The following is a 144,179-nucleotide window of genomic DNA, read 5'->3' as shown; positions in this document are numbered from 1 at the left end:
AAGTAGCTGGATCTCCCTGTCTTTCCATCTCTCTTCTCATACACCTATAGAAATCACAAGTGCCTTGGCATCTCTATGTTAGATCTATCATTCTCCTTTCTTTATTCTCTGTATATCTTGTGAGTGTTCCCTCCGGAGACATCTTCCCCAACCACTCCCTTTATCTGACTTCTCACTGATGCCCTTGTTGGGTTCACTGGCCCTGCCTCTTCTGATAGCTCACTCAAGCCTCCTAGCATATTATCAAATGTTATCACTACTGAACAGCTGGATCCAAAAGTATTGTTGACATATGGGGCCAGGGAACAAAATTAGCAAAATGAATTGTAATAGGAAAAAGAAGCACAGATACTACACTTAAGATTAAGATTCAGCTTTATAACTGTAAGTGGGAGGGAGATACCGTATTTCTCTAAAGTGGCTCAAAGAGCTTAGATGTGGAACCTGGATGCTCACATGAGTCCAGGGTCTACCAATGATAGAAGAAAATCAATTGTATATTAAGATCTTACTGTTGTTCCTTGATTCCCTGAGAACTTCACACTTTAATCTAATTGGTCGTCATGTAATTTTCATGATAATTCCTGATTGTCAAATGAAGAGACTGAGATGTAAGTAGATTATCTAGGTATGTTAAGTATTGTATCCAAAAATCACACAACGTGGAACTTAATCAGATATATCTATACAGACATAGTTTGTGGTCCAAGTGAGGGGAAAATTTTCCCTCCTTCATGTTCTCAACAGATGAAAACAAATAAAATATTTAGTCCATCAATCATACCTTAAATGGGATCCTGCATATCTGCTGAAGACTTGGTGGGGGGTTAGGTAACTCAAACTGTTGCATCTGGGAGATGAGGGAGGTAAGAGGAGAAAGGAGGTTGGCAAAATTTGTGTTTATGAGAGTATATGTAAAATCTACATTGTGTTTCTCTGTGTCAGTGGGCTATATTTATGAATAATATGTGTAAGGAAGTGTCCCTGTTTGCTTATGCGTGTTTCAGTCTGTCTGGAAGTGTCTACTACTTTCAGTTGGTGGGTATCCATTCCTCTATAACATGCTTGGATATATCTACTTAAATTCCAGTGATAAGTGTGTATCATAATAAATATCTATAATAACTAAGGAATCATTTAATATTTTCAATTCAACAAAATTCATTAAGTGCCTGATATATACCATGTCTTATAGTGAGTACTAGAGAATTAAGGTGAACAAAATATATTGTGTGGTTTAGTTAGGGAGGAAGACATATAAACACAGAACTGATATATGTAGAAATGACCTATAAGAAAATGTAGCGCATTCACCAAGGGCCTTTGGCATCATGGAAAAGATGATCAGCTCACATGGCCAGGGGCAGGCAAGCGAGAGTTAACTAAAAGTCTACGATATTTGTTCTGGACTAAGATACACTTGGAAGTAAGAGAGGCTGCATTTAGCCAGTATTACGGAATTTGGTGAGTTTTTGGCACTCATCTCATCCTCACTGCTTCTGAGTAATACCTACTTGCTTTTTCATGAGTTTGATTTTAGTGTCAATACTTCTGTTGCTTTTGGACGTGTGAGGTAATGTTGACCACTCATCACGAGAGTGGCAGAAAGAGTGCAGATCACTGGAATCTATGTGCTCCTCTATCTCTCCCATCAATCCTTGCAATCACATTGACCACATGGCCGGTTCTGGCTGAAGGAATTTGAAGAAAATCATTCAAGACACCCAAGCCAGGGGTGTCTTATCATGCTCTCTGTCCTTCCATGTGATGAGAGGTAAAGGACTGTGACATGGTGAATTCAAAGCTGGAAAGAGTCTGCATTCCTGTGCTGCTTCTTCTGTGAACACCCAGAAAAACTGACTGATAATTCACCTGAGCAATAAATAAACCTGAATTGTGTGAGAAACTGCCTAAAATTAGAGAGGCAAATCATGTTTCTGATGCACATTCGTATTTATTTGTGGCTTATTTACTTGCTTTTACTTCAGTTCTGTTTTCTGTTAAATGCCATTTCAAATCCTCACCTCGTGGGCTGAGATAAAGTGATGATCAGTTCCAGACCTCCAAAAATGACAAATATTTTCTTAGTTCACTCTCCCAAATTTGCCCATTTCCTCAAGTTCTAGACTGATGATCATTCATGAATTGTAAAGAATCACTGGATGCTTCTTAAATCCATTATTGTAAACTTCTACATCTTACATGTTAACTGTGACCCAGATCTCTCAGTGGAGTTAAGACAAAGCCCTGGGGTTAATAATACATTATATGTTTATAAAAAATTTTAAAAAAAATTAAAAAAAAAAGACAAAGGTGTTAGTTTCTGCAGTGCTTTAACCAACACACCCATGGTGACTAACACTGATAGGCTTCTACTTTATCCTTACAGCTTCCCTAGACCTTGCTGCCTGGATCCTGTCCCTTCTGTTATCTCCACCCTGTCCCCCTGGCCAACATCAGGATAGAACCCTTGCCTGATAAGCCCAGGCTCCTCTCCAGGTTGGCTCAGATGGGTCTAGTCTTCACTTTCCCACATCCTTCCCAGTCATGGGGAGCCTGTGTTGCAATGCCTCAGGGTTTGGCTTTTAACCTTATGTTCACTTACACTTCCTCTTTGGATTGTTTTTCTGAAATCCTCTACACTGATGGCCCAATCCTTTGATCACCAGGTGGCTGTCTCCTGCTATGTGTGTTGTGCCTCTTTCTTTATTTACAGGGTCACCGGCACTAGTGGTTATCGCCATCATTTGTAGTAGGTGCTGCATGTCCTTTTCTATCATTCTTATCAAATGGCTTTTTGTTTCTTGTTCCCACCATCCTTCTCATCCTGCTTGCCTGCATCTTGCCTGCATCGGTCTGTACTTTTGGACTAGTCTGGACTAATAACAGATACAGGTTTTGCTAGTGTTGCTTATTATAATAGGGGACCCATTGTCCATTATTTTTTTTTCTGTGCACTGATCAATCATTTCACTCTTTGTGAAAAATATCTATAAACTTTCTTAGTTTACTCTGCTATAGCCATTTCAGCTTAGACCAGTGAACACTAGGGTACCTTCTTAGATTTAATGTCCCACAGTGTAGTGGCCCACACTCAGGATAATCTGTCCTTACTGTGTGGATTGAAAATTGGTAATCACAATGGCAAAAAATAGATGATTTCAATCAAAATATTATTTTTTCTTATATTAATGTATTATTTTTGAAGGTTACTTTTTATGTTCAATTAGCCATCATTAGTTTTTGATGCAGTGTTTAGCAATTCATCAGTTGTGTAGAACCCAGTGCTCATCACAACAGCTGCCTTCCTTAATACCCATCACTGGTTACCCCATCCCTCCACCCGCTGCCCTCTGTAACCCTCAGTTTGTTTTTGGGAGTCCATTGTCTCTCATGGTTTGTCTCTGTCTCTGATTTTTTCCCATTCACTTTTCCCTCCCTTCCCCTGTTGTCCTCTGCACTATTCCTTATGTTCCACATATGAGTGAAAACATATGATAATAGTCTTTTGCTTGACTCACTTCGCTCAGCATAATCCCCTCCATTTCCATCCATGTCAATGCAAATGGCAAGTATTCGTGTACTATGTTCTCTTACACACACCTGGAAGAACCATTTAGAAAAGTAGGCTGCTTTTGATTTTGATGAAGTCCCAGAAGTTTATTTTTGCTTTTGTTTCCTTTGCCTTTGGAGACGTATCTTGAAAGAAGTTGCTGTGGCTGATATCAAAGAGATTACTGCCTATGTTCTCCTCTAAGATTCTGATGGATTCCTGTCTCATGTTGAGGTCTTTTATCCATTTTGAGTTGATCTTTGTGTACAGTGTAAGAGAATGGTCGAGTTTCATTCTTCTACATATAGCTGTCCAGTTTTCCCAGCACCATTTATTGAAGAGACTGTCTTTTTTCCACTGTATATTTTTTCCTGTTTTGTCAAAGATTAATTGACCATAGAGTTGAGGGTCCATATCAGGGCTCTCTACTCTGTTCCACTGGTCTATGTGTCTGTTTTTATGCCAGTACCATGCTGTCTTGGTGATCACAGCTTTGTAATAAAGCTTGAAATCAGGTAACGTGATGCCGCCAGCTTTATTTTTGTTTTTCAACATTTCCTTAGCGATTCGGGGTCTCTTCTGATTCCATACAAATTTTAGGATTATTTGCTCCAGCTCTTTGAAGAATGCCAGTGGAATTTTGATCGGAATGGCATTAAAAGTATAGATTGCTCTAGGCAGTATAGACATTTTAACAATGTTTATTCTTCCGATCCAAGAGCATGGAATGGTCTTCCATCTATTTGTGTCTTCTTCAGTTTCTTTCATGAGTGTTCTGTAGTTCCTCAAGTACAATCCTTTACCTCTTTAGTTAGGTTTATTCCCAGGTATCTTATGGTTCTTAGTGCTATAGTCAATGGAATCGATTCTCTAATTTCCCTTTCTGTATTTTCATTGTTAGTGTATAAGAAAGCCACTGATTTCTGCACATTGACTTTGTATCCTGCCACGTTGCTGAATTGCTGTATGAGTTCTAGTAGTTTGGGGGTGGAGTCTTTTGGGTTTTCCATATAAAGAATCATGTCATCTGCGAAGAGAGAGAGTTTGACTTCTTCATTGCCAATTTGGATACCTTTTATTTCTCTCTGTTGTCTGATTGCTGTTGCTAGGACTTCTAATACTATGTTGAACAAGAGGGGTGAAAGTGGGCATCCTTGTCTTGTTCCTGATCTCAATGGGAAGGCTGTAAGCTTTTTCCCATTGAGGATGATATTTGCTGTGGGTCTTTCAGAGATAGATTTGATGAGGTTCAGGAATGTTCCCTCTATCCCTATACTTTGAAGCGTTTTAATCAGGAACGGATGTTGGATTTTGTCAAATGCTTTTTCTGCATCAATTGAGGGGACCATGTGGTTCTTCTCTCTTCTCATATTAATTTGTTGTATCACATTGATTGATTTGCGAATGTTGAACCATCCTTGTAGCCCAGGGATGAATCCCACCTGATCATGGTGGATAATCTTTTTAATGTGCTGTTGGATCCTGTTGGCTAGGATCTTGTTGAGAATCTTAGCATCCCTATTCATCAGTGATATTGGTCTGAAATTCTCCTTTTTGGCATGGTCCTTGCCTGGTTTGGGGATCAGGGTAATGCTGGCTTCATAGAAAGAGTCTGGAAGTTTTCCTTCTGCTTCAATTTTTTGAAACAGCTTCAAGAGAATAGGTGTTATTTCTTCTTTGAAGGTTTGGTAGATTTCCCCAGGGAATCCGTCAGGTCCTGGGCTCTTGTTTTTTGGGAGGTTTTTGATCACTGATTCAATCTCGTTATTAGATATCAGTCTATTCAGGTTGTCAATTTCTTCCTGGTTCAATTTTGGTAGTTTATATTTTTCCAGGAATGCATCCATTTCATCTAGGTTGCTAAGCTTATTGGCATATAACTGTTCGTAATAACTTCTGATGATTGTTTCTACTTCCTTGGCGTTAGTTGTGGTCTCTCCCTTTTCATTCATAATTTTATGAATTTGAGCTTTCTCTCTTTTCTTTTGGATTAGTGTAGCCAGTGGCTTATCGATCTTATTGATTCTTTCAAAAAACCAGCTTCTAGTTTCATTGATACGTTCTACTGTATCTCTGGTTTCTCCCTCATTGAATTCATCAAAATCAAAAGCTTCTGCAAAGCAAAGGAAACAGTCAAAAAAACAAAGAGACAACCCACGGAATGGGAGAAGATATTTGCAAATGACAGTACAGACAAAAGGTTGATATCCAGGATCTATAATGAACTCCTCAAACTCAACCCACACGAAACAGGCAAACACATCAAAAAATGGGCAGAAGATATGAACAGACACTTCTCCAATCAAGAAATACAAATGGCTATCAGACACATGAAAAAATGCTCATCATCATTAGCCCTCAGGGAGATTCAAATTAAAACCACATTGAGATATCACCTTACACCAGTTAGAATGGCCAAAATTAACAAAACAGGAAACAACATGTGCTGGAGAGGATGTGGAGAAAGGGGAACCCTCTTACACTGTTGGTGGGAATGCAAGTTGGTGCAGCCTCTTTGGAGAACAGTGTGGAGATTCCTCAAGAAATTAAAAATAGAGCTTCCCTATGACCCTGAAATTGCACTCCTGGGTATTTACCCCAAAGACACAGATGTCGTGAAAAGAAGGGCATCTGTACCCTTCTGTACCCTGTACCCTGCTGTTTATAGCAGCAATGGCCACAGTCGCCAAACTATGGAAAAAACCAAGATGCCCTTCCATGGATGAATGGATAAGGAAGATGTGGTCCATATACACTATGGAGTATTATGCCTCCATCAGAAAGGATGAATACCCAACTTTTGTAGCAACATGGACGGGACTGGAAGAGATTATGCTGAGTGAAATAAGTCAAGCAGAGAGAGTCAATTATCATATGGTTTCACTTATTTGTGGAGCATAACAAATAGCATGGAGGACAAGGGGCGTTAGAGAGGAGTAGGGAATTTGGGTTAATTGGAAGGGGAGGTGAACCATGAGAGACTATGGACTCTGAAAAACAATCTGAGGGGTTTGACGGGGCGGGGGAGGTGGGAGGTTGGGGTACCAGGTGGTGGGTATTATAGAGGGCACGGCTTGCATGGAGCACTGGGTGTGGTGAAAAAATAATGAATAATGTTTTTCTGAAAATAAATAAATTGGAAAAAAAAAAGAAAAAAAAAAAGTAGGCTGCCATTGTTGCTTTGACCACTAGAGGGAAGGAGACAACCATGAAGTTAAGAGCCAAGTTGGGTGGCGCTTTATAGGAGGGAAGGGGTCTCTTGATTGAAGAGATGGGACCTCTGGGGACTCCTGTCATTTTTCCCTTTTTCTGAGTCATATCACCTGAAAAAAAAAAACACATCTACACTCCCTTCCCCATATCTAATAGTAAAGCAAGGGAAAGTAAACATCAGCTTGGGTTTTATTCTTTTCAAAAAAATAAACAAATATTAAATCTCTTTCCCCACACTTTCACCCCCTTTCCTTCACTCCTTCACTCTCACCCACCACCTTCCTCCCTGATTCCAGAAATATTTTGGAAGGACTCACACTTCCTAAAGCTCATTACCTTTAGGGAGAGGAATTCTATTAGGAGGTAGAGTTGGGGTTTCTGGGTGGATCAGTCCTTTAAGTGCCTGACTTGTTTTTGGCTCAGGTTGTGATCTCAGGGTCATGGCATCTAGCCTTGCATGGGGCTCTCCACTCAGTGCAGAGTCTGCCAAAATTTCTTTCTCCCTCTCCTTCTGCCATGCCCCCCCTGTGCTCTCTCTCTCTCTAATAAATAAATAAATCTTAAAAAAAGAAGGTAAGGTTGCATAAGAACTTTCAATTTTTAGTTTATATGTATCTGTATTGTTGGAGTATTATATAAGATAAAATAATGTTCTAGCTATATAATGTTCAAATATTTCCTTACATAAACTGACTTATATTTTACTCCCTTGGAAAAGGGAGATAAATACTTGTTGTATAATGTATTAATGATTAAATAAGCTCAGGTCAGATTGACATCTAGCCTGTGCTTCAAAATAGATACTAAAAAATGATGTCATAAAGACAGTATGGTACTGGCACAAAAACACAGAGATCAATGGAACAGAATAGAGAGTTCAGTAATGGACTCTCAACTCTATGGTCAATTAATTTTTGACAAAGTAGGAAAAAAAAATACCTAATGGAAAAAAGACAGTCTCTTCAAGAAATGGTGTTGGGAAAATTGGACAGCAACAGCAGAAGAATAAAACTAGACCACTTTCCTACACCATATACTAAAATAAACTAAAAATGGGTGAAAGACCTAAACAGGAGGCAGGAATCCATCAAAATGCTAGAGGAGAACACAGGGAGCAAGCTCTTTGACCTTGGCCACAATAACTACCACAAAGGCAAGGGAAACTAATAGAACTTCATCAAGATAAAAAACTTTTGGACACCAAAGGAAACAGTCAACAAAACTAAAAGGTAACCTACAGAATGGGAGAAGATATTTTCAAATGTCTTGTCAGATAAAGGGCTAGTATCCAAAGTGTATAAAGAACTTATCAAACTCAACATCCCTCCTCAAAAAAAAAAAAAAAAAAAAATAGAGTTTCTTGACTCATGGCAGAAGACATGAACAGACATTTATCCAAAGAAGACATACAAATAGCCGGCAGATACATGAAAAAATATTCAACATCACTTGGCATCAGGGAAATACAAATCAAAACTAAAATGAAGTGCCACCTCATAGCAGTCAGAATGGCTAAAATTAACAAGTCAGGAAACAACAGATGTTGGAGAGGATGCGGGAAAAAGGGAACCCTCCTACACTACTGGTGGGAATGCAAGCTGGTGCAGCCACTCTGGAAAACAGCATGGAGTTTTCTCAGAAAGTTAAAAATAGAGCTACTCTGCAACCCAGCAATTGAACTCTTAGGTATTTATCCAAAGTATACAACTATAATGATTGGAAAAGGGCACATGTGCCCCAATGCTTATAGCAGCAATGTCCACAATAGCCAAACTATTGGAAGAGCCCAGATGTCCAACAGATGAATGGATAAAAAAGCAGTGGTATACACACACACACGTGTGTGTGTGTGTGTGTGTGTGTGTATAATTACTCATCTATGAAAAAGAATGAAATTTTGGGGCACCTGGGTGGTTCAGTCAGTTAAGTGTTTGCCTTTGGCTTGGGTTATGATCTCAGGGCTCTGGAATCAAGCCCCGCATTGAACTTCCTGCTCACAAGAGCCTGCTTCTCTCTTTTCCTCTGCCAGCTGCTGCCCTTGTTTGTGCTCTACTTCTCTCTCCCTCCCTCTCTCTCTGTCAAATAAATAATAAAATCTTTTTTTAAAAAGAATGAAATCTTGCCATTTGCAACAATGTGGATGTAACTAGAAGGTATTATGCTAAGTGAAATAAGTCAACCAGAGAAAGATAAATATCATATTATTTCACTCATATGTGGAATTTAAGAAACAAAACAGATGAATATGGGGGAAGGGAAGGAAAAATAAAATGAGAAGAGAGAGGGAGGCAAACCATAATAAGAAACAAACTGAGGGTTGCTGGGAAAGAGGTTGGTTTGATGGGGTAATTGGGTGATGGGCATTAAGGCAGGCATTTGATGTAATAAGCACTAGGTGTTGTATGAAACTGATGAATCACTGAATCCTGCCTCTGAAGCTAATAATACAGTATATGTTAATGAATTGAATTTAAATATTTTTTTTCAAAAGTGACATTTATAGAGCTCTTAGTTTATGCCAGGCCCTATAGTAAGTCCATTGATTCATTCAGTCATTAAGAACTAATTTAAATACTAGAAGGCAGACACTAGTATCTCAATTTCATACTAAAGACCTCCAGACTCATAGAAGTTAATTAAGTTGCTCGATGTCATATAGTTCCAAAGACTGAGGTCATACTGTGGTTTGTCTTAGTTTAGATACCATCCTCTTAGACATGGCATTATTCTTATATTTAAAAATAAATTATTATTTTTGCGTTATGAGGATATTGAAACACAGAGAAGACAGAGTCTCTTTCCCCCAGACAGTCTCAAATTATGCTAAGAGGTGACAGAGACTTCCAGGCTCATCTGGGGCCACAGAGGGTGGCAGAGTTGTACTTCTACTTTAGTTCCACCCTCAAACACACATACAGACACACAAAAACACAATCCTGGGCATTTAAATACTACACTCTATCCTTTTTGTTTATATGTCCCTGTCCCAGATGGGATTCCCAGCTTTGTTTACTTCCTCAGTGCATAGGTTAGATTCTGATGTTCACAATAGTCAGGGACGTCTGGATGGCTCAGTCAGTTAAGTATGTGCCTTACACTCAGGTCATGATCCCAGAGTCCTGGGATGGAGTTCTGAATAGGACTCCCTGCTCAGTGTGGAGCCTGTTTCTCCCTCTGCTTCTGCCCTTCCCCTGCTTGTGTGTGTGTTCTCTCTCTGCTAATTAAATAAATATTTAAAGAAAACAGTCAAAAGAGGGGAAAATCAGTTTCTGACCATAACTCACGTTTCATGGATGATTGGACTAAAAGAGTTGAGAAGCGTGTTAATAGGAAATGAGCACTCATATCTTCTCTTTTCCCTGAATCTAATCCTAGTGTCTTAGCCCTCAGAGCCTCTCTTACTGCAACAGGCCTGGCAGTTATTCACAACAGCTTTGATAGACCAAGGAGAGAAGTATGCTAACTCCCCAAAGACACAGCCCCAAACTTCTCAAGTCTTCACTGACCCTGCAGGTAGGCAGGGTCTCTGCTAGTTTCAGTGAAAGGGATAAGGACTAGCCTGCACTTTTCTCCCCAGGCCATAACGACAACCAGGCAATGTCCTTTTGGCACTACTATTTCTTTGCAGAGATTCCTACCTGAGGACAGCTAACCAGCAACTAGAGGGCCTCTGACTATACTCTTTCAACCCAGTCTCCACTGTTGGAAAGATCAAAGCTCCTGTTTGTGATTTAAGCTCTTTTTGGTTATAAATAATTGAATTCTCACCTCCATCCCAGCCCACCCTAGGCACTGGAACATTAGCTCTTTAAATCTACTCCTTACTCTCCTTCAGGCAGGGTCAGGAATTGTTCATTAAAATACTCTATGATGCCTTTCCTTGATTTTTTCCCATGTATCAGGCACAGGACTAGGTGCTAACTATCTATTTCTTTATCTATGTATGTCACAACATTTGGTTAGTTTTATAATGTTTTTATTATAGATTAAAAACATGAGGTTTAGAGATAATAGCTTTTATTTTCTGCACCCAGAGTGGCTCCCTCTTTTTTTGCCATAATGTAATTTTCCAGACACTAACAATGAAAAACTATTGGGAATTTACACAAATACAACAGAGTTCTAAAATTAAGTCAATTTATGGGGGGGGCGGGACAATGAAAACCCATACACATTTCTCCCACTGAACCATTGAATCAGGAGAAAGAGAAAAAAAAAAAAACTAAACTAAAAGAAAAATTTTCTTTGATTCCTGGCTATTATGCAAACACAGGTTTGTGGACCCAGGAGGAGGCTGTGTGGGGTGGGATGAAGGTTGGATGGGGTGGAATACAGTGTGATGGCCTTGTGATCACTTGTAGAGCAAGAGAGCTCTTTGAGCTCACACAAAAGGGGCTGCAGGATGTACATAGACCTCTGAGTGTTGCTTCTTTGCTCAGGGGGAAAACTGTCATAGCCTGAGTATATGGACTCTGAAGGCTTTGTCCTCTCTCCCCCTCAGCATCCAGGTCAGAATGACATGGCTTGTCAGTCCCTGTGTTAGGCTGACTCAGTCACGGTCGGGGGCCCTGCCCAGGCTCCGATAGTATTATCTGTAGGGCCAGGGACCAGGAGGGGCAGCCTCTCCCTCCCAGTCTTAGAGTGGGGTTTGCTTATTTATGTATTTAAATTATATATTTATTTTTAAAAGAAATAACCAGAAGCCCGCCTAACCCTGGCTCTGGCATGGAAACTGCTTAGGATATTTTAGATTTCATCTGTTCCTTCTCCCTGAGTGAGAAAAGGGGCTCAGCGTAAGTCAGGAGCTTTGAGTCCTAGCCTGGACATATACATGGCAAATTAAATCATAGTGAGAAAGCTCTATCCTTCACTGAGCTTCAGTTTTCTCTTCTGTAAGTAGCAGGCTAGGTAAATAGCCCTTCTTCCAACACAGAATTTCTGCAGATTAAATTCATAAGTTTCCTTTACTTCCAAACCAGGTGTGTCATTGAACCCAATACTGTTGGAGGGGCAGGATGCCCTCAGGGCTTTTCATTCAGCAGTGACACTCTCTTCTTTAACCAGGCCCACTGAGTACCAGCTGTGTGTATGGGCTGGCTCATGTGTGAAGAAGAGAGGATGCCCCTCTTCTACCTGTTCCCATACACCTCTAGGAAAGAAAATGATGCCCTCCCTACATAGTTATCCCCACTAACCCATTTCAGAGATTCAAACTCTTTGCTGCAGTGATGTCCTAGGCAGAGAAGAGTAGTTGTTAGGAACAAGGACTCAGGCCAGACTACCAGCTGGGCTACCACGCAGGTAGGTTGGCAATGCAGCACTTGTACTCGCTGTATGGTTCAGTTCTTCCATCTGTAAAATGGGGTTTTAACACCTTCATAAGACTGCTGTAACATAAAGCACATATATGCAAAGAGCTTAAAGTGCTGTCTTATATATGCTAAGTACTCTAAAATGTTTGCTTTTTTAATTGTTTCTAACTAGAATCATTCCTGCTACAGCCAAAGGCCATTTTTATCGGCACATCAGTTCACTTATTACAATAACAATAATTTAATAATTTAAAAACTGACATTAATTGAAGGCTTACTTTTGTGCCAGGCATTGCACTTGGAATGACCCATCATTTAGTTCATTTCTCTGAGGTCAGGAATGAGTAGACCAAGGGGAGAAGTGGTGCCTGTGGTCACTGTCTTCAGGTAAATTGTTGGCTTTGTGAATTCAAGGACTGTGGCTCTCTGGTTCCCAAGATGCCTCCAACACTTGCTATGGTACATGCAATTTGTGTTCACCAAATGTATGAATGCTCCAATATGGAAAAATTACCTTTTGGAATACAGATTTGAGTTATACTAAGTGACATAGGATGTAAGAACTTTGTAAATATGAAGTCATCTAACAACAACAAGTGCTCAGGGGAATAGCCAGAGCCATGGCCCCCCCGCATGATAGAAAGTTTTTCACCAGTGACTGCATGGATATGACAGAGGTGTTTCCTGCCCTATGCAGAAGGTTGGTCCTAATGAATTCCTCCATTCACATAGCCTTGTGGAGGCCTATGCTGTTACATTTTATTCTCCACTCCCCTGCCATATAAACAGTGATGAACACACATGAAAGGAAACTCCCCATACTTCTTGACTGGATGAATTAAATGACCAAGTGTATGGGTTGAGATAAATGGGGAAGCAGAGGAAGAAAGTGTTCTGAATGGACTAAAAACCCCAGAGCGCTCCAGGAGATGGGAATTTAGGGCTTTGTGAAGCCTGGCATAAAAATCAGAAGCCCCAGAGGATAGAAAGAAGACAGAAACCCAGCATCTACACTAAGCAAGGTTTCTTCATGGGATAGGGAGCTCTCTATCCCAACCTCCAGAGCCCCTCTCTTCACTCTCTCCTATCAGAATCTCCTCACCTCCATCCAGGAGCTGTTTTCCACAGTCTATGCACCTGTTAGCTCAAGGAGTTCCCTATGAAGGGACCCTCTGAGCACCTAGAAGCTCGACAGCAAATTCCTACCCTCAGTATCCAGGAGGCCCTGAATCCAGTTGTTCAGTGTTCCTTCCTTGGCTCGTGTCATTGATCTTGACCTCCTCCCCCAACAAAACCTACTTAGATGGTCCATTTGGTAAGAATAGCTCTCCAAGAAATACCTCTTTTGTTAATTGCTTATCCCCAAGTCCCCCTCTAAATATATGGAATCACTGTAAGTAATAAAAGGAATCATGATAACAAACAGAGCATGAAGGGGAATGAAGCAGAGTTAGGTGATGGAGAGTAAGTAGGAGAGTCATGGGAAAAGAAGGACAGGACTAGTGGGTGACACAATCCATTGTAACTTATTGAGATCTTTTATGTTCTAAAGTTTAATCAAAGAAGTTACTGCTTTGCAGACAGTGTGTCAAATTTCTTTCCATCCTCATATCAACTCTCTAAGGTGATGCAATTATTATCCCTGTTTTTAGATGATGAGACTAAGCTCAAAAAAGTTAAGGCATTTTCTTGAGGTCAGACATGTAAGAGGCAAGGACTCAAGTCAGACTCAATCTACTGTTCATAACCCCTTTGTTGAACTGCTGAAGACCATGACATAGATGGGTTCAGGAGAGCAGGGAAATGGGCTTGTGGATGAAGGGGGAAGGAGGAAGGATGGAGAGGTCAGTGACTATAAATTTGGGAGCAGGAGTCTCTTAGGTTTAGATTTCAGTGAACTTTGACTCAGCAAACTCAAGGTCCCTGTAAGGGCTTTGAGAGCTGGTGTGCAAAATGTGTCTATCAGAGGTTGCAGAGAGGGCAGGATTAGCTTCCAGTTATCAGGGACCAGAAGGGCTACAAGTCTGTGGGCTTAGATAGGTGGACAGCTCAAGTTGGTGGCTCTGGGTGGAGCCCAGGACTCTCAGAGGAGATATACTGCAAGTTTAGGGGCAAGCATGGGATGGGGTAGGGAGGCACAGCATGGCAGCATTTTAAATTCTACTACCACATAAAATTCCCCATCTCTTTAACTAGACACAAATGCCTTGAAACTTCTGAGCTCAGTTTTGACATCTATAAAATAAGGGTAATAATGATATCTATCCTATGGGGTCATTATGAAGATTAATAGAGATACGCACCGTCTGGACCAGTGCCAGAGATTCAGGCCAGCGCTATGGGTTCCCTAGGAACAGATGTCTCAAAGCAAAAGGGAAGTTCTAGAAAATAACACCAACCACTCGTAAAGATGTAGAGACACTCTCAAAGCCTGATATTTAATTTTTAGCAATGGTCCGAGATGTACAACAGAAGCCTACCCCTTTTCCAATAAGACCATCCACCCAGACATGGCAGTCCAAGTCCAAGTGCAGAGCTTCACTTTAAGGGATGAACACCTGAAGCCTTAGGACACAGAGGAAACCAGCTGACAGCAACTTTGCAGTTTAAGAAACACTCACTTCACTAGGAGTAAGTACAACTCAAGATTCTGAAGCATAAAAAGTCCACTAAGAATCTGACCAGAAGTTGACCAGGAAATAGGTTGATTAAGGGACCAAAAACCAGAGGAGAGACACATTAAAAATATAGAGGACATGTAGACTAGAGCAAAATGAAAAGAGAATGGGAATTAATACTTCCCTGAAATCTTTCTCTATGACAGGTGCCATCCTAGGATATTTAAATGGTCTCACTTAGTATGATAGTTATGCAAAATATAGAAAACACATTATAATTCATGTTAATGATAGGTAATATTTCTTGAGCATTTAGTGTATATTAAGATATAATTGAAGTGCCTGATATGGATTAATATAGTTTATCTTTACACCAATACTCAGAATTGAGTTAATGTCTCAATTAAAAGGCACAGACACTTCTTCAATGAAGACATACAAATGGCTATCAGACACATGAAAAAATGTTCAACATCACTAGTCCTCAGGGAGATTCAAATTAAAACCACATTGAGATATCACCTTACACCAGTTAGAATGGCCAAAGTTAGCAAGACAAGAAACAACACGTGTTGGAGGGGATGTGGAGAAAGGGGAACCCTCTTCCATTGTTGGTGGGAATGCAAGATGATGCAGCCACTTTGGAGAATAGTGTGGAGATTCCTCAAGAAATTAAAACTAGGGGCATCTGGGTGGCTCAGTGGGTTAAAGCCTCTGCCTTCGGCTCAGGTCATGATCCCAGGGTCCTGGGATCGAGCCCCACATCTGGCTCTCTGCTAGGCAGGGAGCCTGCTTCCCTTCCTCTCTCTCTGCCTACTTGTAATCTCTCTCTCTGTCAAATAAATAAATAAAATCTTAAAAAAAAAAAAGAAATTAAAACCAGAGCTTCTCTATGACCCTGCAATTGCACTCCTGAGTATTTACCCCAAAGATACAGATGTAGTGAAAAGAAGGGCCATCTGTACCCCAATGTTTATAGCAGCAATGGCCATGGCCACCAAACTGTGGAAAGAACCAAGATGCCCTTCAACGGACGAATGGATAAGGAAGATGTGGTCCATATACACTATGGAGTATTATGCCTCCATCAGAAAGGATGAATACCCAACTTTTGTAGCAACATGGACGGGAGTGGAAGAGCTTATTCTGAGTGAAATCAGTCAAGCAGAGAGAGTGAATTATCATATGGTTTCACTTATTTGTGGAGCATAAGAAATAACATGGAGAACATGGGGAGATGGAGAAGAGAAGGTGGTTGAGGGCAATTGGAAGGGGAGGTGAACCATGAGAGACTATGGACTCTGAAAAACCATCTGAGGGTTTTGAAGGGGCAGGGGGTGGGAGGTTGGGGAACCAGGTGGTGGGTGTTAGGGAGGGCACGTATTGCATGGAGCACTGGGTGTGGTGCATAAACAATGAATTCTGTTATGCTGAAAAGAAATAATTTTTTTTTTTAAAGTAAAATAAAAAAAAAGGTAAAAAAAAAATCTGAGGGTTTTGAAGTGGCCGAGGGGGGGTGGGAGGTTGGGGTACCAGGTGGTGGGTATTATAGAGGGCACGGCTTCCATGGAGCACTGGGTGTGGTGAAAAAATAATGAATACTGTTTTTCTGAAAATAAATAAATTGGAAAAAATAGTTAAAAAAAAAAGATTAAAAAAAAGGTTAAAAAAAAAGGTTAAAAAAAAAAGCACAGAAAATGTAAGAAAATGTCTTGAAGGTGCTTAGTTAATAAATAAGTAGCCATTTTGTGATTTTAACCCAGGTGGTTGGGCCTCTCCTACTGTCTACATTACATTGCCTCTCTCTGGTGTGGGGGATTGACAGACAAAGAGATAAAATAATTGTCCCAACTCAAAGGGCCAGTAAGAGATGAGGCTAGCTATCGGCCCAGTTCTGCTGCTGTGGAAGACAGTGCCCCTTCCACAGCAGAATACTTACACAGACATTTACTATGGACTCAAGAAATACAAGAGTACTCCTGACCCCTGCTTCCCACTTCCATACCTCGGAGATTAGAGAACAGGGTTTAAGCCAAGGCTTCATATCATACGTCCTCAACATGGTTGCATCTCCTTCGGAAAGTTTGAAAGAGAAAAGTAAAGAAAAATTTAGAAACAAATTGAGAATAAAAAGAGGACCTAGTTTGGATTAGAGATTGTCAGATTATAGGTTATAGGTAGATCCCGAGAAAGCTGGACCGTATCTGCCCAAATGACCCCTTGACCCCTTGGCTGAGCCGCAAGTTTGTTAAGGAAAACAGCATTCATGTATTATATTCTTCCATTTCTCCTCAGGCCTAACCCACCACTTCTCTCTATGCCCTGCAGTAACCTGGAACCTTACTGCCCCAAACAATTCTGTGGCATTCTAACTAGAGCCAGGCACTGAGGACACTAAACCTTGCTAGGAGTAGTGCTGTGTTGATGAGTTAAGAATACAATGAGACCTTCTGCAGAGTCTGATAAGCATCTTCCCAAATGTTACCAGAGCAAGACCCTGTTCTCTATGTTAACCTCTCCAAAATCAGTTTGGGCTTCACATTGTTTTTCTCACCTGCAAGCAGGAGAGAAGAACTTTAGTTCTTTAGTCAGCATTAGTCCTTTAGAAGTCCCTATAGCATTTGTGTTGGGATAAGCCATCCTGCTTTTTCTCTCTCTCAAAAATCAGCCATCAGTGTTTTGTCACTTAAGGTCTTCCATTACTGGGAAAGATCCACTGATCCAAGAAAGAGTGTGATGGGGACAGAAAATAAAGGGAATGGGTGAATTGGAGGATCAGAGAGGGAGAAGGTAGACCAGAACTTGCAACATGATGACCTATTGTCTAAATATCCCAACAGAATTGTTTGGGGGAGGTCTGAAGAGTGTTTCAAAATAAACCAAATCTGTTGACAACATCGAAAATCAAGAAATGCCAGAGATAAAGGAAGAAATTACATCATCTCACTTATATGTAGAATCAAAAAACAGTTGAATATATGGAAGTAGAGGGTAGAATAGTGGTTACTGGGCTGGGGGAGGGGAGGGAGATGGGGAAATGTTGGACAAAGGGTACAAAGTTGCAGTTACATAAGATGAAAATGGCTGGAGATCTAATGTTCATCGTGCTGTATACAGTTAGTGATACAATATTGAATACTGGCAATTTGCTCAGAGTAGATTTCAGGTGTTCTTATCACCCCCCCCAAAAAAAGGTAACTCTGAGGAAAAGATGTTAATTAGCTTCACTGTAGTAATCATTCATTTTAATATGTACATATCAAATATGAACATATGTACATATCAAATCATCTTATATATACACAATTTTATAATAAATAAATACAATTTTATTCAAAATATGCACAATTTTATTTAAAAATTAAAAAGTAAAAGAAAGGAAGAAAGGAATAAGAAAGAAAGAAAATAGCTTCATAATATCTGTATTTCCAATCATCCTTTGAAAGTAAGATGTGACCTTAATGGTTTAATGTATGTATATACTTTTTATAACATTATAATAATAGAAAATAGTAACTGAGCATCTAGTATGTTCCTATCTCTACACCATGAACTAAATTAATTCTCATAACAGCCTTATGAGCTAGTTGTATTATTATCTTATAGTTCAGAGACATGGAGACATTAAGCAAATTGCCCAAGGCTATCTAAGAAGTAGGAGGTATTGATGTCACTGAGTTCTTCTCAATTCTTCATGGCAACATCTAGCTAAAACATTAACAGTCCTGTTTTTATTAGGGATGACACCTGGTTCCTTTATGTGGTTTCCTGACCCAAGAAAACTTAAGCTTATGATATAGAACAGAGGAGGAAGGGAGGGACCTTATAATAAGTGATGAAGTCTTCTTTCCTGACCATGCATTACTGGGACTCCTCTCTAAGATGAAATTACTCTGTCTCATTATATTTTAGCTAGTTCCAGGCACTTTGCCTAAAGGGAGACGGGGGCAGGCATTCACCATAAAAAAAAAAAAAAAAAAACAAAACCATGTTCATCTCTCAAGGCCCATTTTACATCTCCTTAATTTTATAAAATCTTTTAATTCATTACTTATTCCCTGAAAGGAACCACACCAAGAGAATCAAAACCCCCACATATATACTCTATTAAGCATAGAAAGCAGTGTAGTATTGTAGTATGTTTAACTATTGTGTCCAACTTAAAAGGCAAGATGCATGTCTTATTTATAATTAAAGGACTGAAATTAATGTCTAGCACTCCAGAAACATTTACTGGATGGCTGTACTTTCTATAAGCCCAGCCTCCTCCAACCCCTTCTTCCTCCTTGTTTTTCATTAAATAAACCAATTTTTCATTAATTCATATTCCATTTTTATCTTAGCCTCCACTGCTGCCTTCCCACAGTGCAAACATATACATTTCTGCCAGGGCCCCAGTCTGAGTCAGTGCCTTGGTCCCTATCTTCTTGTTCTGCATAGCCTTCTAGGGGAGGATCTAGCCCCAGGACAGCCATGCTGAGTCATGCTGAGTCATATCGATTCTTAGGGTTGTAGACAGATGTTTTCAGCCTTGAGTGATGACCGCTATCTGGACCCCCAGCAGGAGGCTTACAAGACAGATGGTAAGAAAAGGAGAAGTTGCTGAGTGACTGCAACTCCACCCCAACCAGCATCATGAAGAAGAAGGGAACCCTGAGGCAGAGTGTGACACCTCCTAAAATATGTTCCCTTCTGATTTAAAATATTATTTCTGGTTGTCTCAATAAATGCCATAGAATAAGCAGTCATTGGCCAGCAAAGATGAATCTTGCATATTGTCCTTCAAACCTAGAAGTAGAAAAAAATCCCTTATTAGTGCATGTATATGGATTTTTAGTTCATAAAAAACATAGCCGTTAATCTATCAGAGTGATTTGAAACACTGGGCCTTTGTTAGCAGCATGGTCAAGTAGATTGATGAAGAATGGTGTTTCAGAAATGTGGACTGAATGTGTCAGACTTGAGGGATTACACAATTGGGAAAAAAATTTTAAAATGAGAGACAGATCAGTTAATTCCACTGACCCATCAAGAATTTTCAGATGAACATTTGATTCATTTATGACATTGAACTTCTTGAGGTTCCAAGCTGTGTTGGTTCTAGACACCCAGGGTGCATTACCAGCCCTGGTACGTACTTGGCATAGTTTTTGGTCTTTGTTGGTAAATGAGTGACCCTTTGTCAGTCTCCTTGGCTCTGATACGAGCACCCAGAAAGATTTAGTAATGCTTTGTTAAAATTTTCTTCTTGATTCAAGTACAGAAGTAGAGACAGGCAACAGGACACATATCTAATGTAAGGGCAGTCATTAAGAAAGGAAATATACCTAAAGAATGTGTATGGAGGCAGTGGAACACAGGGATTTATGTGTATAGTAACTGAGAAAGGTGCTGAAATATGAACCACTTGAGTCAAAACTCATTAAAAAAGTGACAAAAAAATCGGGGCATGGGATTAAAGAGAATAGTATAGTTTGGATGGAGAGACATGCTTAAAAGAGTGGTATTGGACTGAACTTGAAAGTTAACTAAAGCATCAGAGATTCATTCATTCTTTACAGTATGAATAAGAAGATGCTGCTTGGTGGTTGGGGACAAAGAGTTCAGGAGTCAGGCATTCTTGGTTTATGTTCTTGGGAATATTAAAGCATCACTTAACATCATTTATCAACATAACATGGGAGTAGTAATTATACTTAGGTCATCTGTTTCTTTTGATGGCTATGGAATAATACATATAATAAACTACTTAAAAATATCTGATACAGGGGCACCTGGGTGGCTCAGTTGGTTAAGCCTTAAACTCTTGGTTTTGATGCAGGTCATGATCTCAGAGTTGTGAGATTGAGCCCCACATTGGGCTCTGTGCTCAGCCAGAATCAGATTCTGCTTGAGATTCTCTCTCTCCCTCTCCTTCTGCCCCTCCCTCCTGCTCATGTATGTGCCCTCTCTCCCTCTAAAATAAATAGGTAAATCTCTTTTAAAAATGCCAGAAGCAGATCACATACTGATGAAATGACCACTATTATTGCTATCATTATTGCTATCATTGCTGGTCTGTGCCAGACAATACAGTAGGATATAGTGATGCAGAGAGAAATAGCACAGGACCAGAAACTGTGCATATCTCCTTATGGTAATCAGGTAAGTTATGTGAGTAGACTCAGTAGGAAAGAGTCTGCAGATGGATCAGGAGCTAATATGAGAAGACATTTTCATTCCACACCAAGGTGTTTCAGTATTACCCTACAGGTGAAGAGTGAGGACATGAGGATTAGAGATTTGAGCCAAAGAATCAGGTCACATCTGTGGAAATGGAAGATAATTTGGGTCACAAAATGAGAGTTGGACAAGAGTCATTTGTTTATTCATTCAGCAAACATTTCCAGAGTGTTTCTCTACAACGGCTCTGTGTTAGACTCTAGTTTACAAATGTGATTAAATGTAGATGAAGCAATGTCCCTGGGCTCAAGGAATTCATCTTTCCTGGTGTGGACCAATAATCGTTCAGATAAACAGATGGTTTTTACTGCAAAATAGCAGATGCTGCGATGGAGAAGTAGACACGGAAGCAAGTCATTCTTCCAATATTTATTGAGGTTAAGAGAGGAGGTTAGTAGGTGATTGTAATAGTTGCTGTTAGAAATGATGGGGTTCTGATCCAGAACCAGGAGAAAGAGTGAGGCCCTATTTCATCAAGGCCCAAGGAGGGTCTAGTATAGTCTAGTGGAAAATTGGATGCAAATATAGGAACTGGGGGCACCAGCTAGAATTCAATCTTAGGCAGAAAGTTCAGAGCTCTTGGAAATTCAAGACTTAGAATTCAAGACTTAGAAACAAGGAAGTCCTCAAGACTAAGGATTCTAAGTCAGGCAAAGCTAGTCTTTCTCACAGAAATTGTGTGGACTTCAGGCTCTAAAATTTATAAAGAAGTTACTTAACCTGTACATAATTTAGATCCTAAAATTTATCCATCTTAGAATAAATTAATTTTATATTTCCCAAGGAGGCAGTGGTATCCCACCCCCACCCCCAAACCCCAACCACACATGTTTTACCTTTGGGTTCCATTTGGTAGAAAAGAACTCACAGCGTTTTTGTATTTGTTTGTTTATGTTTTATGTGTTTATCTGCCTGTGGATCTCCACATCCTTGAAGAGTGGTTCAGAGTAGGTGGTCAACAAATACTTGTCAGATGATTGGTACAGAGGACATACTATCAGAGAAGGACTCTAAGGATATGGCTTTGGCCAGTTGTGGCAGAAACTACACTACAGTCTGAGGAAATACAGCCCTCGTTTATTCTTAGTAAAAGATAGAGATGGAAGGACTTTCTGAGAACTCAACCCCACCACCTTTGTTCTGTGCTCACCACAGGTTTTGACTTGCCCTCTTCTTTTGGTATATAGATCACTGTCTGTGGCTGAATCACTGGGTCAAAGTTCTGATCAGTCTTGACCCTTCTACCATCTTGACCATCTTTCTCAGGGCAGCCCCAGAATAGCTGGATTTTTAATGAAGGGCTCAGACAAAGTTCTATACAATTCCCTAGGAGACCTTATTATATAGTTCTTCAGAATCATTAGAGGAATGTGGTTTACAGCAGTGTCTGCAGAGTTGACATTTATTTAGGACATAAACATGGAAGTATAGTAAACCAGAAGAAGAGATCACATGCTTTTTAGGGGCCTGAAAAAGGGAAGATTCCCAATGATAAAGTGATGGGGAAATAAGTATAATTGTTCCTGATTCTTCCCTGTCTTAGGGAATGTTTTTGGTTCTGGACCCAGCCCAAACTTCCAATAGAGATCTCCCTTTGTGCCTCTGAAAAGTGTTCCTCCTTCCCTAGGCTACCTGTCCAACCCCAGGCCTCTGAGCTCCTTCATACTCTACGATTTCCTCACTGCAACAACTGTCTCCTGACTATTATTCCTGCCTACATTGGTCTGTCCCTACCAACATCAGAATTAACTTGCTGACATGGTCCTGCAATATCTCTCTGGAACACCAAGGGGAATCAAAATTTTCCTACTGCTTTCAAGGAAATGTCGAAGCTTATCAATCTGAACTATCAGTCTGAAACCTTGTAAGTATATCAGCTTTACTAGGATATAATTCACATACTGATTCATTTGAAATATACAGTTTTGTGATTTTAGTATACTCACAGTTGTATTGCCATCAATACAATCAGTTTTAGAACATTTATTCATCCCCCAAAAGAAACTTCATATCCCTTTGAAGCCACATAACTTTTATTATAGTGTATTGTTATAATTGTCCTATTTTATTATTAAATAGAGTTATTGTTGTTAAACTCTTTTTTTTATTATTTCTTTTTAGTGTAACAGTATTCATTGTTTTTGCACCACACCCAGTGCTCCATGCAATACGTGCCCTCCCTAATATCCACCAGCTGGTTCCCCCAACCTCCCACCCCCTGCCCCTTCAAAACCCTCGGGTTCTCTTTCAGAGTCCATAGTCTCTCATGGTTCATCTCCGTTTCCAATTGCCCTCAACTCCCTTCTCTCCTTCTCCCCATGTCCTCCATGCTATTTGTTATGCTCCACAAATAAGTGAAACAATATGATAATTGACTCTCTCTGCTTGACTTATTTCACTCAGCATAATCTCTTCCAGCCCCATCATGTTGCTTCAAAAGTTGGGTATTCATTCTTTCTGATGGAGGCATAATACTCCATAGTGTATATGGACCACATCTCTTAAAATGACTAATTTATAAACTTAATCATTAAATATCTACATATAGGGAAAAACAGAGTACATATGAGGTCACGACTACCTGCAGTTTCAGACATCCACTGAGGGTCTTGGAACACATCCCCGGTCAATGGCGGGGGGGGCGCGCACACATACAGACACATATGTATGCATATATGCAGATATAATTATAATGAGTACATTAATCATATGCATATGTGTGTGTGTGTATTTATACAGTTGCTCCCCATATATATATATGTATATATGTGTATATATATATATATATATATATACACACACACACACACATACACACACACACACTTCATTTATTTTCTTACAACTCTGATACAGGAATTATTATTGTTGCAAATTCTATAGATTAGCTTATGACCTCTACCTCACTTCATCTGTACCTACATTGGACTTAGTTTCATTCCTTGAAAATCCTAAGCATCCTCCCGCTTCAGAATCTTTATATTTGCAATTATCTATGCCTTAAACATTTCATGATGGTTCTATATGAATTGCTCCCTCATCATCTATTATTATCTTCTCATGTGTCCTTTTATATAAGAACATTCCTGCCATACTAGTTAAAATAGCAATCACATTTCACCCTTGTCCCCATCACACTCTGCCCTTCAATCCAGTCTTCTCTTCCTCTGTTCGCCGAGCATCACTGGCATATTCCCTGTATTCTACTTGTTCGATTGCTTTTGTCTAACTCCTCCCACTATGCCCTCCATGAAAACAGGGACTCTGCTTTTCTTATCTCTGTGTTCTTAACACTTTTGCAGTGTTGAATGAATGGCCAAACACACACACAGCTAGAAGTACAAAGAGTATAGACACATATCCACTGCTGTATGTACAAAGCAATTGGTGGAGCAGTGCTGGAAGTTGGAAGGACAGCTAGAGCTAGTCAGACCCCAGCAGCCAAGACCTTGATCTGATTCTTGAGTTCCAAGATGTGGCCCAGTTGTAGGTTGAGATAGGCTCTTGCATGCTTATTCTGGCCAAAATAAAAGGCACACAGACCAAAAGAGAAACCAAGGTGCTTGTTTATTTTTCTGCATTGAGATTTACAACTAGAATACTCATATCTATTGAATAATAAGTCCCTTCCTTACAATAATCAGATAAAAGGAGAGGGAACAAATTGTGCAAAGGCAGGTAGCTGGATGCAATGATGCCAAGTAGCTCTCTTGCCAATGGGATCAGAAGTGGCTTATGCATCCATTGCCATAGCAATGTCATGGTGTGGACATGAATGTTATGTGAGGTTCAGAACATCTCTAGACTCTAGACTTAACAAAAGAGATCTTCCTTTTCCTACTCTTTCCTCATTGGTCAACTCTGTAATGATTGGCATCTTTTCTTTATACATCAGAATATTTCATAAGATTATAAATAAGATCTTCTGGCCTGAAAGCCATTCTGTCTCTTTCAAATGATGTTGAGTATCTCTTTTTGTCACTAAATTTATCTCTCTAATCTCAGTTGAATTTAGAGAATGTGATCTATTCTCCTGGCTTCCTAGGTCTTGCACATTATTTAGTTACTGTGGCCTTTATATTCTGACAATACTCAGATATTTGTGACCACACACACACACACACACACACACATTTTACCCAGAACATATTTATCAGGTACTTCTGAGAAGTTAACCTTTCAGGACCTTCAAACACTAGCCCATAAGCTCTTGCATTTATTGACTTGTGTAGGAACCAAGGATGGGGTCTTTGAAGACAGTAAGAGAAGTACTCTGGCTTCCACTGTCTTCAGTGTCTTAGTTCCCTCCCTTGCCACAGCTCTGTGAAGTCTTAAGCCCTTATCTATGCCCACAGGTTCTGACCCCACCCAGGTATCACCAGCTCAAGTCACTAGAAGGAGAAAAACAGGGGATCTGCCTGCCTCTGTTGATTAAAAAGAAAACAAAATGAAATAAAAGCCCCTCAAATTCCAGAAGGCAAATGAATTAACAAACGTGAAGAAGAAGAAGAAGAAGGAGGAGGAGGAGGAGGAGGAGGAGGAGAAGGAGAAAAGGAGGATCAGGAAGAAGAGGAGCTGGAAGAAGAAGAAAGTGGAGGGGGAGGAGGGGAGAGGGGGATGAAGAGAAACAAAAACAAAATAAAACAAAACAAAACAAAACCAATCAATCAGTCAAACAGGGACAGGAAAAGATTGGTGACTTTAGGGCCTGAATCTGCTAGAGTACAGAGAAGTGCTACATTAACTCATTGGTCTTAGGAATCTAGGAGAAATTCCTTTCCCTCACGGATGCCTCAAACTCAGTAAAATAGGGTCCTGGGAACTTGGTTTCAGAAAGAACTCTCCTGGGCTAGAATTAGCAAAGGCTACAAAGTCTTTAGGGGAGGAGCAATCATGAGTTACCCCAACCAGTACTACAAAACAAAGGGTGCTAGTTGCTCATAATTCCTCGTGGTGGATGATCTTGTTAATGGATGGGGTCCAACCATAACCATTACTGCTTCCAGTTAAGCCCTGCTTATTTACCAAACCTCAAATTTAGCCTTTTCCAGAGAGATGGGCATTTTCTATTCTGGAAATATACTATGCCATAGCTTAATACTGAATACCCAAAGTGCTGAAGATAGCATGCCCAAGTTAAAAACAAAAAATTGTTAAATGTTCTGTAGAATTTCAGAAGTCACCAAGTTGAAGACTTCCCAATCTTCTAGAGGTAGACATGGAAGCTTAGTCTAAAACTGGATCTTTTCCCATTACTTCTGTATACAAGATTCTAAGCCCTGTATATAACTAGAAGAGTCCTATTTGAATCGAGCCTAGGAAGAAATCTGAATATTGGGTTTATGAATGCCTCAGAGGTACTCTACTTGAACATAGTTTATTAAATCTCAGGTCAGAGCCATGGGATAAGGACCAATGGCTAACCCATGGTAGTGCAGTAAACTGAAGGGAAGGAAGATTAGAAAACACTGCCTCTAATAATAGAGTCACTTCTTCATGTATTTTTTTCTCTGTTTTTCTTAGTTCATAGAGTATATTGGGCAATATTACTTGCAATAAATGGGGAAAAAACCCAGGAATTCCCTGTTTTTGAAAACAAATCACAAAAATAGATGAAGAAAACTTAAGGTGAGAAAGCATCAAGGAAAGCAAGAAAATAGAGGTACATTTCTGAGGGAATGTGAAATTTATGACTGTCTAAGCTGCCAGAGTCAAGTTGTAACCCTCCAGGTCCATCACATAGAACAGTGTCCAGTAACTGGCTGGTTCTGGCTCTTCAATTCCTCTCCCTCTTGCTTAGTTAACATTCACATGCAACTCTGGCTATGCTTTAGCCACAGTGATCTCAGAGGCCAGTCAAACATTGATGCCCATGTCATGAGCTGCCAACTGGGAGAAATCACTCTGAGAACAAAACCCAGTTCTGGTTGACTAACCTACAGTTTTTGTGAGAGATGGTGTCGAGGAGGCAGCACAGGACTCAGAAAGCAGCCCTATCGCCTGACACCAGTGTGGTCTGTTCTCTCATTCCTTCGGTGAACAGATGTTCATCTGGCTTCCTGCATGTCAGCCACAAGACTCTCCTGCTCCTCATGGTAACCAACTTATTCTAGGTGGATGCAACACCTCGTGAAACCTTGATAGATACCATCTTTTTCTGCAATGAGGCTTTAAATTCAGATGCATAATGGAAACAGACTGATAGCCTCCCTAATATAGTGTCCTACACAGCTTTTTATAGCTTCAGTGGTTTATAAACCCTGTCTAAGGTTTTCCACTTTTAAAATTAAAAAGTTAAAAGAAAAAACTCATTTGTGGTAAAGAATAATTTTTGGAGCAATTTTTCTTAGGTAATGCTATGAAAACCATGTAGTGGGGCCAAAGACCTAATTTACCTACCAACAGTGTGACTTATATAATACATAAGAAAACCACCTAAAGATATAATATTTGACTCACAGGATTTATACTTGTCATAAGTTAAGTAGCAAGATTTAACATTTTATTTTTCCCTGCTGAAAAGAGGCATCTTAAATTTCATAAAATCCTTCAGAGAGCTTACAAAGGTGCAAAGACTACAGAACACCTGAGAGGCAGGTATTAATGTTTATCAAAATTTAGAATTTCTTTGTAAAAATCCTTTTAATTTAAATACCTTAAGACATAACATGTTTTTTTAAACTTGTTAATTTTTAATTTTATTATTATTCTTTTTTTAATGCTTACTGGTCTACTGTAAAGAATGCAACTCAGAAATAGCCAAAGGGAAGGGGTACATAGGGCAAGATATGGGGATGGGAATGCCACAGAGGTTCTAAGCATCCTCCATGTGCCCCACCTTCCTAGCAATTTGATCCATTCACCAACTTGGAAGTGCTCCCAACCTGTCTTTTAGTTTAGTGGTTTTTTTTTTTTTAATTTTTAATTTTTTTTATTGTGTTATGTTAGTCTCGATACAATACATCGTTAGTTTTAGTTCCAAGATTCATTGTTTATGTATCACACCCAGTGCTCCATGCAATCCATGCCTTTCTTAATAGCCATCACCATGCCCACCCATCCCCCCACCTCTTTCCCCTCTAAAATCCTCAATTTGTTTCTCAGAGTCCATAGTCTCTCATGGTTCATCTCCCCTTCCGATTTCCACCCCTTCGCTTTTCCTTTCTTTCTTCTAATGTCCTCCACATTATTTCTTATGTTCCACAAGTAAGTAAAACCATATGATAATTGATATTCTCTGCTTGACTTAATTCATTCAGCATAATCTCCTCCAGTCCCGTCATGTTGATCCAAAAGTTGAGTACTCATCCTTTTTTTTTTTAATTTCTTTTCAGTGTTCCAAAATTCATTGTTTATGGACCACACCCAGTATTCATCCTTTCTGATGGCTGAGTAATATTCCATTGTGTATATGAACTACATCTTCTTTATCCATTCGTCTGGTGAAGGGCATCTCAGCTTTTTCCACAGTTTGGCTATATGTAATAAATACTCCTACTGCTTGCTTTTTCCGATGATTTAATCTTTCTAATCTATCTGGATAACCATTTCACTTATCCCTGAACTTCAGGTTTTTCATCCAGGAAAGGGAGATAATAATGATATTTCATAGGAGAAATAAGTAAAATACTTCAAAATGAGCAGCTAAGATAATTTAGCTTGACTAAACAAGCACCCAAGCAGTAAGAGACTACATTCAACCAACCTGAATGACTTCAGAATCAGAATTCATAAGCCTCACACTGAGTTACAGATGTGCTACCTTTTAATCTGTAATATATACAGTCTAGCCCAGGGAGGTTTTCCTGGCTTTCTTATGAGGAGAAAAGCTAACATACGCTGTGAAAGTCACAGAGCATTAAAGACTGGAACTTAATTATGCAATTACAGAATTACAGAATGCTTCTCCTCCAACATTCCTTACCACCATATCAACAGGACTCCAGACTAATAACAGGGGATTACAGTTGAAAAAGTTGAAAGATGCAGGCTCTATTTCATGCTGAGCTTTTAGGGAAGCCCAAAGACAAGAGCGGCATCAACAAACAAACAACAAAAGGACACTAGAGGCATTTGAAGCCTCTGATACCTATGGCTGCAACAAACATTAAGCATACTCCAACCTCTGGCCTAATTAACCTGCCAGTTCATTTATTTTTCAGCTTGATCACAAGTTCTGGTTTTAAATAACTGCAGAGTCCTGAGCTGTCTCACTGATTAAAGAAGTATTAGTGGGGCAGAAAATCAAGACAAGAGCTCAGGGAAATCTCCCCAAAGTAGCCAGTTTCCCCTGAAGTCAGAGAGAAATGGACAGAGAGAAGGTTTCGGGGAAGCACAGGACATAAGTTTATTCTTTCTGTTCTCTCTGTGAAATTGCCCTCAGGAATTGTACTTTGGGATTGAGGTCTTAGTCCTATTGTAAATCCTTTGTTACCCTGTTCAGCTTCCTGAAATAACCACACATGTGTTTTGTCTCCTTTGGAAACCTAAGAACCAGAGGCTTGGTTGTAATCCACTCAAGTGTGTTAAAACTGGCTGAGATGCTGTGTCAGCAACTGCATTTTTTTCTTCTTGACTCTGTTTTTGTCCCTGTCACCATCTTTAACTCAAGTATTAAAACTGTTTTGACTCAAACTCTTTCCCTGTCTTGGGCTTAGCTCCTCTCTACAGGTCTTTCTTGGAGAAGAAGAAAGGGAGAGACGGATGTTATCTTGGAGGATCAAATCAGGGGAAAAAAGGGTGAAAAGGAGAATGGAAGCAAAATTGTGTTGAGAGCAGAGACGGAGCCAACAATGGAAGGCTCTCTCAGGAACCAAGACACGTTATCACAAGGTCAGTGTACATTCCTCATTGATGACCCTTTCCTGACATGACTCCGCCCCTGAGGGACATAGCTCAGCCTTGACCAATGACTTCAAAGAACTAGGAGGAACAAGGGGCCAGAAGGTCAGCCGTAAAGAATAAAAGGTGACAGCTTCCAGCAACAGCACATACCTGTTTCTCTCTCTGACCACCTGTACGCTCCCAGAACTGACATCATGGTGCATTTTAGTGCTGAGGAGAAGGCTGCTATTACTGGCCTGTGGGGCAAAGTGCATGTGGAAGAGGCTGGAGGCGAGGCCCTGGGCAGGTAGGCACTGGGTTTCAAGGCATGGGAAAGGGTGGTGAATATGAGCCTGCCCAATTGACTGGGAAATTCTTCAAGATTTTTGAAAGTCTCTTATTTCCCATCACATAGGCTCCTGGTTGTTTACCCCTGGACCCAGAGGTTCTTTGACAACTTCGGCAACCTGTCCTCTGCCTCTGCCATCCTGGGTAACCCCAAGGTCAAGGCCCATGGCAAGAAGGTGCTGACTTCTTTTGGAGAAGCTATTAAGAACATGGACAATCTCAAGGGTGCCTTTGCTAAGCTGAGTGAGCTGCACTGTGACAAGCTACACGTGGATCCTGAGAACTTTAGGGTGAGTCAGGAGGTGTTCATGTGCTCTCGTATTATTTTTCACTTTGATATAGTAAAGCAAGTCAAGTCTTTGATTGGAATGACTAACAAAAATTTCAGAAATTATGGGTCTAAGTGTTAGAAGGACAGAACTTCAATGGGCATAACCAGAACCACCTTGATTCAAGACTAGTGCAATAAAGGGCTATTAGCAGCCAGAATTTGCTTAAAACTTTTCAAGAACTTGTCTGCATTGGTAGTGTTCATCCTAGAGAATAACATCAGAGAATAGCAGACTTGTTCAAGGAGCAATGGAATTTGGTGTTTGGTAGATAAAGGCCCCATCTCAAGAAAGGAGACATGTCTTACTTTATGTGGGTGCTGATGACAAAAGTTTAGGGAAAGATTTGGGGGGCAAAGTTTTAGACAGACTGTCTCAAAGAAATATACAACAGGTTCTCTAAAATATATTAAATTACCTGTCAATATTGTTACCAAATGGAGGCTTGTTCCTGCAATGACTGGAGGCTTTAAATAAACTCAGTCTGGGAATTCATGCAACCCTAAAATCCCATTATTACAGGAATTAGCCAATTGGTAGATAAGAGAGGGAGGGAGAGAGATATATAAATAAAAATGGTGGCGTGGGAGAGAGGATGGGAATCTAGGGAGGCAAGGAGTTGAATGGAAAGCTCACACTCGTTACATTGAATTTAGGAACTAGCTTATCTGGACTTTTTGTAGGCACACCCCTTGGAGCAGTTTAAGGTGTGGGGTTGGCAGGGAATGTAGGTATTAAGCCATTTTTTATGTAATTGTTTTCGAGAACTTCTACTCAACATGCCTATTTGTCATTTGTCTTTCACTTAACAGCTCCTGGGCAACGTACTGGTGATCATTCTGGCTTCTCATTTTGGCAAGGAGTTCACCCCCGAGGTGCAGGCTGCTTGGCAGAAGCTGGTGGCTGGTGTTGCCACTGCTCTGGCCCACAAGTACCATTGAGTCCTCTTTCCAGTTCAGCAGTACCCTTCTGTGCCCCCAGTGTTCTCCTGCATATGGGGATTCGGGTTTGGCCTTGAAAGCACAGCTTCCATTTAATAAAGCTCATTCTATTCCATAATCAGAAATTAATGTGATGTCTTCTCCATCTTTCACTCTTGTGTTAAAGGAGAGAAATTTCATTGGCTGAGGCGTGGGAGGAGACAAGAAATAAGAGCTCCTTTGGGAAGACAGACATTATGGGAGAATTCTAGAGGATCTGGGTGGATGCTAGAATTCAGAAGAAGTTTTCTGAGTTGGGGGGAGGGTTAGTCAAATGTCAGGAACTTACAAGACAGTGTGACAAAAAGTTACTGTAGATGGGGAAGGAAGGAGGTGCTAAGCATTACCTCAGATTTGTGGTACATGTCTCAGCTTTAAAACCGTTGCAGGGAACTAAGGTCTAGGCTAGAGTTACTTTTTCAATTTGCTTTAATGTACATACTGAATGAGCTAACTTACCATATATTTTGTGAGGCTGAATTGGGCATAAGAGGATGAGTTGAGGGATGGCTGGGAGCTTTCCAGAAAATTTCCATGAACCAACAACAACCTCTTCTTTCCCAAAGGATTCTGTGGTCTCAAGGGGGAGCCAAGGCTAAGACACATGAAATCATTGCATGTTATTTTATAATCAAATGTAACATGCTGAAAATAAAGTCGGAGTTAGGATATTGTATGAATTTGTGGTAGGGGAGAATGACCAAGACTTCACATAGCAGATGAGATTCTAATAAAGGCTCCTAGTTTAAAACCAGTAAGTTAGGGCTTGGTGACTTGCAGGAAAATGGCTTTCTGGAAAAAAGGCAACAGTGAGACATCGGTAGAGCATTAGGAAAGACAAGATAATGTTAGGCCATGAATATAAAAATAAAAACTATTATTATGCTTTTGGTAAGAGTAAACAATAAATATCCTTAGAACTATAGTGACTCAAGGAATGGTAGGTGGTGGTGGGGGGAAGTAATCAACTTAATTCACACAAAATGAATTTAAAATTGCAGAGACTAAATCAGAGCAACAGACATAATGGCCTAAACACAAGAAAAGCAGTGACAGCTGCAAAAAATGTGAAGGGCGACCAGAAATAGAGTGAGAAAAAGATGACCTCTGACTGTGGATGACAAAAAAGGAGCTGGTAGTCGATAACTGAAATCTCCCAGCCTGAGGGTGGGAAGGGGTGGGGCAAAATCTAACAAGAGGCACTGCACTGACTTGGGGACACTTGTGAGGAAATGCATGAACTGAATTACTTTTGAGGGAGTCATTGCTAGGTTGCTTAGGGAATCCTGACCTCTAGGCCTTGAGTCAAATTTTCACATCAAGGCTCGAGACCTTCTTATTTTACAAGTTAGTGTGCCATATCTTGGCAAATTTAGCTCTCAGGCATTTCATTGTCCCCATGCATTGATCAGAATCGCTTCTCGGCCTTTTGGCTAAGATCAAGTGTAGAATTTGTCCTGTGAACTACCTTCTAATTTGGGCTTATGTTTCCACAACAGTTATGATAGGCAAATGATTACTTAGTTGCAGGTTGTCAATAGCACTGGTCCCTGAGCCCTGCAGCCTCTCTTTATGCCCCTCAGCAAAGGAAACAGAAGCTGTTCCTGGTGCTACACCTTTTACCCATTCTGTGAGTCAGTCTGTGTCTCAGTCAATAACAAACATGCATTTTTAATTGATCAGTCTCTTTTCCTCTTTCTCGCCTTTAACTCTTACTATGTCTGTCACCCCTGTCAAGGATGGTGATGATGGAGTGGTGGGCAGAAGATATATGTTCTTTATCCCTTAGGGGTCAGGATTTCAATTTCAATGTTACCAGTTTAAGACCATTTAAATGGTCACAACTTCATAATTGACACACACATGTGCATATGCACACCCAGATACAGGTCTGGATGACTCAGCTTAATTTTTTTTTTTTTTTTTTAAGATTTATATGTTTATTTTAGAGAGAGAGTGAGCACAGGAGGGAGGGGTGGAAGGAGAGGGAAAGAGAATTCCAAGCGGACTCCTCACTGAGTGCAGAGCTCTCTACACAGGGCTCAGTCTCAAGATCCTGAGATCATGACCTGAGCTGAAACCAAGAGTCAGATCTTAACTAGCTGAGGCATCCAGGAGCTCCTCAGACTTTAAATAGATGAAAAAAAGACTTATTATTGATAGACAATACGAATCATGTGAGCAAAATAATATGATGACCAGGACATTCTTGGAGATTTAGAGGTGATGTCATTACCAGGATGAAAACCTTATAGTGTCTTCTCACTCTCTACTATTGAAGACAAATCCCACGTTATTAGGTTTCTGCTTCCTGCAGCACCATTTCCTGCCTGTCCTGTCCACGTGGAATTCTCAAAGAAGATGGCTTCAATCTGATTAGAAATGAAGAGAAGTGAAACAGCAAGGGAGGATAGATCTAATTCATGCCAGAGACAACTCCCTGAATCTGAAGCCCATGCCATGGAATCTTCTGCTACTCTGCGCATGGAACACATGCTAGCACCCTTCCCCCCTAACCTCTCAAACACCTGTATTTCTTGAGACAAATTGGTAGATATATGAAATCTGCCAGACAGTTGTCTGTTGACTCTGAGGGAGTACTTTTTGCTTCAGTAAGTGTGCTGACTATTAAATGGATTAAAAAACAGTGGAGGCACACCCAACCCTGCCCTAATTTACTTATTTTGCTTCCTTGTGATGTTGGATAGAGGCATTATTACTATTTTTAGAAATATTAAATTGTGTGTCCTATGTAATCCTTTTTTTAAATTTTAAAATTTATTTTTTAATTTAAGTTCCATTAGTCAATATACAGTACAATCTTAAATGATTTGAGAACAAAGAAGGGCTGTGGCTTCCTCCCTATAAAACTGGCTGAATAACAGAATGATACATTGTCACAAACTCCTCACTTAATGCCTAAGACATTTACAATTTGTTCTTTTTTATTATTATTATGTTATGTTAGTCACTGTACAATACATCATTAGTTTTTGATGTAGTGTTCCAGGATTCATTGTGTATAACACCCAGTGCTTCATGCAATACACACTCTCCTTAATACACATCACCTGGCTAACCCATCGCCCCACCCCCCTCCCCTCTAAAACCCTCAGTTTGTTTCTTGGAGTCCATAGTCTATCATGATTTTCTCCCCAACCAGTTTCTCCCAATTCACTTTTCCTTTCCTTCTCCTAATATCTTCCATGTTATTCCTTATGTTCCACAAGTAAGTGAAACCTTATGATAATTGACTTTCTCTGCTTGAATTATTTCACTCAGCATAATCTCTAGTCCCTTCTATGCTGATGCAAAAACTGGGTATTCATCCTTTCTGATGGCTGAGTAATATTCCACTGTGTATATGGACCACATCTTCTTTACCCATTCGCCTGCTGAAGGTCATCTCAGCAATTTCCACGCTTTGGTTATTGTGGACATTGCTGCTATGAACATTGGGGTGCACATGGCCCTTCTTTTCACTACATCTGTATCTTTGGGGTAAATACTTAGTAGTGCAATTGCTGGGTCATAGGGTAGCTCTAATTTTAATTTTTTGAGGAACCTCCACACTGTTTTCCAAAGTGGCTGCACCAACTTGCATTCCCATCAACAATGTAAGAGAGTTCCCCTTTCTCCCAGTCTCCAACGTTTGTGGTTTCCTACCTTGTCAATTTTTGGCATTCTAACTGGTGTAAGGTGGTATCTCAATGTGGTTTTGATTTGAATCTCCCTGATGGTTAATGATGATGAACATTTTTCATGTGTCTATTAGCCATTTGTATGTCTTCTTTGAAGAAGTGTCTGTTCATGTCTTCTACCCACTTTTTTGACTTGAATGTTTGTTTTCTGGGTGTTGAATTTGAGAGGTTCTTTATAGATCTTGGATATCAGCCCTTTGTCTGTAGTGCCATTTGTGAATATCTTCTCCTATTCCGTGGGTTGCCTCCTTGTTTTCTTGACTGTTTCCTTTGCTGAGCAGAAGCTTTTGATCTTGATGAAGTCCCAAAAGTTCATTTTTGTTTTTGTTTCCCTTGCCTTTGGAAACATATCTTGAAAGAAGTTGTTGTGGCCCATGTCGGAGAGGTTACTGATTATGTTCTCCTTTAGGATTTTGATGGATTTCTGTCTCACATTGAGGTCTCTCATCCATTTGGAGTTTATATTTGTGTATGGTGTAAGCAAATGGTTGAGTTTCATTCTTCTGTATATAGCTGTCCAAATTTCTGAGTATCATTTATTGAAGAGACTGTATTTTTTCCATTGGATATTTTTTTCCTGCTTTGTCAAAGATTATTTGACCATAGAGTTGGGGGGTCCAGATCTGGGCTCTCTATTCTGTTCCACTGATCTGTCTGTTTTTGTGTCAGTTCTATGCTGTCTTGATGATCACAGCTTTGTGATATAGCTTGAAATCAGGCAATGTGATGTCCCCAGCTTTGTTTTTCTTTTTCAACATTTCCGTGGTGATTCAGGGTCTTTTATGGTTCCACACAAATTTTAGGATGGTTTGTTCCAGCTCTTGAAAAATGTCATTGGTATTTTATTGGGATGTCATTGAAAGTATAGATTGCGTGGCAAGCACAGCCATTTTAACAATGTTTATTTTTCTGATCCATGAGCATGAAATATTTTTTCCATCTTTTTGTGTCTTCTTCAATCTCTTTCATAAGTGTTCTATAGTTTCTAGAGTATAGATCCTTTACCTCCTTGGTTAGGTTTATTCCAAGGTATCTTATGGCTTTTTGTGCTATTGTAAATGGAATTGATTCCCTAATTTCTCTTGCTACAGTTTCATTGTTAGTGTATACAAAAACAACTGATTTCTGTGCATTGATTTTGCTTCCTGCCACATTACTGAATTGCTGTATGAGTTCTAGTAATTTGGGGGTGGAGTCTTTTGGGTTTTCCACATAAAGTATCATGACATCTGCTAAGAGAGAGAGTTTGACTCTTCTTTGTCAATTTGAATACCTTATATTTCTTTTTGCTGTCTGAATGCTGATGCTAGGACTTCTCGTAGTATGTTGAATAATAGTGGCATGAGTAATATTTCTCAATAGTCTATACAAGCCACTTGAGCAAAATGTTTTGGTAATGAACAAGTTATTCTTGCAATATTAATATAGACAACAGTACAAATGGATTAGAAATGGTATCCTTATCACGATTAAAATTCTTTAATGGTTGGACGCCTGTGTGGCTCAGTGGGTTAAGCCGCTGCCTTCGGCTCAAGTCATGATCCAGGGGTCCTGGGATCTAGTCCTGCATTGGGGTCCTTGCTCAGCAGGGAGACTGCCTCTCTCTCCGTCTCTCTTTCTGCCTCTGCCTGCCTCTCTGCCTGCTTGTGTGCTTTCTCTCTCTCTTTCTGACAAGTAAATAAATAAATAAAATCTTAAAAAAATTCTTTAATGGCTTCTTACTCAAGATAATGACGATAATCCTGAACAGATTTAAGCAGGTGCTACTTCTGACGTCCTCTCTGACCATTCTCTTCTTTACTATTTCCATATCAACCCCACTGACCCAGTGTTTGTCTATATTCTAACTAGGTATATGTGTAGGTTGTGCATGTGTGTGAGTGTGTGTGTTTCCCTTGGAACTTTAAATTTGCTATTCCAACTGCCAGAACTTTTCTTTCTTAGTGTCTTTCCATGGCAACATCTTCATGTCATTATGGCCGCAGCTCAATTAGTGCCTTCCTTAAGAGACCATTGCTAACATAATTGTATCCCACTCACATCAATATGAATTTTCCTCATAGCAAATAATAATATATGAAATGATTTTGCTGATTGATTAATTTACTCATTCTATCTATGTTTCCCTTTATAGAATATAGTTCCAAGAAAGGAGTTTTTCTCTCTGAACTATTTATCTTAATCACCAGTACATAAAACAGTCAATGATACATAGAAGTTCAATGCATTTGTCAAAAGGATATTTGAAAAACACCCTTGGGGCTTTTGTGAAGAATCAGTTTCATAGGTGAGAATTTAGGCAATGTCAGAAGGAGTGACACAGGGGACACCCGGGTGGTTCAGTCAGTGGAGCATGTGCCTCTTGATATCAGGGTTGTGAGTTCAAGTCTTATCTGTAGGGTGTAGAGATTACTTAAAAAAATAAAATCTCTAAAAACAACAACAACAACAAAAGAAATGGGAAGGATGGAAGGGTGGAATGGCTGTGGGCATGAAGGAAAGTCAGTATACCTTGGAAAGAGGTATTCCTGAAAGCAAAGCGGGAAGCAGTGGTTACAGACGACTGTCAGACTCACTGTCTGTATTTCTGGGAGCACAGGGAGGCTGTTCACAGAAATGAGGGATCACAGAAGTGCAGTAGCCTGAAGGAGAGTGGTTAAGAATCACATCTTAATCTTGTTAAGGCTTTCAGAGGCTTGCACACCAACCAGCCTTTGAGACATGCTTCTAAGAGAGGCTCTGCACTGAATACATCAAATGTGGTCAAAGGTCTACACTCAACCCACAAAGCTCCATACTTGAAGAGATTCTAATTTGAGTTTCCCTTAGGTCTGTGCCCTATCCATTAATTCCAATAAAAATGTTCCCATCTCATCATTAGGGTGTAAGAATTCACAAATTTTTGTTAACAACTCTAAAATAGCTATTCAGTTGTTGGTATATTTCATTTTTCTGGCCTTTAAACTATTCCTGAGTCCCCATCAGTGAATAGACATAAGCTTCAGTTGAGATCATCAGGACTGAAAAGATTTTACAATTTTATAATAATACAATTTCAAATGAAAAATCATTTGAAGATAGATTCCCTTGAATCAAATTCACAGGTAACTTCTTGATCTGCATTTTTATTCGATTGTAGTTCTCTAGTCTCAGGGGAAAATAATTGAAACAGATTTATGAAGCTTCAAGACTCCCGATCAGATAGCATCTGAGATCATGCATCACTTTCAGAGGAAAACAATTAGTATGAACTCTGATTCTGTCACACTGGAAGTGTGCCCTGTCAAAAACTGTAGTGAACTGGAGATAAAATGATCTAAAGTATAGTGATGGAACCGCTATGACTATAGAGTCCATTAGTCAGTGAAAAAGAATCTTTTCCCCTTCAGAGTTTGTTTGTTTGTTTGACACAGAGAGAGAGCAAGAGAACATAAGCAGGGCAACCTGCAGAGGGAGAGGGAGATGCAGACTCCTTGCTGAGCAGAGAGCTCAATGCAGAGTTTGATCCCAGGACCCCCAGATCATGACCCAAGCCAAAGACAGATGCTTAACTGACTGAGCCACCCAGGTGCCCCTAGAGCTGTTTTATAACACATGAGTGAAAACAAAGGAAGTGCTACCTGATGTAATTCTTAGACTAAAACCAATAGAAAAGTGGACCCAGCATTTATGAGAATTGGCTCTTTAAAAATCAACATGACCTGCCAGTGAATCTTCTACCACTGTTTTCACTGAGACGGAAGAGCTACACCAAACCAAAACCCTGGGCCCCCAGCCAGAACACACTCTTGTGCTGTGGAAAATATACATAGTCAGATGTAGACACAAATACAGAGGTAAACCATTTTTCCCAGACAAGCAGACATGTTTTACTTTAAATGGGCACATAGATAATAAGATGCATAGTTCTATATTTTATTACCTAACACTATTCTACTCTTGCAATCAAACTGGTGCTTTATGGGAACCATTTCTCTCTGACAATGTGGGCAATAGTGACCATGGGCCAGATCTGAACCGCAGAAGATCTACTCAAGTTCAATAGTTCACTATGCCTGTGGCAGTCACTGCTAACTGAGGGAGACTTACACTGAAACCATCACAGCTCCTGTACTGGTAGCCAAAGAAATCCTAAATCTCTGAACTTTCCGGATTCTTACCCATGCTTCAGCTTTCATTGAAGGACATGTCTGGGAGAGTGACAAGAATTTCAGGGAAGACTGGCAAAGAGCACTGAAATTCTCCTTTGTGGAGTGGACAAAGAGTAGCTAAAAGAAAAGGTGAATAAAGAAATCTGGCATAACTGAGTTGAACAGGGGACAGCACATACAAGGCCAAGGAGAAATATCTATGTAGGTGTATGTTGGCTCTATATAAAGAAGGAACCTAGGGTTCATGAATATATTGCTAAGGTTATTCATATACTGGCTGGATATTTGTACAAAATTGTTCCCAGAGACCCATTTCAACCTTACACTTTATAAATCCTGAAGTGGGGCAGAGTGTCTCTGAGAGAGGGAAATAACAAGAACATGGGGTTTAGAGTGTACATGGAAAGAAAGTTGTGAATTTTTGTTTTTGAGCCCACAAAATCTGTGGAAAGTTATTGGTGGTGAGAAGAAAGAAAAAGTGAAATCATGATCACATATTAGTCTTGGAAGAACACACTTGTGTTTAGTGACCAAGCAAGATGCCAGACATGAGGGAAACTGACATTGCCCATGGTTCTGAATGGGAGTAGGGTAGCCAGGAACCTGGAGGCCCACCCGGAACTCTATTCATTGTAGGTATCTATTACCTCTTGTCGTCTCCACAGCTCCTGGGAAATATTCTCTTGACTGTTTTGCCAGACCATTTTGGAGAGGAATTCACCCCCTTAGGTGCAGGCTGCCTGGCAGGAGATGGTGACTGGAGCAGCTAAGGCCCTGGCCCACCGAGATCTGGTAGCGTAAAGTCACCAGGAACAGCTTTGATTTTCAAACAATAGCAATGGCAGTGGTGGTACTAATAGCAGTAGCAACAATAATAAGGGTAATAATAGTATTCTGCTAAAGAATTCTTCAGTAATTGCCTTCAGTTCTACTTTTCCATTGCTTCTATACTTGTGAGAACCCCAGGAATTATATGTTGAACTGTTTGTGTATGTGTATGTGTTTACACCATTTCCCCATTCAATTTTTGTATGAAGTAAAGATTTTGGCAAGAAAATAAAAAAAAAAAAACAACAGGACAATGAAAGGCATGTGTGCCTGGGACATATACCTGGAGAGAACATACACTTGTGGGCTCTTCAGGTTAAAGCTGGAGACATGGGGGGTGGTGTCAAGAGAGAGGATGGTGTCATGGGACAAAAAGTCCTCCAAACCAGATGATTATATGCGCCTTGGTGAAGAATCCAGCAAAGATCTAGGATCTGGATGGAGGTCGAGTACCAGTGTGGGGCTTCTTTGGAGGAAAATTAACCCAAGTCTTAAAATGGCAAGGTCTAGGCAAGGACTGTAATTCTATTCTCCTGATAAGAGGGAAGAATTTTCTAAAAGCTGCTAGTTTGTCACAAGCCCTTGTGAGGATAGATTAGGGGTGGGAGGGGTTGGAGGTCCAAGCAAGGGATCACTCTTTTTGAAATCAACTCCAAAGAACTAGCCTTGGGCTCTATGGAAGAATTTTATGGTTTAAATGGTCAGAGCTGCTGAGGAATGCTTACATGCCATCAGGAGAGACCATGTCCCAGAGGGCAGATTTGCTGCAGTATTTAGAGAAGGGGCATCCCTATAAAGTGCTCAGAGAGGAGGGGATTTAGGTGGGGAAGATGAACGAGGAGAGGCTGAGAAGGCAGCCCAGTGCAGCAGATGAACTCCACAAGATCAAAAGGAAAATGAAAGAAATTGCATAGAGCAGTTGGGGAAGATAGATCACAGGAATATTGGTAGGGCTGGAGGTTAACTCGGGATTATAAGCAAGGCTGTAATGTGTTGAACAGGCAGTTAGGAGATTAGCCTGGCTGTGGGTGTTGAGTAGATTAGGAATCATGCTGATGCCACATTTACAAATCTCTACTGGTTACCCATGCCTTAGTGTAAGATACCCACTCTACCCTCATGTGCCCAAACAGTGAGGCCCCAGGCCAATCTTTCCAACTCTGTTCCCTCCTACTCTTCTCCTAAACATCTCTCTTGGACCATGTCATGACTTTCTTTAAAGGAAATGTCAGATTTGTTTTTTTCTTCTTTCTTTTTCCTTTTCTCTCCAGCCTCTAGTTTTGCACCTGCCCTTCCCTGCTTCTGGGAACTTATTTCATCAAATGACTTATGCCTGGCTCCATCTTGTCTTTGAGGTCTCTCTTCAAACGTAACTTCCTTTAGGACCTCTATCCTTATATATATTTTTTCCCTCTAGTCTCTTGCTACCATATCATCAGATGCATTTTTTTTCTTGTCATGTAACACCCGTCTGAGATTCTCTTCTTCATCGATTTAATTGTTAGTGTTGGTCACCCCAGCCCCTAGAATGTGAGCATGACAACACTATATATGCTGTTTTGTTTTTCCAAGATTCCCAGTTTTTAGAACAATGCATGGCATGATTGGCCTCAGTAGATATTCATTTTCTTATTTTTTTACTTTTTTTTTTTTTTTTCCTTTTTGAGAGGGAGAGAGAGCGCATGAGCCTGGGAGGAGAGGCAGCAGAAGAGGGAGAAGCAGGCTCCCAGCTGAACAGGAATCCTGACGTATGGCTCAGTCCCAGGACCCTGGGATCATGACCTGAGCCAAAGGCAGACAGACACTTAACCAACTGAGCCACCAAGGTGCCCTGATATGTGTTTTTTAAATATGTGATGAATGACTGTTAAACTGTTAGATGACCATGATGATGAGCTTGCACTGATGTGATAAGTCTCCAGACAACAGTTGGAACAGTGAGCATGGAGGTCAAGTGAAAGTGTGGAACAGCCATGAAGGAGAGGAATCAAAAAGTCTTGGAAAGTAATTGTCTAGAGAAGATGAGAGAAAGGCAGGAGTGGAGGTAATTGTTGCAATCACTATCTGGTTTGCTGGGAAGATGGAAGGCTGTTTGCCAGCATTCAAATTGCAAATGTCCCTGACTCTGAGAGGTTGCAGTGTGAGCACACAAGGGAGAGGACGAGCACCAGCGCCGTCAGAGAGTATGGACCCTGAGCCGTTCCCTCAGACCATGCCCACAGCTGAAAAGAAGTGGGATTGCTGGCTGTGGTCAAAGTTTCCTCGCTTTTCTTTCCTTTCATTTACTTACTCTCTTGAATAAATCTTTTGGGGATTGATTCACATTTTCTAAAAAAGATTTTATTTATTTATTTGACAGAGAGAAATCACAAGTAGGCAGAGAGGCAGGCAGAGAGAGAGGAGGAAGCAGGCTCCCTACTGAGCAGAGAGCCTGATGCGGGACTCCATCCCAGGACCCTGAGACCATGACCTGAGCCGAAGGCAGAGGCTTTACCCACTGAACCACCCAGGCACCCCCCCACACTTTTTTTTCTTTTTTAATATTTCTGTACCAAGTGTTCGCATCATCACAGCTTGGGTCTGAGAGCTCATTGATCATCAAGTCTGTCATGGTAAACTAGATTCTGGCACCTTAGCAATTCTTATCCATATTTTATTTTATTTTTTGTTTTATTTTGTTTTTCTCCATTTTATTCTTTTGATCATTCTGCTACTTTTAAAAGATATTTTTCAAAGACATTTCTCCAAATGCTGTAATTCAGTTAGCGCTTTATGAATGTCAGAGGTTGTGATAATAAAAATTCTGCATCTTAGAGGCCCCACAGTAAACTACCAAGCATAGTAATGGCAGAACAATCCACATTTTAAATGTAAGTTTTTTTCCAAGATGAATTGATAAAAGTTTTCACTATCTCAAAGGATTTCTTTTCTAATAGCAGAAATTCAACATTAATTTATTGAGTTGAACTCTTTAAATTTTAGTATACCTTTGTAAATATGCAGGGAGATTATTTCTTAAACTGTTTTTTTTTTGTTGTTTGTTTGTTTGTTTTTTGTGTGAGATTGGTGAGAAACAAATCAACCAGCTTCCTGGAGCTCAAAATGTGAGAGTAATAAACTCTGAAGAAAAAAAAAGATAAATAAGTCAGTCCCTTTCTCCCCAGAAGTGTGCCTTGTTTAGACCAATGAATGCTTGTTTGAGATGCACAATGCCAAAGTACCTTAAGTGACAGGGGCAGTAGTGTGTGGAATTCTATCAGTGAAGATCACCTCTGTCTCATTACATATGAGGAATAGTTAAGCACAACAAGGCAGTGGATCCAGCATATGCCAAAGACAGCTGCCTTAATCAATCGCTATTGCCACAGAGCCTAATATTCTCTCCATTGAACACACAGTTCTTCCCAATACTCAACTGTGCATTTTCTGACACAAGGAGTGGATACATGGTATTGGCCAGACACAGTGCTATATAGTCAGAGTGGAAAAAAAGGTACTCAAACAAGTACATGCATTTTAATAGAACTCAGCCATAATCGTGTAATACTAGTTCTCTAAATTACCCAGTTTTTACCTGCCCTGTTTCTGAACTGATGCTACACTGGAGTCTTTTCTTCTTACAAGAACTATAAAAGCATGAGCCCCATTTAAGTTTTAGAAAAAAAGGTGACCAGGAAAAGCTGTGGCTTCTTTTATATCCAAGATGAATGACTGAATGATACCTTGTAAACATCTGACATAATGCCCAACAGATTTATAATTCTTACCCCTCTTAATTCTAGTCATGCCTCATGGCCAGCCCAGAAGGTCACCTCAGGGATAATGGGGTGGGGAGCTTGAGATAGGAGATGCCTAGTAGACAGTGGGGAAAGGACAGCAGAATCCCCCTGATAGAGCCTTCCAACGTTATCAGAGACCCAGATGTCCATCCTGCTGACCCTCCCTTGTCCAAACCCCACCCTGGTGGTGACAACCCACTGTTGACCAATGGTCTAATTTCATTGGGAGAAGCAAGGGCTTGGAAACAAGAAATGAGGAATAAAAGGCACACGGAGAAGTAGCACCACAGACTCACTTCTGGCACATTACTGGTCACCAGTAAGCTCCCAGACACCATGGTGCACTTTACTGCTGAAGAGAAGGCCGCTGTTGTTAGCCTGTGGGCCAGGGTGAATGTGGAGTTGGTTGGAGGCGAGGTGCTGGGAAGGTAGGCACTGGAGGGGGAAAGAAAGGCAGAAAGTATTCCTGGAGGGGTATTGGTCAGTTTTCTTACCTACTCTGACTTCCCATCTCGTTTGTGACTGTGAACATCCCATAGGCTCCTGGTTGTTTATCCATGGACCCAGAGGTTCTTCGACAGTTTTGGCAACTTGTCCTCTGAGTCTGCAATAATGGGCAACCCCAAGGTCAAGGCCCATGGCAAGAAGGTGCTGACCTCCTTTGGAAATGCTGTTAAACATATGGATGACCTCAAGGACACCTTTGCTGAGCTGAGTGAGCTGCACTGTGACAAGCTGCATGTGGATCCTGAGAACTTCAAGGTAAGGTCTGGGTATGCCTGTGCTTTGTTCTTTCATCCTAGATATTTACAGTGTAGATATGTTAGAAAATACAGGTAGATAAGTCTGATCCCATAAAATCATTTCTTTGGGATATTATACTTCAAGGAAAGGCTTGATTTTGGTAGTTAGGTTGTTCCAAAGATCAGAGGTAAGGCCAAGCAGGGTAATTACTGTGACCAGTGAAGGCCACTGGTCATCTTACATTTCTGAAAAAAATACATGTGTGAAGAACACTGGCCAAAATTGAGTTAAATGTTTTTGGCTGGGAGAATACAATTCCAGCAAGAATATCTTACTTTTGGTAACTGAAGTTTTCTCTAAAAATGATGAATGCATTTCTAAATGATTCTTGAGTTTAGAACCAGGACTAAACAAGACAAAATAAGATTAATCTTTTCAATGGACAATTCTGTCCCCTTCCCCTTTTAGCAGTGATGAAATGCTCTTGTATACATGGTTTAAGATTCTTTGTCACGGGAGGGTCCAAACAATTTGAATGAATATATTATCTGGGGACTAAGACTATCTATAGTAAGGCCCCTTGCGGTCCTCTAATCCTACTTTTAAAAAAGACAGAGTTTCTAGAAAAGAGAAGCCAACCATGGCAATGTTTTGGGCTCAGAAGTTGAGGGCAAATGAGAGAAAGATAGAGCATGATGGGTGAGCAGGGCTGGGAGTCATATTGATGCCAATGTCTGGCATATCATGGTATACATTTTTGGGATCAGGGTCCTGAAAGTTGCTCAGTTTCTTATCAGGAAGGAAATCAATGTGGCCAGCTTGAAGCTTTCTGTTCACTAGGCACTATTTTATTTTTATCCTACTCTTTCCCCAGCTTCTAGGCAACATGATACTGATTGTCTTGGCAACCCACTTCAGCAAGGAGTTTACCCCCCAGATGCAGGCTGCTTGGCAGAAACTGACAACAGCTGTGGCTAATGCTCTTGCCCACAAGTACCACTGAAGCGCCAATCCAACTACTTCAGTGCCTACTGGAGGGCCTGAGTTCCAAGAGTCTGTCTCCCGAAGACAGGCACAGTGCCCTGCCTCCAGACTTACCTGCTATATGATAAAACTAAAATAAAAATTGTGCCCTGTAATGAATTTCTTTGTCTTCTCTCTCTGTCTTTACCTTTTATGTTGATTCAACAAAAGAAAGCACTTCTTTAGGGAAGGGGGTTATTTGGGGAAATAGAAGATTCTGCAGATTTGAGTGGTTTCAAGGGGCAGTTACTTCTAGGAAGGGAAAGTTGACTTGAGCTGAGTAGTGTCTTCAGAACAAGGGAGTGCATGGAGGTACTCTTGGGAAACGCAAGAAAATGGTTGATATAGTGAGTAGGGGCACATTAGAACTTCAAGTAGGGGACCTGTCTATGCTTCTATTTTTATAATCTCAGAGTTTTTGATGCTGTATTTCACTTATATTAAATAATATAAGAAACACATTTTTATTAGCTGTAAGAGAGTGGTGAGGGACCTTTCCAGAGACCCAGGTAAGAACTATGCTCTAAACTTTCCCTAGTGTCTTCAGTGGTATTAATGGAGGAACTAACCCTAAAGCATAGGAACTAACTGCCTTGCTTTGAATCTGTACCTTATCTGCTAGTTCTGTGACCTGGAACATATTTCCAATTCCATTAAACCTTTGGTGGAGATAAAAGATCATTTATGTGAGAAAATGACAAATTTAGGAATTAGTATGCTGGGGTCAAAGTGACAGAAGAGAAATTAGGCCCTTAAAAGCCATGCAGTGGGGATGCCTGGGTGGCTCAGTCTGTCAAGCATCTGCCTTCAGCTCAGGTCAGGATACCAGGGTCCTGGCATCCAGTCCTGCATTGGCTCTTTGCTCATCAGGAAACCTGCCCCTCCACTGATTGTGCTCTCTCTCTCTCTGACATATAAATAAAACCTTAAAAAAAAAAAAAAAAAGCAGTACAGCGGTATAGAATTAGGAACACCACTGCCTGGAAAAGCAGGAAAAGAAGCTATTATAAGCAAAGCACCAGTGAAATTTCTTGCACACAAGAGTAACATAGCGAATTTTAGGGGAACTGATCCACATGTGGATGTAGAACTGACAAGGCAGGATCTAGCTTGCATCTAGCCACAGGAATGTACTGATACTATAATGAGGTCAAAGGACTAAACTTCACAGAAGCACTGATACTAAGAACAACTCAAATAAGCGGCCATTGTGACCAAGATACCACTGGCCTTGGAACTGAGTGCAGTAGAGAGTGGTGAGGTCATTGATGAAAGCCGGGATCCTGTCTCATGAATGAGAAGAGGAAAAGTCTATTCTCAGAACAGAAAGCACCTAGAGGTCTCTTGTGTGGAGCTGGCAACTATGCACATCCACTTTTGTGGCCATCACTTCAAAGTCTGCACCTGAGTCCCTGGCATAGAAGTGAAAAGTCAGGGCCTTGGGATTAGCAGTGAAAGATGAAACCAACCCCCATCACCTTGAGAGGTTTGGTTAACATTTTCCAGAATGAATTTCCTGTTTGTAAAATGTAATAAAAATCCCTACCTCACAAGTATGTTCCAAGGCTTTAAGGAGATCACTGTAAAGTGCTTTGTCTGTCATTATTGAGAGGTAGTGGTAGCAGTTTATACAATATACTCTGATCTGTTCCTCTGTGCTCTGTTCCACTGTGTATTCTAGACCTGACTGTATTCTTTATGAGTTCCAGACCCATATTTCTAACTATGTGATGTCCATATCTGATTGCTCAAGAGCGCATCAAATACAGTATGTCCAAGAAACCTCCAGCTGTTTCCTAATCTATCCCTGCTAATCAATTTCCCAGCTAGGGAATAATGCATCATCCATTGCTTGAGCCTGAAAATAGAAATGGTTTTTTACCATCCCACCCCGATTATAATATCATCTTATTTGTCTCGCATTTATCTTACCCCTTAAATCTATTAATATATGGAAGCCATAATAATTAAAAAAAAATACAAATCAAATCATGTCACCCACATCCTTGCAGTTTTCTATAGTTTTTCTTGGCTTTCAGGTTAAAGACAGATAACGTATAACAGTTTTAAGATCATTCATGGCTCCTCTGCACCTTTCTATCATATAACACTCCTCCTTGTGAGCTGGCTTACAGTTACATTTCCTGATTTTTGCATATAAATCATATACACTGAATCATTGACTCTGGTTACTTTTTGTTGTTGTTGTTGTTTAAAGAGAGACTGAGAGAGAGTGCCTGTGCCTGCAGATTGGTGAGCAGCAGGAGGGGGGCTGGTGGGAGGAAGAGAGAGAATCCCGAGCAGGCTCCATGCTCAGCACAGAGCCCTCCATGGGGCTTGATCTTACAACCATGATGAGCTGAGCCAAAACCAAGAGTTGAACACTTAACTGACTGAGCCTTCCAGGAACCCCTGTAATTAATTTAACTGATGTTATGTTGTACAATTCATCTGTATTTCTGTAAGTGAAGCAGTAGTTGATTCTTTTCATTGTGTAATATTTCATTCTTTCTCTATATCATAATTTATCTGTTCCACTGAATGAAGACCATTTAAGTTGCTAGAAGCTTGGGATCCTCGTGCATACTGTTGTTACAGTCTTTGGACTCACACAAGCATGCATTTCTGAATTTCTAGAAGAATAATCGCTAGTTTATTGGTTTTGCATATATTCTGCTTTAGTAGCTACTACCAAATATTTTCTAAAACAGTTATACCATTTTACACTGTCACCAGCAAAGCCTGAGAGTTTTCTTGGTCTATATCATCATAAATTTTGAAATTGCTTATCTTTCTTCCTCTTCTTTATATTTTTTTGACTTCTGACTTCCATCCCATTTCATTCTCTTACTTTCTGTTGGTGAGTCCCTCCCACTCTCCCTCCCTCCCTTTCTACCTCCCTCCTTCCATCTAGCTGTGCTAGAGAGCATATATCTGTAGTCGATTAATATTATTTTGAATTCAGAAAAGACAAAAATTCCCTTTGAATCTTCACTTCTAGGTCTAACTCTTCTTTTTTCCTGATGACACAATTGGAAATTTCTGTACCTGCATTTTCCCAGAAACCCTGTCCAACTTAACCTGGTTGAAAATGATAAAGCTTCATTGCAAATCCTCTGCATTCTTTCTTTGGTCATATCATAGTTTTAAATAATCATGTTATAGGTTTCTGATACTTTTTTCTTTCTCTCTCATTACATTCTTTCCATTAAATCCATGCTTCCCCGATCTATTTCAGTGGGTAGTAGAGAAAAACATTCATTAATTTTTCATTCTTTCAATGGACATTTATTTCAGTGAAGGAATGAAAAGAAAAAGTTTTGTTACTAGAAGCATTTATCCAAAGAAGGAAAAAAAAAAAAAAACAAGTTAAAAGTATGCCAAAACATTTATTCATTCTAACCACTTACAAATATCTCTAGAGACAAAGTGAAGACCCACATAGAGTAAACTTGATAACATTTCTGTTCTCTAGGGCTTAGTTTTCTTATCTATGAAGTGAAAGAACTAGATGAGTTAAATGCTGAGACACCTTCCACTATATCAGACTATAGCATTTGCACAGAATGAGACCAGTAGTATACTTATGGAAGTCACTGCTGAAGGGGGATGAACTGGGGAGAGAAAGCAGGGATTCTGAGTCAAGACAGGATACCTAGAACGCCACCCTCAGGGCAACTAAAGGGAACTGAGGAATGAGGATGTAACCTACATTCTCACAAACCAATAAGATTGTGCTCTGTCCTGGGCCAATCTGCTCACAGCAGCAGGGAGGACAGATTAGGGCTGGATATAAAAGGATGAACAGGGCCAGTTGCTCCTTATACTTGCTTCTGACACAACCGTGTTCACTAGCAACCACAAGGAGACATCATGGTGCATCTGACTGCTGAGGAGAAGGCTGCCGTCACCGCCCTGTGGGGCAAGGTGAACGTGGACGAAGTTGGTGGTGAGGCCCTGGGCAGGTTGGTATCCAGGTGGCAAAGCAGGCTGACAGAGAGTGAATGGAAGCTGGGCTGGCGCAAATGGCTCAGTCCCCTGGGTTTCTGACAGGCTCTGACTCCTCTTCCCTCTGTGCTGTTGTTACCCTTCAGGCTGCTGGTCGTCTACCCCTGGACTCAGAGGTTCTTTGACTCCTTTGGGGACCTGTCCTCTCCTGATGCTGTTATGGGCAACCCCAAGGTCAAGGCCCATGGCAAGAAGGTGCTGAACTCCTTTAGCGAGGGCCTGAAGAATCTGGACAACCTCAAGGGCACCTTCGCTAAGCTCAGTGAGCTGCACTGTGACAAACTGCACGTGGATCCCGAGAACTTCAAGGTGAGTCCAGGATATGCTCCGTTTCCTTCCTTGGCGCTTTCTAGTCTTTCACTCTGCTTCTTTTGCCTACCTCTTCTCCCCCCACCTTCCTGGAGTAGGTATCATCATGGAATGCTTGTCAAAATTTCCATAATGTCATATGTTTTCTTTCAGTATTCCATATTGTTTCCTTTCTCCCAAACTTTCATTGCATCAAGCTCTTCACTTAATTACTCATCTGTTGCCCTTCTCTATTCCCCTTAACTTGTTTCCCCTACTCAATACCCACATTACGCACACTAGCTCTCATCTTCTCCTTCTATGCTTGGAAAACTCTTTCTGTCTCTCTATATGGGGATTGGCAGGGCCCCTCCAAGTAGAGGCCATAAATCATCTCAAAATAAAAGAGTAATTGGGCATGTGATGTGATGAGCATAGGGTGTTATAAGCAACTAATGCATCACTGAAAATTATATAAAAAATGAACGATGTATTATATGCTGGCTAATTGAATTTAAAAAACAAAAAAGAAAAAGTGCATTTTTAGAGAGTCAAGATTCAATGGAAAGGGAAGGAAAGGAAATGTCTGAGGATGATGGACCAGAAGTAGAGAAGTAGGGCAGTGAGTAGTTTCTAAAAGACATCCCAGCACCATACTAATTAATCAATTAATTATTAAGTATATGTATAATAAAAATAAAAATATACTACACACATACACACACACATTTATGCTGATGGTGATACCCTGAAGATCAGTTTGGGCTGGAGTGTGGAGTGTGGGCAGAAAAAAAATGATGGTTGGCTCAGTTTCTCAGAAACCCAGCTTGATTTCTCTCTTAATGATGTATCTATGTCTATGTCTGCCTTCCCCACAGCTCCTGGGCAACGTGCTGGTGTGTGTGCTGGCTCACCACTTCGGCAAGGAATTCACCCCTCAGGTGCAGGCTGCCTATCAGAAGGTGGTGGCCGGTGTGGCCACTGCCCTGGCTCACAAGTACCACTGAGACCCTGGCCTATTTCCTGGTGACCACTGGAAGACCCTGTTTCCCTAAATTCTGTCTTCTGAACTGGGGGAAATAAAGTCCACCATCAAGGGTTGGGTTTCTGCCTAATAAAGAACCTTCAGCTCATCTTCCTGATGCATTTCACTTATTTTATTTTATTATTTGTCTGGGTCTATTGCGCATCCGTGAGGGTCTGCAGATAGGATGTTTTCCTGTCTTGTTCCAAAAGGTCCAGGGAAATTAGAATGGAAGGGGACCATACACCATATACATCATCGGTTGTTGACACTTCTCCCTCCAGAGCAGAGACATGGTCAAGAGGTTTGAAATATATAGAGAATACTGGCATTACAGGGCCTCTGTGGAAGACTTTCAACCTCAGGCACAGCCCTCAGGCTTTGACCTGTTTCCTACAATTAGTGAAAAAGATGGTGCTCAAATAGAGACATAATGAGTGGTCAAGGCATTGTTGTGTTTCCTTTTCCTCTGCTTCCCTTGCCTGCAGTGTTGCCAGCAATAGCCTGCTCCATCAAGTGTGCCTGCTCTGAGGACTATCCTCCCTCTTTTACTTGCCCCAGACTCGTCCATAAATAATGCCTGCCCCCACCTTCCCATTCCAGACAAACTACACGCTTACCTGTCACCTGTGACCCCTTGCACCCTGGCCTGAATGCACTTTCCAACATTGTCCAAGAAAATCTTTCCAAACCCTTCCCCTCTTCCTATTTTTCACATTTCTTCTTATCCCTCACACTCATACCCTATGCTGTAAAAACTCTGCTGCCTATTTCATACTGTCCAACGGGACTACCATGCCTTATGACTTTCCTTCATAAGCAGGAGATGAGTATCTACTAACTGAAGTGGTTGGTGAGTGAATGAATGAATGAATGAGTGATTATTCTCTCTGGGAACTACTGGAACTAGAGGACAATCTGAACCAGGGACCTTCGGAGAGAAGTCCTTTTGTATTGATGCTCCAGTACACAAAGAGGAAAGGAAAACACTGACCAGATTTGCTTTCTGTTTGGAGCCCGTTGGACATTTGGTCTTATGAACTAATGCCTTGTATATTTGTAAAGGCACTCAGACTGAAGGCTAGATTCTGATTCTAGGATGTACAGTTTCAAATTTAACTTGAAAATTTAAATTTCTCACCATAAATCAACACCTTGGCCCACATAGTGGTATCAACAAAATCTAATTCTGAATGGTGATCTGAGCCCAATAGAGGAAATATTTGTCTGGTGATTATAGACTGAGACATTAATCATTCTGTAATTATTAGCACATATTTTATCAATCTCCTGGCTAGATTGTACTCACCAGGTCCGTCCTGGTTCAAAACATCAAAGTATAAAAATTTGGCAAACTGGAGAAAAAGGGGAAAAAGGTCCTTATGTCACTTTCTTGGGAACTTAGGGTGTGTGTATATGTGTGTCCATGCACATCTGTGTGCATGTTCACACGTGGGGGCATGTTCACGTGCATGTATGTGTGCTGTTTCGTGTTCACTGGGGCTGGGACCAACCTAAAGCACACATCTTGTGAGGCCCTTCACAGGGTAGAAGTAAGGTTAAAGTGGTAAAGATGGCAGTGGGTTAAAAAGCTTTCTAGAATATTTGAATGTGATCTGGATGTGAGACTGAGGCCCAGAACATAATAATATTTATCAGTTTATTCTTATTTTCATCTGATATGTCTGACCTTTGATGTGTTATTATAACTTGAAGACTATCCCTGCCAGGTAATGGGTTAAGAAAAGGAGAAGTCTGTCTCCCTCTACAGTCATGCTAAGTAGCAACGGTGATGGGAGAGAGAACAGCAACTCCTGTCCTCAAGCCAGGAGCAAGGTGGATGCAGCAGTGGCCAGTGAAAAATCTTGGTCCCCAGGTCATTCATGGAAAAGAAGGCTGAAAGAGGAAGAGACAAGAAAACATAGGGTATCTCTTTCTGAGTACAGAGAATAGTAGGGGAAGTCCAAGTAGATGCCAGTTTCTTTCAGTCAAGATGGAAAAGCTGGGGCCTTTACAGGAAAGTATAAGCCTATATAATACTGTTATTTAGAAAGCTCTGAGAATTTCTCATGACAAAGTTTCCTGCAAAACACATGTCCAAACTTCCCTAGAAGACCTCCCTTTGCACACTTATACCTGAACTCTAACATCAGAGTTGTGAAATCGAGTCCTGAGAACAGCCTGGATGTAAAACAATGGTAAAGCTAACGAAGTTTTAAATTTAGTAAAATGAAACTCTAAGTCCAAAGCCCAATGTGTGTGTGTGTGTGTGTGTGTGTGTCTGTCTGTCTGTATTTTTAAACATTTAACACACTGGAAGTTCCCCTTTTCCTGGAAGTCAGCATGTGGAATCTTGCCCCAGGAATAGACCAGTAGTAAGAACATCTTTGCTTAAGGGTTTTAGAGAAGAATGAATACAAAGAGAAAACGCTAGAACTGGGCATGTAATTCTGACCTAACCCTCAGATTGCCAGGCAAGAACCAAGCCTTTCCTACATATCTGAGAATGATCAAAGGAGAGGTTGTTGACAAATACTGGCTGGGGTTTGGGACAAGTGAAAAGGGAGAGGAATCCTTACATACTTAGCAATGATGGAGAAGGTAGTTTAGGGAATGGAGCAATGGAAGTGGGAATACAGGGAGTTCATTTCAAACAGCTAGAAACAGAGAAGTCCTTCCCTTCTGGTTCACCTAGAAATGTTTTTGTAGTTGGGGTTTCTGAGTGTTAGAGGTAAAAGGATGAAAAATTTCTGTTAAATGTTTGTCGCCAACAAAGACAAGCGAGGTGATTTTAGACATCGGGGTGCCTGGATTAAAATAAGATTCTAAGGTGGGAGAAACACTGTAAGTTAAAAAATGCATGGCCCTTTCCTTGCTGAAAGAAAATGGGAATTCAGGAGCAGGCTAAGCTGCAAGAGGTACAGGTGATGGGAAGTTGGAAGAAGAACCAGCAGGGCCCTCCAGGAACTCCAAGATCCTATGCTGAACTCAAAAAGGCTTGCTGTTTTGGCTTTTCTCTCTTTCTTTCTTTCTTTCTTTCTTTCTTTCTTTCTTTCCTCTTTCTTTCTTTCGGTGTGTTTGTTTGTTTGTTTGTTTGTTTCTTTCTAAAATTAATTAAAATTAAAATTAAAATTAAAATTACATTAAATTCATTCTTTATGCACCACACCCAGAGTTCCATGCAATACGTGCCCTCCATAGTACCCACCACCAGGTTCACCTAACCCCCCCACCTCCCTCCCCTCAAAAACCCTCAGTTTTTTCTCAGAGGCCACAGTCTCTCCTGGTTTGTCTCCCCCTCCAATTTCTCCCAACTCACGTCTCCTCTCCATCTCTCAGTGTCCTCCATGCTATTTGTTATGCTCCACAAGTAAGTGAAGCCATATGATAATTGACTCTCTCTGCTTGACTTATTTTGCTTTTCTTATGGTATCTTTTATTGGTAAGGAGCAGAACTCTCTGGTTTTTCTTTGCCTAAGAAGTTAGTCTTCAAAACACATGACATGCAGGAGAGAAAGATAGGCGAGGGATATTAGAAAAGCTGTAGGGGTAGAAGAATATAAGCTAGTAAAAAAATGTTGAAGCAAACAAAAATATGCAGAGAAAATGAGATTATAGGTGTTGAATTTGAATAAAACAAATTCTTACATACGTAGCATTCTTAGTGGTCTAGGGGGGAAAAAAATCTGAGCCAAGGCCAGAGTACCTTTCTACTTTCCTTCCCCTCATTTCAAGTTACAGAGAAGCTTCTCTATCACTCCAGGAAGAAACCATTTGTTTTTTTTTTTTTTAATGTCTCGAGTTAATTAAAAGCATTGCTTCCCTCAGTGTTACCAATAATTTTGGTTTGTAATTGATTTTTGTGTTATTTTATTTCTTAGTATGTCAAGAGATCTCTATGTTTTCATCTGTGGATCCACAAAAGCTGATAGAATTGTTATTTCACAGGACACTCTTGATTCATATGTAATTCAATTTTCAAATCATCATTTGTTTGACTATATGACTAAATAAAGAAATGAATGAATGAATGAATGAATGTGTGTGTGTGTTTTTCTTCCTAGGATGATTTAATCCGAACTAAGAGAAGGAAGACATACTTAGAACTGGGCGGAGGGGGGTGCCTGGGTGGCTCAGTGGGTTATGTCTCTGCCTTCAGCTCATCATGATCTCAGGGTCATGGGATCAAGCCCGGAATCGGGCTGTCTGCTCGGCAGGGAGCCAGCTTCCTCCTCTCTCTCTCTATGCCTGCCTGTCTGCCTATTTGTGATCTCTGTCTGTCAAATAAATAAATAAAATCTTAAAAAAATGTTTAAAAATAATAAAACAGAAGAGCACTCTCTAAGAGATTACGAGGTTGTGATTCTCAAAATTGTAAGATTATGTTTGCCAAAGAGAATGATTTTAGCAGAAACTTTATTATTAAGATGGGACCTAGAGATCCCTAGAGAGAAGACAGAGGGTCTGAATTCAGACTCAGAAGCAGGTGTCGGAATTGCCAAGGAGAGGGATGGCACTCACCATTCATGCCTCACCCTGCCGAACCACACCCAGGCCTGGGCCAATCTCACAGCAGCAGGGAGGGCAGATTAGGGCTGGATATAAAAGGATGAACAGGGCCAGTTGCTCCTTATACTTGCTTCTGACACAACCGTGTTCACTAGCAACCACAAGGAGACACCATGGTGCATCTGACTGCTGAGGAGAAGGCTGCCGTCACCGCCCTGTGGGGCAAGGTGAACGTGGACGAAGTTGGTGGTGAGGCCCTGGGCAGGTTGGTATCCAGGTGGCAAAGCAGGCTGACAGAGAGTGAATGGAAGCTGGGCTGGCGCAAATGGCTCAGTCCCCTGGGTTTCTGACAGGCTCTGACTCCTCTTCCCTCTGTGCTGTTGTTACCCTTCAGGCTGCTGGTCGTCTACCCCTGGACTCAGAGGTTCTTTGACTCCTTTGGGGACCTGTCCTCTCCTGATGCTGTTATGGGCAACCCCAAGGTCAAGGCCCATGGCAAGAAGGTGCTGAACTCCTTTAGCGAGGGCCTGAAGAATCTGGACAACCTCAAGGGCACCTTCGCTAAGCTCAGTGAGCTGCACTGTGACAAATTGCACGTGGATCCCGAGAACTTCAAGGTGAGTCCAGGATATGCTCCGTTTCCTTCCTTGGCGCTTTCTAGTCTTTCACTCTGCTTCTTTTGCCTACCTCTTCTCCCCCCACCTTCCTGGAGTAGGTATCATCATGGAATGCTTGTCAAAATTTCCATAATGTCATATGTTTTCTTTCAGTATTCCATATTGTTTCCTTTCTCCCAAACTTTCATTGCATCAAGCTCTTCACTTAATTACTCATCTGTTGCCCTTCTCTATTCCCCTTAACTTGTTTCCCCTACTCAATACCCACATTACGCACACTAGCTCTCATCTTCTCCTTCTATGCTTGGAAAACTCTTTCTGTCTCTCTATATGGGGATTGGCAGGGCCCCTCCAAGTAGAGGCCATAAATCATCTCAAAATAAAAGAGTAATTGGGCATGTGATGTGATGAGCATAGGGTGTTATAAGCAACTAATGCATCACTGAAAATTATATAAAAAATGAATGATGTATTATATGCTGGCTAATTGAATTTAAAAAACAAAAAAGAAAAAGTGCATTTTTAGAGAGTCAAGATTCAATGGAAAGGGAAGGAAAGGAAATGTCTGAGGATGATGGACCAGAAGTAGAGAAGTAGGGCAGTGAGTAGTTTCTAAAAGACATCCCAGCACCATACTAATTAATCAATTAATTATTAAGTATATGTTTAATTACATATACACACATATGTATATACATATGTATATGTTTAATTACATATACACACATATGTATATATACACATGTGTATGTGTGTATATATAAAAATATATATATATTATATATATATAATATATATATATATGTGAGATACTCGTTTATGCTGATGAAGATAACCTGAACATCAGTTTGGGCTGTAGTGTGGAGTGTGGGCAGAAAAAAAATGATGGTTGGCTCAGTTTCTCAGAAACCCAGCTTGATTTCTCTCTTAATGATGTATCTATGTCTATGTCTGCCTTCCCCACAGCTCCTGGGCAACGTGCTGGTGTGTGTGCTGGCTCACCACTTCGGCAAGGAATTCACCCCTCAGGTGCAGGCTGCCTATCAGAAGGTGGTGGCCGGTGTGGCCACTGCCCTGGCTCACAAGTACCACTGAGACCCTGGCCTATTTCCTGGTGACCACTGGAAGACCCTGTTTCCCTAAATTCTGTCTTCTGAACTGGGGGAAATAAAGTCCACCATCAAGGGTTGGGTTTCTGCCTAATAAAGAACCTTCAGCTCATCTTCCTGATGCATTTCACTTATTTTATTTTATTATTTGTCTGGGCCTATTGCGCATCCGTGAGGGTCTGCAGATAGGATGTTTTCCTGTCTTGTTCCAAAAGGTCCAGGGAAATTAGAATGGAAGGGGACCATACACCATACACATCATCGGTTGTTGACACTTCTCCCTCCAGAGCAGAGACATGGTCAAGAAGGTTTTAAATAGAGAGAATACTGGCATTACAGGGCCTCTGTGGAAGACTTTCAACCTCAGGCACAGCCCTCAGGCTTTGACCTGTTTCCTACAATTAGTGAAAAAGATGGTGCTCAAATAGAGACATAATGAGTGGTCAAGGCATTGTTGTGTTTCCTTTTCCCCTGCTTCCCTTGCCTGCAGTGTTGCCAGCAATAGCCTGCTCCATCAAGTGTGCCTGCTCTGAGGACTATCCTCCCTCTTTTACTTGCCTCAGACTAGTCCATAAATAATGCCTGCCCCCACCTTCCCATTCCAGACAAACTACACGCTTACCTGTCACCTGTGACCCCTTGCACCCTGGCCTGAATGCACTTTCCAACATTATCCAAGAAAATCTTTCCAAACCCTTCCCCTCTTCCTATTTTTCGCATTTCTTCTTATCCCTCACACTCATACCCTATGCTGTAAAAACTCTGCTGCCTATTTCATACTGTCCAACGGGACTACCATGCCTTATGACTTTCCTTCATAAGCAGGAGATGAATATCTACTAACCGAAGTGGTTGGTGAGTGAATGAATGAATGAATGAGTGATTATTCTCTCTGGGAACTACTGGAACTAGAGGACAATCTGAACCAGGGACCTTCGGAGAGAGGTCCTTTTGTATTGATGCTCCAGTACACAAAGAGGAAAGGAAAACACTGACTAGACATTTGCTTTTTGTTTGGAGCCTGTTGGTCATTTGGTCTTATGAACTAATGCCTTGTATATTTGTAAAGGCTCCCAGACTGAAGCCACGACTCTGATTCTAGGATGTACAGTTTCAAATTAAACTTGAGAAAAATGTCTCTTTGCCACTCATGAGAAAATTGAAGAGACATCCTGTTAGATTACTAAGTTGTGATTTTCAAAATTGTAAGAATATTGTTACCAAGGAGAATGATTTATTTATTTATTTATTTATTTATTTTTTTTAGCAATTTGTATTGCTGATGGGACTTAGGGACCTAGAGAGACGACAGCAGGTCTGAATTCAGACTCGTAAGCCGGTGTCAGAACTGCCAAGAAGAGGAATGGCAGTCGCCGAACCACACCCAGTCATGGGCCAATCTCACAGCCACAGGGGAGGGCAAGATCAGGGCTGGGCGCAAATGGAAGAGCAGGGCCAGCTGCTGCTTCCACTTGTTTTTGACACAGCCATGTTCCCTAGTAATCACAAACAGACACCATGGTGCATCTGAGTGCTGAGGAGAAGGCTGCTGTTTCCAGCCTTCAGGGCAAGGTGAAGGTGGATGTTGTTGGTGGTGAGGCCCTGGGAAGGTTGGTCTCCAGGTGGCAAATCAGACTGATGAATTGAAGCTGGGCTGGCAGAAATGGCTCAGTCCCCTGGGTTTCTGACAGGCTCTGACTCCTCTGCCCTCTGTGCTGTTGTCACCCCTCAGGCTGCTGGTTGTCTACCCCTGGACTCAGAGGTTCTTTGACTCCTTTGGGGACCTGTCCTCTCCTGATGCTATTATGAGCAACCGCAAGGTGAAGGCCCATGGCAAGAAGGTAGTGAACTCCCTTATTAATGGCCTGAAGAATCTGGACAACCTCAACGGTGCCTTTGCTAAGCTTAGTGAACTGCACTGTGACAAGCTGCATGTGGATCCTGAGAACTTCAAGGTGAGTCTGCGGATCCTCAATATTCTCCTTCTTCCTTTTTAAGGTCAAGCTGATGGTATTCAGAAAGAGTATGGGCATTAGATGCTGTTTAGAGTGGAAGGAGGTATTCTAATAGCATTAGTATGGAGTCTTCAGGACTGTGGTTTTTTTTGTTTTGTTTTTCCTTTTACCCTGTTGCTCACAATTGTTTCCTCTTGTCTCTTTTTGTTCTTTGCAATGTGTTTTCTTCATTGTTCTGATTAAACTTTCGAGTGTTTATTTACAAAATGCTTTCAATCCATTCCAAATCATTTTTTCTAATACCTTTTCCATAGTCTCTTCCTTTGAAAATAAAGAGGATAAAATCTGATTGCTCCTTTGCCTAGGTGGAAAGAATAACCGTAATAATTTAAGCTTGGCATTAAGGCAGAAGGCAAGAAACATTTCTAAATGTAAAATCAGGCTGATATGGTTGATATCACATAGAGAATAACATCCGAGATCCAGCTCTTTTTACTTATATTCTAGGGGCACAGCTTGGGGTTATGGATGGGGCTGGAAAATGCTGAATCTCAGCTGAGTTTATTGGCTAACCAGGCTCATGTCTCTTGTCTCCTCCCCACAGCTCCTGGGCAATGTACTGGTGTGTGTGCTGGCCCGCCACTTTGGCAAGGAATTCACCCCACAGGTGCAGGCTGTCTTTCAGAAGGTGCTGGCTGGTGTGGCCAATGCCCTGGCCCACAAATATCACTAAGCTCCCTTTCCTGTTTTCCAGGAATAGTCCCTTGGTCCCCAGAACCCAACACCTGAACTTAGGGAAATTGTAAAGTGCTTTGAGCACCTGGCTCTTGCCTAATAAAGAACATTTCTTTTCATTGCAATGGTTTATTTAAATTATCCCTGTGTCTCTCATTGGAATTGTTCAGGACATGGAAGGGCAAGGAGTTTAAGACATAAAAAAATGAGGGGCTAGTTCAGATCTTGGGAAAATATATCTATATTTTGGACTTCATGAAAGGAGAGGTTGTAAATAGTCAAACATGTGGGAAACAGACCCTGCAGACAATTTTGACTTTCCCTTAGAAAAGGATTCAGGTTGAGGCTTGATTTGGGGTCTAGATTTTTCCTATCATTTATTTAAATCAAATCTTTATTTAGCTTTGCTTTTATATGTCCTTCTTCTCCCCAGTTGTCCAGAACCTCATAACCCTCAATCCACTAAGCTCTTCTGCCTGAAGACACCACTGTTGCTCTCTGATTTTCCTTCAAGTTTTGCTGTCCCCTTACTCATCCTCCCCATCACTCTTATCTTGGTTCCCTCCATCCTCTTACAGTGGAGACCAACATGAAGTTCTCACATAGCAGGAGAGGGAGTTTCAGAGGCTCTTCCTTAGTGCCTTTCATGGTCTGCATTGAAGTAACTGGTAATATTTTGTTCAATATATGACTAAGGCAAATGTGAAAAGGAACTTTTGGTAGCTTCATATTCACTGCTGTCTTGCAATCTCATCATGAGTTTACACCAAATGGCATCCTCTTCTTCTGAAAATGCTTTAGCATGTATAGCCAGGAAGTGATTGGAGGCCTGCTCCCACCTCCACCTCTTTTTGATGCCTCTGATTTCTACTCTGACTTTCTTGTTAACAGTACAGTGTTGCCAACAGCAATATACCCTGATTTCATCACTTCAGTCAAAGGCCACTTATGTGGATGCTAGATGCTGGAGATAAAATGACCTTGAAGTGGTCTTTGTCCCCTCAAACATTCTAGTTCTGAATATAGTTAGAAAGACCATGAAAATACTGCCACTAGTAAAGAAATTAATTGATTAATTAAATTAATATATAATCTTCATCTAAACTCAGAATGGAGATGCACACAAGGTGTCCTTATAAATACATAAATGAGAATTTTCGAAGCCTTCAGGATCAGAGGGGAGCCAGAAGTGTACCTTGGTGACAGCTTTGGTTATCTGCTGAAGGGGCCTTCACATTTGATATTGACCTGAGTGTTAGGACTTTATATGCAGAGAAACCATAGAAGAGCAAAGGTCTTGCAGATCTGGATACAGTAGGATTGGTATTGATAAATGAAGACATAAAAGTAAAGTGGAAAGAAGGGTTGTGTAAGCATCTAAGAGAAAACAGGCTACACATGGCTTCTGGAAATCAGAATGATGTGGGGGAGTGGGCAGGCAGGAATAAGGATGGTCCAGTAGGTCAATGAAGGACCTGAAGATGGATGGGAAATACTAATAATGTTAAAAGGCCCAGATTCTATAATTTGGTGAGGATTCTATTAGAAGAGAACTCTTTTTAAGTAGAATTGTGTAAAATTATTTAAGCTAAAGATGGATTTATTATAGAAACAAACTCCATCAGATATGTAACTCTAGTTTTCACTTTTATTGCTAGATTTTGCCTCTTACCATCCAAATTCTCAAGTGTTCCTTTCCTGCTTTTGCTTCTTTTAATTATCCACAATACAAAATATGCAACATTAATATTGGGAAAGGGTCAGTAGACATTATTAATTAACAAATCAATAAGCACCACTTTAGAGCTATTGGGTCAGATGAATAGTGTCTCCAAGAGGTAAATGCCCACCTCTGGCAAAATTCAGTACTATCTGGCTATTGTTCTATTTCACTACTAACATTAGCATGAGGTAGAGAAGGATGAAAGAGAGGGACAGACTACACAGCCTCTGTATGTCATTCTTAGAGATTACTATTCTTGTTTTAAAATCATGTAGCCTCATGGAAAGCAGTCTCTCACTTTAACAGCCTTCAAACGGTACAGAACAATCTCAGGTATTCACATTCATAAAATGGGTAAGAGCCAGAGTTCTTCCCAAATTATTCTTCCATCTCCAACTTGCTTTACAAAGTTACTGATTTCTTTTCTAGGACTGATTTTTATTTTCTGGTTGTTTGTCTCTGGGTGCTATTAAATGAATACATTTACTAGGTTCTTACAACTAAAAGAGAAAGGGGTTATTCAGATACATGTGAGGGGTTAGACATTAGAAATGAACAAGAACTGAGATTTTTGTCACAACTAATCCAGCTGATGGGGAATTAACTGGCTGAGAACACACAAGATTTCTATCTATTTCAGATAGAACACTTTGATAGTGCTTCAGTGGATCCAGTAAGTCTTGATGCCATAAATGATGGGGTTCATCAGTGGTAGGAAGAAGATGGACACCTTCCTGTGATGATATGAATGAAGGAGAAGGAATGCCTTGCAAACTTGTGAGTAATGGAAGGGCCTAGCACAGGGATATAAAGTAACAGGGCTGTCAGAATGTGAGACACACACTGGTGGGAGAGCTTTTTTTTTTCTTTTTAAATTTTTTTAAATTTATTTTTTTATTTTCAGCATAAAAGTATTCATTATTTTTGCATCACACCCAGTGCTCCATGCGATCCATGCCCTCTATAATACCCACCACCTGGTACCCCAACCTCCCACCCCCTGCCCCTTCAAAACCCTCAGATTGTTTTTCAGAGTCCATAGTCTCTCATGATTCACCTTCCCTTCCAATTTCCCCCAACTCCCTTCTCCTCTCTAACTCCCCATGTCCTCCATGCTATTTGTTATGCTCCACAAATAAGTGAAACCACATGATACTTGATGCTCTCTGCTTGACTGATTTCACTCAGCATCATCTCTTCCAGTCCCATCCATGTTGCTACAAAAGTTGGGTATTCGTCCTTTCTGATGGAGGCATAATACTCCATAGTGTATATGGACCACATCTTCCTTATCCATTCATCCGTTGAAGGGCATCTTGGTACTTTTGACAGTTTGGCGACCATGGCCATTGTTGCTATAAACATTGGGGTGCAGATGGCCCTTCTTTTCACCACATCTGTATCTTTGGGGTAAATACCCAGGAGTGCAATTGCAGGGTCCTAGGGAAGCTCTATTTTTAATTTCTTGAGGAATCTCCACTCTGTTCTCCAAAGAAGCTGCACCAACTTGCATTCCCACCAACAGTGTAAGAGGGTTCTCCTTTCTCCACATCCTCTCCAACACATATTGTTTCCCGTTTTGTTAATTTTGGCCATTCTAACTGGTGTAAGGTGATATCTCAATGTAGTTTTTTTTTTTTTTCAATTTATTTATTTTCAGAAAAACAGTATTCATTATTTTTTCACCACACCCAGTGCTCCATGCAAGCCGTGCCCTCTATAATACCCACCACCTGGTACCCCAACCTCCCACCACCTCCCCCCCCCGCCACTTCAAACCCCTCAGATTGTTTTTCAGAGTCCATAGTCTCTCATGGTTCACCTCCCCTTCCATTTTACCCAAATTCCCTACTCCTCTCTAACGCCCCTTGTCCTCCATGCTATTTGTTATGCTCCACAAATAAGTGAAACCATATGATAATTGACTCTCTCTGCTTGACTTATTTCACTCAGCATAATCTCTTCCAGTCCCGTCCATGTTGCTACAAAAGTTGGGTATTCATCCTTTCTGATGGAGGCATAATACTCCATGTTTATAGCAGCAATGGCCACGGTCGCCAAACTGTGGAAAGAACCAAGATGCCCTTCAACGGACGAATGGATAAGGAAGATGTGGTCCATATACACTATGGAGTATTATGCCTCCATCAGAAAGGACAGATACCCAACTTTTGTAGCAACATGGACGGGACTGGAAGAGATTATGCTGAGTGAAATAAGTCAAGCAGAGAGAGTCAATTATCATATGGTTTCACTTATTTGTGGAGCATAACAAATAGCATGGAGGACAAGGGGCGTTCGAGAGGAGTAGGGAATTTGGGTAAATTGGAAGGGGAGGTGAACCATGAGAGACTATGGACTCTGAAAAACAATCTGAGGGGTTTGAAGTGGCGGGGGGGGAGGTGGTGGGAGGTTGGGGTACCAGGTGGTGGGTATTATAGAGGGCACGGCTTGCATGGAGCACTGGGTGTGGTGAAAAAATAATGAATACTGTTTTTCTGAAAATAAATTGGAAAAAAAAAAAAGAAAAAGAAACCAGATTGTTAATTATAGAGAATAAACTGGTGGTTCCATGAAGGTAAATTAGTGGACAGGTTATGATGATCATGGTAATATATATTACCATTAATAAATCGTAATTTTAGATCTAACTATAAATCTATATAATACCTATATATAAAATCTGTATAATACTGGTTTTGTAGGTCTCGCTGATTTAATATGGCAGTATATATATATATATATATATATATATATATATATTTATTTATTTATTTCTGACCAAGCTGTTCTTCTCCACAAGTGAAGATGAGAGAACAAGAGCAGTAAGGAAGAGGGAGCTTCTGGCGGCCACACTGAAGGCATCCAAATACCCCGGAGAACAGCAGAAGCCTAGCAGTGTGTATTCCTGTCCTGCATTTCCTAGAAGGACCCTGCAAGTTTCTTCATCTTGAAAGGGAGGGGACTGAATTAGATCCTCTTAGTCTATCCTGTAATTTCCACAGGTTAAAATATGTGTAACTCTTCAAGTATTTATCCTCGAAACTTTAGCTCCTTACTCTTATATCATTTAAGTTAGATTTACTTCCCATTTGCACTTTCCTGCTTAGTTTAAATCTTTTACTCAGGGTTTAATATCTTATTCTGTCTGGATTTTATCAGTTGTCTGACTTTGTCTGAAATGTAGAAAAAGTATTAAAAGAGAAACATTTCAAAAAAGAAAAGAGATACATTTCCTTGATGGAGATCCTCTAGGCCATAGAACAATACAACAATACAAATCCTAATGGAACCTTCTCAGATACCCACCTGACTACAGTTAAACAGATGTACCGTGTAATAGAACTTTTTATCATGGTTCTAAATTATGCACAATCATTTTTCAATATTTCAGTCATGGTGGGATTATTATTTATAGTTATCTTATGTAAACTAATAATCAAAATACATTGTAAGAATAGATGCACAAGTAATACTTAATAATGAGAACATTTACAAAATTAATAATAGTCACCATTCCTATAATCTGGGGTTTTAAGCCCATGCTGGGTTTGTGGTGGAAAAGTTGACACCAATGCTAACATGCTGAGAACAACTGAACACCAATTTTTTGTGCTAGTGTTATAGAAGGTTCTTATCTCTCCAGGTGTACCAAGACTCTGAACTGCTTGGCCTCACCAGTTGTAAAGCAAAGCCGCTTATGCACCCTTAAGGAGGTGAAAATTCAATGGGCTTCTTCTGCCCCCTGCTGGTATCCAGATGGGACCATTAGCAGAACTACCGGGTCAAGAGTGAGATCCTCCAATTTACTGTCCAAAGCAGGTTGCGTGTAGGTGTCATTAAATAATGATACCAGTAGACAAGCAAAAACCTGGACTATTCTGGCCAACAGAAATATTTTTTATTCAATATAATGATAAAAAATCTAACTTTAGCATCCAACACTCCTCCTTTAGGCTTTTAGAGTAAATAAGGACTCTTAGTCATCACCCTACCTAACCTGAAAAAGGTAGGAAGTAATCAGAGGATCATGTCCAAAGAATAGAAGAAAAAGACAGAGATACCTGAACATGGAGGCCAGTTTGAACTGGAGGATGTAAGGAAAGATTCCTCTGAAAGAATGATCTGTTTAATCTGATCATAGATATGCTTTCCAAATCCACATTCCAGACAAAGCACAGAGTGAATGCCAGAATCCCATCACGGCCCGGACTCCAACTGACTGCTGTGTGTCCTCACTACTTATCTATGTCATGCCAGGCATTCCTCTGGTTGCTAGAAATTCAGAAAGAAATACTACGCGCACTGACAGAGAGGGGGCATCACAGCATGATGTTTTGGAAAATGATGTTTTATGTTTTTTCCTTTTCAATACAAATGGACCATATTGTGCATCTGACATATGTGACTACTTCCCTCTTGAAATGGTCATTTATTCTTCTCATTGACACTATTCTCTCCTGATTCTCATCCTATATCAAAACAGAATTTAGAAACAATCTCCAATATTTGTTGCTCTTTTATTGCTAAAAGGCTGTTATTCTCTGAGGCAGCACCTGCAACCTTTGTGGCTAGGCTGAAAAAGCTTGTATGAGAAAAAGCTTGTAAGAGAGCATGCTTATATTCACAAAATGTTTGAATCTTTTGTCATCATTCCAGGGCCAAAACTCCATGTCTGGGTCAGACTGCAATGATAGGAATCATATCTGGAGTCAGAGTGTTTTGTCCAAGGTCAGCAGGAATGCCTAAGGCAGCATCTGTTCTGTGTATTATGTAAACTTTTTATAGGCGGGCAATATTTGGTATCATGTGGCCAACAAACGATCAGATGTGTTACTTTAAGATACGAGTGCTGAGATTTCATGGTATTTTTTTTTAAGATTTTATTTATTTATTCGACAGAGAAAGAGATCACAAGTAGGCAGAGAGGCAGGCAGAGAGAGAGAGGGAAGCAGGCTCCCCACAGAGCAGAGAGCCTGATGTGGGGCTTGATCCCAGGACCCTGAGATCATGACCTGAGCAGAAGGCAGAGGTTTAACCCACTGAGTCACCCAGGTGCCCCTTCACGGTATTTTTTTTTTTTAATAATGCATTTGCTTTAACTTGTTTTATACCGCTGTAATTGTACAACTTGAATTCATAGAGTATTCCAGTAATTTAATAATTATTTGATAAATGCCCACTCCCTGGTAAACCTCACTTTGCATTTCCGTGAGCAAAAACCAGACACGGCACCTGGTTTTCTAGAGCTTCCAGTAGATCTCATGGGAAACAGCATACAAGAAGTGGTATAAACACAAAGCAGGGTATTTTTAGGGGAGTAATTTATTGGAGAGGATGGGGGCACTCATGGTGGGGTTACAAGAATTCCTCTGAGGAAGCTACCTTGAACTTCTTCACCAAGGAAGAAAAAGGAATTCTGAGTGGTAAAACCATGAATGATGAAAGGAAGTTTTGTGCAAAGTACTTGGAGTAGATAATTCTAGGCAGAGAGAAGACCAAGAACAAAGACTCTGAGGAAAACTCAATTGAGATAGAAAAGAAGTGATCAAGGCATACGTATTTTTCTTCAAAAGGTAAATACTCCAATCATTCAAGGAAGGAGGCAAATAAAAATAGTGGGTATATTATTTTACATGGAGAGGGGCTCAGGGCAAGAAACAACAGAGGAGAGGATTCTAGAAGGGGTGTGACAGTGTCTGATAGAGGGTGCATTCAGAAGAAGGGTAGCCTGAGGGCTGCCTGGTGTGCTAAGATAACAAAGATGAGGAATGGGTCACAAGAGGAAGCCAGAATCTGAACTAATTGAACATATTGGAAGGATGAAATGAAACATAAAAGCCAGTGTAGACTTTAAAACACCTGCCTACACTCTAAGACCCTTTAACCCTTTTATGATGACTCCCAGGACCAGAACCCCAAGCAGGAAAACAATGTGTGGAAGAAGACAATTAATGCTATTGCAAGGAGGCTATTTGAAATTCTGGACTTAACTATGCCACATTGGCCTTCGCTTAAAAAATTATTATTATTGTTATTAATTTAATTTAATTTCTTTTTAGTGTTCCAGAATTCATTGTTTATGCACCACATGGCCTTCCTTTTGATCTTTAGTATGCTACGTTCTAAGGAAGAGAAAAAACTCGCTCACCCCTTCAATAAATGTATATTAGATAAATACTAAATGTACTGATTGAGAGAATGAATAAGTGGAGGAGAACACTAGGCTGATGTCAGAACCCAAGAGTCTTCAGCCCAAGTCTCCCTGTCACAAGGGCACAGGTAAGCTGAACATCTCAGCATGAGAGCTCTCATGGGAGATCACTCACTAAAGATCTCATGCATAAATATTCCTCTCTGCTTTTCACTGCAGAGAAAAAAAAGCACTTGTTGGCTGTGTCATCTGGGATGGAACAACACAGGAATGTCTAAGGACCGTTTGGAGGAAAAATTCACTTGGAGACAGCAGAAAATAGAAAATTATGGGTACACAGTGACTATTTAAATAGATTTTGGATACTTAAATGCTAAATCTCACTCTTCATTTAATGAATCAGAGGGGAGGAAACTAATAATTACTGTGAGAACCTCAGCTCTCAATTTTACAGCTGTGCTTTTGACCAGAATCTCCAAGAAAGCATCCCAGGCAATATATCCTCTCTAGAAAAGAGCTTCCTCTTTTAGTCTATTCATTTTCACTTGTGGCTTCTAAGGACATCCGTGCATCTGCCAGAGGATAAATAACAGCTCTGAAATGATATTGGGAGGACACTATTCTCTTCTAGGCAGCAGATAATATATCTCTAAAGAACAGAGTTGCTTGGCTAATATTTCCTACACTTAGTTAACTTTAAGCATAATTTTGTTTGCTTAGAAACTTGACCTAGCTCATTTGAAATTGGAGCATTTCCTTTTTTTTTTTTTTTTGCCTTTTTTTTAATTTAATTTTTTCAGTGCTCCAAGATTCATTGTTTATGCACCACATCCAGTGCTCCATGCAATATGTGCCCTCCTTAATACCCACACCACAACACTTTCTTACTGCCTGGAAGAAGCGTCCCAGTGCCAGAATGATCACTTTGAGAAGCCCTAGTGTGAATTCTTCCACCTTCGTTCTCACTGCATTTTCGGGCCTGGAGCAACAATATCCCTGGATCTCCATTCCCTTCTTCACCACCTACACCTTGGTGTTTGGGGGCAATTGCATGGTGCTGCATGTGATCCGGACTGAGCCCAGCCTGCACCAGCCCATGTTCTACTTTCTGGCCATGCTGGCCCTCACTGACCTATCCATAGGGCTGTCCACAGTGCACACGGTACTGGGCATCCTGTGGGGGTTCATTCAAGAAATCAGCCTGGATTCCTGCATTGCCCAGTCCTACTTCATCCATGGTCTATCCTTCATGGAGTCCTCTGTCCTCCTTACTATGGCCTTTGATAGGTATATTGCTATTTGCAATCCACTGCGTTATTCCTCCATTCTGACTAATTCCAGGATTCTCAAAATTGGGCTTACCATAGTAGCTAGGAGTTTCTTCTTTATTACACCCCCCATCATCAATCTGAAATTTTTCCATTATTGCCGTTCCCACATCCTGTCTCACTCATTCTGCCTGCACCAGGACCTTCTCCGCCTAGCTTGCTCAGACATCAGATTTAATAGCTACTATGCCCTGATGCTGGTCATTTTCACACTGTTGTTGGATGCTGCTCTGATCCTCTACTCCTATGTGCTGATTCTTAGGGCAGTCCTGGCAATTGCCTCTCAGGGGGAGCGGCATAAATCATTGCAGACCTGCATCTCCCACATTTGTGCTGTTCTGGTGTTCTACATCCCTATCATTAGCCTAACAATGGTGCACCGTTTTGGCAAGCATCTATCCCCTGTGATCCATGTCCTTATGGGCAACATCTACATCCTTTTCCCACCTTTGATGAATCCCATCATCTACAGTGTCAAGACCCAGCAGATTCGAAGCAGAATGCTCAGACTCTTTTCTCTGAAAATATGTTGAGATGCTCAGGTCTTTTAAAGAACAAAACAGCAACAACAATTAGCACGCACTATATAATACCAAAAAATGAATTTTAATGGGATTAGAGCTCTAGCTCAGAGCCTATAATTCTTGATTTTGAAACACATTTAAACATAATTCCAGAGAATCACCTATAAACGAGTTCCATTTTAACTTGTGCTTGGCAAGTGAATTGTTCATAGGGCTGGAGGTGTGAGACTTCATCTAAAACATTTCATAAATTTTCTACCAACTGTGGATTTGTGTCAAACAAGACATAATATGTTCCTGCTATAAGTATATTCAAGAAAGGATAATACAGACAATGTGCCCAATGTGGAAATCAGGCACTTTCTTTGCACTGAACCAAAGTTGGATTCAAATCCTAGGTTTCAGTTACAAAGATGGATAACGTGGAGCTTCTTTAATTCTGAGATTCAGTTAATTAATCTTCAAAATGGGGAAAGTACCCACCTCACAGACATGTTGTGATAACTATATGGACCAGAATTGTCCAGCTGAATTTTTCTAACATGATGAGGATGTTCTCTAGTACAGAATAATAAAGACCAACATATAAGAATAGATACATATGGCTATTGAGCACATGAAATGTAGATAATATAACTGGGGAAGTGCATTTTCAATTCTTGTTAACTATAGTTAATTTATATTTAAATGTTAAAGGACATTGTCTTGGACAAAGCAGTTGCTACTATATTGAACAGTGCAGGTATAGAATATAAAGAGGACATATAATGGAATTTGACGTTGAATTCAATTTTCACCCTATTTCCTTAAAATCAGAATCTTCCCTTGTTATGTTTTATATGCAGACTCCATTGCCATTGAGGTGAAAGAAGAATTTGCTCCAAACTCTTTGCTTTTAAATCTAAAGTGTGGAATATTATGAGTGATAAAACTTTATTCTTATGATTGATTCTGAGTTAAAAAAATAAAGTTTTCCTTCTTAGTAATTTAGAAAATTTGGTTCAATTTTCAAAAGAAGGAAAGCAAGAAAGAAATCAGTTATCTGCACAGAAAAATAGGGGAATGTTGGTTTAATATTCCTATAATCTCTTAGGTACTGAAGGAGGAAATGCTAAATAGCATTCAACAAATGAATGCATCAGAGCAATTTTCCATCAAAGAAGTAAGTATTGCTTAATATTCTTTCAATACAGACCTCAACTTATGTATTTTAGATTTGCATTAAAAAACCTGTGTTTCTCTCTTTCCCTCCTTTTTAGTGTTCCACTCAATTAAGCCATCAGTATAGAAAGCAAAAGACTAGGCTTTAGTTTCCAACAGCTTAAAAGTGGGCAGATTGTTCCTGCAGAAAACAAAGCATCTAGGAACATGGCAGTTTGACAAGAGTCATATGGTCCAGTTATAGCAGGAAAACAGTAGCTAGCTGCTGAAACTTTGGAGGTCATGTTGTGCCTCGCAGACCATGTCAGGGCACATGTCTTTCTCTCAGTGGTTAGACAAGTTTCCCTTCAAGGTCTTGAATGTGCACCATCACCTGTCCTCAGCACTAACTCAATCTTGGGGAAGCAATGGAGCCTCTGTGGCAGTGAGATCTGTCCTGCGCCAGCCAGGCATGCCAGGAGTACCAACATGAACTAACATTGAGTTAAGGGAATAGTGACATATGTAACACATTGAGTCATTGGCTGGAGAATCATGTTTCATTTGGTGAATGGGAAGGTTCACTTTAGGATTTAGTACTCATACAGATGTTCTGAATATCTGTACCTCAGATTATGGCAACTTGTAGAATATGGGCCAAAATATTTGGAAAGAACAGCTATGAACAGTGGATGTGAAAATATCTGGTACACACTCAGAAATCACAGCTAGCTTTAGAACTCTTTGTACAATAAGGGTGAGACATGTGAAAACCTTCAAAGTGTTTAAAATCCATGACCCAGTGGAAGAGGGAAAAAGAAGGAAAATGAGTGAAGGAAGCTGAAGAAAATACATCTGATTACTGGCTCTTATACAGAAAGGAACAGGTTAGGAACATTTGATTTACATAGGACTCTATCTTGGAGCAGTAACACAAGTCAAGCAAAGCCCTTCTTAGGAGGAAAGGCAATTTTAGAGTCATCAGCCCAGGTTCTGGCATTGAGAATTGATGGACCTATCACAGATGTTAAAAGCACCATCTAGCACTTTGTAGCCTTTTTAGAAACAAGAGAGAGGTTCTCCCATAGCTTCCAGAAAGCCAGCCTGTAAGGAGTAAGAAACTTGTTATCCAAGAATTAGACAGTCTCTGGGGGGGTCTTTGTCAATGTGGTGGCCTAAAGAGCCAGTGAGAAATAGCAAGCTCGTAGGAGTTGATCAGACGTCATGCTAAACCACCCAGCATGGATGGGAAACACGATTGAAGCCACAGTGAGTTTAGGGAAGCACATGCTTTCTTCGTGTTGATTTTCTTACAGGAAGCCTGTCATGTCATGGTCCACTGCTCCTTTAACTAAAGGAATATTTAGAGCTAAAAGTCGGGTGAGGTGACCAAAGCAAGATGTGGGAAATAAGAAAGTCAAGCCTCCGTTGGTATTCATTTTGTTCTCACATCAAAAAGCTAAGGTCCAGAAAGGGGGAGATTAGTGATTCTTAGAAGTGAGGAAACATGTTTTTAGTGAAAATAACCTCCTGGTAATAAATCCACGGGCTGATTATTTACTATATACTGTACCTGCTAACTTTCATAGATCTCTCAGAACTTTACTGTTGAATATACTTAGACAATTTTCTACTTGATTCTATGTCTGTTTCCTCAGATATTTGCAATCGTGACTTCAAAAAGGGGGAATCTGCTAGAGGAATGAATAGATACCTCCTGATGAATAATGGAAATTGTCCCATGTTCTAAGAATACTCTCTTAGAAATTTAAATATAATACCAACCCAGTTGAGAATCCCTTTGCAGTGGAAATTGATGTCCTAAAGCTTTTCTACTGAAAGTGTAGATTCTGGTTCTGTAGCCTCAGCACCATCTGGGAGCTTATAGGCAACACATATTCTAGGGCGCTAGTCCAGCCTTATAGAATCAGAATCTATATTGGCTTTGGGGATGCTGGTGTGCTCTCTTTTCTGGTCAGAATGATGGTCATAGACTTTTGTCAAGTTTGTGGTAAGTAGCCAAGCTGTATCTACGTATGTACCTTTCTGTGTTTCATTTAATAATAAAATACAAATTTAAGGAATATAGTTAAGGAATATGAAAGTGTCAATTTACAAGCAAGCCCAGCAGATTGAATGTATATTTTCATTTCTGTAACTCTCTAAAGTTCACTAAAATCATGGTGCAACACAGAGATACTGTGAAATAATGGCAGAGTATGTATAAACAAATCATATAAATATGGATCATTAAGATATACCTAAAGGTAACTGGGATAGGTAACTCTGAGACCTAGGTGCCCACAACAGATGATACCCATGAGGAGAAAATGGTCTGTTCATGACAATCCCGGACAAACACAGGAATTTCGTATCTGGTATTATAGACAGGGTAGCACTGAAAATGGTGGAAAAGGTGAAGGTGTGTGTAAGGTTTGTGAACTGGAGTATCCAGAACCCATTTGAGTTCCAGCAAAATGATTGGTCTCTGTAGTGGCAGAGTTAACAATGATCCAGAGACAGCAGCACTGGGTACAAAGGATGCTAGGAATGAGGGGTCATATAACAGAGAGGGATTGGTAGAATAATACTTACAGAATATTGAAGCCCATAGAAAAATTGTTGATGCTCATCTTCTAAAACACCAGCCAGACTGACATTCCATTGTCAGGCAATTTTAGGATGAGTCTTCATAAATCTGCCTCCAAAGAGAGAACTAAAAGGTACTGACATCTGAGTATTTGCTCACTGATATGGGTAACCTCCTTCCTCAGGAGCATACAATGTCACTGACCAGGTTACACATCTCACTATGTGCATGGAAATCCCTCCTAGATATGTGGTCCCCTCACCATGACATTAGAATGACACCAAATACATACCAGGGGTGAGATTAAATCCACTGATGCAAAAATCACACATCCAAAATTAATTTTTAAAAAGAAAATCAGTGGGGGTGGAGTAGAGCTTATTCAGTGTACTGAATAAAAGTTAAAAAGAAAATAATCCCCTAATTAATACTCCTAATGAAATACTCGATCATACTAGATCTTTGAGAGAATAACAGAATACTATTATTAATAAATATATAGACACACAAAAGATTATATGTAAGTAAACAGCAATATGAGAGTTTAAAACAACAACAACAACAACAGGACTTTCAGAAGATGAAGATAAAAATATAGGTAGGGGGCACCTGGATGGCTCAGTTGGTTAAGCCTCTGCCTTCAGCTTGAGTCATGATCCCATGGTCCTGGGATTTTGGAAACTATGCCTTGGGCTCCCTCTCACTCTGCATGGCTCTTGGCCTCCTTGAGCTCTCTTTCTCTTTCAAATAAAAATAAAATAAAATATTTAAAAATATATAGTGGTATGTATGAGGATTAGGAATTTATTAGAAAATTATACAGGATATTCCCAGAACAAAAGGACATAAGACCAAATTGAAAGTAACAACAAAGTACCTAAAAGAGAAAAAAAAATATATAATTTCATAGTGAGTTAAGAAAAATAAAAGGAAGCCATAGATAGGCAGAAAATATTTGCAACATAACATTTGACCAAATACACAAAGAAGTTTCAAAACTCAACAAAAAGGAAAGAAAGAAGTCAGATAAAACTTGGGCAAAAGATCTGAAAAGATATTTCCCACCAAAAAGACATGCAAATAGAAATAAGTGCATGAAAAAAATGCTCAATATCCTTTCTCATGAAGAAATTACTAAATAAAACAAAGAGATACCACTAACACCTATTAGAATGGCTAAAACCTAAAAATATTGACAACACCAAATGCTGGCAAAGATGAAGAGTCACAGGAATTCGTATTCATTACTGGTGAAAATACAAATTACAGCCTTTCTGGAAGAGTCTCGGAGTTTCTTATGGGACTAAACATACTCTCGGGGTGCCTGGGTGGCTCAGTGGGTTAAAGCCTCTGCCTTCGGCTCAGGTCATGATCTTAGGGTCCTGGGATCGAGCCCCGCATCGGGCTCTCTGCTCAGTAGGGAGTCTGCTTCCTCCTCTCCTCTCTGACTGCCTCGCTGCTTACCTGTGATCTCTGTATGTCAAACAAATAATAAAATAAAATCTTAAAAAAAAAAAGGAGAAGACTAAGCATATTTTTACCACCCCACATATTTGATCCAAAGAGTTGAAGACATATGCCCAAACCAAGACATAAATATGAATCTTTATAAAAAGGTTTCTTTTTAATTGCCTGGAATAGGAAGCACGTGAGATGAACAGATAAACAAACTCTGGTATCTCCATAAAATATAATGTTATTCCTTGATTTGAAAAAATAAGAGAGAGCCTTCAAGATATGAAAATATAAGAAAGAACATTCAATGCATATTTTTACATGAAAGAAGCCATCCTGAAAAGGTTAGTTATATGACTGCAAGGACATGACATTCCAGAAAAGACAAAACTACAGAAAAAATATAAAGTTCAGAGTAACCAGGAGTTCAGAAAGAGGGAGGGAGACATGAGAGGGGGGAGCACAGTGAATTTGTAGGCTAACAAAAGTGTTTTGTGTGATACTGTAATGGTGGGTACATGACATTATGTACTGAGAACCCATAATTTTAGAAAGTTCATGTTATTCCATTTAGCTCTTATGAAAGAGCTACATTAGTACCTGATTTCAGCACCTGAAAGAAATCTGAAGAGTATTTCCACTTTTATAAAAGAGGTGAAAATCAAAACTAGTTTTCAGTGTGTGTTTTGCATTGAGCCGTTACAGAGGCAACGAGAGCAGCTCCACCAAGCTCCTCTCCCAGGAAGAACACTCCACATCATTGTATCAAAACCCTGTAGTTTTGAAAAGTGTCTGTGAGCATCTGCACTTTATCCCAATTGATTTTGAGCCTCTGTTAGCAAGATATGTCCTAAGGTACCAGAAAACTCTAAGAGCAGTTATTTTGGGGTCCAAGAATGCTCAACAAATTTTCCACATGAACTTATGGTGAATGTTTCTTGCTTGGTGCCATTATGGTTCAGGGAAAGTTTTATAAGAATGCTCTACTTTTGGATAGTGGGGAGGAAATATGTACTTGTCAGAAGCATAGAACAGAAGATAGAGTGATCCCTAATATAAACTGTGGACTTTGGTTAATAATAACACACCAACACTGGTTCAGTTGTTTAACAAAATCCAACACTCACTCATTGAATTTTATTAATTTTAATTAACTCATTGAATTTAATATAAAATGGGAGGAAGAGAACACACTAGTAGCTTTGAAAGGAAAATGAATAATGCAGTTAAGAACAGGGACACCTGAGTGGCTCAGTCAGTTAAGTGCTGGTCTTTGGCTCAGGTTGTGATCTTGGGTGTCCTGGGATCAAGCCCTGTTTTTGGCTCTCTGTTCAGCGGGGAGTCTGCTTCTCCCTCTCCTTCTCCTTCAGTTTGCACTCTCTCCATCACTCTGTCTCAACTAACTAACTAACTAAATAAATAATCTTTAAAAAAAAAAAAAAAAGGTTGTGATAAACAGCCAATACCTGAAGGCCTGGAAATAGAATGGCACTGCTAATTACCACAGCAATGCAGGAATCTGGAAGATAGCATAAAATCTCTTCAGAATGTTGAAGGAAGTTATAACCTCCTGATGCTAATGGTAGTCACTTCCTTGTAAATATGGCCACGGACTTCTTTCCTTCCCTCAACATATAAGGAGCAACAAGAAGAGCAAACATAACTACCCATATTTTCATGTGTAGGGAAATAAACAAAATCAAACAGCTCCAGAAGTCCTATGAGAAAAGGACTATCTAGGGAAAGAAGGTTGGGGAGCAGTAGCTTACTGTTAGTGAAGCACTGAAAACACCAGCTCCCAACACACATGCCAAAAAAGAGTCCCCCTCACGTGAAATAGTGAGAACATACATTTTTGAGTCAGATATTCTTCAAGAGGGGAAATTAAAGGAAGGGTTCAAAGTCCAGGGAAACAGTCTTGAAAGCAGTCTTAAGAAATTATTGATTTTGTGGCAGGACAAACAATGACAGAAGTGGGTGTCAGAGGGCCTGTGTGGTATGGTCCTTTAAGCACTGAATCTTGATTTTGGCTGAGGTCCTGATCTCAGGGTTGAGATGGAGCCCTGAGCTAGGCTCTGTACTCAACAGGGAGAATGTTTGAAGATTCTCCCTCCTTTTTCCATTAGCCATTCTCCTGCTTATATTCTCCTTCTCTCTCAAACAAACAAATAAGAAAATTCTTCCTTTTTTTTTTCTTTAAAGAAATGGATGTCAGCTAAAGTAGACGATAAACTTGTAAACTACCTTACCCTACTAGAATCCCCTGGCCCTTTTATAAAGAACTATGTTTGACATTCCAAGAAACCATGAGATATTTCAATGAAGAGTTTCTATAGAAGATATATAATTAAAATAAAAATGTTTCTGCTAATAAGCCTTCCATCTCACCTACATGAAAACACATACACACGATCACGCACACATGTGTCACAGAGAAAGTAGATTATCTCTCTCCAATCTATCTTCGGGAATAATTTGTAGATATGGGCATAAAATAAGAAAATAAAGACAGAACAGAAAAAGACAAGTAATAAATCCTGTTATTTAAGAACTGTTTGAAGTCAGGTTAGGAAGAAAAAGACAAAATCATTTCAGAAATATTTACTACATTTTCATTCTTTTCTGCTGTGTAACAAATCACCCCAAAACTCATTGTCTCAAATAACAATGATTTATCCTTTCTCACAATTCTGTGGGTCAACCATCCAGTTTTAGTTTGACTATATGGTTGTTTCCTCAAGGAGAAGGCTGTGGTCACTCAGGGGGCAGCATCTGGCTTGAAACTCCACTGAGTTGCAAGGGCCACAGATTGCTTTCCCATGCCTGGTGCCTTCATGCTCATGTACATAGTCATACTCTCCCCATGGGGATAGCTTCTTCATGTTATTGGTTTAACCCCAGTGTGGTCCTACTCCTAACACAGGTGACAAGAAACAATGTCGAAGTTCCCAGACTTACTACTTTTGGCTCAGTAAATTGCAAACACCACCATTATTCCAGCCACTTTATTTGGTCAAAAAAACTATCATCCCAGGTTCAAGGGGAGGAGACATAGGATCTCCTTTGAATTATACAGAGGTATCCACCCACAGAAAAGGGTGTGATTACAATTATCTTCTCAGATTACCTTCCACAGTGCCCAAAAGAGAATGATGAAAATACTGTAATAAGAATTGAAAAAGAAAACCAAGAGATAAAACAAAATAAGGATCAGTGATAGATGAAAAACAAAAAAATGTTTTATACATGCAGAAAAGTAAAAAAAGCAAAACCAACAATAAAAGAAAACTGAAACTAAAATTGTAATTATAACCTTTGCAAAAATCCAGGTAATCCCAATGCATTTAGAGAATAGTTATAAAGACTGAGAAAGTTGAAAAACAAAAAGAAAGTTTAAAAAGAAACTTTAAAAAGAAAGTTTAAAAAGAAATGTCCAAATGATGGACATTAAGGAACACTAGCTCTGAAACTACTGATGTACTATATTTGCCTAAATTGAATTTAAATTAAAAAAATCCAAATAAAAATCTCTATAGTAGCTACTGACATTTCTTGACCTTTCTGATGCTAATTCTACCAGGTGACCCATGGAAGAGAGACAGCCAAGGAGCCTTAAAATGTCAAGTAAATAAGATGCCAGAATTCAGTATTATCAGTCTTCTAAAAGGCATACAATGCTTCTACATGTGACCTTGACCATCTCCATTTGCAGATGACTCCATGGAACAGGCTGTGATGGCACTAGCAGGAGTCTCTGCCACACAAAGGAGAACTGCATGTTTAATGGCAAGTGTGTGTTAGGCTGGGTGTGTGAGAGTGCTGTGCAGATGACAACCTGCACATGCGGTACATGGGAAGGATGGGGTGAGGACATTTCTCCCTGAAGCCAGCCTGGGCCCTCTCCTTCCAGGAGTGAGTGGAGTTCAGTCCTCTGGGGGCTGACACTCTTGAGCCCAAGATATGTCCAGAGGAGCTATAAATACCCAGCTCCCCATTTCCTCACCATGTTATGAACATCCTATGTCTTTTTTTTTCTTTCAACTAGTTAAATATCCTCAGGATCCTAGAAAATACAGGTAAGAAGCTCATTTTTGCTCAGCAAGAACATGTAGAAAAAGACATCAGGAGGGGGAAGGAGTCAAGATGGCAGAGAAGTAGCAGGCTGAGATTACATTAGGTAGCCCGAGATCAGCTAGATAGCTTATCAATCCATTGCGAACATCTACAAATCCAACAGGAGACCGAAGAGAAGAAGAGCAACAATTCTAGAAACAGAAAATTGACCACTTTCTGAAAGGTAGGACTGGAGGAGAAGTGATTCCAAAGCGATGGGAAGATAGACCACGGGGGGGTGGGAGGGGCCAGTTCCCGGCAAGCAGCAGAGCAATGGAGCACAAAATCAGGACTTTTAAAAGTCCGTTCCATCGAGGGACATTGCTCTAGAGGCTAAACTGGGGTGAAGCCCTTGCAGGGGCAGCGTGGCCTCAGGTCCCGCAGGGTCACAGAAGGATTGGGGGTGTCTGAGTGTCGTAGAGCTTGCAGGTATTAGAATGGGGAAGCCGGCTACAGAACCAAAGAGTGAGCTCTCAGCTGGGGGTTACCTTGAACCAGTGGCAGGCTGGGTGAGCTCGGAGCGCAGCCAGAGGCCAGGGACACAGGAGTGATTGAGCGCTTGTCTCTGAGGCCGCACTGAGGAGTGGGGCCCCAAGCTCTTGGCTCCTCCCGGCCGGAGACCAGGAGGCCGCCATTTTCATTCTCATCCTCCAGAACTCTACGGAAAACATTCAGGGAAAAAAAGCTCCTGAAAGTGAACCCAAGCGGATTACTTAGCCTGGCCTTGGTAAGGGTGGTGCAATTCCACCTGGGGCAAAGACACTTGAGAATCACTACAACAGGCCCTCCCCCAGAAAATCAAGAAGAAATCCAGCCAAGACCAAGTTCATGTACCAAGGAGAACAGCAGAATTTCAGAGGACGAGAAAGCAAAGCATGGATTCATGGCATTCTCCCCATGACTCCTTAGTCTTGCGTTAATTTAATTTTTTTAAATTTACTTTTTCTTTTTTATTTTATTTTTATTTATTTTTATTTTTTCTTCTTCTAATTTTTAAAACTTTTATCCTTTCCTCTTTTAACATTTTTAACTAGTTTATATTAATAATACCTTTCTTAAAAAATAATAATCTTTTTTGAACCTTCATTATTATAGTCTTATTTTATCCTTCATTCTATCTAACTTTATTTTTTGTATACACATAGGGTTTTTTCTTCTAAAAAATTTGCGGTACAACTTCTACTAGATCAAAATATGCCATAAATCTAGCTCCAGGCTTGGTCTAGTCTCCAGCCTGAGCAATATACTCTATTTTTTTTTCTTTATTCTCTCAACCAACTTATTTTATCAACTCCTTTTTTTAGAAATTAAAAAAATTTTTTTTTCATCTTTATAGGCATATTCCATCCCTTCATTGTGTTTACTTTTATATATGTTTTTCATTCTTTAAAAAATTTGAGAGGTAGCTTCTTCTAAGAGACCAAAATACTCCCCAAATTAAGTGGGTGACCCTGTTCTAGTCACCAGTCTAATATATATATTTTCTTTTTTATATTTTTTAAAAAATTGTTTTCTTTTTTTTAAAATTTTTTTGTCTTAACTTCTTTTTATCCCCTTTCTCCCCCGCCCCCATGATTTGGGGTCTCTTCTGATTTGGCTAAAGTGCATTTTCCTGGGGTCTTTACCACCCTTTTAGTATTTTATTTGCTTTCTCATATTTTCTTATCTGGACAAAATGACAAGGCAGAAAAATTCGCCACACAAAAAAAAAATAAAATAAAAAAGAACAAGAGGGAAGACCAAAGGCTAGGGACCTAATCAATACGGACATGGGTAATATGTCAAATCTAGAGTTCAGAACGATGATTCTCAAAGTTCTAGCCAGGCTCGAAAAAGGCATGGAAGGTATTAGAGAAACCATCTCTGGAGAGATAAAAGCCCTTTATGGAGAAATAAAAGAACTAAAATCTAACCAAGTTGAAACCAAAAAAGCTATTAATGAGGTGCAATAAAAAATGGAGGCTCTGACTGCTAGGGTAAATGAGGCAGAAGAAAGAATTAGTGATATAGAAGACCAAATGACAGAGAATAAAGAAGATGAGCAAAAGAGAGACAAACAAATACTGGGCCATGAGGGGAGAATTTGAGAGATAAGGGACAACATGAGACAAAACAACATTAGAATAACTGGGATTCCAGAAGAAGAAGAAAGAGAGAGGGGAGCAGAAGGTATATTGGAGAGAATTATTGGAGAGAATTTCCCTAATATGGCAAAGGGAACAAGCATCAAAATCCAGGAGGTGCAGAGAACCCCCATCAAAATCAACAAGAATAGGTCCACCCCATCACCTAATAATAAAATTTACAAGTCTTAGTGACAAAGAGAAAATCCTGAAAGCAGCCTGGGAAAGAAGTCTGTAACATACAATGGTAAAAATATTAGATTGGCAGCAGACTTATCCACAGAGACCTGGCAGGCCTGAAAGAACTGGCATGATATATTCAGAGCACTAAACAAGAAAAACATGCAGCCAAGAATACTATATCCAGCTAAGCTATCATTGAAAATAGAAGGAGAGATAAAAAGCTTCCAGGGCAAACAAAAACTGAAAGAATTTGCAAAAACAAAACCAGCTCTACAGGAAATATTGAAAGGGGTCCTCAAAGCAAAGTAGTAGACCTGAAAAGTAGTAGATCAGAAAGGAACAGAGACAATATACAGTAACAGTCACCTTACAGGCAATATAATGGCACTAAATTCATATGTCTCAATAGTTATCCTGAATGTTAATGGGCTAAAACCCCAATCAAAAGACACAGGATATCAGATTAGTTAAAAAAAAAAAAACACAGAACATCAATATGCTGTCTACAAGAAACTCATATTAGACCTGAAGACACCTCCAGACTTAAAGTGAGAGGTGGAAAACAATTTGCCATGCTAATGGACATCAGAAGAAAGCTGGGGTGGCAATCCTTCTATAAGATCAATTAGATTTTAAGCCAAAGACTATAATAAGAGGTGAAGAAGGACACTATATCATACTGAAAGGATCTGTTCAAGAAGAAGATCTAACAATTTTAAATATACCTAACGTGGGAGCAGCCAACTACATAAAACAATTAATAACAAAATCAAAGAAACACATCAACAATAATACAATAATAGTAGGGGACTTTAACACTCCCCTCACTGAGATGGACAGATCATCCAAGCAAAAGATCAACAAGGAAATAAAGGCCTTAAATGACACACTGGACCAGATGGACATCACAGATTTATTCAGAACATTTCATCTCAAAGTAACAGAATACACATTCTTCTCTAGTGCACATGGAACATTCTCCAGAATAGATCACATCCTCGGTCCTAAATCAGGTCTCAACTGGTATCAAAAGATTGGGATCATTCCCTGCATATTTTCAAAGCAAAATGCTCCAAAGCTATAACTCAATCAGAAGAGGAAATTTGGAAAGAATCCAAATACATGGAGACTAAACAGCATCCTTCTAAAGAATGAATGGTTCAAGCAGGAAATTAAAGAAGAATTGAAAAAATTCATGGAAACAAATGATAATGAAAACACAATGGTTCAAAATATGTGGGACACAGCAAAGGCAGTTCTGAGAGGAAAATATATAGTGGTACAAGTCTTTCTCAAGAAAAAAGAAAGGTCTCAGCTGCACAACCTAACCCTACACCTAAAGGAGTTGGATAAAGAACAAGAAAGGAACCCTAAACCCAGAAGGAGAAGAGAAATCATAATGATCAGAGCAGAAATCAATGAAATAGAAACCAAAAGAACAATAGAACAAATCAACGAAAATAGGAGCTGTTCTTTGAAAGAATTAATAAGATTGATAAACCCCTGGCCAGACTTATCAAAAAGAAAAGAGAAAGGACCCAAATAAATAAAATCATGAATGAAAGAGGAGAGATCACAACTAACACCAAAGAAATACAAACTATTATAAGAACATACTATGAGCAACTCTACACCAACAAATTAGACAATCTGGAAGAAATGGATGTATTCCTAGAGACATATAAACTACCACAACTCAACCAGGAAGAAATAGAAAGCCTGAACAGACCCATAGCCAGTAAGGAGATTGAAAGTCATTAAAAATCTCCAAACAAACAAAAGCCCAGGGCCAGAGAGCTTCCCGGGGGAATTCTACCAAACATTTAAAGAAGAACTAATTCCTATTCTCCTGAAACTGTTCCAAAAAATAGAAATGGAAGGAAAACGTCCAAACTCATTTTATGAGGCCAGCATCACCTTGATCCCCAAACCAGACAAAGATCCCATCAAAAAAGAGAACTACAGACCAATATCCCTGACGAACATAGATGCAAAAATTCTCACCAAAATACTAGCCAATAGGATTCAACAGTACATCAAAAGCATTATTCACTATGACCAAGTGGGATTTATCCCAGGACTGCAAGATTGGTTCCATATCTGCAAATCAATCAATGTGATACAACACATCAATAAAAGAAAGAACAAGAACCATATGATACTCTCAATAGATGCTGAAAAGGCATTTGACAAAGTATAGCATCCCTTCCTGATCAAAACTCTTCAAAGTGTAGGGATAGGGGGCACATACCTCAATATTATCAAAGCCATCTATGAAAAATGCACCGCAAATATCATTCTCAATGGAGAAAAACCAAAAGCTTTTCCTCTGAGGTCAGGAACACGGCAGGTATGTCCATTATCACCACTGCTATTCAACATAGTACTAGAAGTCCTAGCCTCAGCAATCAGACAACAAAAGGAAATTAAAGGCATCCAAATCAGCGAAGAAGAAGTCAAACTATCACTCTTCACAGATGATATGATACTATATGTGGAAAACCCAAAAGAGTCCACTCCTAAACTGCTAGAACTTGTACAGGAATTCAGTAAAGTGTCAGGATACAAAATCAATGCACAGAAATTAGTTGCATTTCTCTACACCAACAACAAGACAGAAGAAAGAGAAATTAAGGAGTCAATCCCATTTACAATTGTACCCAAAACCATAAGATACCTAGGAATAAACCTAACCAAAGAGGCTAAGAATCTGTACTCAGAAAACTATAAAGTACTCATGAAAGAAATTGAGGAAGACACAAAGAAATGGAAAAATGTTCCATGCTCCTGGATTGGAAGAATAAATACTGTGAAAATGTCTATGCTACCTGAAGCAATCTACACATTTAATACAATTCCTATCAAAGTACCATCCATCTTTTTCAAAGAAATGGAACAAATGATCCTAAAATTTATATGGAACCAGAAAAGAACTCCAATAGCCAAAGGGATATTGAAAAAGAAAGCCAAAGTTGGTGGCATCACAATTCCGGACTTCAAGCTCTATTACAAAGCTGTCATCATCAAGACAGCATGGTACTGGCACAGAAACAGACACATAGATCAATGGAACAGAATAGAAAGCCTAGAAATAGACCCTCAACTCTATGGTCAACTAATCTTCGACAAAGCAGGAAAGAATGTCCAGTGGAAAAAGGACAGCCTCTTCAATAAATGGTGTTGGAAAAATTGGACAGCCACGTGCAGGAAAATGAAATTGGACCATTTCCTTACACCACACACAAAAATAGACTCCAAATGGATGAAGGACCTCAATGTGAGAAAGGAATCCATCAAAATGCTTGAGGAGAACACAGACTGCAACCTCTTTACCCTCAGCCACAGCAACATCTTCCTAGGAACATCGCCAAAGTCAACGGAAGCAAGGGTAAAAATGAACTATTGGGATTTTATCAAGATCAAAAGCTTTTGCACAACAAAGGAAACAGTTAACAAAACCAAAAGACAACTGACAGAATGGGAGAAGATATTTGCAAATGACATAACAGATAAAGGACTAGTGTCCAAAATCTATAACGAACTTAGCAAACTCAACACCCAAAGAACAAATAATCCAATCAAGAAATGGGCAGAAGACATGAACAGACGTTTCTGCAAAGAAGACATCCAGATTGCCAACAGACACATGAAAAAGAGCTCCACATCACTTGGCATCAGGGAAATACAAATCAAAACCACAATGAGATCCCACCTCACACCAGTCAGAATGGCTAAAATCAACAAGTCAGGAAATGACAGATGCTGGCGAGGATGCAGAGAAAGGGGAACCCTCCTATACTGTTGGTGGGAATGCAAGCTGGTGCAACCACTCTGGAAAACAGCATGGAGGTTCCTCAAAAAGTTGAAAATAGAGCTATCCTATGACCCAGCAATTGCACTACTGGGTATTTACCCTAAAGATACAAACGTAGTGGTCTGAAGGGGCACATGCACCCGAATGTTTATAGCAGCAATGTCCACAGTAGCCAAACTATGGAAAGAACCTAGATGTCCATCAACAGATGAATGGATAAAGAAGAGGTGGTATATATACACAATGGAATACTATGCAGCCATAAAAAGAAATGAAATCTTGCCATTTTCGATGACGCGGATGAAGCTAGAGGGTATCATGTTTGCAAAGTAAGTCAAGCAGAGAAAGACAACTATCATATGCTCTCCCTGATATGAGGAAGTGGAGATGCAACATGAGGGTTAAGGGGGTAGGAGAAGAATAAATGAAAGGAGATGGGATTGGGAGGGAGACAAACCATAAGAGACTCTTAATCTCACAAAACAAACTGAGGGTTGTTGGGGGGAGGGGGGGTGGGAGAAGGGGGGTGGGGTTATTGACATGGGGGAGGGTATGTGCTATGGTGAGTGCTGTGAAGTGTGTAACCTGGTGATTCACAGACCCGTACCCCTGGGGATAAAAATACATTATATGTTTACGCAAAAATAAAAAATAAATTTAATAAAAAGGAAAATGACATATGGAAAAAAAAAAAGGAAAAAAAGGGAAGGCAAGGCAAGGCAAGGCAGGAAGTCTGAGGAAACCACTGGAGCTCCTCAGTCTTCTTTGATTATTTGCGTTTCTCTCAACCCTGACCCCTGAGGTACTGTGTGGCTGTGACTGGACTGCCTGGTCAATTGTAGTGACTCTTTGGACTCTGTTCCTAAACGGATTGTCTGCAAAGTGCACAAGTACATATTTTTTCTTTCTGAATATGTTTATGCAGTGATTGTTTATCTTTGATATGTGGCTCTGAATGTAGTACCAAACTACATGTACCAAACCTGTGGTAAGGCCCAGTAATAGGATAGGGCTCAGGAGATAAACAAGCCTAATAGTTAAAGACCATGTATATGTGTTGACACACAAATCCATGCATGCCTTTTTTCCAAAGAGTTCACTGGATATTCACCATATAGCAGGTGCTGAGCTTAGCACAGAGAAAGAAGCTGAGGCTCCCTATAAAACAATGATGTTACACTAGTGCTCGGGCAAGAATAAAACTCCTTTGCTAAGCCTATTACATTCCCTGTGCTGAACTGCCTACAGCTTATAAAACTAACATGACGAATTAGAGGTGAAAATTACAGTGGGTGTTATGTGTCTAGTGTGAGATGGCATGTCTTGGCCTATGTGTTTATTCTAAACCAGTCCAATCCTTGTCCAGTGGAGCATAAGCCCGTTGTCCAAAAACCTGAACTTGGTTCACAGTAACAATGATTTTGAGCTTAATGATGGCCATTTTGGAAGTGCCCTAAATTCATCCATGGCAAGGATAAAAATGTGTCTGATTTAACAACCAACTTTAAATATTAAGTTCCGACTTTAATCACTTCTTAAATTTATATTTTTTTACATATTTTAAATTGGAAGACTAATCTTCAAATTAAGATATTTTAGTGGTAATGTTGTGAGAATTGGACTCAGCCAGTATTTAAATCCAATCTCTGGGCCCAGAGTTACACTGTCCCTACTCGCCACACACTGCCTCCATGCATGCATTCATGATTCAGTCAGAAAGGGCCAGTAGGAGTATTGTGAAGAAATGCTTCAGGGAGCCCCAGAGCTGTAAGTTCGGTAGCTGCAGGCGATAATGCTTTGCCCAAACAAAAGCAAATAAGATATACCAAATCACTGGTGTCCCAAAAGTTCAGAAGAACATCTGTAAAATTTGTTTTGTTTCTCCTCGACCTCCACTTCTGTGTTTCTTTCAACACTTAGACTCTCCTCTCCTCCATCTCTGATGTCCTTATGAAGCCCCACACACTACACATCTCCCATAGCTGCACTTGACTCATATAGGTGCCTCTGGCATAGGTCTGGGCTAGGCACACTCCCACATTAATCTTTTCTCTCACAACCCTGCAACCCCATTTAAAAGAAATTTTCAACGATTAATTTTAACTCTAGGTGAAATGGTTATACTATTGATATATGTAATCAAAAGAGATAGAGACACTTAAGCATCTCAACATTTTCTTAACAGCATTTTCAAAGAATCCCATATCACCTTAAGGAAAGGCCTAATGGGGTCACCATTTATGTATTATATATTCTAAACTCTATCAAAACACAAGGGTCAGTTGATTATTGAGAACAAACTAATGGCTGCCAGAGGGGCAGGGGGACAGAGATGGGTACAATGGGTGAAGAGCAGTGGGAGATAGTAGCTTCCATTGTGGAATTAATAAGTCACAGGAATAAAAAGCAAGCATAGGGAATATAGTAGTGGTATTGTAATGGCATTGCGAGAGAAGTATCCTTATGGCCATTAGAACAAAACATATACTTGTCCAAGCATGGTGTGTGGTACGTGTGAAACTAATGGCATATTGTATATAAATTATACTTCAATTTAAAAATGAAAATAAATAAACGACATCCACACATTTCAATTCTATGACATGAAGTGCCAGAATATTGACCACTTAATGAAAAATAAAAGTTTACATGATAAATTGAAAGTGTGCAATGATCTGACTCCAGTGAAAACAAGGGATAAAAGACAAATATCCCTTAAATCTGTGTTCCTCTTCACCAAATGCTGTCAGCCAGTTTACTTGAGAATGGGGATTAGGGGAGGATTGAAGCCACTTGTCGTCCACTTGTTTGCACCCATGTCTTTACACTAGTTATATGTGCCTGCTTATGTGCATACAGCCCTCATACAGGCATCCCACTCCAATGTTACATCTCCTAACCTACTTTTCACCCAACTTCTCTCCTGCATTTATCTACATTCCTTTGGAATGACAGGAAAAGAATAACCAGTAAATGAACCTCCCTCCCATTTTTTTTGAAAGACGGTGGAACCTCTATCTCATAATGTGAAGTATTAATATTTGCTGCTATGGAGCTTTTTGAAATAATAAATATGTTGTCTAATTTTTAGTCAGTGACCTGAAAGGGAGAGAATATTTTTCCTCACCACATGCAGGGCATATCCATTTAAGAATCTAACTGAATTTGACACTATATGCAGTTTAGGTTTTTAATGTCCATCATATAATTTTAAGAAACATTTTGATTCAGAGCTCCTGAGTGGCTCAGTGGGTTAAACGTCTGCCTTTGGCTCAGGTCATGGCTCAGGGTCCTGGAATCAAACCCTGAATCGGGCTCTCTGCTCAGCGGGGAGCCTGTTTCCCCTTCTCTTCTGCCTGCCTCTCTGCTTACTTGTGATCTCTCTCTGTCAATAAATGAATAAAATCTTAAAAAAAAAAAGAGAGACAGATAAACATGTTCATTCATAGACCAGAATCAGTGAATTCACCTGTAGATCCTGAATTCCTAGCAAAGGCCTTAGCATCAGTTCAGTGGTCAATCAATGCAGAAGAGGACCTATGTGCATATACTGCCTGGAACCCATTTTGCTGTAAAACCTCATTCCCCCCTTCTCTCATAAAAAGTGAGGAAAACTTCACATGTATCTGTTTTATTCAGCGATATCATCAGTGAAAATTCTGATGACATGTCTTTCTATCTAGTGTTATTTCTATAGGCAGTATTGAATGGTGGCTGAGATCAAAGCTTTCAAATTCATACTGTCTGATTTTAAATCCAGTGGAACCTATGTCAGGAAGCTGAAAGTCTGTAGGATTTTCTTTTATCTATAGGAATAATATTAGTATCCATATCAAGGATTATTTAAAGGTCTTTTCAACAGTCTGTTGTGAAAATTTAATGAGGTGTATTTGGAAAGTACCATTAGACATAGTAAGCACTTAGTAAATGCTAACTATTTTTTTCAAGATATATTTTAATTATTCCATGAAAAGAGTCAGATTTCCTGACTCTTGTAAGCTAGATAATACAACTCACGGTCCTCCACTGTATTCCAGAAGAATACATTGGGCAAAAGAAAGTCTAATCAGACATCATTCAGTATAATGGGATGTTCCTCAATCTTGACTCAGCCCTGTGGTTTTTGATCAAGGTACTAGGTCTGGAATATGTTGCCACAGATGCCTCCCTCCTCTTATAATCACAGCGGTCCCCAGGATATGTGGTATGTCCTGATTGGAATCCCAGGACAAGATTTTCACACATGTATCTCCATCCCCATCTGTTCCATGTATGTTTTGGTTGTTGTAGGCAATGTGTTCTTGATCTTTATGATTGTCTGCATGAGTCCATGTATATCTTCCTTTCCATGCTGGCCATCTTCTGGTTCCAGTCCATGGATATATCCTTTGATTGTGTGTGTCCCAGATGTTCTTCATACATTTCATCTTTGTGGCAGAATCTGCTATGCTCCTGGCCATGGCATTTGACCGTTATGTGGCCATCTGTCACCCCCTGAGATATACCACAATCTTAACCTCTTCAGTCATTGGGAAGATTGGCATAGCAGCTATGTTCAGGAGCTTCATCATCTGCCTTCCATTCACCTTCCTGGTACACAGACTTAGGTATTGTGGGAGAAACATCATTCCCCATTCCTACTGTGAGCACATGGGCATTGCCAGATTGGCATGTGACAATATCAGGGTCAACATCATCTATGGGCTGACTGTGGCCCTGCTGTCTACAGGACTGGACATTGTGTTCATCATTATGTCTTACACCATGATCCTTTGAACAGTGTTTCAGATACCTTCCTGGGCTGCCAGATCCAAGACCCTCAACACATGTGCTTCCCACATCTGTGTCATCCTTATGTTCTATGCCCCAGCATTCTTTTCATTTTTTTGCCCATCCTTTTGGGGGGGGAACCATCCCTCATCATGTCCACATCCTAGTAGCCAACCTCTATGTGGTGGTGCCCCCTATGCTAAACCCCATCATTTACAGGGTCAAGACCAAACAGATTCATGACCGAGTAATTTTCCTTTACTCCTGCATCACCACATGTTATTAAAATGAGGATTAGTGCCTAATGTTGGATATTTCTCAATAAAAAACATACACTCACCCACATACACACATACAATTTGAATGGTAATAGGAATAAATGATATCCATAAATAATCCTCAACACACATAAAAGGACAGTAAATGCCAAAATTACCAATGCATTTCCCTAAAGCACTTAAAGACTTTGCAAAAATAATGATATTCTGAATTCTCCTAGACATGCTATTATTTTGCACTGTAACTTCTTCTTAAGCAAACATAAGAGAACCCTGTGTAAAGAGGAATACATTTTAGGATTTAACCCAAATGGAACTTTCCTGGGTAGAGCTGGGAAGTAAAAATGGCAAGTTACCTAGGTTTGTAGAGAACACTGAAATTTTACTGAAATATGCAAGTCTCCCCTGCAACCAGGAAACACTTATGCCAGTAGTATGAAGCTAATAAACTCTAATTATCTTCACCTTTTTTTAAAATTAAAATGTGAGTTCTAAGATGAGATAGTTCATACTCATTGATATAAAGTCTACTCAATGGAATAGGCACAGAGTATAGGTTTATTGTCTGAACAGATAATACTGAATTGAAACAAATAATAAATTATATTGATCCATCTGAGCCAACACAGAAACCTTCAAAGTTAATCCTTTCTTCCTTGCATACCGGTGATCTCTGGCCCAAATCATCAATGAAGCATCCCTTTAACAGAGACTTCAATGAGGGAAGGACTAAAAGATTAAAAATGCCATACCCAGGCCATAGATAGAGACAGGAAAGATTACATAGGATGTTGACCCGTAGTCTTACATAAAAATAATGTAGTCACACCAAATATAATTTTTATAAGCTTATCTTCAGATTAATTTCTTCATTTCAAGAAAATACTTTTACATTTACAATCTCTCCTGCCTCAAAGCCTAGCACATGCTATGAGAATGTGAAATCTGATGTTATTTACATTTGAAGAAAGCAAAAATGAACTTGGAAGCTATACATTGAACATTTGCAAACTTTCCAAGGTTAGTCTTTTTTCCTTGTTTTCTGTTATGTATATACCATGCATGTGTGTATATACACATTAATGTACATATAAGGTAATGTGTGTGTGCGTGCGTGTGTGTGTGTGTGTGTGTGTGTGTGTGTGTGTGTATGGTGAAATTGAAACGAAAGGCTGTTTCCTAGATCCCTGGAATCCTGAATAAGTACCTTGGCTTAAAATATATGATATAGTCACTTGGATTTCAGCAAGTTAATCTATTTTAGGAGTTAAAAATAAACCCTGTGATACTAGAAATCCTTATTTGCTTGTCCCACATTAACTGTATAAAACTATCTTGTTGTTTAACTACTGGTTCTTGACTAGTAAAGGGAATCACTATAGTACCATATGTATTGGCTTGATAATTGAATGAAATATGTTATAAGATGTATTTGGCATTAAATTAAAAATTTTATTTTGATGATGGTAATTTTCATGAACAGAGACAATAAAGAACCCAACACACCAAACTGAACCTGGCCAGGATGTCCAGTTGTTTCAGCATTATTTGTAGAGAAGACTATGCTTTCTCTATTCAACAACCTTGATATTGCTTTTTGTTTGTTTGTTTGCTTTTACTATTTTTAAAATTATTTTTATTAACATAAAATGTATTATTTACCCCAGGGGTACAGGTCTGTGAATCATGGGGCTTACACATTTCATATCACTCACCATGGCACATAACCTCCCCAATGGATATTGCTTTTGAGAATCAATTGACCTCATAGGTAGACATTAATTTCTTAACTCTGCATTCCATATGATTTATCATTGGTTTCGCAATATGAGTCTCTTCATGATTGTAACTTTCTTAAAATAAAAGATGGACAGGAAATTGAGATAATTGATTTTACTACTAAATCAATTAACTACTAAAATTGTGGATTGCCAGATTGGTTTACACTTCATAATGATACATATGATTTTTTTGAGAAAAGTTTTGAATGATGATCCTTTAAAGATTTTTCATTAACTTTCCCCCCCAAAGCCCTATAAAATTCTGGGAAAAAAGAACATATAGGTATTGATCTATTTGTGAAAGTATTTCCTGGTTTCACAATAAAGTAGAAAAAAGTTGCTTATCCATTCTACAGGCAAAAGAAAAGTCAGAATTGTCTTTCAAAGTATGTTCAACATGAACTGAAATTTGGTATATGACATGCCAAATCAGGAACAAAATCAGGATATGTGCTGAAAATATTGTCATAAGAGTTAGCATAATAAAATTGATACCCCAGTTATTTTAAGAAGATACTATTCCCAGCAATAATGAATAGTTTAAGGGTGAAAGAGACTCAGGATACTAGATTAGAAGACAACAAAATTTAAATAAAATGAGTAGAAGTGAGAAGAGGAGGGAAAAAAAACAGATAAGCTAGTTTAAACTATTCCTTGGTGACTCAAGACTGAGCTAATGATTAGATAGCATGTGCCAATCTGACCTCTGAATCAATTCTGTTTAACATGAATCAGTACCATTGTATCTGTCTCCTTCACAGACAAGATTCTACAAAGAACATCTAAGGTCCTCTGCCATTTTATCTCTATCTCTTCTTCTCCCTGAAATCCACTGTGAATGCCTCCTCCATCCTACTGAAAGGATTCTTTCTAAATTTGCCAGCTCTGTATTACCTCAATCTCTCTTAAGTTAGCAGCATAAGTGAAAGTCTAGAAACCGGGCAAATCATGTCAAGGAGAAAGGTACCATGTGCATAAGTGTTCTTGAATTCATCCTTTGTTCTAATGATAAAAGAATTCTTCTCCTTATATTTCTAAAAAAGCTGAAAGCATATATGCCTTCTTTTTACTTGCATCAAGAGCAGATGACATGATTCCTCCACATCTATGAGGCATAAAATATCTGCATTCTGAGAGAAGAGTGGTAGAAAAGAGGAAAAAAGGTATAAAAGGGAGGAATGAGAGAAATATCTCCAGATGGTCAACAACTGGATCAGGATTCTGCATGGTAAAATTTACGTGTTTATGTATTTATTTATTTGATTAATTTATATTCAATTAGCCAATTTATCACACATCATTAGTAAGATGTAGTATTCAATAATTCATCAGCTGTGTATAACAAGCAGTGCTCATCACATCATGTGTCCTCCTCAATGCCCAGCGCTGGACTACTCCATCCTCCCACCCTACTCCCCTCTATCAACCCTCAGTTTATTTCCTATGATTAAGAGTCTCTTTTGGCTTTTTCCCTTTCTGATGACTTCCCATTCAATTTTCCCCCCTTTCCCCTATGATCATCTCTGCTGTGTTTTATGTTTTACATAGAGTGAAACCATATGATATTTGTCTTTCTCTGATTGCATTATTTTGCTCATCATAATACCCTCTAGTTCCATCTACATTGATAGAGGGAACATACCCCATATCATAAAAGCTGTGTATGAAAATCCCATAGCAAACATCATTCTCAATGGACAAAAACAGAGATCTTTTTCCCTAAAGCCAAGAACAGGACAGGGTTGCCAACTCTCAACACTATTGTTCAACTTAGTTTTAGAAACCTTGCCCCAGCAATCAGACAATGGAAAGAAATTAAAAAAAAATTCAAATTGGTAAAGAAATCTAACACTCACTCTTCTCAGATGACAGGATACCTTATGTGAAAAACCCAAAAGACTCCACCCCAAAACTGCTAGAACGCCTACAGGAATTCAACAACATGGCAGGATATGAAATCAATGCACAGAAATCAGTTTCATTTTATACAGTAATAATGAAACAGAAGAAAGAGAAATGAAGGAGTCAATCCCATTTACAATTGCACCCAAACCACAAGATACCTAGGAATAAATCTAACCAAAGGGGCAAAGGATCTATACTCTAAAAACCACAGAACAATTGTGAAAGAAATTGAGGAAGACAAAGAAGTGGAAAACATTCCTTTCTCATGGATTAGAAGAAAAAATATTGTTAATATGTCTATGCTATCTAAAGCAACCTACAGAATCAATGTTATCCCTATAAAAATACTATCCATATTTTCAACAGTGCTAGAACAAATAATTCTAAAATTAGTATAGCAGGATTTGGAAATGCACATCATAACTGGTCATTCTGAGAATATTACTAAATTTACAAAAATAGCTTCAATAAAATAAAAAATCTGAGGATGAGACTGTAGGAGAATGAGAGTAAATATGTTATAGAGAGCTATTGTGGATACAGATTTTTCTTTCCAGAAGTGCCTTAGTGAACAAAAGGTTCTAAGGACATTTACAGAATTCATGGCATAGGAACATGTCCACATCCAAGTGTTCTTTAGAAGTTCTTCCAAATGAGGATGGCAGAAAAAGAACTGAACTCATAAAAATACAACTTGTGTGTATTAATTTCTCTATATTTATCCTCTGGGGGAAATGAAGAGAGAAGTGTACTGAGATTCTTCAAGTTATTGAAATGAATTCAGACACTAACTGTGGATGGACCCAAAAGGATATCATTCTGAGCTGCTGGGAGCCTCCTGGACTGGCCAAGTGGTGAGGAAATCTCTCAGGTCATAATCAGACCTCCTCCTCCACATTAGCTGGGGAATGTTTTAATTGGTAGTCAGTAGCTTTCTTCTACAACTCAAGCTCAATAAATTTAATCTGCTGCTGCCTCAGCATGATACAGACCTTGCTGTGAGTTTTGTTGGAGGATGAATCCACCAACATGACCTCAGAAAGCCTTACAGGATAGGATCAAATTTGTTTTGCAGGGACAGAAGAAAGAAGGAAAGGTTATCATGGAGATGTTCATTTTTGGTTATGTCCTGAGCAGAAAATATATATCCTCTCCCACCTACCTTCCCACCATCTATACCTATCAGGTAATGCTCCTATGGCAGCTCCTTTCTCCTGAATAAGTCAGACAATGGAATTGTTACTAAAGGATTCCTATTCAGTAGATGGTTAGGGGATCATGAGCTTGCTGACATAAAACAGCAGTTTTGGAGACTCTAGGAAAGAATGACTTAGGTGAACCCTGTTTTTTTTTTTTTTTTTTTAAAGGACAGCAAATATTTTTCTATTGTACAACTTGAGAATATCATGATTATGCAGTTTTTCAAAGCAATGATCTTTCTCAGAGAAGAACTCTCATATGGGAACTAAACGCCCAAGTGTTTTGAAAATTCAGTCATTAGTGAATTGTGGTGATCACATTATCATTAGTTGCTCCACAGCCCTCTCCTGAATCATTTCTGGTATCCCAAAGTCTTCTTTCTATTTCTAGGTTGGAGTTCCTTTTAAGGAACCTATATTTTCACCCTTTTCTTTTCTATTTATTTTTGATGCTTGAGCTCCAAAATGATCAAAGTATTCATGTGATGTGTGTATTATTGAGAATAAATAGGCCTAAATATACCCATCTTTTGCTATCGGTAAATAAAAAATCATGAAACCCTAGAAACTAACCTCTATTCTCGCTATGTTACCCATTTACCTATGTCTTTTAGTAAGAAAGAATGAGTTCCCTTGCCTCTACATTGTTGCTCGGGATTTCCTTGACTCCTAGATATTTCTTGCCTCTAGTTATTCTGAAATGGCTATTACAGAATTTCTGCTGTTTTAAGTATACAACTCATTTTAGTGAATTCCATGTTAGTAATAGAGACTAAATAAAATACAGTTTTACTATTAATGTAAAAAATAGCATGGAGGATAATAGGAGAAGGATGGGAAAAATGAAGGGGGGAGGAAATTGGGGGAGGCAAAAAACTGTAGGAAACCATGGACTCTAAGAAACAAACTGAGGCTTTTAGAGGTGAGGGAGTGGGACAAATGTTTAGCCTGGTGATGGGTATTAAGGAGGGCACGTATTGCATGGAGCACTGGGTGTTATACACAAACAGTGAATCATGGAATACTACATCAAAAACTAATGACGTACTGTATGGTGACTAACATAACATAACATAATAGAAAAAAATACGGTACATTTACTCTGATGAACATCGAGCAATGTATGGAATTGTTGAATCACTATATTGGACAATTGAAACTAATACAACACTATGCCTATTATATTGGAGTTAAAAATAAATTGAAAAAATGTTATCTCTAAAAAGAAATAACATGGAACTTTGATCCAGATAGTAAAAATTACATGGATTTGAATCTTTTCTTAAGCTCTACCTCACATTATTTTGAAAGGATATCCATTCATACATAAATATATAATGTATAGATAGATATAGATACCTAGGTATATTATGCTCTTGGGTGGAGTTGTTTCTATCTTTCTTCTCTTTTATACAAGCCCTTGATAACAATATACTGGATAGAGTTTGACTATTTGCTTGTACAGACTAACAGTTCCTGACTCAGAGACAGTGGGGAAAATAATAGAGTCCTAAGGATTACCTGCAATTTGGGATAAGGAGAAATTTATGAAAATCTGGTTAATGTACAATTTGCATACAAAATAAACATCATTATTTTGTCCACAGGTCCAGAAGGACATGTAGAAAGGTCAGCAGTTGATTTCCTTATTCAGATGATCTGGTGATTCTAATGCATTTCACCTGCCATACACCTAATCTCTTCTTGTGGACTAGTGCTTGGGGATGTCCTCCCTCAAAACAGTGATGTGCGTCAAAGGGTCAGTCTTTTTTCCATTAACAATATAGGTGAAATGGATGATATGACCTTAGACTTCGGCCAGAATCAGAGAGGCTCACTATGATGATTTTCGATAAAAATGGAGTAGAGAGGAAGAGTACCACTGACTGAAATACTTCTTTCATTTGGTTCTGGAGACCCAAAGACATTATGTCCAACTCCAACATTACAGTCTTCATGCCTTCTGTGTTGACCCTAATAGGGATCCCAGGCCTAGAGTCTGTGCAGTGCTGGATCGGGATTCCATTCTGTGCCATGTATCTCTTTGCTTTGATTGGAAATTCTGTGCTTCTGCTCATCATCATTTCAGAGCGTAGCCTCCATCAACCCATGTATATTTTCCTAGGCATGCTAGGAGTCACAGATATTGTACTTGGCACAAGCATTGTGCCCAAGATGCTTGGCATTTTCTGGTTACATATACCAGAGATTTATTTTGATTCCTGCTTGCTTCAAATGGGGTTCATCCACACATTTCAGTGCATCGAGTCAGGCATCCTCCTGGCCATGGCTCTGGACCGTTATGTGGCCATCTGTTATCCACTAAGATATACTGCCATCTTCACCCACCAGCTGGTCACCCAAATAGGGGCCGTCGTAACATTTAGAGCTGCCATTCTGGTAGCCCCATCTGTAGTACTGATTAAATGTCGGTTTCAGTTTTTCCACACAACCATCATTTCCCACTCCTACTGTGAGCATATGGCTATTGTGAAGCTGGCTGCAGAAAATGTACGGGTCAACAAAATCTATGGCTTGTTTGTGGCATTCACTGTTGCAGGATTTGACATGATATTCATTACTTTGTCCTACATACAGATCTTTTTCACAGTTTTTCGTTTGCCCCAGAAGGAGGCTCGGTGGAAAGCATTCAATACCTGCATTGCCCACATCTGTGTCTTCCTCCAGTTCTACCTCCTTGCCTTCTTCTCCTTCTTCACACATAGGTTTGGTGCTCATATTCCCCCTTATATTCATATTCTCTTTTCTAGCCTCTACCTGTTGGTCCCCCCTTTTCTCAATCCACTTGTCTATGGTGCCAAGACCAAGCAGATCCGCATTCACGTAGTAAAGATGTTGTGTTCATAAAATCCAGTGTGATTATCACCTACAGCCTTCTCTTTTATGTAATAGTAGCAATCTCTCAAAACTAAATAAAACACAAAAATGGATGCTAATTGTGATGCTTGCATTTTCTATTTAATTCTCTTGTGAAATTTTCCCGCATTTTAAATGGTTGCCTCATCATAGCCCATGACCAATCGGTCATGGGATTTAGATAGTACTGCGTAATGAGAATAAGAAATGTAGAAAGACCCAAATAGTGAACATATATTCTTTTTTCTTCAATTTTAGTGCCTGATTAAACTTTCTCATATAGGTATCCTTCTCCAAAAGGATTAACAAATGTGTGTCTCTCAATGAATTTAAATGCACCCAGGACTCATTGGTTAGATTGTCCAGGTACTCACTGATAACAAGTTGTCAATTCTGTTGTTTCTGGATCATCCCAATTATCTTTAAAAAATGAGAGGAAGGTTTTTTTTTTTTTTAATTTTTCTGCAAACAAATGAAAACAAACAAACAAAAACCCATGAATATTTATATGAGAAGACATAGTCTTCAATTTTCAACATTTCTGGTGCCTTTTAGGGCATTAAGACATAAAAAATCATGATAAACCCAGTGTTCCATGTTACCCATCACCACTTTTTCTGCACCTTCACCGCTTACTTCCTTATTCATTCTTCAAGTATTATTTAAAAAAAAAAAACCTACAATATTATAAATGTGATAGTAAAGAACAGAGACATAATGGGAAATTTGATACAGTGTTTACATTTTTTGAGTTTATAGACATAATGGTTTTATATTTTGAGGAGAAAGAATGAGAGAGAGAGAGGGAATCACAGAGAAGCAGTAGAGGTACCAATGGAATGTGGTTTAGCAAAGGGAGTAAAGCACTGAAATTCAACTAAAAGCAGCTGTCTGTAGAGTCATTTTTATTATCTTTGTTTTTTTATTTATTTAGGGATTCTGATTACTTTCTAATTTTTTTTAAAGATTTTATTTATTTATTTGAGAGAGAGAGACAGTGAGAGAGAGCATGAGTGAGGAGAAGGTCAGAGAGCGAAGCAGACTCCCCATGGAGCTGGGAGCCTGATGTGGGACTCGATCCCAGGACTCCAGGATCACGCCCTGAGCTGAAGGCAGTCGTCCAACCAACTGAGCCACCCAGGCGTCCCTACTTTCTAATTTTTTATTTTAATTTCAGTTATATGTATGTTAGTTTCAGGTGTGCATTGTAGTGATTCAACACTTCCATACATTACCCTGTACTCATCAGGAGACCTGCACTCCTTACTCCCCATCACCAGTTTCTTCTTCTTCTTCTTTTTTTTAATAAAGATATTTATTTATTTATTTATTTGAGAGAGAGGGAGAGGGAGAGCACAGGAGCAGGGTGACAGGCAGAGGGGGAGGGGAAGGATAGGGAGAGAATCTCAAGCAGAGTACACTGAGCACAGAGCCCAATGTGGTTCTCCATCTCAGGATTTTGAGATCATGACTTGAGTGGAAACCAAGAGCCTAAGACTTAACCAACTGAGTCACCAGAGTGCCCTCCCACTTTGTTCTTTTGTTTTGTTTTTTAATGAGTAAAATCATATGGCATATGTCTTTCTCTGTAGGGAGTCTGACTCTTAATGAAGGACAAATGAATGGCTAGCAACTAACTCGGTAGATGGTGTTAGAGATTAGGTATAGAATCAAAAAACTGTACAGTAGTGCTTTCTCTCTTGTGGATGAATTGGAAGAACTAACGGACTTATTTTTATAGCCTCTTCCTATAGAGGAGGACAGAACTGGAAATTATATTTGGGCCCTCTCCTTCCAGGAGTGAGTGGAGTTCAGTCCTTTGGGGGTTGACACTCTTGAGCCCTAGAAATGCCCAGAGGAGATATAAATACCCAGCTCCCGATTTCCTCACCATGTTGTGAACATCATATGGCTTTTCTTTTTTTCCTCTCAACTAATATATCTTCAGGATCCTAAAAAAATACAGGTGAGAAGCTGATTTTTGCTCAGCAAGGACATGTAGAAAAAGACATAAGAAATTAAAAAAAAAGGAAAGGAAAGGAAAGGAAAAGAGAAAATCTTAGGAAACCACAGAAGCTGCTCAGTATTCCTAGAACTTAAGCCAACTTTGGAGGTACTGTGTATGGCTGTGACTGGACTTCCTGGTCAATTGTAGTGACTCTTTGGGCTCTCTTCCTAAATAGATTGTCTGCAAAAAGCACAAGTATATATTTTTCTTTCTGAATATGTTTATGCACTGATTGTTTATCTTTGATATGTGGCTCTGAATGTTGCGCATTCGTGCAATGGATTTGTAGTAAGGCCCAGTAATAGGATAGGGCTCAGGAGATAAACAAGCCTAGTAGTTAAAGACCATGTATATGTGTCTATACACAAACCAATGCATGCCTTTTTTTCCAAAGAGTTCACTGGATATTTACCATATAGCAGGCGCTGAGCTTAGCACAGAGTAAGAAGTTGAGACTCCCTATACAACAATGTATAGCATTATGTATAACATAATATATAACAATGTATAACAACAATGATGTTACACTAGCGCTCAGGCAAGAATAAAACTTTTCTAAGCCTATTACATTCCTTGTGCTGAACTGCCTATAGCTTATAAAAACTAACATAACAGATTAGAGGTGAAAATTCCAGTGGGAATTGTGTGTCTGGTGTGAGATGGTAAGTCTTGGCCTTTGTGGTTACTCTAAACCAGTCTTTTTAAAATAAAATATTTATTTCACGTATTTTAAATTAGAAGATTAACCTTTGAATTAGGACATTTTTAGTGGTAATGTTTTGAGAATTTGACTCAGCCAGTATTTAAATCCAATCTATGTGCCCGAGTTACACTGTCCCTGTCGCCACACACTGCCTCCATGCATGCATTCATGATTCAGTCAGAACAGGCCAGTAGGAGTATTGTGAAGAAATGCTTCGGGGAGCCCCAGAGCTGTAAGTTAGGTAGCTGCAGGTGATAATGCTTTGCTCAAACGAAACCAAGTAAGATAAACCAGATCACTGGTGTCCCAAATATAAGAAGAACATCTACAAAATTTGTTTTGCTTCTCTTTGACCTCTATTTCTGAGTTTCTTTCAATACTTAGACTCTCCTCTCCCCCATCTCTGATGTCTTTATGAAGCCCCACTCACTACACATCCCCTCCCCATAGCTTCACTTGACTCACATACATGGCTCTGGCATAGGTCTGGGCTAGGCACACTCCCACATTAATCTTTTCTTTCCTGCTATGAACCCTGGTATCCCATTTAAAATAAATTTTCAAGGATTAATTTTAGCTCTACGTGAAATGGTTAAACTATTGATATATATAATCAAAGGAGATAGAGACACTTAAGCATCTCAACATTTTCTTACAGTATTTTCAAAGAATCACATATCAACTTAAGGAAAGGCCTGATGGGGTGATGATTTACGTATTATACATTCTAACCTCTATCAAAACACAAGGTTCGGGGCGCCTGGGTGGCTCAGTGGGTTAAAGCCTCTGCCTTCGGCTCTGGTCATGATCCAAGGGTCCTGGGATCGAGCCCCGCATCAGGCTCTCTGCTCAGCAGGGAGCCTGCTTCCTCCTCTCTCTCTGCCTGCCTCTCTGCCTACTTGTGATCTCTATCTGTCAAATAAATAAAATCTTTAAAACAAACAAACAGAAAAAAAAACAAAACCCACAAGGTTCAATTGACTATTGAGAACAAACTAATGGCTACCAGTGGGGCAAGTGGACAGAGATGGGTATAATGGATGAAGGGCAGTGGGAGATAGAAGCTCCCAATGTGGAATTAGTAAATCACAGGAATAAAAGGCAAGCATAGGGAATATAGTCAGTAGTATTGTAATGGCATTGCATGGTGGCCTGTGAGAAGTACCCTATGGCCAGTGTAATAGAACATATAGACGTGTCCAATCATGGTGTGTGTTATATGTGAAACTAATGGAACAGTGTATATAAATTATGCTTCAATTAAGAAAAAAAGAAATAAATGGCATCCACACATTTCAATTCTACGACATGAAGTGCCAGAATATTGACCACTTAATGAAAAATAAATGTATACACGGTAAAATGATAGTGACTCCAGTGGAAACAAGGTATGAAAAGGCAAATATCCCTTAAGTCTATGTTCCTCTTCAGCAAATGCAGTCGACTTGCTTTTACTTGAGAATAGGGATTAGGAGAGGATAGAAGCCACTTGTCCATTTGTTTGCATCCATGTCTCTATCCTTGTTTACATGTGCCTACTTATATGTATACCATCCTCATACACACATCCCACTCCAATGTTACATCTCCTACCTGCTTTTCACTCAACTTCTCTCCTGCATTTATCTACATTCCTTTGGAACGACAGGAAAAGAATAACCAGTAAATGAACCTCCCTCCTATTTTTTGAAAGACGGTGGACCTCTATCTCATAATGTGAAGCATTAATATTTGCTGCTCTGGAGGTATTTTGAAATAATAAATATGGTATTTAATTTTAAGTCAGTGACCCAAAAAGGAAAGAATATTTCCCCTTACCACATGCAGGCCATATCCATTTAAGAATCTAACTGAATTTGACACTGCATATAGTTTAGGTTTTTAATGTCCATTGTATAAGTTTAAGAAACATGTTGATTCACAGACCAGAATCAGTGAATTCACCTGTAGATCCTCAATCCCCAGCAGAGGCCTTAGCATCACTTTAGTGGTCGATCAATGAAGAAGAGGACCTATGTGTATATACTGCCTGGAATCTGTTTTGGTAAAACCTCATTCCCTCCTTCTCTCTTAAGGAATGAGATCAACTTCACATGTGTCTATTTTACTCAGGGATATCATCAGTGAAAATTTTCATGACATGTTTTTGTATCTAGTGTAATTTCTATAGGCAGTATTGGATGATGGCTGAGATCAGAGCTTTTGAATTTGTGCTAACACTGAATCCAGTGGGACCAAGGTCAAGAAACTGAAAGTCTGTGAGACTTTTTTCATCTATAGGAATAATAATAGAATCTATGTGAAGGATTATTATAAAGGTCTTTTCAACAGTCTATTGTGAAGATTTAATGAGCCATATTTGGAAAGTACCATTAGACATAGTAAGCACTTAGCAAATGCTATTTTTCTCAAGATATATTTTACATGGGAAGAGTCAGATTTCAATTGTAGGCTAAATAATAATCTTGCTGTCTTTCCACAGAGAAGAATATATTTGGACCAAAAAACCCATTTGATCAGACATCATTCAGCCTAATGGGGTGTTCCTCAATCTTGACTCAGCTCTGTGGTTTTTGATCAAGGCACTAGGTCTGAATATGATGCCACAGATGCCTCCATCCTCTTATAATCACGGCGGTCCCCAGGATATGTGGTATGTCCTGATTGGAATCCCAGAACTGAAAGATTTCACACCCGGATATCCATCACTATTTGTTCCATGTACGTTTTGGCTGTCGTAGGCAATGTATTCTTTTTTTTTTTTTAAAGATTTTATTTATTTGTCAGAGAGAGAGGAGAGAGAGCGAGCACAGGCAGACAGAGTGGCAGGCAGAGGCAGAGGGAGAAGCAGGCTCCCTGCCGAGCAAGGAGCCCGATGTGGGACTCGATCCCAGGACTCTGGGATCATGACCTGAGCCGAAGGCAGCCGCTTAACCAACTGAGCCACCCAGGCGTCCCGGCAATGTATTCTTGATCTTTGTGATTGTGACTGAGTGCGGTCTCCATGAGTCCATGTATATCTTCCTTTCCATGCTTGCCTCGGCAGATGTGCTGCTCTCCACACCACAAGCCCCAAAGATGCTGGCCATCTTCTGGTTCCAGTCCATGGATATATCCTTTGATTGTGTGTGTCCCAGATGTTCTTCATACATTTCATCTTTGTGGCAGAATCTTCTATGCTCCTGGCCATGGCATTTGACCGCTATGTGGCCATCTGTCACCCCCTGAGATATACCACAATCTTAACCTCTTCAGTCATTGGGAAGATTGGCATAGCAGCTGTGGTCAGGAGCTTCATCATCTGCCTTCCATTCACCTTCCTGGTACACAGACTTAGGTATTGTGGGAGAAACATCATTCCCCATTCCTACTGTGAGCACTTGGGCATTGCCAGATTGGTATGTGACAATATCAGGGTCAACATCATCTATGGGCTGACTGTGGCCCTGCTGTCTACAAGACTGGACATTGTGTTCATCATTATGTCTTACAACATGATCCTTTACACAGTGTTTCAGATACCTTCCTGGGTTGCCCTAAACACATGTGCTTCCCACATCTGTGTTATGTTCTATGCCCCAGCATTCTTTTCTCTTTTTTTGCCCTTCATTTTGGGGAGTAAACCGTCCCTCATCATGTCCACATCCTAGTAGCCAACTTCTATGTGGTGGTGCCCCCTATGCTAAACCCCATCATTTACAGGGTCAAGACCAAACAGATTCAAGACCGAATAATTCTCCTTTACTCCTGCATCACCACATGTTGTTAAGAAGAAGATTAATGCCTAATGTTGGATATTTCTCAATAAAACACACACATTCACCCACATACACACATACAATTTGAATGGGTAATAGGAATAAATGAAATCCATAAATAATCCTCATCACACATAAAAAGACAGTAAATGTCAAAGTTACCAATGATTTCCCTAAAGAACTTAAAGACTTTGAAAAAATAGTGATATTCTGAATTCTTCTAGACATGCTATTATTGTAACTTCTTGTTAAGCAATCATAAGAGAACCCTGTGTAAGGAGAAATACATTTTAGGATTCAACCCAAATGGAACTTTCTTGGATAGAGCTGGGAAGTGAAAATGGCGATTTGCATAGCTTTTGTAGAGACCATTGAAATTTTGCTGAAATATGAAACACTCCTACTGCAATCACAAACACTTGTGCCAGTAGCATGAAGCTAATAAACTGATTATCTTCTCCTTTTTTCTTCAATTAAAATGTGAATTCTAAAATGAGATTTTCTCATTCACTGATAAAATGTCTACTCAATGGAATAGGCACAGAGTATAAGTTTATTGTATAAATGGGTAATAGTGAATTGAAACAAATAATAAATTATATCGACTCATCTGAGACAACATAGACACCTTAAGAGTTAATCCTTTCTTCCCTACATATTGACAACTTTTAGCCAAAATCATCAATGACCCTCCCTTTAACAGAGGCTTCACTGAGAGAGGGAGTAAAAGATTAAAAATGCCATATCCAGGCCACAGATAAAGGCAGTAAAACATTATGTAGAACCCTGATACATAATCTTACATAAAAATTCTATAATCATACCAAAAATAATTTTCATAAGCTTGTCTTCAGATTAATTTCTTCATTCAAGAAAATATTTTTAGGGGAGGAGTCAAGATGGCGGAGAAGTAGCAGGCTGAGACTACTTTAGCTAGCAGGAGATCAGCTAGAGAGCTTATCTAAAGATTGCAAACACCTACAAATCCATCGGCAGATCGAAGAGAAGAACAGCAATTCTAGAAACAGAAAAACAACCACTTTCTGAAAGGTAGGACTGGCGGAGAAGTAAATCCAAAGCGACAGGAAGATAGACTCCGGGGGGAGGGGCCGGCTTCCGGCAAGCGGCGGAGCAACGGAGCACAAAATCAGGACTTTTAAAAGTCTGTTCCGCTGAGGGACACCGCTCCAGAGGCTAAACTGGGGCGAAGCCCACGCGGGGTCGGCGTGGCCTCAGGTCTCGCAGGGTCACAGAAGGATCGGGGGTGTCTGAGTGTCGCAGAGCTTGCGGATATTGGAATGGGACAGCCGGCTGCAGAGATAGAGCCGACAGTAAGCTCACAGCTCGGTGTTGCCTTGAACCGGTCGCAGGCTCGGTGAGCTCGGAGCGTGGCCAGAGGTTAGGCAGACGGGAGTTACTAGGAGCTGTTCGCTGAGGGCGCACTGGGGAGTGGGGCCCCGGGCTCTCGGCTCCTCCGGGCGGGAGACCAGGAGGCCGCCATTTGTATTCCCGTCCTCCGGAACTCTACGGAAAGCGCTCAGGGAACAAAAGCTCCTGAAAGCAAAGCTGAGCGGATCACTCAGCCCGGCCCCTGGTAAGGGCGGTGCAATTCCGCCTGGGGCAAAGACACTTGAGAATCACTACAGAAGGCCCCTCCCCAAGAAGATCAACAAGAAATCCAGGCAAGGGCGCCTGGGTGGCTCAGTGGGTTAAAGCCTCTGCCTTAGGCTCAGGTCATGATCCCAGGGTCTTGGGATCCAGGCCCGCATCGGGCTCTCTGCTCAGCAGGGAGCCTGCTTCCCTCTCTCTCTCTCTCTATCTGCCTACTCTGTCAAATAAATAAACAAAATCTTAAAAAAAAAAAAAAAAAAAAGAAAGAAATCCAGGCAAGACCAAGTTCACCTACCAAGGAGTGCAGGTTCAATACCAAGGAGAGCAGCAGAATTCCAGAGGAGGAGAAAACAAACCACGGAACTCATGGCTTTCTCCCTTTGATTTTTTAGTCTCGCAGTTAATTTAATTTTTTTCTTTTTCATTTTTTTTCTCTTCTTCTGCTAAAATTTTTTTAACTTTTACCCTTTTCTGTTTTAACGTTTTTAAACTAGTTTATCTAATATATATATATATTTTCTTTTTTATACTTTTCTTTATTCGTTTTCTTTTTTTAATTCTTTTTTTTCTTTCTTTATTTTTGAACCTCTTTTTATCCTCAAATCAGAGATCCCAATCTCTTTTTTTAATTCTTTTTTTAATTCTTGATTGAATTTTTAATTCAATCTCTTTTTTTAATTTTTCTTTTTTTTTTCCTTCTTTTTGAACCTCTTTTTATCCCCAAATCAGAAGAGATCACAATCAGAAGAGATTGGGAGATCCCAATCAGAAGAGATCCCAAACAGGGGAGATCCCTCACCCAATCGTGAGGGGGGAGAAATCCCCCCTCACGATTTGGGATCTCTTCTGATTTGGTTAAAGCATATTTTCCTGGGATTGTTGCCACCCTTTTAGTATTTTACTTGTTCCTTCATATACTCTTAGCTGGACAAAATGACAAGGTGGAAAAATTCACAACAAAAAAAAGAACAAGAGGCAGTACCGAAGGCTAGGGACCTAATCAATACAGACATTGGTAATATGTCAGATCTAGAGTTCAAAATGACAATTCTCAAGGTTCTAGCTGGGCTTGAAAAAGGCATGGAAGATATTAGAGAAACCTTCTCCAGAGATATAAAAGCCCTTTCTGGAGAAATAAAAGAACTAAAATCTAACCAAGTTGAAATAAAAAAAGCTATTAATGAGGTTCAATAAAAAATGGAGGCTCCAACTTGCATTCCCACCAACAGTGTAAGAGGATTCCCCTTTCTCCACATCCTCTCCAACACATGTTGTTTCCTGTTTTGTTAATTTTGGCCATTCTAACTGGTGTAAGGTGATATCTCAATGTGGTTTTAATTTGAATCTCCCTGAGGGCTAATGATGATGAGCATTTTTTCATGTGTCTGATAGCCATTTGTATGTCTTGATTGGAGAAGTGTCTGTTCATATCTTCTGCCCATTTTTTGATGTGTTTGTCTGTTTCGTGTGGGTTGCGTTTAAGGAGTTCATTATAGATCCTGGATATCAACCTTTTGTCTGTACTGTCATTTGCAAATTTCTCCCATTCCGTGGGTTGCCTCTTTGTTTTTTTGACTGTTTCCTTTGCTGTGCAGAAGCTTTTGATTTTGATGAAGTCCCAAAAGTTTATTTTCGCTTTTGTTTCCTTTGCCTTTGGAGACGTATCTTGAAAGAAGTTGCTGTGGCTGATATCAAAGAGATTACTGCCTATGTTCTCCTCTAAGATTCTGATTGATTCCTGTCTCACGTTGAGGTCTTTTATCCATTTTGAGTTGATCTTTGTGTACGGTGTAAGAGAATGGTCAAGTTTCATTCTTCTACATATAGCTGTCCAGTTTTCACAGCACCATTTATTGAAGAGACTGTCTTTTTTCCACTGTATATTTTTTCCTGTTTTGTCAAAGATTAATTGACCATAGAGTTGAGGGTCCATATCAGGGCTCTCTACTCTGTTGACTGGTCTATGTGTCTGTTTTTATGCCAGTACCATGCTGTCTTGGTGATCACAGCTTTGTAATAAAGCTTGAAATCAGGTAAGGTGATGCCGCCAGCTTTATTTTTGTTTTTCAACATTTCCTTAGCGATTCGGGGTCTCTTCTGATTCCATACAAATTTTAGGATTATTTGCTCCAGCTCTTTGAAGAATGCCGGTGGAATTTTGATCGGAATGGCATTAAAAGTATAGATTGCTCTAGGCAGTATAGACATTTTGACCATGTTTATTCTTCCGATCCAAGAGCATGGAATGCTCTTCCATCATTTTGTGTCTTCTTTGGAGAACAGTGTGGAGATTCCTCAAGAAATTAAAAATAGAGCTTCCCTACGACCCTGCAATTGCACTCCTGGGTATTTACCCCAAAGATACAGATGTTGTGAAAAGAAGGGCCATCTGTACCCCAATGTTTATAGCAGCAATGGCCACAGTCGCCAAACTATGGAAAGAACCAAGATGCCCTTCAACGAATGAATGGATAAGGAAGATGTGGTCCATATACACTATGTAGGATTATGCCTCCATCAGAAAGGATGAATACCCAACTTTTGTAGCAACATGGACGGGACTGGAAGAGTTTATGCTGAGTGAAATAAGTCAAGCAGAGAGAGTCAATTATCATATGGTTTCACTTATTTGTGGAGCATAACAAATAGCATGGAGGACAAGGGGCATTAGAGAGGAGTAGGGAATATGGGTAAATTGGAAGGGGAGGTGAACCATGAGAGACTATGGACTCTGAAAAACAGTCTGAGGGGTTTGAAGTGGCGGGGGAGGTGGGAGGTTGGGGTACCAGGTGGTGGGTATTATAGAGGGCACGGCTTGCATGGAGCACTGGGTGTGGTGAAAAAACAATGAATACTGTTTTTCTGAAAATAAATAAATTGGAAAACAAAAACAAAAACAAATACAAAATGGAGGCTCTCATTGCTAGGATAAATGAGACAGAAGAAAGAATTAGCAATATAGTAGACCAAATGACAGAGAATAAAGAAGCTGAGCAAAAGAGGGACAAACAGCTACTGGACCACGAGGGGAGAATTCGAGAGATAAGTGACACCATAAGACGAAACAACATTAGAATAATTGGGATTCCAGAAGAAGAAGAAAGAGAGAGGGGAGCAGAAGGTATACTGGAGTGAATTATTGGAGAGAATTTCCCCAATATGGCAAAGGGAATGAGCATCACAATTCAGGAGGTTCAGAGAACGCCCCTCAAAATCAATAAGAATAGGCCCACACCCCGTCACCTAATAGTAAAATTTACAAGCCTTAGTAACAAAGAGAAAATCCTGAAAGCAGCCCGGGAAAAGAAGTCTGTAACATACAATGATAAAAGTATTAGATTGGCAGCTGACTTATCCACAGAGACCTGGCAGGCCAGAAAGAGCTGGCATGATATTTTCAGAGCACTAAACGAGAAAAACATGCAGCCAAGAATACTATATCCAGCTAGGCTATCATTGAAAATAGAAGGAGAGATTAAAAGCTTCCAGGACAACAAAAAATGAAAGAATTTGCAAAAACAAAACCAGCTCTACAGGAAATACTGAAAGGGGTCCTCTAAGCAAAGAGAGAGCCTACAAGTGGTAGATCAGAAAGGAACAGAGACAATATACAGTAACAGTCACCTTACAGGCAATACAATGGCACTAAAATCATATCTCTCAATAGTTACCCTGAATGTTAATGGGTAAATGCCCCAATCAAAAGACACAGGGTATCAGAATGGATAAAAAAACAAAACCCATCTATATGTTGCCTCCAAGAAACTCATTTTAAGCCCGAAGACACCTCCAGATTTAAAGTGAGGGGGTGGAAAAGAATTTACCATGCTAATGGACATCAGAAAAAAGCAGGAGTGGCAATCCTTATATCAGATCAATTAGATTTTAAGCCAAAGACTATAATAAGAGATGAGGAAGGACACTATATCATACTCAAAGGGTCTGTCCAACAAGAAGATCTAACAATTTTAAATATCTATGCCCCCAACGTGGGCGCAGCCAACTATATAAACCAATTAATAACAAAATCAAAGAAACACATCAACAATAATACAATAATAGTAGGGGACTTTAACACTCCCCTCACTGAAATGGACAGATCATCCAAGCAAAAGATGAACAGGGAAATAAAGGCCTTAAATGATACACTGGATGAGATGGACATCACAGATATATTCAGAACATTTCATCCCAAAGCAACAGAATATACATTCTTCTCTAGTGCACATGGAACATTCACCAGAATAGATCACATCCTCGGTCCTAAATCAGGACTCAACCGGTATCAAAAGATTGGGATCATTCCCTGCATATTTTCAGACCACAATACTCTGAAGCTAGAACTCAACCACAAGAGGAAGTTTGGAAAGAATCCAAATACATGGAGACTAAACAGCATCCTTCTAAAGAATGAATGGGTCAACCGGGAAATTAAAGAAGAATTGAAAAAAATCATGGAAACAAATGATAATGAAAATACAACGGTTCAAAATCTGTGGGACACAACAAAGGCAGTCCTGACAGGAAAATATATAGCGGTACAAGCTTTTCTCAAGAAACAAGAAAGGTCTCAGGTACACAACCTAACCCTACACCTAAAGGAGCTGGAGAAAGAACAAGAAAGAAACCCTAAGCCCAGCAGGAGAAGAGAAATCATAAAGATCAGAGCAGAAATCAATGAAATAGAAACCAAAAAAACAATAGAACAAATCAACGAAACTAGGAGCTGGTTCTTTGAAAGAATTAATAAAATTGATAAACCCCTGGCCAGACTTATCAAAAAGAAAAGAGAAAGGACCCAAATAAATAAAATCATGAATGAAAGAGGAGAGATCACAACTAACACCAAAGAAATACAAACTATTATAAGAACATACTATGAGCAACTCTACGCCAGCAAATTTGACAATCTGGAAGAAATGGATGCATTCCTAGAAAAATAAACTACCAAAATTGAACCAGGAAGATATAGAAAGCCTGAACAGACCCATAACCAGTAAGGAGATTGAAACAGTCATTAAAAATCTCCAAACAAACAAAAGCCCAGGGCCAGACGGCTTCCCGGGGGAATTCTACCAACCATTTAAAGAAGAACTAATTCCTATTCTCCTGAAACTGTTCCAAAAAATAGAAATGAAAGGAAAACTCCCAAACTCATTTTATGAGGCCAGCATCACCTTGATCCCAAAACCAGACAAGGATCCCATCAAAAAGAGAGCTATAGACCAATATCCTTGATGAACACAGATGCGAAAATTCTCGCCAAAATACTAGCCAATAGGATTCAACAGTACATTAAAAGGATTATTCACCACGACCAAGTGGGATTTATCCCAGGGCTGCAAGGTTGGTTCAACATCCGCAAATCAGTCAATGTGATACAACACATCAATAAAAGAAAGAACAAGAACCATATGATACTCTCAATAGATGCTGAAAAAGCATTTGACAAAGTACAGCATCCCTTCCTCATCAAAACTCTTCAAAGTGTAGGGATAGAGGGCACATACCTCAATATCATCAAAGCCATCTATGATAAACCCACCGCAAATATCATTCTCAATGGAGAAAAACTGAAAGCTTTTCCACTAAGGTCAGGAACACGGCAGGTATGTCCATTATCACCCCTGCTATTCAACATAGTACTAGAAGTCCTAGCCTCAGCAATCAGACAACAAAAGGAAATTAAAGGCATCCAAATCGGCAAAGAAGAAGTCAAATTATCACTCTTCGCAGATGATATGATACTCTATGTGGAAAACCCAAAAGACTCCACTCCAAAACTGCTAGAACTTGTACAGGAATTCAGTAAAGTGTCAGGATATAAGATCAATGTACAGAAACCAGTTGCATTTCTCTACACCAACAACAAGACAGAAGAAAGAGAAATTAAGGAGTCAATCCCATTTACAATTGCACCCCAAACCATAAGATACCTAGGAATAAATCTAACCAAAGAGGTTAAGAATGTATACTCAGAAAACTATAAAGTACTCATGAAAGAAATTGAGGAAGACACAAAGAAATGGAAAAATGTTCCATGCTCCTGGATGGGAAGAATTAATATTTTGAAAATATCTATGCTACATAAAGCAATCTACACATTTAATGCAATTCCTATCAAAGTACCATCCATCTTTTTCAAAGAAATGGAACAAATAATTTTAAAATTTATATGGAACCAGAAAAGACCTTGAATTGCCAAAGGGATATTGAAAAAGAAAGCCAAAGTTGGTGGCATCACAATTCCGGACTTCAAGCTCTATTACAAAGCTGTCATCGTCAAGACAGCATGGTACTGGCACAAAAACAGACACATAGATCAATGGAAAAGAATAGAGAGCCCAGAAATAGACCCTCAACTCTATGGTCAACTAATCTTCGACAGAGCAGGAAAGAATGTCCAATGGAAAAAAGACAGCGTCTTCAATAAATGGTTTTGGGAAAATTGGACAGCCACATGCAGAAAAATGAAATTGGACCATTTCCTTACACCACACACAAAGATAGACTCAAAATGGATGAAGGACCTCAATGTGATAAAGGAATCCATCAAAATCCTTGAGGAGAACACAGACTGCAACCTCTTCAACCTCAGCTGCAGCAACATCTTCCTAGGAACATCACCAAAGAGAAGGGAAGCAAAGGCAAAAATGAACTATTGGGATTTCATCAAGATCAAAAGCTTTTGCGCAGCAAAGGAAACAGTTAACAAAACCAAAAGACAACTGACAGAATGGGAGAAGATATTTGCAAACGACATATCAGATAAAGAACTAGTGTCCAAAATCTATAAAGAACTTAACAAACTCAACACCCAAAGAACAAATAATCCAATCAAGAAATGGGCAGAGGACATGAACAGATGTTTCTGCAAAGAAGACATCCAGATGGCCAACAGACACATGAAAAAGTGCTCCATACCACTCGGCATCAGGGAAATACAAATCAAAACCACAATGAGATATCACCTCACACCAGTCAGAATGGCTAAGATCAACAAGTCAGGAAATGACAGATGCTGGCGAGGATGCGGAGAAAGGGGAACCCTCCTACACTGTTGGTGGGAATGCAAGCTGGTGCAACCACTCTGGAAAACAGCATGGAGGTTCCTCAAAATGTTGAAAATAGAACTGCCCTATGACCCAGCAATTGCACTACTGGGAATTTACCCTAAAGATACAAACGTAGTGATCCAAAGGGGCACGTGCACCCGAATGTTTATAGCAGCAATGTCCACAATAGCCAAACTATGGAAAGAACCTAGATGTCCATCAACAGATGAATGGATCAAGAAGATGTGGTATATATACACAATGGAATACTATGCAGCCATCAAAAGAAACGAAATCTTGACATTTGCGACAACATGGATGGAACTAGAGCGTATCATGCTTAGCGAAATAAGTCAAGCGGAGAAAGACAACTATCATATGATCTCCCTGATATGAGGAAGTGGTGATGCAACATGGGGGCTTAAGTGGGTAGGAGAAGAATCCATGAAACAAGATGGGATTGGGAGGGAGACAAACCATAAGTGACTCTTAATCTCACGAAACAAACTGTGGGTTGCTGGGAGGAGGGGGGTTGGGAGAAGGGGGTTGGGTTATGGACATTGGGGAGGGTATGTGCTTTTGGGTAAATTGGAAGGGGAGGTGAACCATGAGAGACTATGTACTCTGAAAAACAATCTGAGGGGTTTGAAGTGGTGGGGGGTGGGAGGTTGGGGTACCAGGTGGTGGGTATTATAGAGGGCACGGCTTGCATGGAGCACTGGGTGTGGTGAAAAAATAATGAATACTGTTTTTCTTAAAATAAATAAATTGGAAAAAAAATTAAAAAAAAAAAAGAAAATACTTTTACAATCTCTCCTTCCTCAAGGCCTAACACATGCTATGAGAATATGAAATCTGACTTTATTTACACTTGAAGAAAGCAAAACATGAACTCAGAAGCTGTACTTTGAACATTTGGGAACTTTCCAGGGTTAGTCTTTTTTCCTTGTTTTATATATATATATATATATATATATATATATATGTATGAGTGTATATATATGTAAATATACATATATATGTTTCCATTTTTATATGTATGCATATATATATACATATATGTGTTTCCTTGTTTATATATATGCATATATATATTTATTATATAACTATTCACTATATGTATATATATAGTGAAATTGAAATGAAATGGTATTTCCTAGATCCTTGAAATCTTGAATAATTACCTTGGATTAAAATATATGACGTAGTCACTTGGATTTCAGCAAGTTAATCTATTTTAGGCATTTAAAAAGCCCTGTGATATTAGAAATTCTTGTTTGCTTGTCCCACACTAACTGTATAAAGCTATCTTGTGTAACTATTGGTTTTTGACTGGTAAATGGAATTATTTTAGTACCATATTTGTTGGGTTGATGGTTAAATGAAATATGCTATAGGATGTATTTGGCATTAAAATATAAATTTTACTTTGATGATGGTAATTTTTAGGAAAAGATACACTAAAGAACCCAGAGCACCTAATTGAACCTAGCCAGGATGTCCGGTTGTTTCAGCATTATTTGTAGAGAAGACTATGTTTTCTCTATTGAACATCCTTGATATTGTTTTTGGGAATCAATTGACCTCATAGGTAGACATAAATTTCTTAACTCTATTACATATGATTTATCAGTGACTTGGCAATATGAGTCACTTCATGGCTGTAGCTTTCTTAAAATCAAGGATGGACAGGAAATTGAGGTAATTGGTTTTACTACTAAATCAATTACTACTAAGTCAATTTTCTATTAAAAATATTGTCAGATTGGCATATGCTTCATAATGAATACGTATCAATTTTTCTGAGAAAAATTTTGAATGATGATCCTTTAAAGATGATTCATTAACTTACCCCCCAAAACCCAAAAACTCAGAAAAAAAGGAAAACATATAGTTATTGATCTATTTGTGAAAGTATTTCATGATATTACAACAAAGTGGAAAACAGTTGTTTATCCATTCTAAAGCAAAAGAAAGGTCAGAACCATCATTCAAAGTAAGTTCAACATGAACAGAAATTTAGAGTATGACATGCCAAATCAGGAACAGAATTAGGATATGTGCTGAAAATATTGTTATAAGAGTTGGCATAATAAAATTGATACCCCAGTTATTTTGAGAATATACTATTCCTAGCAATAATGTATAGTTTAAGGGACTCAGGATAGAAGATTGGAGGACAACAAAATTTAAATAAAATCAGTAGAAGAAGAGGAGGGAAACAAAATGATAAGCTAGTTTAAACTATTCCTTGGTGACTCAAAACTTGGCTAATGATTGGCTAATATGTGCCAATCTGACCTCTGAATTAATTCTATTCAAAATGAATCTGTACCATTGTATCTGTCTCCTTCACAGACAACATTCTAGAAAGAGCATCTAAGGTCCTCTTTTTATCTCTACCTCTTCTCCCCAATATCTATTGTGAATGTCTCCTCCATCCTACTGAAAGGATTCGTCCTAAATTTGCCATCATCTCCATTACCTCAAGTCCCTCTTAAGTTAGCAGAGAAAGTCTAGAAACCAGGTGAATCATGTCAAGAAGAAAGGTACCATGTGCATAAGTATTTCTTAGAATTCATTTGTTCTAATGATAAAGGACATATGAATTTTTCCTATATTCCCCAAAATTTGAAAGCATATTTATCTTCTTTTTCCTTGCAGATGACATGATTTCTCCACATCTATGAGGCATAAAATACCTGCATTCTGAGGGAAGAGTGGAAAAAAAGAGGAAGAAAGGTATAAAAAGGAGGAATGGAGAGAAATTTCACCAGATGGTCAACAACTAGCTCAGGATTCTGCATGGTAGAATTAACTAACTATCTAATTAACTAATTAATTAATTTTATTAAATTCAATTAGCCCACTTATAGAACATCATTAATCATGTGTGGCATTCAATAATTAATCAGTTGTGTATAACAAGAAGTGCTCATCATATCATGTGCCCTCCTCAATGCCCATCACCAAGTTACCCCATCCTCTAACCCTGCTCCCCTCTATCAACCCACAGTTTATTTCCTATGATTAAGAGTCTCCCCTGGTTTTTTCCCTTTCTGATACTTCCCATTCCATATTCCCTCCTTTTCCCTATGATCATCTCTGTTGTTTCTTATATTCTACATAGAGTGAAAACATATGATACTTGTCTTTCATTGATTGAGTTATTTTGCTCATCATATACCCTCCAGTTCCACCTACCTCGATAGAAGGAACACACTCCAATATCATAAAAACCATCTATGGAAGTCCCACAGCAAACATCACTCTGAGTGGGCAAAAACTAAGACCTTTCCCCTAAAGCCAGGAACTGGATGGAGTGCCAACTCTCACCACTGTTGTGTTCTAGAAACCCTGCCTCAGCAATCAGACCACAAAAAAAGATTCAAAAAAATTCAAATTATAAAGAAGGGCCATATGTACCCCAATGTTTATAGCAGCAATGGCCACGGTTGCCAAACTGTAGAAAGAACCAAGATGCTCTTCAACGGACAAATGGATAAGGAAGATGTGGTCCATATACACTATGGAGTATTATGCCTCCATCAGAAAGGATGAATACCCAACTTTTGTATCAGCATGGATGGGACTGGAAGAGATTATGCTGAATGAAATAAGTCAAGCAGAGATTATCTGCTTATCAATTATCATATGGTTTCACTTATATGTGGAACATAACAAATAGGATGGAGGACATGGGGAGTTAGGAGAAGGGAGCTGAGGAAAATTGGAAGGGGAGGTGAACCATGAGAGACAATGGACTCTGAAAAACAATCTGAGGGGTTTGAAGTGGTGGGGGGTGGGAGACTGGGGGAACCAGGTGGTAGGTATTAGAGAGGGCACGGATTGCATGGAGCACTGGGTGTGGTACAAAAACAATGAATACTGTTATGCTGAAAATAAATAAAAAATAAATTAAAAAAAAGAAGTAAAAAAAAAAAAAAGAAGTCAAATGCTCATTCTTCTCAGATGACAGGATACTTTATGTGGAAAATCCAAGAGACTCCACCCCGAAATTGCTAAAACTCATACAGGAATTCAACAACATGGCAGGATATGAAATCAACACACAGAAATCAGTTTCATTTCATACATTAACAATGAGACAGAGAAAAGAGAAATGAAAGAACCAACCCCATTTACAACTGCACCCCAAACCATAAGATACCTAGGAATAAACCTAACCAAAGGAGTAAAGGATCTATACTCTAAAAACTACAGAACAATTATGAAAGAATTGAGGAAGACAAAGAAATGGAAAAACATTCCATGTTCATGGATTGGAAGTATAAATATTGTTAAAATGTCTATACTACCCAAAGCAATCTACACAATCAATGTTATCCCTAACAAAATACAATCCATTTTTTTTCACAAAGCTGGACAAATAATTCTAAAATTAGTATGGTAGGATTTGGAAATGTACATCATAATTGGTCATTGTGAGAATAACATTAAATTTACAAAAATAGCTTCAATAGAATAAAAATCACAGGATTAAGACTGCAAGAGAAGGAGAATAAATGTGTGATAAAGAGCTATTGTGGATAAGACTTTTCTTTCCAGAAGTGCCTTAGTGAACAAAGGGTCCTAAGGACATTTATAGAATTCATGGCATAGGAACATGCCCACATCTAAGTGTTCTTTAGAAGCTATTCCAAATGAGGATGGCAGAAAAGGAACTGAACTCATAAAAATACAACTTGTGTATATTAGTTTCTACACATTTACCCTGTGGGGGAAGAGAAAAGAGAAGATTAGTGCAATTCTGCAAGTTATAGAAATGATTTCAGAGACATTAGCTGTGAATGGATCCAAAAGGGTATCATTCTGAGCTGCTGGGAGCCTTCTGGACTGGCCTAGTGGTGAGGAAATCCCTCAGATCATCCTCCACATTCACTGGGGAATATTTTAATTGGTAGTCAATAGTTTTCTTCTACAATTCAAGCTCAATAAATTTATGTGGCTGCCTCAGCATGATACAGACCTTGCTGTGAGTTTTGTTGGAGGATGAAGCCACCAACATGATCTTGGAAAGACTAATAGGATAGGGTCAAATTTGTTTTGTAGGGACAGAAGAAAAGCAGGAAAGGCTATTGCAGAGTTGTCCACATATTGGATATGGCCCGAGCAGCAAATGGATCAGAGTTCATGACTTTTACACGGGCTATTACTTAGGGTGGAGACAGAAGAAGAGGCACTGCCCAGCACATGATAACCAGGGAATGAGACCAGAATCTCGGGAGGAAGAAAGACGGATGAGAGGTAAGCAATGAGGAATAGGGCTATGAAGACTGATGGTTGTCTTCAGGTGTTGGGTAAAAGCAGAACAGGTTCCCAACAACAAAGGGTGAGGAAGTCTCACTATTCCCAGATTTACCTCATAATCCTTCACTACCAGCTTCTCCAGTGATTACCACTCCTTCCCACCTGCCCTGTATTCACTTACATCCTCTCCCTTGCCTTCCCACCATCCTTATCTGTCATGTAATGCTCCCATGGCAGCTCCTGTCTCTTGAATAAGTCAGACAATGGGATTGCTACTGAAGGATCTCTATTCAGCATATGGTTAAGTGATCATAAACTTGCTGACATATAGCAACTGTGTTGGAGAGTCTCGGAAAGAATGACATAACCGAACCCTGTTTTTTTTGAAGGACAAGAAATATTTTTCTATTATATGACTTGAGAATGTCGTGATTCTAGATATGCAATTTTTTAAACAACGATCTTTATTATAGAAGAACTCTGATATGGGGACTAAGAGCCCAAGTCTTTTGAAAATTCAGTCATCAGTGAACTGTGCTGATCAAATTATGATTAATGGCTCTACAGCCTTTTCCTGAATCATTTCTGGTGTCCCAAAGTCTGCCCTCTGTGTTCCTTTTCTTCTTCTAGATTGGACTCCCTTCTAAGGAACCTATCTTTCACCCCTTTATTTTCTATTCATTTTTTCTGCTTAAGCTCCATAAAGATCAAAGCATTAAGTGATATGAATATTATTGAGAATCAATAAGCCTAAATGTACCCATCTTTTGATATTGGTAAATGAAAACACTTTAAACCCTAGAAACTAACCTCTATTCTGGCTAAGTTACCCATTTGCTTATGTTCTTTAGTAAGCAAGAATGAGTCCTCTTGCCTCTACATTTTTGCTCAGGATTTCCTTGCCTCCTAGATATAGATATTTCTTGCTTCTAGTTATTCTGAAATGAGTATTACAGAATTTCTGCTATTTTTAAAAATATTTTATTTATTTACTTGACAGACAGAGATCACAAGTAGGCAGAGAGGCAGGCAGAGAGAGAGGAGGAAGCAGGCTCCCTGCGGAGCAGAGAGCCCGATGTGGGGCTCGATCCCAGGACCCTGGGATCATGACCTGAACCGAAGGCAGATGCTTTAACTCACTGAGCCACCCAGGTGCCCCAAATTTCTGCTATTTTAAGTATACAACTCATTTTAGTGAATTCCATGTTAGTAATAGAGACAAAATAAAATATAGTTTTACCAGTAATGTAAAACACGGCATGGAAGACATTAGGAGAAGTATGGGGAAAATGAAGGGGAGGCAGTTGGAGGGGGAGACCAACCATAGGAAGGTATGACTATGGACTCCAAGAAACAAAATGAGGGTTTTAGAGGGGAGGAGGTGGGGGATGGGTTAGCCCGGCTATGGGTTTTAAAGAGGGCATGTATTGCATGGAGCATTGGGTGTTATATACAAACAATGAATCATGGAACACTACATCAAAAACTAATGATGTACTATATGGTGACCAACATAACATAACATAATAATAAAAAAAATGAGCGTACTTACTTTGATGAACATTGAGTAATGTTTGGAATTGTTGAATCACTATATTGGACAACTGAAATTAATATAATACTATGACTATTACATTGGAATTAAAAATAAATTGAAGGTGTGCCTGGGTAGCTCGGTGGGTTAAGCCTCTGCCTTCAGCTCAGGTCATGATCTCAGGACCCTGTGATCGAGCCTGTATCAGGCTCTCTGCTTAGCAGAGAGCCTGCTTCCCCTCTCTCTCTCCCTGCCTCTCTGCCTACTTATGATCTCTGTCAAATAAATAAATAAACAAAATCTTTTAAAAAATAAATAAATTGCAAGATGTTATCTCTAAAAAAATAATATGTAACTTTGATCCAGATTATAAAAATTACATGGATTTGAATCTTTTCTCAAGCTCTACCTCACATTCTTTTGAAAGAACATCCATTCATACGTAGATATATAATGTATAGACAGATATAGATATCTAAGTATATTATGCTCTTGGGTGGAGTTGTTTCTATCTCTCTTCTCTTTCATATGAGCCCTTGATAACATTATACTGGATAGAGTTTGACTATTTGCTTGTACAGACTAACAGTTCCTGACTCAGACAGTGGGGGAAAAAATAGTCCTAAGGATTATCTGCAATTTGGGATAGGGAGAGGTTTATGAAAATCTGATTTATGGTCAATTTGCAAATGGAATAAGCAAACATTATTATTTTGTCCACAGGTTCAGAAGGACATATTGTTTCCACAGGCCCAGGAGTTGATTTCCTTACTCAGATGACCTGGTGGTTCTAATGCATTTGACCTGCCATACACCTAATCTTTCTTGTGGACTAGTGCTTGGGGATGTCCTCCCTCAAAACAGTGATGTGCATCAATGATCAAGTCTTTTTTCCATCAATAATACAGGTGAAATGGATGGTATGACCTTAGACTTTTGCCAGAATCAGAGAGACTCACTATGACGACTTTGGATAAAAAAAGGAGTAGAGAAGAAGAATACCATTGACAGAGATACTCCTTTCATTTGGTTCTGAATACCCAAAAACATTATGTCCATCTCCAACATTACAGTCTTCCTGCCTTCTGTGTTGACCCTAATAGGGATCCCAGGCCTAGAGTCTGTGCAGTGCTGGATCGGGATTCCATTCTGTGCCATGTATCTCTTTGCTTTGATTGGAAATTCTGTGCTTCTGCTCATCATCATTTCAGAGCGTAGCCTCCATCAACCCATGTATATTTTCCTAGGCATGCTAGGAGTCACAGATATTGTACTTGGCACAAGCATTGTGCCCAAGATGCTTGGCATTTTCTGGTTTCATGTGCCAGAGATTTATTTTGATTCTTGCTTGCTTCAAATGGGGTTCATCCACATTTTTGAGTGCATCGAGTCAGGCATCCTCCTGGCCATGGCTCTGGACCGTTATGTGGCCATCTGTTATCCACTAAGATATACTGCCATCTTCACCCACCAGCTGGTCACCCAAATAGGGGCCGTCGTAACATTTAGAGCTGCCATTCTGGTAGCCCCATCTTTAGTACTGATTAAATGTCGGTTTCAGTTTTACCATACGACCATCATCTCCCACTCCTACTGTGAGCATATGGCCATTGTGAAGCTGGCTGCAGAAAATGTGCAGGTCAACAAAATCTATGGCTTGTTTGTGGCATTTGCTGTTGCAGGATTTGACCTGATATTCATCACTTTGTCTTACATACAAATATTTATCACAGTTTTTCGTTTGCCTCAGAAGGAGGCTCGGTGGAAAGCATTCAATACCTGCATTGCCCACATCTGTGTCTTCCTCCAGCTCTACTTCCTTGCCTTCTTCTCCTTCTTCACACATAGGTTTGGTGCTCACGTTCCCCCTTATATCCACATTCTCTTTTCTAGTCTTTACTTGCTGGTCCCCCCTTTTCTCAATCCACTTGTCTATGGTGCCAAGACCAAGCAGATCCGCATTCATGTAGTAAAGATGTTGTGTTCATAAAATCAATGAGATTATCACCTGCAGCCTTCTCCTTTATGCAATAGTAACAATTTCTCAAAACTAAATAAAATAACAAAAATGCATGTTAATTGTAATGCTTGAGTTTTCTCTTTAATTCTTTTGTGTATTTTTATGCCTTTTATATTTTTAAAAAGATTTTATTTATTTATTTGACACAGAGAGAGAGAGATCACAAGTAGGCAGAACAGCAGGCAGAGAGAGGGGAAAGCAGGCTCCCTGCTGAGGAGAGAGCTGGATGGGGTCTCAATCCCAGGAACCTGAGATCATGACCTGAGCTGAAGGCAGAGGCTTAACCCACTGAGTCACCCAGGTGTCTCTTTTCCTGTTTTTTAAATGGTTGTCACATCATAGCCCATGACACCTATCAGTCATGGAATTTAGATTCTACTGAGTAATGAGATTGAGAAATATAGAAGGAGCGAAATAGTGAATATGCACCATTTCCCCTTTTCTTTATTTTTAGTTCCCGATTAAACTTGCTCCTTTAAGTATCCTTCTCCAGAAGGATTACAAATATGTGTCTTTCAATGAGTTTAAATGCACCCAGGACTCATTGGTTAGATTGAGGATAGAGGAGCTCTGGGCTCCTCTGGCCTGGAGATTGGGAGGTCGCCATTTTCATTTCCATCCTCCGGAACTCTATGGAAAGCGCTCAGGGAACAAAACTACCGAAAAAGCGAACCAGAGCGGATTACCTAGCCTGGCCCCTGGTAAGGGCCATGCAATTCTGCCTCAGGCAAAGACACTTGAGAATCACTACAACAGGTCCCTCCCCCAGAAGATCAACAAGAAATCCAGCCAAGACCAAGTCCACTTACCAAGGAGAATAGCAGAATTCCAGAAGAGGAGAAAGCAAAGCATGGAATTCATGCCTTTCTTCCCATGATTCTTTTGTCTTGCAGTTAATTTTTTTAAATTTTATTTTCTTTCTACTGCTTAATTTTTTAAAACTTTTACCCTTTCCCCTTTTAATGTTTTTTAGTTAGTTTATCTTAACAATACCTTTCATAAAAAAAAGCAAACAAACAATAATCTTTTTTTTTGAACCTTCATCCTTATAGTCATATTTTATCCTTCATTGTATCTACCATTATTTTCTGTATACACATAGGGTATTTTCTTCTAAAAAATTTGGGGTACAACTTCTTCTAATAGATCAAAATATACCCCAAATCTAGCTCTGGGCTTGTTCTAGTCTCCAGCCTAAGCTAATTCTCTCCACTTTCTTTTTCTTTATTGTCCCAACCAACTTACTTTATCAACTCCTTTTCTAAAAATTAAAAAAAAAATCATCTTTATAGGCATATTCCATCCCTTCATTGTGTTTACCCTCATATATGGTTTTCATTCTTTAAAATTTTGGGAGATAGTTTCTTCTAAGAGACCAAAATACTCCCAGAATTAAGGGGAAGACCCTGTTCTAGTCACCAGTCTAATATACACACATATATTTTTTTCTTTTCTATATTTTTTCTTTATTTGTTTTCTTTTTCAATTTTTTTTTTCTCTGAACTTTTTATCCCCTTTCTCCCCAGCACAATTTGGGGTATCTTCTGATTTGGTTAAAGCACATTTTCCTGGGGTCTTTGCCACCCTTTTAGTATTTTATTTGCTCCCTCATATTTTCTTATCTGGACAAAATGACAAGGCAGAAAAATTCACCACAAAAAAAAAAGAACAAGAGGCAGTACCAAAGGCTAGGGACTTAATCAATACGGACATTGGTAATATGTCAGATCTAGAGTTCAGAATGACAATTCTCAAGGTTCTAGCCAGGCCTGAAAAAGGCATGGAAGATATTAGGGAAACCGTCTCTGGAGAGATAAAAGCCCTTTCTGGAGAAATAAAAGAACTAAAATCTAACCAAGTTGAAATTAAAAAAGCTATTAATGAGGTGCAATAAAAAATGGAGGCTCTGACTGCTAGGATAAATGAGGCAGAAGAAAGAATTAGTGATATAGAAGACCAAATGACAGAGAATAAAGAAGCTGAGCAAAAGAGAGACAAACAAATACTGGACCATGAGGGGAGAACTTGAGAGATAAGTAACACCATAAGACGATACAACATTAGAATAATTGAGATTCCAGAAGAAGAAGAGAGAGAGAGGAGAACAGAAGGTATATTGGAGAGAATTATTGGAGAGAATTTCCCTAATATGGCAAAGGGAACAAGCATCGAAATCCAGGAGTTGCAGAGAACCCCCCTCAAAATCAATAAGAATAGGTCCACACTCCATCACCTAATAGTAAAATTTACAGGTTTTAGTGACAAAGAGAATGTCAGCCTGGGAAAAGAAGTCTGTAACATACAATGGTAAAAATATTAGATTGCCAGTGGACTTATCCACAGAGAACTGGCAGGCCAGAGAGAACTGGCATGGTATATTTAGAGCACTAAATGAGAAAAATATGCAGCCAAGAATACTATATCCAGCTAGGCTATCATTGAAAATAGAAGGAGAGATTATGCTGAGTGAAATAAGTCAAGCAGAGAGAGTCAATTATCATATGGTTTCACTTATTTGTGGAGCATAACAAATAGCATGGAGGACAAGGGGTGTTAGAGAGGAGAAGGGAGTTGGGGTAAATTGGATAGGGAGGTGAACCATGAGAGACTATGGACTCTGAAAAACAATCTGAGGGGTTTGAAGTGGCGGGGGGGTGGGAGTTTGGGGTACCAGGTGGTGGGTATTATAGAGGGAACGGCTTGCATGGAGCACTGGGTGTGGTGAAAAAATAATGAATACTGTTTTTCTGAAAATAAATAAATTGGAAAAAAAAAGAAAATAGAAGGAGAAATAAAAAGCTTCAGGGACAAACAAAAACCGAAAGAATTTGAAAACACCAAACCAGCTCTACAGGAAATATTGAAAGGGGTCATCTAAGCAAAGAGAGACCTGAAAAGTAGTAGATCAGAAAGGAACAGAGACAATGACACTAAATTCATATCTCTCAATAGTTACCCTGAATGTAAATGGGCTAAATGCCCCAATCAAAAGACACAGGGTGTCAGAATGGATAAAAAAAACATAAACCCATCAATATGCTGCCTATAAGAAACTCATTTTAGACCTGAAGACATCTCCAGATTTAAAATGAGGGGGTTGTTTTCCACCCCTAATGGACATCAAAGGAAAGCTGGGGTGGCAATCCTTCTATCAGATCAATTAGATTTTAAGCCAAAGACTGTAATAAGAGATGAGGAAGGACACTTTATCATACTCAAAGGGTCTGTCCAACAAGAAGATCTAATAATTTTAAATATCTATGCCCCTAACATGGGAAAGCCAACTATATAAATCAATTAATAACAAAATCAAAGAAACTTATTGACAATAATATGATAATTAGTAGGGAACTTTAACACTCCCCTCACTGAAATGGACAGATCATCCAAGCAAAAGATCAACAAGGAAATAAAGGCCTTAATTTAGGGATTCTGATCCTTTTTAAATTTTTTTATTTTAATTTCAATCATATGTATGTTAGTTTAAGATGTGCAATGTAGTAATTCAACACTTCTATGGATCACCCTGTACTCATTAGGGGACCTGAACTCCTTACTCCCCATCACCAGTTTATTCTTCTTCTTATTATTATTTTTAATAGATTTTATTTATTTATTTATTTATTTACTTACTTACTTACTTATATGAGAGAGAGGGAGAGAGAGAGAGCACAGAAGCAGGGTGATTGGCAGAGGGGAAGGGGAGGGACAGGAAGAGAATCTCAAGCAGACTCCACTGAGCACAAAGTCCAATGTGGTTCTCCATTTCCAGACTTTGAGATCATGACTTGAGCCAAAACCAAGAGACTGAAGTTTAACCAGCTGAATCACTCAGGTGCCCATCCCCATAGTTCTTTTGTTTTATTTCTTAATGAGTAGAATCATATGTCATTTGTCTTTCTCTGTAGGGAGTCAGACTCTTAATGAAGGACAAATGAATGGCTAGGAAGTAACAATATATCATGCCAGGTAGATGATATTAAAGATTAAATATAGAATCAAAAACTTCACAGTACGGCTGTGTCTGTTGCAGAGGGAGCAGGTACAGTTAGAAGAACTAACTGACTTCTCCTTAGCCTCTTCCTGTAGAGGAGGACAGAACTGGAAATTAACATATACAGTGTATGAAATCAAAATTTAATTAGTAATAACATTTCTGTCAACACCTAAAGATGATCATGGACATGAACGTCCATGAATAAATCTTAATTCTACAAATAACTATAAGTCCTTGTCATATCCACCAGTTTTCTAGGTCTCTTTATGATGACCTTACTGATTTAATATGGCAGTATGTATTTTTTTATTGCTGACCAAGCTGTTCTTCTCCACAAGCGAGATGAAAGAACATGAGCATTAAGGAAGAGAGTGATTCTGGTGGCCACACTGAAGGCATCCAAAATGTCCTTGATTTAAACAAAACAAAACAAAACAAAACAAAACAAAAACAACACCACTATCAATCTATGAAAAGATATGGAAGAACCTTCAATGTATATTTCTACATGAAAGAAGTCATCCTGAAAAGGTTAATTAGTTATAACATTGCAAAGACATGACATTCCAGAAAAGGCAAGACTACAAAAATGGTATAAAGATCAGTGTAATGAGGGGTTCAGGAAGAGGGAGGGAGACATGAATAGGGGAGCACGGGGAGTTTATAGGATAACAAAGGTGTTCTGTGTGATACTCTAATGGTGGGTACATGACATTATGTACGGGTAACTCCTGGTTTTCGAAAGTTCATGCTATTCCATTTAGCTCTCATGAAAGACCTACATTAGTACCTGTTTTCAGCACCTGAAAGAAATCTGAAGAGTATTTCCACTTTTATAAAAGAGGTGAAAATCAAAATTAGCTTTCAGTGTGTGTTTTGCATTGATCCATTGCAGAGGCAGCGAGAGCAGCCCCATCAAGCTCCTCTCCCAGGAAACACTCCACATCACTGTATCAAAACCCTGTAGCTTCACACAGTGTCAGTGAGCACCTGTGCTTTATCCTGATTGATTTTGAACATCAGTTCATAAGATATGTCCCAAAGTATCAGCAAACTCTAAGAGCAGTTATTTTGGGGGTCTGGGAATGCTCAACAAATTTTCCATGTGAATTCATGTTGCTTCTTTGGTGCCATAATGACTCAGGAAAGGTTTAATAAGAATGCTCTACTTTTACATAGTGGAGAGGAAACATGTACTTGTCAGAAGCATAGAACTGAAGACAGCAAGAGTGAACCCTAATGTAAACTGTGGACTTTGGTTAATAACACATCAATACTGATTCAGTTGTTTAACAAAATCTAACATGCACTCATTGAATTTTAATATAACATGGGAGCCAAGAGGACATACTAGTAGCTTTGAAAGAAAAATGAATAAGGCAGTAAAAAACAGGGGCAGCTGGGTGGCTCAGTCAGTTAAGTGCTGACCTTTGGCTCAGGTTGTGATCTTGTGAACCTGGGATCAAGCCCTACTTCTGGATTTCTGCTCAGTGGGGAATCTATTTCTCCCTCTCCCTCAAATAAATAAATAAATAAATAAATAATCTTAAAAAAAAAAAAAAGCAGTCACAAACAGCCAATAACTGAATGTCTAGAAACGGAATGGCACTGCTAATTACCACAGCAATGTGGGAATCTGGAAGATAGCATAAAGTCCCTTCACAATGTTGAGGGAAACTACTGGGCTCCTGATGATAATAGTAGTCACTTTCAGGTTAATATGGCCACAGACTTCTTTCCTTCCTCAACTTCTGAGGAAAGAAGAAGAGCAAACTTAACAAGCCATGTTTTCATGTGTAGGGAAATAAGCAAAATCAAACAGAAGCCCCACCAGAAAAAGACTGTCTTGGGAAAGATGGTTGGGGAGCAGTAGCTTACTGTTAGTGAGACAGTGGAAACACCAGCCCCTCAATACACATGCAAAAAAGAGAGTCCACCCCATGGTATAAAATGGTGAGAACATACATGTTGAGTCAGACATTCCTGAAGAGGGGAAATTAAAGGAAGAATTGTGGTCCAGGGAAACAGGCTTGAAAATAGTCTTAAGAAATTGTTGATTTTGTGGTAGGGCAAACAATGACAGAAATGGGTACCAGGGGTGTGTGGGTGCTGTGGTCCATTGAGCATATAAATGTTGATATTGGCTAAGGTCCTGATCTCAAGATTGAGATGGAGCCCTGAGCTAGGCTCTGTACTCAGTAGAGAGTATGCTTGAAGATTCTCCCTCCTTCTTCCTTAGCCCCTCTCCTGCTCATGTAATCTCCCTGCTGTTTCTAAAATAAATAAATAAACATATAATTCTTTTTTTTTTTAAAGAAATGTATGTGAAATTTGTAAACCACCTTACTCTACTAGAATCCCTGGCCCTTTATAAAGAACTGTGTTTGACATTCCTGGAGACCATGAGACATTTCCAATAAAGAGTTTCTTTAGGAGATATATAATTAAAATAAAAATGTTTCTGCTGATAAACCTTTCATCTCCCCTACCTGAAAACACATATACACAATCACACACACATGTGTCATAGAGAAAGTAGATTATCGCTTCCTAATTTATCCTTAGGAATAATATGTAGATAAGGGCATAAAATAAGAAAAAAAGACAGAACAGAAATAGACAAGAAATAAATCCTATGTTTTAAGAACTGCTTAAATCAGGATAAAAAGAAAAATACAAAATCATTTCAGAATATTTACTACATTTTCATTCTTTTCTGCTGTGTAACAAACCACTTCAAAACACATTGCCTCAAATAACAATGATTTATCCTTTCTCACAATTCTGTGGGTCAACAATCCAGTTTGAGTTTGACTGTATGGTTGTTTCCTCAAGGAGAAGACTGTGGTCACTCAGCGTGGCAGCATTGACTTGGAACTCCACTGAGTTGCAAGGTCCACAGATTGCTTTCCTATGCCTGGTGCCTTTGTGCTCATGTACATAGTCATACTCTTGCCATGGGGATAGCTTCTTCATGTTATTGGTTTAACCCCAGTGTGGTCCTACTCCTAACACAGGTGACAGGCTTTGAACAAGAAACAAGGTCGAGGGGTACCTGGGTGGCTCAGTGGGTTAAAGCCTCTGCCTTCGGTTCAGGTCATGATCCCAGGGTCCTGGGATTAAGCCCCACATCGGGTTCTCTGCTCTGTAGGGAAACTGCTTCCTCCTCTCTCTGCCTGCCTCTCTGCCTACTTGTGATCTCTGTCTGTTAAATAAATAAATAAAATGTTTAAAAAAAAAAAAAGAAACAAGGTCGAAGTTCGTAGATTTACTTACTAACTTTGGCTCAGTAACCTGAAAACATCACCATCATTCTTGCTACTTAATTGGTCAAAACACCTGTCATCCCAGGTTCAATGGGAGGAGACATGGGCTTGCCTTCAAATGATAGCAGACGCATGCACCCATGGAAAAGGGTGTGATTACAGTCAGCTTCTCAGATTACCTTCCACAGTGTCCAAATATTGTAATAGGAATTCACAAAGAATAATAAGCAAGAGAGAAGAAAGTAGTGGAAAGGTCTATTGATAGAGAAAAACGAAAAATATTTATACATACATGTAGGAAAGCATTCTCTGACAAGTAATAAGAGCAAAACCAAACAATAAAATCAAACTGAAACTAAAGTTATAATTATAACCTTTGTAAAACAAACAAATAAACAAAACAGATAATCCCAATGCACTTAGAAAAGAGTTATAAAGACTGAGAAAGTTAAAAAAAAAGGAATTAGAAAAAAATTCCAACAGAGAACATAAAAATCTACATAAAAATCCAAATAAGCTGGGTTATAGACATTAAGGAACACTAGCTCTGAAACTATTGATGCACTATATTTTGCCCAAATTGAATTTAAATTAAGAAATCCAAATAAGTATCTATAGTAGCTAAGGACATTTCTTGACCCTTCTGATGCTAATTCTACCAGGTGACCCATGGAAGAGACAGAAAGCCAAGGAGCCTTAAGATTTCAGGTAAATAAGAGGCCAGAATTCAGTATTAGCTGCCTTCTAAAAAGCATACAATGCTTCCACATGTGGCCTTGACCATCTTCATTTGCAGATGGCTCCATGGGAACAGGCTGTGACGGCACTAGCAGGAGCCTCTGCCACACAAAGGAGAACTGCATATTTAATGGAAAGTGTGTGTTAACTTGGGTCATGCGAGAGTGCTGTGCAGAGGACACCTGCACACGCAGTATATGGGAAGGATGGGGTGGGAGCGCTTCTCCCTGAAGCCAACCTGGGCCTTCTCCTTCCAGGAGTGAGTGGAGTTCAGTCCTCTGGGGGCTGACACTCTTGAGCCCGAGAGATGCCCAGAGGAGCTATAAATACCGAGCTCCCCATTTCCTCACCACATTGTGAACATCATATGTTTTATTTTTTTTTTTCCTCTCAACTAGTTAAATATCTTCAGGATCCTAGAAAATGTAGATAAGAATTTGATTTTTGCTCAGCAAGGACATGTAGAAAAAATACATCAGAAAAACAAAAAGGAAAGGAAAGCAACGGAAAGGAAGAAAATCATAGGAACCACAGAAGGTGCTCAGTCTTCCTTGATCTTGATCATCTTGTGTTTCTCTCAACCCTGACCCCTGAGGTACTGTGTGGCTGTGACTGGACTGCCTGGGCAATTATAATGACTCTTCAGAGTCTCTTCCTAAACGGATTGTCTGCAAAGTGCACAAGTATGTATTTTTCTTTCTGAATATGTTTATGCACTCGTTGTTTATCTTTGATATGTGGCTCTGAATGTTGGGCATTCGTGCAATGGATTTGTAGTAAGGCCCAGTAATAGGATAGGGCTCAGGAGATAAACATGCCTAATAGTTAAAGACCATGTATATTTTTCTATACACAAACCCATGCATGCCTTTTTTCCAAAGAGTTCACTGGATATTCACCATATAGCAGGTGCTATGCAGAGCTTAGCACAGAGTAAGAAGTTGAGGCTCCCTATACAATAATGATGTTACACTAGTGCTCAGGCAAGAATAAAACTCCTTTTCTAAGCCTATTACATTCCCTGTGCTGAACTGCCTATAGCTTATAAAACTAACATAACAGATTAGAGGTGAAAATTACAGTGGGAATTGTGTGTCTGGTGTGAGATGGTAAGTCTTGGCCTTTGTGGTTACTCTAAACCAGTCTTTTTAAAATAAAATATTTATTTCATGTATTTTAAATTGGAAGACTAACCTTTGAATTAGGACATTTTTAGTGGTAATGTTTTGAGAATTTGACTCAGCCAGTATTTAAATCCAATCTATGTGCCCGAGTTACACTGTCCCTGTCGCCACACACTGCCTCCATGCATGCATTCATGATTCAGTCAGAACAGGCCAGTAGGAGTATTGTGAAGAAATGCTTCAGGGAGCCCCAGAGCTGTAAGTTTGGTAGCTGCAGGTGATAATGCTTTGCCCAAACAAAACCAAATAAGATAAACCAGATCACTGGTGTCCCAAAAGATCAGAAGAACATCTACAAAATTTGTTTTGCTTCTCTTTGACCTCTATTTCTGAGTTTCTTTCAACACTTAGACTCTCCTCTCCCCCATCTATGATGTCCTTATGAAGCCCCACTCACTACACATCCCCTCCCCATAGCTTCACTTGACTCACATACATGGCTCTGGCATAGGTCTGGGCTAGGCACACTCCCACATTAATCTTTTCTCTCACCCTCTAAACCCCACAACCCCATTTAAAATAAATTTTCAAGGATTAATTTTAACTCTACGTGAAATGGTTAAACTATTGATATATGTAATCAAAAGAGATAGAGACACTTAAGCATCTCAACATTTTCTTACAGCATTTTCAAAGAATCCCATATCACCTTAAGGAAAGGCCTAATGGGGTCACCATTTATGTATTATATATTCTAATCTCTATCGAAACACAAGGTCCAATGGACTACTGAGAACAAACTAGTGGCTGCCAGAGGGGCAGGGGCAGAGATGGGTACAATGGGTGAAGAGTAGGGGGAGATAGAAGCTTCCAGTTGTGGAATTAATAAGCCACAAGAATAAAAGGCAAACATAGGGAATATAGTAGTGGTATTGCAAAGACATTGCATGGTGACCTACGAGAAGTATCCTTATGACCAGTAGAACAAAGCATATAGACTTGTCCAATCATGGTATGTGGTAAAGTGAAACTAATGGAATATTGTATGTAAATTATACTTCAATTTAAAAAAAAAAGAAGAAGAAAAATAAATGGCATCAACACATTTCAATCCTGTGACATGAAGGGCCAGAATATTGACCACTTAATGAAAAATAAAAGTAGACATGGTAAAATAATAATGTGCAATGATCTGATTCCAGTGAGACCAAGGGATAAAAGGCAAACATCCCTGAGTCCTTGTTCCTCTTCAGAAATGCAGTCAGCTAGCTTTTACTTGAGAATGGGGATTAGGGGATTTTGGAAGCCACTTGTCATCCACTTGTTTTGCATCCATGTCTCTATCCCTGTTCATATGTACCTGCTTTTGTGTGTACAACCCTCACACACACATCCCACTCCAATGTTACATCTCCGAGCCAGCTTTTCACACAAGATCTCTCCTGTTTTATCTACATTCTTTTGGGACAACAGAAAAATGGTAACCAGTAAATTATCTTCCCTCCCATTTATTGAAGGACTGGGGACCTCTATCTCAAAATGTGAAACTTTAATATTTGCTGCTGTGGAGGTATTTTGAAATAATAAATATGTTGTTTAATTTTTTTATAAAGATTTTATTTATTTGTTTGACAGACAGAGATCACAAGTAGGCAGAGAGGCAGGCAGAGAGAGAGGAGGAAGCAGGCTCCCTGCTGAGCAGAGAGCCTGATTCAGGGCTTAATCCCAGGACCCTGGGATCATGACCTGAGCAGAAGGCAGATGCTTTAACCCACTGAGCCACCCAGGAGCCCCTATGTTGTTTCATTTTTAATCAGTGACCCAAGAGGGAGAGAATATTTTCCTCATCACATGCAGGACATATCCATTTAAGAATTTAACTGAATTTGACACTCTATGTAGTTTAGGTTTTTACTGTTCATCCTTTAATTTTAAGAAACATGTTGATTTGCAGACCAGAATCAGTGAACTCACCTGTAGATCCTAAATGTCTGGTATAGGCCTCAGCATCAGTTCAGTGGTCAATCAATGAAGAAGAGGGCTAATGTGTTACAATGCCTGAAATCTATTTTGGGAAAACCTCATTCATTCCTTCTCTCATAAGTAATGAGATCATTTTCGCATGTATCTATTTTACTCAGGGATAACATCAATGAAAATTTTGATGATGTGTTTTTATACCTAGTGTTATTTCTATAGGCAGTAATAGATGGTGGCTGAGATCAGAGCTTTCAAATTTATGCCTGTCTGATTCTGAATCCACTAAGACCTAGGTCAAGAATCTAAATGTCTTCGGTATTTTTTCATCTATAGGAATAATAGTAGTATCCATGTCAAAAATTATTGTAAAGGTCTTTCCAATAGTCTATTGCAAAGCTTTTAATGAGCTGTATTTGGAATGTACCATTAGATATAGTAAGCACTTATTAAATGCTAACTATTTTTTTCCAAGATCTATTTCAGGGGCGCCTGGGTGGCTCACTTGTTAAGCGTCTGCCTTCAGCTCAAGTCATGATCCCAGGGTGCAGGGATGGAGCTCTGCATGGGGCTCTCTGCTCAGCAGGAAGCCTAGTTCTCCCTCTCCCACTCCCCTTGCTTGTGTTCCCTCTTTCACAGTGTCTTCCATCAAATAAAAAATTAATATCTCTTTTTAAAAAGGTATATTTTAATTCTTCCATGGAAAGAGTCAGAGTACAATTTTAGGCTAGGTAATATATCTCACTGTCCTTCCACAGAGAAGAATATATTTGGGGAAAAAATCTAATCAGACATCATTCAGCCTAATGGAGTGTTCCTCAATAGTGACTTGATCAAAGTACTAGGTCGGAATATGATGTCACAGATGCCTCCCTCCTCTTATAATCACAGCGGTCCCCATGATATGTGGTATGTCCTGATTGGAATCCCAGGACTGGAAGATTTTCACACCTGGATCTCCATCCCCATCTGTTCCATGTACGTTTTGGCTGTCGTAGGCAACGTGCTCTTGATCTTTGTGATTGTGACTGAGCGCAGTCTCCATGAGCCCATGTATATTTTCCTTTCCATGCTGGCCTCAGCAGATGTGCTGCTCTCCACAGCCACAGCCCCAAAGATGCTGGCTATTTTCTGGTTCCAGTCCATGGACATATCCTTTGCTTGCTGTGTGTCCCAGATGTTCTTCATACATTTCATCTTTGTGGCAGAATCTGCTATTCTCCTGGCCATGGCATTTGACCGCTATGTGGCCATCTGTCACCCCCTGAGATATACCACAATTTTAACGTCTTCAGTCATTGGGAAGATTGGCATAGCATCTGTGGTCAGGAGCTTCATCATCTGCCTTCCATTCACCTTCCTGGTACACAGACTTAGGTATTGTGGGAGAAACATCATTCCCCATTCCTACTGTGAGCACATGGGCATTGCCAGATTGGCATGTGACAATATCAGGGTCAACATCATCTATGGGCTGACTGTGGCCCTGCTGTCTACAGGACTGGACATTGTGTTCATCATTATGTCTTACACCATGATCCTTTGCACAGTGTTTCAGATACCTTCCTGGGCTGCCAGATTCAAAGCCCTCAACACATGTGCTTCCCACATCTGTGTCATCCTTATGTTCTATGCCCCAGCATTCTTTTCATTTTTTGCCCATCGTTTTGGGGGGGAAACCATCCCTCATCATGTCCACATCCTAGTAGCCAACCTCTATGTGGTGGTGCCCCCTATGCTAAACCCCATCATTTATGGGGTAAAGACCAAACAGATTCAAGACCGAGTAATTCTCCTTTACTCCCGCATCACCACATGTTGTTAAAATGGAGATTGATGCCTAATGCTGGATATTTCTCAATAAAACACACACACTCACCCACATACACACATACAATTTGAATGACTAATGGGAATAAAGAAAGTCCATAAATAATCTTCAACACACATAAAAAAAGGGACAGTAAATGCCAAAGTTGCCAATGCATTTCCCTAAAGCACTTAAAGACTTTGGAAAAAAAAAAAAAAGATATTCTGAATTCTCCTAGACATGCTATTATTTTGCATTGTAACTTCTTCTTAATCATAAGAGAACCCTGTGTAAAGAGGAATACATTTGAGGATTCAACCTAAATGGAGCTTTCTTGGATAGTGCTGGGAAGTGAAAATGGTGAGTTGCCTTGCTTTTGTAGAGACTGGAAATTTTGAGGAAATATGCAGCTCTCCTACTGCAGTCAGGAAACACTTGGGCCAGTAGTATGAAGCTAATAAACTCTAATTGTCCTCACCTTTTTCTTAAATTAAAGTGTGAGTACTAAGATGAGATATTTTTATATTTGCTGATATAACGTCTGCTCAATGGAACAGGCACAGAGTATAGGCTTATTGCATGAACAGATAATACTGAATTGAAACAAATAATAAATTTTATTGACCCGTCTGAGACAACACAGACACCTTCAAAGTTAATCCTTTCTTCCTTACATATTGGTGACCTCTGGCCCAAATCATCAATGAAGCATCCTTTTAACAGAGATTTCACTGAGGGAAGGACTAAAAGATTAAAAATGCCATACCCAGGCCATAGATAGAGACAGGAAAGATTACATAGGATGCTGACACATAATCTTACATAAAAGTCTGTAGTCACACCAAATATAATTTTCATAAGCTTGTCTTAAGATTCATTTCTCAATTTCAAGAAAATACTTTTACAATCTCTCCTTCCTCAAAGCCTAGCAAATGCTATGAGAATGTGAAATCTGACCTTATTTACATTTGAAGAAAGCAAAAAATGAACTTGGAAGCTATACTTTGTACATTTGCAAACTTTCCAGGGTTAGTCTCTTTTCCTTGTTTTCTATTATGTATATATCATGTTTGTGTGTATATACATATTAATGCACAAATAAGGTAATGTGTGTGTGGTTGTGTGTGTGTGTGTGTGTGTTTAGTGAATTTGAAATGAAAGGTTGTTTCCTAGATCCCTGGAATCCTGAATAACTACCTTGGCTTAAATATATGATATAGTCACTTGGATTTCAGCAAGTTAATCTATTTCAAAAGTTAAAAATAAACCCTGTGATACTAGAAATCCTTATATGTTTGTCCCACACTAACTGTATAAAACTGTCTTGTTGTGTAACTATTGGTTTTTGACTGGTAAATGAAATTACTTTAGTACCTTATGTATTGGCTTGTTTTTGAAATGAAATATGCTATAAGATGTATTTGGTATTAAATTAAAAATTTTATTTTGATGATGGTAATTTTCATGAACAGAGACAATAAGGAAACCAACGCACCAAACTGAACCTGGCCAGAATGTCCAGTTGTTTCAGCATTATTTGTAGAGAAGACTATGCTTTCTCTATTGAACGATCTTGATACTGCTTTTTTTGGTTTGTTTTTACTATTTTTAAAATTATTTTTATTAGTATATAATGTATTATTTGCCCCAGAGGTACAGGTCTGTGAATCATCAGGCTTACACATTTCACAGCACTCACCATAGCACATACCCTCCCCAATGGATATTGTTTTTCAGAAACAATTCACCTCATAGGTAGACATTAATTTCTTAACTCTATATTCCATAGGATTTTTCAGTGGTATGGCAATATGAGTCACTTCATGACTGTAGCTTTCTTAAAATAAAAAATGGACAGGAAATTGAGGTAATTGATTTTACTACTAAATCAATTAGTACTAAATCAATTTACTACTAAAATTGTGGATTGCCAGATTGATGTATGCTTCATAATGAGTACATATGATTTTTTTTGAGACAAAATTTGAGTGATGATCCTTTAAAGATGTTTCATTAACTCCCCCCCCCCCACAATGCCCTACAAAATTCTGGGAAAAAAGAACATATAGGTATTGATCTATTTGTGAAAGTATTTCCTGGTTTCACAATAGAGTGGAAAAAAATTGCTTATCTATTCTACAGGCCGAAGAAAGGTCAGGACAGTCTTTCAATGTATGTTCAACATGGACTGAAATTTGGAATATGACATGCCAAATCAGGAACAAAATCAGGATATGTGCTGAAAATGTTGTTATAGGAGTTGACATAATAAAATTGATACCCCAGTTATTTTGAGAAGATACTATTCCCAGCAACAATGTATAGTTTAAGGGTGAAAGGGACTCAGGATACTAGATTGGAAGACAACAAAATTTAAATAAAATCCATAGAAGAGAAGTGGAAAAACTGATAAGCTAGTTTAAACTATTCCTTGGTGACTCAAGACTGAATTAATGATTAGATAACTTGTGCCAATCTGACCTCTGAATCAATTCTGTTTAACATGAATCAGTACCATTGTATCTGTCTCCTTCACAGACAAGATTCTACAAAGAACATCTAAGGTCCTCTGCCATTTTATCTCTATCTCTTCTTCTCCCTGAAATTCATTGTGAATGCATCCTCCATCCTACTGAAAGGATCCTTTCTAAATTTGTCAGCATCTGTAATACCTCAATTTCACTTAAGTCAGCAGCATAAGAGAAAGTCTAGAAACCAGACAAATCATGTCAAGGAGAAAGGTACCATGTGCATAAGTGTTCTTGAATTCATCCTTTGTTCTAATGATAAAAGAATTCTTCTCCCTTTATTTCTAAAAAATTGAAAGCTTATATGTCTTCTTTTTACTTGCATCAAGAGCAGATGACATGATTCCTCCACATCTATGAGGCATAAAATATCTGCATTCTGAGAGAAGGTGGTAGAAAAGAGGAATAAAGGTATAAAAGGGAGGAATGAGAGAAATATCACCAGATTGTCAGTAACTAGTTCAGGGTTCTGTATGGTAAAATTTATGTATTTATGTATGTATTTATTTTATTTAGATTCAACTAGCCAACTTATCACACATCATAAGTCAGGTGTAATATTCAATAATTCATCAGCTGTGTATAACAAGCAGTGCTCATCACATCACGTGTCCTCCTCAATGCCCAGCGCTGGACTACTCCATCCTCCCACCCTACTCCCCTCTATCAACCCTCAGTTTATTTCCTATGATTAAGAGTCTCTTTGGCTTTTTCCCTTTCTGATGACTTCCCATTCAATTTTCCCTCCTTTCCCCTATGATTGTCTCTGCTGTTTCTAATATTCCACATAGAGTGAAACCATATGATACTTGCCTTTCTTTGATTGAGTTATTTTGCTCATCACAATACCCTCCAGTTCCATCTACATCGATAGAGGGAACATACCCCAATGTCATAAAAGCCATCTATGAAAATCCCACAGCAAACATTCTCATTGGACAAAAACTGAGAAATTTTCCCCTAAGGCCAGGAACAGGACAAGGTTGCCAACTCTCACCACTATTCTTCAACATAGTTCTAGAAACCTTGCCTCAGCAATCAGACAATGGAAAGAAATTAAAAAAAAATCAAATTGGTAAAGAAGATTAACACTCACTCTTCTCAAATGACAGGATGTGTTATGTGAAAAACCCAAAAGACTCCACCCCAAAACTGCTAGAACTCCTACAGGAATTCAACAACATGGCAGGATATGAAATCAATGCACAGAAATCAGTTTCATTTTATTCACTAACAATGAGACAGAAGAAAGAGAAATGAAGGAATTAACCCCATTTACAATTGCACCCAAACCTAGGTAAACCTAGGTGTTTATTCCTAGATACCTAGGAATAAACCTAACCAAAGGGGTAAAGGATCTATACTCTAAAAACTACAGAATAATTGTGAAAGAAATTGAGGAAGACAAAGAAATGGAAAAATAATTATTGCTCATGATTTAGAAGGATAAATATTGTTAAAATGCTATCTAAAGAAATCTACAGAATCAATGGTACCCCTATCAAAATACTATCCACATTTTTTTAAGATTTTATTTATTTATTTGACAGACAGAGATCATAAGTAGCAGAGAGGCAGGCAGAGAGGAAGGAAGCAGGCTCCCTGCTGAGCAGAGAGCCCGACGTGGGGCTCGATCCCAGGACACTGGGATCATGACTGGAGCCGAAGGCAGTCACTTAACTGACTGAGCCACACAGGCGCCCCACTATCCACATTTTTAATAGTGCTGGAACAAATACTTCTAAAATTAGTATAGCAGGATTTGGAAATATACATCATAACTGGTCATTCAGAGAATATTACTAAATTTACAAAAATAGGTTCAATAAAATAAAAAATCTGAGGATGAGACTATAGGAGAATGAGAGTAAATATGTGAGAAAGAGCTATTGTGGATACAGACTTTTTGTTCCAGTAGTGCATTAGTGAACAAAGGGTCCTAAGGATATTTATAGAATCCATGGCATAGGAACATGCCCACATCTAAGTGTTCTTTAGAAGTTCTTCCGAATGAGGATGATAGAAAAAGAACTGAACTCATAAAAATACAACTTGTGTGTATTAATTTCTCTACATTTACCCTGTGAGGGAAATGAAGAGAGAAGAGCAGTTAGATTCTGCAGGTTATAGAAATGAATTCAGAGACACCAGCTGTGGATGGACCCAAAAGGGCATTATTCTGAGCTGCTGAGAGCCTCCTGGACTGGCCTAGTGGTGAGGTAATCTCTCAGGTCAAAATCAGACCTCCTCCTCCTCCACATTCTTTGGGGAATATTTTAGTTCGTAGTCAGCAGCTTTCTTCTACAATTCAAGGTCAATAAATTCTTGCTGCTGCCTCAGCATGATACAGACCTTGCTGTGAATTTTGTTGGAGGATGAATCCACCAACATGACCTCAGAAAGCCTTACAGAATAGGATGAAATTTGTTTTGCAGGGACAGAGAACAGCTGGAAATGTTACACAGAGATGTTCATATTTTGGATATGGCCCAAGAAGCAAATATCCAACCTTTTCTACCTGTTTACCACCATCTGTACCTATCAGGTAATGCTCCCATGGCAGCTCCTTTCTCCTGAATAAGTCAGACAATGGGATTGTTCCTAAAGGATTCCTATTCAGTAGATGGTTAGGGGATTATGAGATTGCTGACATAAAACAGCAGTTGTGGAGAGTCTAGGAAAGAATGACATAAGTGAACCCTGTTTTTTTTTTTTTTAAGGACAGCAAATATTTTTCTATTGTACAACTTGAGAATATCATGATTATGCAATTTTTCAAAGCAATGATCTTTATCAGAGAAGAACTCTCGTATAGGGACTAAAAGCCCAAGTCTTTTGAAAATTCAGTCATTAGGGAATTGTGGTGATCAAATTATCATTAGTTGCTCCACAGCCCTCTCCTGAATCATTTCTGGTATCCCAAAGTCTGCCCTCTGTCTTCTTTGTACTTCTAGGTTGGAGTTCCTTTTAAGGAACCTATATTTTCACCCTTTTCTTTTCTATTTATTTTTGATGCTTGAGCTCCAAAATGATCAAAGTATTCACGTGATGTGTGTATTATTGAGAATAAATAGGCCTAAATGTACCCATCTTTTGCTATTGGTAAATAAAAAATCATGAAACCCTAGAAACTAACCTCTATTCTCGCTGCGTCACCCATTTATCTATGTCCTTTAGTAAGGAAGAATGAGTTCCTTTACCTCTACATTGTTACTTGGGATTTCCTTGCCTCCTGCATATTTATTGCCTCTAGTTATTCTGAAATGGGTATTACAGAATTTCTGTTATTTTACATATACAACTCATTTTAGTGAATTCCACGTTAGTAATAGAGACTAAATAAAATAGAGTTTTGTTAGTAATGTAAAAAAAAGCATGGAACATTAGGAGAAGGATGGGAAAAATGAAGGGGGGAACGGAGCTGGAGGAGGAGAAAAACCATAGAAGACCATGGACTCTAAGAAACAAGCAGGCTTTTAATGCTGAGGGTATAGGACAAAGGGTTAGCCTGGTGATGGGTATTAAGGAGGGCACATATTGCACAGAGCACTGGGTGTTATACACAACAGTGAATCATGGAACACTACATCAAAAACTAATGACATACTGTATGGTGACTACCATAACATAACATAAGAGAAAAAAGAGGTACATTTACTCTGATGAACATTGAGTAATGTATGGAATTGTTGAATCACTATATTGGACAATTGAAACTAATACAACACTATGCCTATTATATTGGAGTTTTAAAAAATTGAAAAAAGTTATCACTATGCCTGGAATTAAAAAAATAAATTGAAAAAATGTTATCTCTAAAACAATAATATGGAACTCTGATCCAGATTGTAAAAATTACATGGACTTGAATCTTTTCTCAAGCTCTACCTCTCATCCTTTTGAAAGGACATCCATTCATACATAGATATATAATGTATAGACAGATATAGACACCTAAGTATATTATGCTCTTGGGTGGAGTTTTTTCTATCTCTCTTCCCTTTCATATGAGCCTTTGATAACATTATACTGGATAGAGTTTGACTATTTGCTTGTACAGACTAACAGTTCCTGACTCAGGAACAGTGGGTTTACTTAAGGATTACCTGCAAATTTGGAAAAGGTGAGATTTATGAAAATCAGATTAATGTACAATTTGCATACAAAATGAACAAACATCATTATTTTGTCCACAGGTCCAGAAGGACATGTAGAAAGATCAGCAGTTGATTTCCTTATTCAGATGATTTGGTGATTCTAACGCATTTGACCAGCCATACACCTAATCTCTTCTTGTGGACTAGTACTTGGGGATGTCCTCCCTCAAAACAGTGATGTGCGTCAAAGGGTCAGTCTTTTTTCTATTAACAATATAGATGAAGTGGATGATATGACCTTAGACTTCAACCAGAATCAGAGAGGCTCACTATGATGATTTTCGGTAAAAATGGAGTAGAGAGGAAGAAAACCACTGACTGAAATACTTCTTTCATTTGGTTCTGGAGACCCAAAGACATTATGTCCAACTCCAGCATTACAGTCTTCATGCCTTCTGTGTTGACCCTAATAGGGATCCCAGGCCTAGAGTCTGTGCAGTGCTGGATCGGGATTCCATTCTGTGCCATGTATCTCTTTGCTTTGATTGGAAATTCTGTGCTTCTGCTCATCATCATTTCAGAGCGTAGCCTCCATCAACCCATGTATATTTTCCTAGGCATGCTAGGAGTCACAGATATTGTACTTGGCACAAGCATTGTGCCCAAGATGCTTGGCATTTTCTGGCTACATATACCAGAGATTTATTTTGATTCCTGCTTGCTTCAAATGGGGTTCATCCACACATTTCAGTGCATCGAGTCAGGCATCCTCCTGGCCATGGCTCTGGACCGTTATGTGGCCATCTGTTATCCACTAAGATATACTGCCATCTTCACCCACCAGCTGGTCACCCAAATAGGGGCCGTTGTAACACTTAGAGCTGCCATTCTAGCAACCCCATCTCTACTACTGATTAAATGTAGGTTTCAGTTTTACCATACAACCATCATCTCCCACTCCTACTGTGAGCATATGGCCATTGTGAAGCTGGCTGCAGAAAATGTACGGGTCAACAAAATCTATGGCTTGTTTGTGGCATTTGCTGTTGCAGGATTTGACATGATATTCATCACTTTGTCCTACATACAGATCTTTTTCACAGTTTTTCGTTTGCCCCAGAAGGAGGCTCGGTGGAAAGCATTCAATACCTGCATTGCCCACATCTGTGTCTTCCTCCAATTTTACCTCCTTGCCTTCTTCTCCTTCTTCACACATAGGTTTGGTGCTCATATTCCCCCTTATATCCATATCCTCTTTTCTAGTCTCTACTTGCTGGTCCCTCCTTTTCTCAATCCACTTGTCTATGGTGCCAAGACCAAGCAGATACGCATTCACGTAGTAAAGATATTGTGTTCATAAAATCCACTCTTGTATCATCTACAGCCTTCTCCTTTATGCAATCATAATGATCTCTCAAAACTAAATAAAACAACAAAAGTGGATGCTAATTGTGATGCTTGTGTTTTCTATTTCATTCTCTTGTGAAATTTTCCTTCATTTTAAATTTTTGTCACATCATAGCCCATGACACCTATTAGTCATGGGATTTAGAATCTACTGGTTAATGAGAATGAGAAATGTAGAAAGAGCCAAATAGTGAACGTGTTATTTCCTTTTTTCTTAATTTTTAGTGCCTGATTAAACTTTCTCATTTAATTATCCTTCTCCAGAAAGATTAACAAATATGTGTCTCTCAATGAATTTAAATGCACCCAGGATTCATTGGTTATATTGTCCAGGTACTCACTGATAAGAAGTTATTGTTTCTGGATCACCCTAATTATCTTTAAAAATGAGAGGAAGTTTTTTTTTTATTTTTATGCAAACAAATTAAATAAAAAACCCTGACTATATATATGATGAGACGTTGCCTTTAATTTTCAACATTTCTTGTGCCATTTAGGACATTAAGACATAAAAAATCACGAGAAATCCATTGTTCCATGTTAATGATCACTACTTTTTCTGTACCCTCACCAATTTCTTATTCATTCATCAAGTATTATAAAAAGAACTACAGTATTATAAATGCTATAGTAAAGAACAGAGACATAATGGGAAATCTGAGAGAGTCTTTACATTTTTTGAGTTTATAGAAATAATGTTTTTATATTTCTGGGAGAAAGAGAGAGAGAGAGAGAGAAGGACAGAGAAGCAGTAGAGGTACCAATGGAATGTGGTTTAGCAAAGAGTGAGGCAGTGAAATTCAACTGAATGGAGCAGTCTGTAGTCATTCTTATTATCTTTGTTTTTTTCCTTTTAATTAGGGAGTCTGATTCTTTTTTATTTTTTTAATATAACTTCTGTTATATTTATGTTAGTTTCAGGTGTGCAATGTACTGATTCAACACCTCCATGCATCACCCTGTACTCATCAGGAGACGTGTACTCCTTACTCCTCATCACCAGGTTCTTCTTCATCTTTTTTTTATTAAATAAAGATTTTATTTATTTGTTTATTTATTTGAGAGAGAGTACAGGAGCAGGATGCCAGGCAGAGGGGCAGTGGAATGATAGGGAGAGAATCTCAAGCAGAGTCTACTGGCACAGAGCCCAATGTGGTTCTCCATCTTGGGAATTTGAGACCATGACTTGAGCTGAAACCAAGAGTCTAAGACTTAACCAACTGAATCACCTGTGTGCCCTTCCCCTTTGTTCTTTTGTTTTGTTTCTTAATGATTAGAATCATTTGTCATTTTTCTTTCTCTTTAGGGAGTCTGACTCTTAAGAACAATAAGAACAAATAAATCACTAGCTAGTAATGACATATCATGCCAGGTAGATGATGTTAGAGATTAGGTATAGAATCAAAAAACTATACCGTAGTGTTTTCTGTATTGTGAATGAAGCACGGG

At 39.3% G+C, this 144,179-nt stretch overlaps 10 protein-coding genes and 3 pseudogenes across 10 annotated transcripts; all 13 read left to right on the top strand.

The window, feature by feature from the left end:
• The first annotated feature begins 29,885 nt into the window (after positions 1 to 29,885).
• HBE1 (hemoglobin subunit epsilon 1) lies at positions 29,886 to 31,477 on the top strand. Its single transcript, XM_044258686.1, has 3 exons — positions 29,886 to 30,048; positions 30,157 to 30,379; positions 31,231 to 31,477. Exons 1-3 carry the CDS (start codon positions 29,957 to 29,959, stop codon positions 31,357 to 31,359), a joined length of 444 nt encoding a protein of 147 aa, XP_044114621.1. The 5' UTR covers positions 29,886 to 29,956; the 3' UTR covers positions 31,360 to 31,477.
• Positions 31,478 to 32,811: 1,334 nt separating this feature from the next.
• On the top strand, positions 32,812 to 32,970 carry LOC122914672 (annotated as a pseudogene).
• Positions 32,971 to 44,164: 11,194 nt separating this feature from the next.
• On the top strand, positions 44,165 to 45,729 carry LOC122914180 (hemoglobin subunit epsilon-2). Its single transcript, XM_044260811.1, has 3 exons — positions 44,165 to 44,285; positions 44,397 to 44,619; positions 45,476 to 45,729. Exons 1-3 carry the CDS (start codon positions 44,194 to 44,196, stop codon positions 45,602 to 45,604), a joined length of 444 nt encoding a protein of 147 aa, XP_044116746.1. The 5' UTR covers positions 44,165 to 44,193; the 3' UTR covers positions 45,605 to 45,729.
• A 3,751-nt stretch (positions 45,730 to 49,480) lies between these two features.
• On the top strand, positions 49,481 to 51,053 carry LOC122912654 (hemoglobin subunit beta). Its single transcript, XM_044258685.1, has 3 exons — positions 49,481 to 49,589; positions 49,719 to 49,941; positions 50,799 to 51,053. The coding sequence occupies exons 1-3, from the start codon at positions 49,498 to 49,500 to the stop codon at positions 50,925 to 50,927; spliced, it is 444 nt and encodes a 147-aa protein (XP_044114620.1). The 5' UTR covers positions 49,481 to 49,497; the 3' UTR covers positions 50,928 to 51,053.
• A 4,514-nt stretch (positions 51,054 to 55,567) lies between these two features.
• LOC122912653 (hemoglobin subunit beta) lies at positions 55,568 to 57,291 on the top strand. Its single transcript, XM_044258684.1, has 3 exons — positions 55,568 to 55,718; positions 55,848 to 56,070; positions 57,037 to 57,291. Exons 1-3 carry the CDS (start codon positions 55,627 to 55,629, stop codon positions 57,163 to 57,165), a joined length of 444 nt encoding a protein of 147 aa, XP_044114619.1. The 5' UTR covers positions 55,568 to 55,626; the 3' UTR covers positions 57,166 to 57,291.
• A 1,347-nt stretch (positions 57,292 to 58,638) lies between these two features.
• Positions 58,639 to 59,994, top strand: LOC122912652 (hemoglobin subunit beta-like). Its single transcript, XM_044258683.1, has 3 exons — positions 58,639 to 58,789; positions 58,912 to 59,134; positions 59,739 to 59,994. Exons 1-3 carry the CDS (start codon positions 58,698 to 58,700, stop codon positions 59,865 to 59,867), a joined length of 444 nt encoding a protein of 147 aa, XP_044114618.1. The 5' UTR covers positions 58,639 to 58,697; the 3' UTR covers positions 59,868 to 59,994.
• Positions 59,995 to 68,659: 8,665 nt separating this feature from the next.
• LOC122913536 (olfactory receptor 51V1) lies at positions 68,660 to 69,625 on the top strand. The gene is given in 1 exon segment (XM_044260228.1): positions 68,660 to 69,625. A coding segment is annotated over 1 exon segment (963 nt). The 5' UTR covers positions 68,660 to 68,662.
• Positions 69,626 to 89,164: 19,539 nt separating this feature from the next.
• Positions 89,165 to 90,072, top strand: LOC122913535 (annotated as a pseudogene).
• Positions 90,073 to 96,878: 6,806 nt separating this feature from the next.
• LOC122914179 (olfactory receptor 52A1-like) lies at positions 96,879 to 97,817 on the top strand. Its single transcript, XM_044260810.1, has one exon. It carries the CDS (start codon positions 96,879 to 96,881, stop codon positions 97,815 to 97,817), a length of 939 nt encoding a protein of 312 aa, XP_044116745.1.
• A 5,317-nt stretch (positions 97,818 to 103,134) lies between these two features.
• LOC122914178 lies at positions 103,135 to 104,306 on the top strand (annotated as a pseudogene).
• Positions 104,307 to 120,817: 16,511 nt separating this feature from the next.
• Positions 120,818 to 121,756, top strand: LOC122914176 (olfactory receptor 52A1-like). Its single transcript, XM_044260808.1, has one exon. The coding sequence runs from the start codon at positions 120,818 to 120,820 to the stop codon at positions 121,754 to 121,756; it is 939 nt and encodes a 312-aa protein (XP_044116743.1).
• An 11,985-nt stretch (positions 121,757 to 133,741) lies between these two features.
• Positions 133,742 to 134,761, top strand: LOC122914175 (olfactory receptor 52Z1-like). The gene has a single exon (XM_044260807.1). The coding sequence runs from the start codon at positions 133,742 to 133,744 to the stop codon at positions 134,711 to 134,713; it is 972 nt and encodes a 323-aa protein (XP_044116742.1). The 3' UTR covers positions 134,714 to 134,761.
• A 6,983-nt stretch (positions 134,762 to 141,744) lies between these two features.
• On the top strand, positions 141,745 to 142,683 carry LOC122914174 (olfactory receptor 52A1-like). Its single transcript, XM_044260806.1, has one exon. It carries the CDS (start codon positions 141,745 to 141,747, stop codon positions 142,681 to 142,683), a length of 939 nt encoding a protein of 312 aa, XP_044116741.1.
• The last annotated feature ends 1,496 nt before the right edge of the window (positions 142,684 to 144,179 follow it).

The sequence above is a fragment of the Neovison vison genome, chromosome 7 (assembly GCF_020171115.1).
Source record: "Neovison vison isolate M4711 chromosome 7, ASM_NN_V1, whole genome shotgun sequence".
Taxonomy (NCBI): domain Eukaryota; kingdom Metazoa; phylum Chordata; class Mammalia; order Carnivora; family Mustelidae; genus Neogale; species Neogale vison.
This window is presented reverse-complemented; position numbering and strand designations above follow the sequence as displayed.

Bases quoted from the DNA above. Each gene is read 5' to 3' on its own strand.
- LOC122914180 (XM_044260811.1), top strand. From the start codon at position 44,194: ATGGTGCACTTTACTGCTGAAGAGAAGGCCGCTGTTGTTAGCCTGTGG. The intron at 44,286-44,396 runs GTAGGCACTGGA...AACATCCCATAG, and splicing joins GGAGGCGAGGTGCTGGGAAG to GCTCCTGGTTGTTTATCCAT. The intron at 44,620-45,475 runs GTAAGGTCTGGG...CTCTTTCCCCAG, and splicing joins TGGATCCTGAGAACTTCAAG to CTTCTAGGCAACATGATACT.
- LOC122912653 (XM_044258684.1), top strand. From the start codon at position 55,627: ATGGTGCATCTGACTGCTGAGGAGAAGGCTGCCGTCACCGCCCTGTGG. The intron at 55,719-55,847 runs GTTGGTATCCAG...GTTACCCTTCAG, and splicing joins GGTGGTGAGGCCCTGGGCAG to GCTGCTGGTCGTCTACCCCT. The intron at 56,071-57,036 runs GTGAGTCCAGGA...CCTTCCCCACAG, and splicing joins TGGATCCCGAGAACTTCAAG to CTCCTGGGCAACGTGCTGGT.
- LOC122914176 (XM_044260808.1), top strand. From the start codon at position 120,818: ATGTCCATCTCCAACATTACAGTCTTCCTGCCTTCTGTGTTGACCCTA.
- LOC122914174 (XM_044260806.1), top strand. From the start codon at position 141,745: ATGTCCAACTCCAGCATTACAGTCTTCATGCCTTCTGTGTTGACCCTA.
- LOC122912654 (XM_044258685.1), top strand. From the start codon at position 49,498: ATGGTGCATCTGACTGCTGAGGAGAAGGCTGCCGTCACCGCCCTGTGG. The intron at 49,590-49,718 runs GTTGGTATCCAG...GTTACCCTTCAG, and splicing joins GGTGGTGAGGCCCTGGGCAG to GCTGCTGGTCGTCTACCCCT. The intron at 49,942-50,798 runs GTGAGTCCAGGA...CCTTCCCCACAG, and splicing joins TGGATCCCGAGAACTTCAAG to CTCCTGGGCAACGTGCTGGT.
- HBE1 (XM_044258686.1), top strand. From the start codon at position 29,957: ATGGTGCATTTTAGTGCTGAGGAGAAGGCTGCTATTACTGGCCTGTGG. The intron at 30,049-30,156 runs GTAGGCACTGGG...CCCATCACATAG, and splicing joins GGAGGCGAGGCCCTGGGCAG to GCTCCTGGTTGTTTACCCCT. The intron at 30,380-31,230 runs GTGAGTCAGGAG...TTCACTTAACAG, and splicing joins TGGATCCTGAGAACTTTAGG to CTCCTGGGCAACGTACTGGT.
- LOC122912652 (XM_044258683.1), top strand. From the start codon at position 58,698: ATGGTGCATCTGAGTGCTGAGGAGAAGGCTGCTGTTTCCAGCCTTCAG. The intron at 58,790-58,911 runs GTTGGTCTCCAG...GTCACCCCTCAG, and splicing joins GGTGGTGAGGCCCTGGGAAG to GCTGCTGGTTGTCTACCCCT. The intron at 59,135-59,738 runs GTGAGTCTGCGG...TCCTCCCCACAG, and splicing joins TGGATCCTGAGAACTTCAAG to CTCCTGGGCAATGTACTGGT.
- LOC122914179 (XM_044260810.1), top strand. From the start codon at position 96,879: ATGTCCAACTCCAACATTACAGTCTTCATGCCTTCTGTGTTGACCCTA.
- LOC122914175 (XM_044260807.1), top strand. From the start codon at position 133,742: ATGATGTCACAGATGCCTCCCTCCTCTTATAATCACAGCGGTCCCCAT.